Raw genomic sequence first — 143735 nt, forward strand, 5'->3', positions numbered from 1 at the left:
CTAACCATAGTTTAGAGGCCAAAGTATGGTATGAGCTTCCAAACATACAGACAAACCACGGTTCAGAGGAGCTAGTCCGCTTTCATTTTCCATCTGTCAGCAAACCACACTCCATCCGCTCAACACTCGTAGTTCTTATGGTGTGGTTGCCTCTGGGAGTGGAGTGTCACAACTAAGTATTTGGGCATCACACAAACATATTTAGTTCAAACTACGGTTTGCAGATCTGTCAGATCTTGGCTTCTGATCCTGGTTTGCTGACTGATTGCAAACTATTCTTTATTAATTCAGACATCACCGCTAACCATGGTTTGGTGTTTTCTGAAGATAAGGCTGGGATCACCACCTGCCCAGCCTGGGCATCATCTGGAGACAATTAATTCCTGAACCCAAACAGTGGTCATTCAAACTCTGAGTGCAAGGGAAAATCTCTCCACCCAGGCAATCCGAAGAGAAATTGAATTGGGCACATCTTCATACTACCAAAACATCCTGTTCCCTATAACCATTATGTTGCGTGAACCCATCTGTGCTTGTCAAAGCCTACTTTGTTTACAAAGGCTGGAAGTTAGGCTAGCCAGGTTTCTGATCTGTTTTGTCCTGTTGGGTGATGTCATGTAACAAACACTAGCTTTGCCAAAACTTTAATACCTTTACAAATTATTATTGCTGTTATTTCAGGAAGCCGGGGTTGCCACTAACAGTCTCCTTAACTTAGAGCAAAGTGCTTAACTTAAGCAAAGGTGCTGTGTTTTTCAAACCATTTCATGTATGTGTGTGTTTGTGTGTTTAATTACTGACATTTGCATTTATTGCTATTGCCGGCTGCTGAGAATCAGAGATTCCCAAATAGTGGCTGTAGATTGATCTGTGAGTAGCAGAAGAGCAGTGAGTGAAATACCAGATTGCAAGGGGTGGGTTTATTGTTAATGTAGGGACACAGGTGGCGCTATGATCTAACCCACTGAGCCATTTGGGCTTGCCAGTTGGAAGGTCAGCGGTTCAAATCCCCGTGAAGGAGTGAGCTCCCGTTGCTCTGTCCCTGCTCCTGCCAACCTAGCAGTTCGAAAGCATGTCAAAGTGCAAGTAGATAAATAGGTACCACTGCGGCGGGAAGGTAAACGGCGTTTCCGTGCGCTCTGGCTTCCATCACGGTGTTCCATTGCACCAGAAGCGGTTTAGGCATGCTGGCCACATGGCCCGGAAAGCTGTCTGTGGACAAATGCCGGCTTCCTTGGCCTGAAAGTGAGATGAGCACTGCAATCCCAGCCTTTGACTGGAGTTAATCGTACAGAAGTCCTTTACCTTTTCTGTTAATGTACACTCGCTCCAAAGGCAAGCCTGACTCAAGATCCAGTTCTATCAATGAGTCCTCCTTTTAAGAAGCTTTACATAAATGTCCTTAGGGCTGCAATCATACATTCCTTTACCTGGGGTGGGAGAGAGTCTGCCATCTGCTAAGGAGACAGGTAGAAAGGATTGTACTGTGAAATAGTTGATGCAGCAAAAGCCGGTTCTTGCCAGTGAATGAGAAAAAGAGGAGGTTAGAAGATGACTAAGGGCTGTTTCACAAATTATACAGGGGCGCACTCCGGTTTGGCACTGGGTGACTCCTGGGCTATAGGGGAAAAAATTTGGTTTGGTTCACATTTAAAAGCCAATCTATTGCCTCGGCAGTTTCCAAAATAATGAGAATCAAAACACAGGCATGCTTTCAAATTTGCACTTACCCAAATTCTGTAGTGTAATTCTCAAACTAATGCTTACAAAAATGCATCAGTTAGGTTAAAGTTTACCTAAAAATGAATGTGTTAATGAAAATGACATACAAAAATGCGTGGGATTAGGAGTAATTGCTTGCAAAAAGCATGTTCCTTAGTGAAAACTACATACAAGAACGTGTTTATTAGGAGAAATCAGCACTAAAATGCTGAGGAATTTACATGAGGATTTTGTTTAATCTCAAATTGCGAACTAAATTTAAGATTGGAAAAATGAGAGGCTTCCACACTTCTTTCTTGTATGATCCACCTTTTGCAAGAATGCATTGCTAACATTTTCACTTTTCGCATCTATTGGTACACACTTATAAACATCTTAGAGACATAGGTAAGATGCATCAAACGTAATGTGCGAAGAAGCCTAGAGAAAGGGCATTTGCCCAATTTACCTTTTCAGTCTCAGAAATCAGCACATTTTCCATGGTTCAGCAAAAAGCTGACAGAGCCACAGCAGTGAAAACAGCATAACTCTTTCCTTGGCTGTGGGGAGATTGTGAAAAAAGCTTTGTAAATTCAAAATGCTATTTAGATATGTCTGTCTGTGTCTGTGTGTGCAGACACTAACTTGTAGTCTGCAAAATAACCTTGCGTAATCAGAAGCACCAGATTACTCCGTCTTTTATTTGAAAGAATGGCAGCTTATTCTTGATCCCCGCAAGGAAACAAAGAGAGGAAATGTAATCACCCATTTGCTGCTATAAACTCAGTTTAATAAATGGGAATAGAAAACCGAAGCTAGCAAACAGCCTGGCATTTTTTAAATTACTGCGGGTCTCAATCCACCCCCAGCAGCCTTTCCCTCTCTCTGCTCCCCACCCATTCTTAAGAATATTAGAAGAGCTCTGCTGGATCAAGTTGAAGGCCCATCTGGTCTAGCATCCTGTTCTTACAGTGACCAACTAAATGCCTCTTGAAAACCTGCAAGCAGGACCTGAAAGAACAGTTGTCTCACCTCCTGGGTCTTCAGGAGCATACTGACTCCAACAGGTAGACCACAGATGCCGTGTCTAATAAATAGCATTTGATAATCTCGTTCTTCATCAATTGGTCCAATCCTATTTTGCCGCCACCCAAACTGGTGGCAGTCACTACCTCTTGTGGGAAGGGATTAAGTGTTGGGTGAAGAAGAACTTTATTTTGTCCATCCTGAATCTTCTGACATTTATTTAACAAAATTTGTTTACCACTTAAAGAGGAGGAAGAGGAGTTTGGATTTGATATCCCGCTTTATCACTACCTGAAGGAGTCTCAAAGCGGCTCACATTCTCCTTTCCCTTCCTACCCCACGACAAACACTCTGTGAGGTGAGTGGGGCTGAGAGACTTCAGAGAAGTGTGACTAGCCCAAGGTCACCCAACAGCTGCATGTGAAGGAGCGGAGATGCAAACCCAGTTCACCAGATTACGAGTCCACCGCTCTTAACCACTACACCAAGCAGCTTTATCAAATGGCCCCAAGTTCTAGTATTATGAGGGAGAAGTTTTTCTCCCCATCTGCTTTCACAATGGTTATTATTATGTACCTGTGTTGTGTCCCCCTACCCTCTTGCTCACCTTTTCCCTGAGTTAAAAGCCCCTAACATTGTATACTTTCCTCATAGTGGGGTCGGTGGATCATTGTTGTCGCCCACCCTGCTTCTTTCAGGTTTTCTAGCTCTACAATACTCTTTTGGGGGGCTGAGACCACCAGAACTCTGTACACAGTATTCCAGGTGTGGTCTGTCCTGAAATCCCAGCTCCTTCAGCTCCCAGGCAGTCTGTGAGAAGGAATAGGAACTGCGCACGCCTGTGGTCCAGGCACTGTGAAGCAGCTCCCGTTTGCTTCAGCTGAGATCTTCGCTTGCATACAAATGATCGCTTGATATTGCAGTCCTCCAGTAATGAATATGCATCTGTGAGCTCAGCCTCAGGGTAGTAACTTACGACTGACTCATGGCTGTGTTTGTAATCTCTGGAATGCACTGTCAGAGGCAGTCTGGGAGTCATAAGCGGGGGAAAGCGGTGTTGCGCTGAGCTTCTGCTTGTGGGCTTCCCATAAATATCTGCTTGGCTAGTGTGAGAACAGGATGATGCCCGGAGGAGCCCTTGTTCCACCAGGGCTCTCCTTAGGCTCTTATGGAACCCAGCCGGTTTAACTGGGGTCAATGCCTTTTCTCCCCATTAACCTACAATGCTGTTAAAACACAAACTGCCTTTTAGCCGGGCAAGAGCTGCAGGGCCCAATTGCACGCATGGAAGGGTAATGAGCAGAAATCATGCAGAAACAGGATGGCAATGTAGTATATTCCCTACTAGGCCCTTGTGGGGATAGCCTGGTGGAAGATGGTCAGGATAGTGGAATCGGGAAAGGAGGGAGCAGCGGGTATGGGGTCACTTAATCTACCACGTTCCTTCTGGGGCCAACTGATTTCCAAACATGTATGTCTGAATTCATGCTATGCAAAGTACATGAGCACTGTGCATTCATAGCATTCGCCTGGCCTGTGGCAACTTGGCAAAGTAATATTTGTGTGTCTGCGGCACATCAGCCTTCTGTTGAGCATGCCCACGGATGCAGCTTCTGTTTCTGAAAGTGCAGTAGCCCTATAGTTGAGTTGCTTTCTAATATACACAGGGGGACGCGGGTGGCGCTGTAGTCTAAACCACTGAGCCTCTTGGGCTTGCTGATCGGAAGGTCGGCGGTTCGAATCCCTGCAACGGAGTGAGCTCTCATTGCTTTGTCCCAGCTTCTGCCAACCTAGCAGTTCGAAAGCACACCAGCGCAAGTGGATAATTAGGTACCAGTGCAGCGCCATTTTCATGCACTCTGGTTTCTGTCAGTGTTCCATTGCACCAGAAGTGGTTTAGTCATGCTGGGCACATGACCTGGAAAGCTGTCTGTGGACAAACACTGGCTCCCTCGGCCTGAAAGTGAGATGAGCGCTGCACCCCATAGTCACCTTTGACTGGACTTAACCGTCCAGTCCAGGGGCCCTTTACCTTTTCCCCTTACACACAGGTGCCGCTTTCTGAACACAATGCGTTCTCAGGAAATTGTCCTTTATGCAAATGTTCACATAACGAGCAGATGATTTCCATTGTTTCCTATGGGAACATTTCTAATCCGTGCTCTCTCGCCAGTCTTTCTGCCTGAAACTGCTGCAACCAATCAGCGGAAGCCAAACAAGAGAAAAACTGGTTTGTCCAATCTCCTTCCCTCCCTCCCTGGTTTTTGCCCGAAATATCTGACGCCGACCAGCAAAACACAAACAATTAAGGAAGTGGGTAAACTCTGTCTGTTCAGATATCTGAATCAGCCATTTGTGTAGTGAGGATTGGGTATAATTCTTTGTGTTTGGATAAATGAGATTTCAGATAACAATTGCAGGACTCTTTAGACAGGCTTGTAACTATTTACACACCTGATTTTGTGAGGCAGGTAGTAGTTGTCTCTTGCATGACCAGGCCAGGGAAATTTTAACAAAAAATATTTTGTTCTCTGGCATCCCATTGTAGTCCAAAAGTGATTAACTTGTGCGTCTATGAGAAGGCTGCTAGTAAACCTTCATCTTGTGGTCTAGTCACCTGTGTGAATTTATTTGCAAAGCAGCTCTTATCCTTATTTGCCCTTAACTGGTGCATGTAAGCTTGGGTATGAGTGTTTGGATTCGAGAAAAATTCCATGCTGTTTTCTTAATTCTATGCACATTGGAGATGAGTTAAATAAATGTGGCTTTTCCTGGAAGTTGGCTACTTAGCAAATCAGTTTCATTCAACAAAGTACACATGAGATATCTATCAATTCTCCTTCCTGCACACTTGCTGTTGTTGCAGTTAGCAGTGTTCAGTTTAAGTTTCTTTATCTTGACCCCAAGCCAAGAAAGCTCAAGGCAGTAAAATGCATGAAACAAATCAACTGCAATATGCTGTCCATTCCCCCAGGTCAGGAAGATGGGCGCTTGGGAGAGAGCTCAGACGAGGCTCCACCCTGATCTGACAACAGCTTCCTTGTGCTTCTTCCTCCTGAGTAGCTCCTTTGCAGCTAGCCAGACACAGCAATTGGAGTTTGTGCCTGGCTCACTTCTTCTGCTGCTTTTGTCCTGTGGCCCTGGGAGAGATCAGGGGTAGCTGAGGCTGGCCAGGAACCCAAGCAGTTGCTGTGAAGATCTCCAGTCCTTGGGTAGAGATATCTGCATCCATTGTCTTTTCAGGTTCACCGGCAGTGTGAAGATCTGCTGGAGGGTCTTGCTGCTCCTCAGAGGAGACCTCAGGTTCAAGGTCTCAGCCAAGCAGGGCAGGGCAGAATCTTGAGATATATTTAGAACTGGAAAACCATTTTGGAAGATGCAATTCAATGAATTGTTTTCCCCAAACCATCCACGCCTGATATCATGTGTGAAGTCAGGTAAACATGTGGCTGCGAAGGAGCCACATTGGGGAGCTTCAAGTTCACTCATGGTTGCTCCTTGGCAAACAGGGCTCACTAACAACCAGTTAATCAGCCCCTACAGCAAGTTGCGTTGAAGTTGTCCATTTGCAGGTGTGGTACGGGTGCATACCGTGGCTGCAAAGTGATAGTCCTTCTCTTTGGAGACAGCCCCGCCCACCTGTCAATGTGGCCCACAGCTACAAGTGGGAGAGGCAAGGATCCAGCCCACCAGGCTGAAAAGCTTCCTCTCCTCTCTATTGATTAGACAAAAGAACCAAGAGCTTGACTTGGTTTTAGGCAGCTTACTACATTCCATGAACAGGGATCTGGCCTTAGCAAGGATGCCCTGACTCATATATTGCTTTCTCCTTATGGTCACCCTGAGAGGGATATTCTTAAATATATGAAGCAGAGTGCTGTGTTAATTGATTCTTCTTTGATAAGGGTGCCCTGAATGCCAAGAGCGTAATTATAATTGTAACTTCTGTATATATGATGCTGTGTTTGCATGTGGTCATTCTGTTGGACATCCTAAATGTCACTGTTGCAAATGTCCTTTGATCCAAGCCATATAATGGATATATCATTATGCACATGTGAGCAACGTTTTGTAAGATTATGCTTTGTTGCTTAACCCAGCCTTGTAGCCCAATTCATCTTCCTTCTCATTTCTCCTTGGCGGACTTTTTGCACTCACAGGAAAAGAAATACAAGAGTCATACTATTTAAGTGATTCATCCTTAGATTATTCGAGTGGAAATATTTTGATCAACTAGGAGGTGCCTCCAGTTAGTCACCATTTAAAAGTAATTTTTAATGTGTATCAAAAACTTTAGATGACGACTAAAAGGGGAATGCTCTTTAAATATGCCACAACCCATGTATGCCTCTCCTAAAAGCAAATCCCTTTAGAATTATTGTTTCCCCCCCATTTTTTTATTATTTATTTGCTTTGTAAACTGCTTTGAGGTTTTAAAACAATTGAGCGGGGTATAAATTTCATGACATAAATAAACGATCACCCAACAGTGCTATCCTATGCATGTCTACCCTGATGTAATTTCTACTGGCGACAATGGGACTTGCTCTCAGGTGAGCTGATGGAGAGTTGCACAACCAAACATACAAAGATCAGCCCTAGTAAATATTGCAAGTGGTTGGTAGGTGAGTGTACATCAGGCTTATTGGAAGCCTGCTATCCGAATAGTTAGAAGTGACTGCTTCTCCACATATCTGAATACATGGTTCTTATCATCACTTTGGCTTGATGTCAATGATGACAAGCTCTTTTGGTGAGAGAGGGCTCAGCCTGGCATTGTTTGGTTGTCTCTACTAGGCTCCAAGTGATAGGGACGTGGGTGGCGCTGTAGTATAAACCACTGAGCCTCTTGGGTTTGTTGATCCCTTGGGTTGGCGGTTCAAATCCCTGCAACGGAGTGAGCTCCCGTTGCTCTGTCCCAGCTCCTGCCAACCTAGCTGTTTGAAAGCATGCCAGTGCAAGTAGATAAATAGGTACCACTGCAGCGGGAAGGTAAACGGCGTTTCCATGCGCTCTGGTTTCCGCCACAGTGTTCCGTTGCACCAGAAGTGATTTAGTCCTGCTGGCCACATGACCCAGAAAGCTGTCTGCAGACAAATGCCAGCTCCCTCGGCTTGAAAGTGAGATGAGCGCTGCACCCCATAGTCGCCTTTGACTGGACTTAACCGTCCAGGGGTCCTTTACCTTTTTTACCTTATAGGCTCCAAGTAAAATCTGACCAAATGGTAGGCATTTTACCACACATCCACCCTTACCCAGACACCCAAGGAAGAGGGACACACACACACACACCCTCACTGTTTCTCAGGAGTTTACCAACCACTGATCCAAGATAGACAATCAGCAAATTGACATGATGTACAGAGTTAAGGTTGGGGCTGAAGAGGAAGCCTTCTGCCTGACATGCTGGTTTTGTTAAGTGCAAGCAGTTTCAAACCTGCATCCTCCCACCTGAAGTCTGAAGCGGGGCAATCCAGCAACCAGTAAATGAGTGAGAAATTTCCCTGAGTTCTCATTTAAAGGCAAACTTAACCCTAATACACACTTCCCCAAAAAACGAGAGAACAGAGAAACGGCCATCCTTTGAAATCCACAAGTCTCTGAATTTTGCAATACATCTTCAAAGCCTGGTGATGTGTACAAAACTGTGTACCCTACAGTAAAACATGCATTGCAATACATATACCGTATTAGTGAAAATAACATGTCAAAAATGCATTATGGTTTTTTTTGGGGGTGGGATGTGTTGTACAAATGTAATCCATGTCAGGAAGAATTCTCAATGAAATGCTCATGAATTTTCATAAGAATTTTAAAAATAAATAAATTGCAAACTGATAGAGAAATGTGGAGAATTGAACTTAAGGTGAGGCGGGGGCAGGGGAAGAAAGGGAGAAAAACCAAAACTGATAAGGTCCGCCCATCCCTAATATTGCACCATACTGTTGATTGTGTAACACTGCTCTAAGATTTTAGGGTTTTCTACAGTGATTCCTTTGCCAAATGCAGCTTTCCTTAGGTGTCTTGTTCTTGACATACGCTGGCCCACACAAACATTTCAGGTCAGGTCAGGCCACCCAATTGACCTTCAGCTTAATATTCTTAACACTATAGGGACTCGACGGAATTTCTTTCTCACCAAGGGACACAGCTGCCCCCAAGATATGGAGAAAGCTCTTTAAACCCTCTGCACCCTGGCCGTAACACTTTCCAGAAGCACATGCTGTGTTGATAACCAACAAAGGGAGGTATGCTACATATTACACAGGACGGGACCCTCCTAGCCTCCTCTTGCGAGATCCAGCAGGAACACACCCAAATACTGGTCCATTAGGGAAAATGAGGCACTGCCCTCAGCCAGCCCCTACCTGCCTGCCTTCTTACACCCAGTCCAGAAGGTACCACTGACTCTCAGCTTCTTCCCATTTAGTTCCCTTTGTAGAACTCAGAAGGGAGGAGGATGGGGACATATTTGGAATCTGCTGGCTTTGCCTATCATTGGCTCTGGCCAATGGGCACCAGCCTCCGCTGTCCAGCTGAATGCAAACTCACCTGCCCTTTTTCTAGCATTAGTATTTGATCTAGCTTTGTTCTAAGGTCAGCTTCCAAGCAGACGAAGCTCACATATACAAGAATAATGGGACACTAAGGCATGAATTAGAATTTCCACTTCTAAAATAAAGAACATTGCAAAGGTTGGGGATTAGCTAGCCAGGTTTTTCCTTTTGTGTCTCTCTTTTTTGCACTTTGCTGTTATTTGGTGTGTGTTTTTTAAATAAAGTTTTCCATGTGCACTGTTGGCCATTACGTGCAAAGTTTGTGTATTTTTATAGTGTGCAAAATCTATATACACGTTAAATGCTACTGGTTAAGTGCTGTTTGGTTTGCGGGGGAGACGAACAACACTGCAAGTTCATAGCTCTACAGCAAAGGGAATCACTGGAAGATGCGACATTGGCTTCTGATTGTGTTGTTGCTTTTGTAAAATAAACTTTCATAATGATTTGGTTTCCTGTGGCTACTTGGTGCTGTGGAACTGAGACCTGCTGTGGGCAGATTCCTAAGGAATTTATTACCGCAAGAGATGTTGATGGCTGAAAACTCAGGTGGCTCTTTAAAAAAAGGATAAGACAAAATTAATGAAGGGTAGGTGGCAGAGCCATCTATTGCTCTGAACTGAATTCTCTATAAACAGAAGCAGTATATCTGATAATAATAATAATAATAATAATAATAATAATAATAATAATAATATATTATTTGTACCCTGCCCATCTGGCTGGGTTTCCCCAGCCACTCTGGGCGGCTTCCAACAAAGATGAAAAATACGCTAAGATGTCACATATTAAAAACTTCCCTGAACAGGGCTGCCTTCAGATGTCTTCTGAATGTCAGGTAGTTGTTTATCGCTTTGACATCTGATGGGAGGGCGTTCCACAGCGAGGGCGTCACCACCAAGAAGGCCCTCTGCCTGGTTCCCTGTAACTTGGCCTCTCGCAGTGAGGGAACCGCCAGAAGGCCCTCAGTGCTGGACCTCCGGGCAGAACGATGGGGGTGGAGACGCTCCTTCAGATATACTGGACCGAGGCCGTTTAGGGCTTTAAAGGTCAGCACCAACACTTTGAATTGTGCTCGGAAACGTACTGGGAGCCAATGTAGGTCTTTCAAGACCGGTGTTACATGGTCTCGGTGGCCATATAATCTCAGTATCTGAGTATCAGATACTGAGATCCCAAAAACAAGAGGGTCTTACTTGTGAGCTTTCTGGCTGGCTGTTGTAGGAAACAGAATACTAAGCTAGATAAGACTTTGGCCTGATTTGGCAAGGCAATTCTTAGGCTCTAATTCCATGCACATTTAGATCAAACCCTCGTGATCTGTGATAAGTTACCCTTCAGTTTACCCTAATGCAGGGATGGGGAACCTGTGCCCCTCCACATGTCACTAGACTCCAAATCCCATCAGCGTCAGCCAGCATCATCAAAGATAAAGGATGATGGATGTAGTCTGTCACCAGCTGGATAAACACAGGCTCTTGATCCTGGCCCCAAGGGGATAAATGGCATATTAGACTAGCAGTAATGGGTACAGGGTAGGGATGCGGGTGGCGCTGTGGGTTAAACCACAGAGCCAAGGACTTGCTGATCAGAAGGTCGGCAGTTCAAATCCCCGCGACAGGGTGAGCTCCCGTTGCTCGGTCCCTGCTCCTGCCAACCTAGCAGTTCAAAAGCACGTCAAAGTGCAAGTAGATAAATAGGTACCACTCTGGCGTGAAGGTAAACGGCATTTCCGTGCGCTGCTCTGGTTCGCCAGAAGCAGTTTAGTCATGCTGGCCACATGACCCGGAAGCTGTACGCCGGCTCCCTTGGCCAACAAAGCAAAATGAGCACCGCAACCCCAGAGTTGGCCACGACTGGACCTAATGGTCAGGGGGTCCCTTTACCTTTAATGGGTACAGGGTATCATGCCTAGCCATGGCCTGGTGGCAGACACAACATCCTCAAAGAACAAGCACTCTACAAGTCAAGGACCCTGAGGAGCAGGCAAGGTGTCCTGGAATCAGTGCTTTGAGGGGCGCTGTGGTGCAAGACCTACTGAAGAACCTGCAGAGTTGTTGGAGGAGGAGTTGGAACCACCCCTCAGGCCTCATGAACACTTGACAACAACAGGTCCAGGCCCAGGCTGAAGAACAATGACACAGCATGTACCTATGGACCCAGAATTGACATATGATTTATGAGTAAGCAATCCCTGAGACAATCCCATCAGCATCAGCCAGCATCATCAAAGATAAAGGATGATGGATGTTGTAGTCTGTCACCAACTGGATAAACACAGGCTCTTGATCCTGGCCCCAAGGGGATAAATAGCAAATTAGACTAGCAGTAATGGGTACAGGGTAGGGCGGGTGGTGCTGTGGGTAAAACCTCAGCGCCTAGGACTTGCCGATCAGAAGGTCGGCGGTTCGAATCCCCACGGCGGGGTGCGCTCCCATCGTTCGGTCCCAGCGCCTGCCAACCTAGCAGTTCGAAAGCACCCTTAAGTGCAAGTAGATAAATAGGGACCGCTTACTAGCGGGAAGGTAAACGGCGTTCCGTGTGCTGCCCTGGCTCTCCAGATGCAGCTTGTCACGCTGGCCACGTGACCCGGAAGTGTCTCCGGACAGCGCTGGCTCCCGGCCTATAGAGTGAGATGAGCGCACAACCCTAGAGTCTGTCAAGACTGGCTCGTACGGGCAGGGGTACCTTTACCTTAATCCCTGAGACTCCATTACCGCCAGCAGCTGTGGTTAGGGTGTGGTCTGGGAGACCAGAATACATACGATTTCTTGAGCCTTGCAATTGTTAGAAATGGCACAGGTGACCCCCTTGCAAACTGAGAGCCAGTCTGGTGTAGTGGTTAAGAGTGGTAGACTCGTAATCTGGTGAACCGGGTTCGCGTCTCCGCTCCTCCACAGGCAGCTGCTGGGTGACCTTGGGCCAGTCACACTTCTCTGAAGTCTCTCAGCCCAACTCACCTCACAGAGTGTTTGTTGTGGGGGAGGAAGGGAAAGGAGATTGTGAGCCACTTTGAGACTCCTTCAGGTAGTGATAAAGCGGGATATCAAATCCGAACGCTTCTTCTTCTTCTTCCTGTGATATTGAACTTGGATTATTTTCAGACCATGGGTTGTTTGGCCTGTGCTACAACTGTAACACTGCTTGTGTTGGAAGATGGTGGACTTTTTGGAACTAGCCGACCTAACCGGAAGAGTCCGCGACCAGAAGGAGGAGGAATACTGCGAAGAATGGAAGAAATTTAATGATTATTTAGTTAAATGTGTTAAGCTAAACTAATTGGAAACAGCTTCCAGATATTTAATGGGCTTAGGATTGTATTTATGTTAACTGATAAAATAATGTGTTTAATACCATAAGGAGAAGATTTAAAGATGTTAATGTTCAATTTAAAGTGTATAAAAATTGGGTTTTGGAAAACCGTTACAAGGATTTTCAATGAAATTCAACTAAGGGGAAACGAGGAAGTCGCTTTACAAAGTTAATAACTGTTATTTTCAATAAGGTTATGATTTATGTTTGTTTGTTGTTTGTTGTTTTTGTTTGTCGTTCATATTGCAAAAACCAATAAAAAATTTTGGGGGAAAAAACACACTGCTTGTGTTGGTGGCTACTTTGGGGAGAACCTTATATCTCCAGGGACTGGGATCATGGCCCCCCCCAAGGTGCTTAAAACAGGGATTGTCTCTGTTTTGAGAGCTAGTGGCTCGTCTTAAGCCAGCGAAAACACCCAATATTGACTTCCTGGTGTGGTGCACTCAGCGTCGGGTCAGGGAAAGCGCTTTGCTGAAGTAAGAGCGCTCCCAATCACGGTTACGGGGCTAAAAAGATGGGGAAGCGAGGGCGACGCAAACCCTGAAGAGGTCTGAGAGGAGGTTCCAGACTGAAGAAAACAGATCCAAGCAGCGCATAAAGGGGTTTTCTGCCGTTCCGGCACAAAAAGTGGAGGAAGGTGGAAGAACTCAGCGCACAAAGATCGCACGCCCGACCGTGAAACGCCCTTTAGACCCGATTGAGAAGGCACCAGGCTGCTCCAAACTAAAAACTGTAAAATTAAGAGTACTCCTGAAGCAGGAAGGCAAAAACGCTGGCTTAAATTAGAATAAAAGGAGCACAGACTAACTTTATACTATAAAGGACAGCAAAGCTAATGGAGAGAGGAGCTTCAGCGTTCTGAGACTTACCAAGTTGTGGAAAATAAGCCCTGCAAAGAGGCAGAAAATATAAACTGAGACATACTGAGTAAGTGCTTCTGCAGGGGGACGTTCTGTTGAAAGGTACAAGGAGCTGAAATAACAAGCAGCAGCAGCAGTGACAACAAAGCAGTGGCCATTAAGAGGTGATCAGCGTTAAACAAAGGGTGAGTGGAAAAGAAAAAGGAGGGGGAGGAACGTGGAGGAGACAGTGGAAAAGAGAAGGAATGGAAAAGATTTGAAGACCAGGCAGAGGTGGGAAGATAAGGATTAAGATAAGGAAGTGAAAGGGAAGAAGAAGAGATATAGGAAGGGAGAGAAAGAAGGAGGAAAAAGAAGGGGAAAGACGGTAATAAGGAAGAAAGCAGTTGGCGAAAATGGCGCTGGGGGGGGAAGAGTGAGTCATTGCCCTCAGAAGGGAAAAAGCCGGAAGAAGAATAGTGGCGGAAACAGTCACTGCAACAAAGAGAGGACAGAGAAATAAAACAAGAAGGACCACCTCACAAGTAAATTGGAAAATCGCGCCACCTAGTGGCGGAAAATAAAATTACTCCCACAATTTAAAAAAACGCTGCTAAGACACAGGCTTGAAGCATAACCATAAAGAAAATTAGCTATACATGAAAGGATACCTGAAATACCAAGTTCAGCTTCTAGAAAATAAGTGCTTAAGACGGATGTTAAGTACTGTGAAGGAATTTTTCTCTGACAACTGCCAAAATAATTAAAATAAAACAAAATATTTAACTAAATTTATATTAAAACTTTGATTTTTTTTGATTTTTTTTTTAAATATTTGAGATGAACTGGTAATGATATAGTGGAAACCACTGGAATCTTAACTGACTTTCAATCCCAACAGATGGAATAAAAGGACCAAATCATAGACTATAAACAGAGCATTTTCAAAGTTTTAGGAATATATATATTCTTGTCTGAAATAAAGACATCTAGACCAGAGCCAAAAGGAAGAAGACAATTATGGCTTCTAAAAAATACCAAACTATACTGACATCTGGGTCGGGTCTACAAGTGAGAAGACAATCAACAGCTGAAACAGACCCCAATGCTGACATAAAAGATCTTATAATGGGGATGGAAAAAAGCCTGAATGATAAGCTGGACATATTAGCTGGTAACATCCAACAAAACTCAAAGCTAATAATAGACTTAACAACACAAATAAGTGACCTCTCACTTAAAAATAAAGAACTGGATAAATCTGTACAAGAACTTAAGAGTAAATCCACCAAACAAGAGGAAATGACGAAGAAATTGCAAATTGAAAATAAGGACATTAAAAAGTCACAAGAATCAACGAAGGAAGAAATTAACGACTTAAAGAGAGCTCATGAAGAGCTGTTAGATGATTTATCATTGATGGAGATGCGTCAGAAGGAGATGGTCCTCCGCTTCCGAGGCGTACCACAAACTTACGATGAACAAATTCAAGAGAAACTATCACAGGAGATTGCAAACTGGTTGGGAGTAGAAGTAGAAGAGATGCTATTGGATATTGATAAAATTTTCAGGATCAAATCAGAAAGATCGGACACTTATAAAGGGCCAGGAGATTGCTTAATCTTTTTCAACTCAAGACTTTTAAAGGACAAAATATTACATCAAAAAGGACAAGCAAAGTTAATAATAGAAGATAGGCCTATCAAAATATTCAAAGAAATTCCAAAAAGAATTTTGAAGAAAAGGCAGAATTATAAGACAGTAACAGAAGCACTCAAGAAGAATTCGATTAGATTCCGGTGGGAATTCCCTGAGGGCATCACCTTCACATACAAGGACAGAAGAAAAACTTTTAGATCAGTAGACGAGCTGGGAAAATTCTGGAGGAAGTATAAAAAAGAACTAACTGGAGATCCGACATTGGACCGAGAGGAGGCAACGCAGACACCATAAGAAGCATAGAGAGTCAAGCGGATATCGGGCGGGGGGGAGAGAGATTGGAAGAAACATAATATCAAAATTCTAAAAATTTGTGAGTCTTTTTCTTTTTCTTTTCTTTTCTTTTATTTACTCAATGAAACCTTTGTAGATAATAAAGATTAATGAACCTAAAAATTATATCTTGGAATGTTAACGGTTTAAATGATAAGAGGAAGAGAAATAAAATAGGACATGTATTGAGGAAAGAACAATGGGATATCATATGCTTGCAGGAGACCCATGTGACTAGAAATCACAGAAGGGTTTTAGAAAACAAGAGATTGGGTCAAGAATTTATATCCTCAGATGTGAAAAAGAAAAGGGGAATTGTGATCTATGTGAACCCTAAACTAGACGCAAAAAAAATCTTTAAGGATGATGAAGGTAGATTATTAGGGGTAAAAATAACAAAAGGTAAAGAACATTTAATTATAGTAGGAGTTTATGCACCGAATGGTAACAAAACAGAATTCTTCAGGAAAGTAGAAGCTAATTTACTGGAATTTATAGAAGAGGAAATTATTCTGATGGGAGACCTAAATGGTGTCACATCAATAGAATTAGATAGGACAGAGAGGGAAAGAAAATCAAAAAAAGGCAGACTCCCAGATACCTTCTTTCAGATGGTAGAAAACTTAAATTTGATTGACACATGGAGATATAAAAACCCAGGAGAAAGACAGTATACACATTTCTCGGAAGTTAAAAAATCAGCCGGCAGAATTGACAGCATATGGGTATCAAATAATTTAACAACTAAAATTAAAAAAGCAGAAATACAGACCAAAATTATTACAGATCACAACCCAGTCACATTAGAATTAAAGGAATACAAGAAAACTAATAAAAGATGGAGACTTAATGAAAGAATATTAAATGATGAAAAGATTGTGAAAAAAGCGCAAGAACTAATGAAAGAATTTTTTGAATTAAATAAAGAACAGGATACAGACATCAGGACAATATGGGATGCAAGTAAAGCTTTCATAAGAGGCTTTTACATACAACAAAGTGCAATAAGGAAAAGAATCAGAGAGCAAAAACTAGAACAAATAAGGAAAGAAATAGGAATAAATGAAAAATTATTAACAAAACAACCAAAAAATGAACTAATAAACCAAAAACTAAAAATATTACAAACCCAGGCTTCAGCAATATTAAATAGTGAAATTGAGGATAATATTAAATGGATGAAACAAAGGTCGTTCGAATTTGCAAATAAACCCGGTAAGATGCTAGCCTGGCAATTGAAAAAAAGACAAAAGGAAAAACTGATTGATAAAATAGTGGAAGAAGGGAGAACTTTAGATAATCCTGAAGAAGTCAAAAAGTGCTTTATAAAATATTATAACAAGCTATATAAAGCAGGAAATGAGACAGAGGATGAAATAAAAGAGTATTTATATGGAAAGGATATACCTAAAATTAAGAAAGAAAAGATTCAAGATCTAAACTCCCCAATAACCACGACAGAGCTTCATCAAGCGATAATTAAGATGAAACTGGGAAAATCCCCAGGTCCAGATGGTCTTACCGCAATACATTACAAAAAACTAGAGGAACCATTATTATCACCTATGAAGACACTCTTAAATAGAATACTAGAAGACGGGAAGATTCCCAACACCTGGAAACAGGCTCACATAGTAGTAATCCCAAAACAAGGACGAAATAAAGAGTTTATAACCAATTATAGACCAATATCATTACTAAATAATGATTATAAGATCTATGCACAAATATTGGCAACAAGATTAAAGACAGTTTTGCAGGATTGCATAAATAAAGAGCAGGCAGGGTTCTTGCCAGGCAGGAAAATGAGTGATAATATAAGAACAGTGATTGATATGATCGAGTATTTAGACATGAAACCGAGTAAGAAGGTAGCCTTTGTCTTTGTGGACGCGGAAAAGGCGTTTGATAAAGTATCATGGAAATTTCTAAAAATATTATTAGACCAGATGGACATGGGGGACCAAATTACAAGAGGGCTAAAAGCAATTTATGAACAACAAGAAGCAAATATAATAATAAATAATGACACAACTGATTATTTTAAAATACAGAAGGGCACCAGACAAGGGTGCCCACTCTCACCGTTATTATTCATTTTGGTTTTGGAAATATTAAATCAAGAAATCAGACTGGATCAAGAAATAAATGGAATATCCCTAGGAGAGAAAATATACAAAATAAGGGCATTTGCAGATGATTTAGTCTTAATGGTGGAAAACCCAAAGGAAAGCATAGCAAAGGCTCTAGAAAAAATGGGAAACTTTGGAAGGGTCTCAGGTTTTGCTTTGAATAAAGAAAAAACGAAACTAATGGTAAAAAACATGGGAGATCAAGAGAAAAAGGAACTGGTAGAAAAATTTGGATTACAAATTGTAAAAAAAGTGAAATATCTAGGGATACAAATAACAATGAAAAATATAAATTTGTTTGAAGATAATTATAAAAAAAACTGGGAAGAAACAAAAAGAGAAATGGAAACTTGGACAAGATTGAATTTAACACTCTGGGGTAGAATTTCGGCTATTAAAATGAATATTTTACCAAAGTTCTTGTTCCTTTTTCAAATGATTCCCATAATAGGTAAAGATGATTGTTTCAAAAAATGGAAAACGGACCTAACAAAGTTTATATGGCAAGGCAAAAAGCCACGGATCAAATACAAATTACTAACCGACATAAAAGATAGGGGAGGTTTTGGACTCCCAGACCTGAGACTATATCACGATGCGGCATGCTTTACTTGGATCAAGGATTGGATCAAATTGGATAACAGTGACATTTTGGATTTGGAGGGATGGAACAATAGATATGGTTGGCATGCATATCTAATTTATAACAAAGTGGCAGTACATAAAGATTTCCTAAACCACGTAATTAGAAATGCATTGTACAAGGTCTGGGTGAGATATAAAAGGTTGTTAGAACCGAAAACCCCATGGTGGGTCTCACCATTAGAAGTAACATCTGTCAAAAAGAAAAATACTATAGGGAAAATGGCGACATACCAGCAACTCCTAAAGGAAGAACAGGGTCAAATAAAATTAAGACCATATGAAGAGGTGACCCAATACTGTACTACATGGTTTCAATATCACCAAATTGCACAAATATTCAATCAGGATAAAATAATAGGATTTGAGAAAGATGAATCAAATTTACAAAAAGTATTATTACAAAACTCCAAAAAAAATATATCCAAAATGTATAATTTTTTATTAGAATGGGAATTAAAGGATGAAGAAGTAAAAGAAGTTATGATCAAATGGGCATGTGATATAGGATATGCGATTCGGCTAGAACAATGGGAGAAATTATGGAAATATGATATTAAGTTCACAGCATGTTACACAATAAGAGAAAACTTTATGAAAATGGTGTACCAATGGTACTTAACTCCGGTAAAACTGGCTAAAATTTATAAATTAAATTCGAATACCTGTTGGAGATGTAAAAAAGAAACAGGAACAATGTTTCACATGTGGTGGGAATGCCGACCTATTAAACAATTCTGGAACGAAATTTACGAAGAACTCAAAAAGATGTTTAAAATATCTTTCAGTAAAAAACCAGAGGCATTCCTTTTAGGATTAATTACAAACGATATTCCCGAAAATCAAAGGAAAGTATTCCTTTATGCAACAACAGCTGCCAGGATGCTTATAGCAAAAAACTGGAAAGGGAGGAAAATTCCATCAGTGAAAGATTGGCAAATTAAATTTTGTGAATACATAAATCTGGCAAGACTCACAGCATTTATAAGGGGACAATCGGACCAGAAATTATTAAAAGAATGGGGTTGTGCAAAAGAGTATATGAAAAAACATTGTTCTGGAGTAAGTGTATTGGTATGTAATGAATGATGCTTTACAGGGTTAAAGGGGAAAAAAAATGGTGTATATATATATATATACATATATATGCAGGTTTTGGTGTCCTCGGGTGTCTTCCCGTGTAAAAGTTGGGGTGTCTAGGCGACGTTTCGACGAGGTCTCACTCGTCATCTTCAGGCTGGTGCTTTCGGCTTCTTGTTACTGGAACAGAGCAGGATCTCAGTGTTTGAGTTCCTATAAATATTGTTGAGGAGGTGTGGTGTATAGCCTCCAATGTTCTGGGTAGAGAGGAGGTTCCCAGGCTAGTGTGCCTTTTCTTCTTTTGTTCCTTAATTACTTGAGGGATATCTTGAGTGATTTCTTGAGTGATTTCCTGAATCCCACTTAGGTGGGTCATTAGGTGTGGATTAGTTGCTAAAGCCTTCGTGTCTTGAACTCTTGAACTTTGTGAAGAGTTTTTCTGAGAAGATGGCTGTACTGCACTTGGTTGTGCTCTGGCTTGGCTTCGTGTATAGGGGCGAGCTGTGGTTTTGTGGCCTGTGCCAGCCAGATCTGTGTAGGGATTGCAGGGGGGTGCAGCATCCGGAGGTGCCACCCTGGTTTGGCTACTGGATGGTGTCTGTAATTTATCTGTGGAGAGGGTCTGGGTTTGGGTCTGGTGTGGTTGATTGGTGATGGCGTTCTGTGTGCCTCTGGATCTGGTGTCAGGTTTTGTGGGGAGGGCTAATTTCCAGATGTCTGGCAAGCGGGATGTGTCGTCACGCTTGTTCATGTTGTGAGGGTGTTTCTCTATCTCGATGGCTTCCATGATTATTCTCTTGTGGTGATGTTCCATGTTAAAGAGCAATTTGGAATCTGCAAAATTAATTTCGTGTCCTGTTTCTTTCATGTGTTGGAAAAGAGAGGAAGTTTTTTCTTCTTTTTTGACGGCATTCTTGTGTTCTGCGATACGTGCATTTATTCGTCTGTTTGTTTGTCCAATGTACGAGGCTGGGCAGACGTATCGCAGAACACAAGAATGCCGTCAAAAAAGAAGAAAAAACTTCCTCTCTTTTCCAACACATGAAAGAAACAGGACACGAAATTAATTTTGCAGATTCCAAATTGCTCTTTAACATGGAACATCACCACAAGAGAATAATCATGGAAGCCATCGAGATAGAGAAACACCCTCACAACATGAACAAGCGTGACGACACATCCCGCTTGCCAGACATCTGGAAATTAGCCCTCCCCACAAAACCTGACACCAGATCCAGAGGCACACAGAACGCCATCACCAATCAACCACACCAGACCCAAACCCAGACCCTCTCCACAGATAAATTACAGACACCATCCAGTAGCCAAACCAGGGTGGCACCTCCGGATGCTGCACCCCCCTGCAATCCCTACACAGATCTGGCTGGCACAGGCCACAAAACCACAGCTCGCCCCTATACACGAAGCCAAGCCAGAGCACAACCAAGTGCAGTACAGCCATCTTCTCAGAAAAACTCTTCACAAAGTTCAAGAGTTCAAGACACGAAGGCTTTAGCAACTAATCCACACCTAATGACCCACCTAAGTGGGATTCAGGAAATCACTCAAGAAATCACTCAAGATATCCCTCAAGTAATTAAGGAACAAAAGAAGAAAAGGCACACTAGCCTGGGAACCTCCTCTCTACCCAGAACATTGGAGGCTATACACCACACCTCCTCAACAGTATTTATAGGAACTCAAACACTGAGATCCTGCTCTGTTCCAGTAACAAGAAGCCGAAAGCACCAGCCTGAAGATGACGAGTGAGACCTCGTCGAAACGTCGCCTAGACACCCCAACTTTTACACGGGAAGACACCCGAGGACACCAAAACCTGCATTCCTGTACCCGTGAAAATCTACGAAAGCAGACATACATATATATATATATATATATATATATAGTATAAAGATGACAGTAATTTAACCAGACACAACAATACAGTAAGAGTAAATTTACTGAGGTTTTAGAACAAAGAAAGGAAGTCAATATGTGTAAATGTATGTAATGATATGGTTTTTTTTCTTTCTTTCTTGTAAATGTGTGCTTTTTCGTTTTTGTTTGGTTCTGTTTTGTTCCCCTTTTTTCTGGTTTTTTTTTGTATGTTCCGTTTTGTTTGTTTGTATAGTATTTTTTTGGATTCAAAGTTCGTAATTTTTGTCATGATTTTGCAATGAAAAAAATAAAGTATTAAAAAAAATAATAATAATAAAAAAATAAAAATAAAAAAAAAGAAGAAAACACCCAATATTTATTCAGTCCTACCAGTGTCCAGTTTATGCTTCCCTTCCAGCCAAATTCTTAGAGGGGATTTGCAAAACACATCAGAAAAGGTGACAGGTCAAATCTCTGGCAGGCCATTGAGAGAGAAGGCCCATTTCTCCAAATAATAGCCTGCCGCAGTTGATGTCCCAAGAATGTTCTGTATTGAAAATATGTTTTCACTAGGAAAAGTAAGTTGGGATAAACAGTCTCCAACTGTTTGGGATCAAATCTCTAGCCAAGACAAATTTGCAAAATCTCTGGGTTGCAAGGTTGCATATTTTTTCCAAGGCATACTTTTCTGTATGCGGTCTTTTCCAAATCTTGCATTGCTCTTGTCAGGGAACTGCCATCAGTGTCCGAGGGAGAGAGCAAGCTCCGAAGGGATCCCAGAGAGCGTCCCGGGAGTGGGAGGGGCAGCCCGTCTTCTGGGGGAGAGAATCAGCGTAGCTCCAGTGGAGAAGGGGGGGAGATGGGGGAATCGGCGAGGCGATCCCATGACTCCTTGCCGGGGACCAGCGGGGAGAGAAGGGGTCCTCCGCTGCCCACGCCCTCCTTGCACAGAAGGCTTCCGCGCAGAGAGAGTAGGAGAAGACTTGGCGTCAAAGAACTTCTTTGCTGGAAGAAGTTTAAGAAACGCCCACTGACGGATTCTGCCAGCGATTGAGACGGTCACGGGCGAGTGGCTGCCCGGACAGGAAAGGTTCACTCAGGCAACCTAGCCAGACGTTGGGACAAGCTTACGCACGAGTAACCCCTAGAACCACTACAGCTCTGAAGGACTATCATCCTGTGCAATCGCTAATGTTTAGAATTAGAGATTAAACAAGGAATCCTAGGACTGTTCACCTGTGGTCACTGGACTCCCGACTGCCATCACTAGAGACCACTGGCCATCCTGGTGGGATGGAATCCAACATCTGGAGAGACTTCAGTTCCCCATCTCTGGCTTAGTTGATTGTCTAAAACTTTTAGTTGACTAAAATGTATCTGAAAGGCTGTCTCCTTCCCTGCAGACCCTCTTGGGGATTAAGACTGGCAGAGGGGGGCCGATTGGCAGTGGCGGAGCTTCATGCTCCGGCACCGGGGGGCGGAGAGCAGGTGGGGGTGGGTCTGGCATGCGTCCCAGGGGCATGATGTGCCACCCACAGGGGTGTGGCGCCCAGCGCGGGCGGGGGGCACCTGTGATGGCACCCCACTGGGAACGCGCTGCCAGGGGCAGTGCTCTCCGCCCACACTCCTCTTCCTCTGCCGGTGCCTTTTGGTAGTTCCACCCCCCTAGAACTTTGGAGGGTGGCAACTGTTATGTACTGAAGTTCTCATCCTGGGCCAGCAGGGGGATACTGTAGATAGTTATGCAAATAAGGGATCGAAAGTGACGTTCAGTGATTGGATAGTTTTAGAAAATTGTTACAGTTACGTTGTACTGGACCTCTATATAAGCAGGCTGACTGAACCTTTCAGTTCAGTTCTGTTCTAGCCTGTGAATAAACAAGAGCTGTTTGAAGAATCGCTGTGTCGTCTGATATGTTCACCCACAACAGCGACCTCGGAGAGGGTTTTCTCTGTGGCAGCCCCCCAGTTGTGCCATTCCCTCTCCACAGAGGTGTTTCTGGCACCTTCATTATGTACCTTTCATTGTATGCTGAAGACGCACCTCTTTACTCTGACCTTCGACAGAATCCATTTCAGCTGTTTTAAGATTGTATTTTTAAAAAATAGTGGTGTCCCAATCTGGGACCTCGTGATGAAAAGCAGGTAAGAAATCTAAATATTTAAATAGAAAATTTAGATTATTATTATTTAATTATTTAAATAAACATCCACGTTATTAGTATCAGAAAATGTTTGGAAGATAGTGAAATAAGATGATGTATTTAATTTAATTTTTATGTTTTGTAAGGCTTTAGTAACTTTTTCTGTTGAGAGATAGCAAAGTGGGTGAAAATAGAAACAAACCAGAAACGCAAGTTGGGGGAAGTCTTGGAGGGGAGGGAGGGAGGAATATATAGTAAACGTTAAGAATTTGAGATGTATGTAATGAACGAAAATGAAAAATGAATATATTTTTTTTTAAAAAATCTAAATAATACTACTTGATTAATGTTGAATTCAAGCACTTACAAAAACTCCACGTGGCAAGAAGTTCTGTTTCTGTCTCGCGTTAAGAGGGAACGCCTTTCCTAAGATGGTTATGCAAGGACACGTTCATAGATTGCCTAAAAACCAAGAATGACTTTGCTTCAAAAGCATTGCTTTGTTTATATGCGAGCCTGTGCAGATATAGCCAACTAACCAATCAATAGCACAATCCTGCGCATGTCTACTCAAAAGCAGGTTTGATTCTGTGATCCCAGCTGCCATTCCTAGAGGCAGCCCAAGGCATTATATGACCAAAGAGATAGGCCTCCTTTTACATTCCAAAAACAAAATATGTTCTGTTTCGCCTTACCTTAAAGAAAGCACATGTGCTCTGTGATTTATTTTCGCCATGAAATTGCTTCTAGGAAAGAATACATAACTTTTCTTGACTTACGCCGAGAATCAAAATGACAGAATGAATGCAGCCAACTTAATTTTTCTCTTTGACAGCTACATTCCACTGCTCTAATGGGTTCCCCTTGAAAAGCCCTGGCATCCGTACCCAGGGCTGCATAATTCCTCTCGCCTGCCTTCTTTAACCATCAGCCTTACCATTTGTTAAAAAGCCACTCTGATTGGTCAGAGGAACTCTTCATGTTGTTGTGGCTAAGTATTCTGGAGGCTTTTTGAATTATGGTGCTGGATGTAGACTCTGGAGAGACCCATGGACTGCAAGAAGATCAAACCTCTCCATTCTGAAGGAAATCAGCCCTGAGTGCTCACTGGAAGGACAGATCGTGAAGCTGAGGCTCCAATACTTTGGCCACCTCATGAGAAGAGAAGACTCCCTGGAAAAGACCCTGATGTTGGGAAAGATGGAGGGCACAAGGAGAAGGGGACGACAGAGGACGAGATGGTTGGACAGTGTTCTCGAAGCTACCAGCATGAGTTTGACGAAACTGCGAGAGGCAGTGGAAGACAGGAGTGCCTGGCGTTCTCTGGTCCATGGGGTCACGAAGAGTCGGACAAGACTAAACAACAGGTCTGGAGGCTTCGTTTAACTCTGCCAAGACTGCAATTCTCCTCCACTCCCAAGATGGCTTCCTCTTTTGTAGGAAGCAGGGTGGGCTAGCCTAACTCATCTCTAGGCTGTCAGAATTTTGCAGGAGGGATTCAAGTGCATACTGGAAATGTAAGATTGCTTAATTGATTAAAGCACTGTTGACATAAGGGGTCTATTTTTTATTTTATTATTATTTAAAAAATGGACTTCTTGCGATTAGGAAAGCGATGGAAAAATGTACTGGAAAGTGTGTGATGAGACTGGAAAACAGTGAAGATGAATAACTGCGGAAAGGTGAAGGATGGTGGAGAAGATAGGCACATATGTCTTCCTTTAAGTGGTGTCTCTGCACAAATTGCCTGATATGCTATGCCTATTGCTGCCCTAAGTACAGTACTGCTTGGGCTAAGAGAATGTCCTCAATGTTCCTGTTGTTCTTGTCCATTTCAGAAATGTAGCTGAACACAAACAAAAGAACAACAGTTGGTCTTAATGAGGGTCTGTCTGTCTGTCCCTTATAGTGACGGTTGGAGTTATTGAGTATGACGTGAGGGGGAGAATAGCTTGAATGTAAATCTTACCATTTTTAGATTGTAGGTCGGGAGGCAGAACCTACTCTGCTTTTTTATTTTCGTGGTGCAGCTTGTGAAGTAATAACAACAGAAAAGCAAAGGAGATGGGAATTTCGTAACAGACTCTAATTGTATAGGGCAGCTTCTCTTGTTATTATGCAACACTGCAATACATATTGCTATTTGTAATGGCCTGCAAGACTTCTCTGCTTGTCAGCCACAAAGCCAGTTTTTCACTCTAGGAGCCAAAATCCTTAGGACAGATTCATCATCATCATTAACAACAACAACAACAACAACAACAAAACAATAATAATAATAATAATAATAATAATAAATTTTATTTATACCCAACCCTCCCCGGCCAGAGCTGGGCTCAGGGTGGGCAACACCAATAAAATCACAATAAAAAAATAATAGGGGGGAAAGGAGGGGGGGAACCAATTTAAAATACAGGTTAAAATGCAATTTAAAATGCAGGAAGCAGCAGCGATCACTGCCCAGAGAGGCCTTGAGTCCCCTAAGTCCATGATTGGTCAGAGAAGAATGGATGGAGGCAGGAGATCCAGTGGAAAGCAAGGCAGATATTTATTTTTCTGTTGCAACAAAGTTCCCTTCCCTCCTTCCAAGGAGGGAGAGACCCTGAACAAAAGTGTTCAGGAGCCTTTAAAGATTTTTGACATTGCCCAACCACCTTAGCCAAAGACCACCCCAAAATCATCAAACATACATCATAGGAGGCGGTCTACAGCAGAAATCTTGTCTGCCAGGATACCTGATAATGGTCGCTGGTTACATTACCTGGGCAGCCTGGCCATTCTTTTGTGATGGATAATACTTCAGTTCCTGAATCCAGGTCACAGGCTCACTCTGTTCATACACAAATATGCTCTTAAGACAGGATTTGTAAGAGAAAAGACAATGGGAAGGCTTTCCCCATTTGCCTTCCTTACTGCAGAGGAATATTTAAGGTCATTGGCAGACTCAAAATGGCTTTAGGATTGCTCTCCCATACTATTTCAGACACATGCTTTATATATTTAGATATGTGTGCATTTATGAATATTTATTCTATATTTGAGACCTGAGAATTCTTATATCAAGGGGAAGCAGCCCAAGACATGGTAAGGGTGTAGATTCTTCAAGGACTGTTAAAAGATTGTGTTGGTGGAGTAAAATAACAAATGCCTGCTTTTCCCGAAGTGGAAGTGGTGTCACTAACCCGAGAAGGAAGGAGGGAGGCAGATCTGGTTGTGTGAGGAGGGGGCTCAGAGAGGAGGGGAAAGAGTGGATGGGATCTGTGACCTACATAGAAAGATATTCACTATGTTGGACACGGTAGAATGCAAAACTAAATTATCAATGAAAACAAATTAGAGATTGTTTGATGGTTGTCATTTCACGCTTCATTCGCTCCTTAATGAATCATTTGGAAAGGCTCAATCAATTTAGGTCAGTGGAGGCTGTATACATGAACCAACAAGCCACGTCAATTTTTTTTTTATAACAACACTTGGTTAGTACTTTGTCTGCAATATGATATGCAGCATAGATGACATCTAAATTTACTTTCTAGCCATTTCTCAACTAAATGTTGCCTTGAGAATCCCCAGCCTATCTTTGTAGGCATGTTCCAAGCAGTCCAGTTGTACATTTAGGTTTACAGAAGTCATTCTCTTTAACTCCTTGTCCACTGGGCTTCCATTTCGCATCACCCAATTGGGCACAAAAACAGGAATTTTAAAAAATGTTCCAGTTTAGCAAAAAATAAAATCTGCAATAGTTAATTTCATGCACATTGTGTCATCTTTGGCCCACTAGAGGGAGCAACAGCACTTTATCAGCCAGTGCATTTTATATTACAACGAATGTCCAAAATTTGAAGAAAACTGACCTTCATATGTAAATGCTGACAATCCCAGATGAATTTTATGCGTGTCCAAAAATAGATATCTATTTCCCTGCTTTTGGCACATACCAACAAAAGCTTGCTAGTGCATGCTGACAATGGCATTTTAGGCAACTATTGGCTTTCAGTGGTATTTATCTTTTGAGTTTTCAGGCATTTACAAAGTTTGCTATATTTGCAACAATATAATTGGCAACCTGCTTCCTCTGAACTATATTCAAGCCAGGCTGCTGAAGCAGCGGGATCCTTATTGGCTGTTAGCTTCTTTATTGCTTCATACTATCGTAATCAAGTCTAGATGATTTCCTTTTGTAATACTGAATTTACTCTCCTCTGTTTGCAAAAATTTTGATTTTGTTGTCTTTGAATGTATTGATACATTCTGTTGATTGCTTTCTTCTCCAACCTCTATTCCCTCAGTGTTTTGTATTGGATAATAAGTGGGTGGCTGTTCTTAGCTTGTTTGGTCACAGCTCACTGTGGAAAGGGGATGTAAATAAGCTAAATCAAATCAGTAACATTCATAAGAATATAAAGAGACCTGATGGAACAGAGTAAAAGCCCTATCTAATTCAGCACCCTGTTTCCCAACCAAATGTCCATGGAAAGTCTACATGCAATATATGGGTGCAACAGCACTCTCTCGTTGTTCTTCCCCAGCTATTGTTCCCCAGTATACTGTCTCTGAACCTGGGCATAGTAGAAGTGAGACATCAAAACCAGAAGCCATTGAGAGCTTTATCCCATTTGTCCAATTCCCTTTTAAAGCTATCCAAGTTGTTGTCCGCCATCACTACATCTTGAAGCTGTGAATTCTCTCTTTCTCTCTTTTTTTTAAAAAAGGATTTTATTTATTTTGAAAAGTTTTTATTATTAAAAAAAATCAGCATTAATACACACATATTACGAATATACAAGCATACAAACATACATTTCATACAATCCTTAAAAATGTTCAAACGTACCTACACTCAATCCCACAGATATTTCCTTTTCCCATCACCATCCCTCACCCCTCACCCCACCTTTGTGTTAGACTTCCAATCTACTCAATTGCAATTTCTTTCCACTTCTATTACTTTCTTTCACACACCTTTAACCCAGTTTTCTGCTTCTTTTTCTATTACACATTGGTATCCATCTTATTTAGTATTTCAGTATTTAAAACGGAACTTGTTTATTCTAATAGGAGTTCTGATTTTTCAATATGGTTTTGCAAGTATCCTTTAAACACCTTCCAGTCCCTGTCTATCTTCTCTTTTGAGATCCTTCCAATTTCTCCCATTGTTTTGGATATATTGTAATACTCCAATAATTTGGCAAGCCACTCTGTTTTTGTCGGTATAATACCACTTTTCCAATTTTTCGCAATCAATAGCCTTGCGGCTACTGTTGCGTAGAAATATAATGTCTTGTCTTCTTCCTTTAGACTTCCTGGTACTATTCCCAATAGAAAACCTTCTGGTGTTTTCCTAAATCCAGTATCTGAACATTTTTTTCACTTTGTTATATATTGTTTCCCAAAATTGTTTGATGTTTAAACAATTCCACCATATATGCATCATAGTACCTTTTCCAGTGTTGCATCTGGACACTGGCACAATGCAACACTAAAAAAGGATTTTAATTAATTTTTCTGTTTTACAATTTCAGATAAACATTGGGCTATGTGGAGAGCAATTGCCTGCTTTAAATCTCCTGCTTCTTAGTTTAACTGGATGACCCTGGAGCAGTGGCATAGCGTGGGTTGTCAGCACCCGGGGCAAGGCAAGTAATTTGCACCCCCTAACCCGTGGATTTGCGCCCCCTAACCCTAACCCCCAGATGTTGCGCCCGGTGCGGCCGGCCCCCCCTGCACCCCCCACGCTATGCCACTGCCCTGGAGTCTAAGAAGAGAGGAAGGAGCAGAAGACAACTCTCTCTTTCCATGCATCGTTTTATACATCTATCAGACATGCTGGGTTATTTTAATGCAGCTCGATAAAACAGGGATTCATTGGGTGGATGGGTGGGGGAAACCATGTTCCCCACCTGGAGCTCCTTGGAGAAAAAGGTGGGACATAAAGGCAAAAAATAAAATATAGTAGATACAATCTGGCTGTCTTTGGCTGTAGGGCGTTGTTGAGGAGGCCAGAATATACAGTGGTACCCCGCAAGACGAATGCCTTGCAAGACGGAAAACCCGCTAGACGAAAGGGTTTTCCGTTTTTCGATGCGCTTCGCAGGACGAATTTCCCTATGGGCTTGCTTTGCAAGACGAAAATGTCTTGCGAGTCTTGATTTCTCCCCTCTCCCCACCCCCTTTTTCTAAGCCGCTAAACCGCTAATAGCCTTTTAGAAGCTAATCCGCTAATCCCTTAAGCCTTTAATAGCCGCTAAACCGCTAATAGAGCTAATCCGCTAATAGGGTTGCTTCGCAAGACGAAAAAACCGCTAGACGAAGAGACTCGCGGAACGGATTCTTTTCGTCTTGCGAGGCACCACTGTATAAGGTTTTTGCCACCTTGTGAATCTGCACCTTGCCTGCCTTTCTGTGATATTAACCTTGGATGCCTCACCTTGCCTTGTTTTGGACCAGGACTAATTCTCGGTGCTTGACCCTGGTGTGTTTGGACTGTGCTGCTCCTCTAATTCTGCCTTCGTTGAGTGTTTCGGTAAAAGGTATTGTAAGAAAATTGAGGCTGGCTTTTTTTCACAGCCCAGTAGTGGACCTCAAGGGATCCCAAGTCCCTTGATGGGGAGTTGAGCTTGATATAGAAAATAGGGGTGGTTGGCTTTTGCTACCCAACTCCCCAAGAGACTGAATCCCCTAAGTCATGGGTAGGCAAAGTAAGGCCCAAGGGCTGGATCTGAGGAGACGTGTCCATTTTCAGATGGGATTGGGGCTGGTTCTGGAGTCTGAGGTTCTCCACAAGGGGATGCAGCTTGGAGGAGGTAGTCTGGAGACACAGGCTTCACAGGCCCCCAGTCTACTCCAAGCCTTTGTTGGAGCAAAACACTCACCTGGAGCTATCCATGGCCTAGAACAGCCTTTCTCAACCTGTGAGTCCCCAGATGCTGTTGAACTACAACTCCCATCACCCCTAGCTAGCAAGGCCAGAGCTCAGGGATGATGGGAGTTGTAGTCCAACAACACCTGGGGACCCACAGGTTGAGAACTGCTGGTTTAGATCATGGGTAGGCAAACTAAGGCCCAGGGGCTGGATCCGGCCCAATCGCCTTCTAAATCCAGCCCATGGACAGTCTGGTAACCAGCATGCTTTTACATGAGTAGAATGTGTCCTTTTATTTAAAATGCATCTCTGGGTTGTTTGTGGGGCATAGGAATTCATTCATTTACCCCCCAAAAAATATTGTCCGGCCCCCCACAAGGTCTGGGGGACAGTGGACCGGCCCGCTGCTGAAAAAGTTTGCTGATCCCTACCATAAGTCCATGATCGGTCAGAGATGAATGGATAAGGGCTGCAGTGAAAACAAGGCAGATCTTTATTTTTCTGTTGCAACAGAGTTCCCTCCCTCCTAGCAAGGAGGCAAGAGTGACTCAGAACCAAGAAGAAACATCTCTTTTAAGGATTTTCATTTCAGCGTGGAGAACAAGGACAATCCCCTCTACAAAGTCAGAAATTACATCGCACATAAGGTGGGGTCACTGTGGCTCAGGCAGGCCAAGCAGTGATATTTCTGAGGATTTAGCAAGTTTTATATAGTTCCAGACACAGTTTACATAAAACATTAGCATTTGATAAGACAATCAGGATGCTCTCAGACATCCCTCAATGCAGAGCATCTGGGCAAACAATGACAATTAATACAAAGGAGGTTCATAGATATAGGAGAGGGATCCCTTCAGGAACCTTTCCTGATTGCTCTCTGCCTATGTGTTCTCAGGCAAGGGGGATTAAGGAGGCAGAGGAAATACAGTGGTGCCCCGCAAGACGAATGCCTCGCAAGACGGAAAACCTGCTAGACGAAAGGGTTTTCTATTTTGGAGGTGCTTCGCAAAACGAATTTGCTATGGGCTTGCTTCGCAAGACGAAAATGTCTTGCGAGTTCCTGCGGGGTTTTTTTCCTCCCCCCCCCTTTTCCCAAGCCGCTAAGCCGCTTAACAGCTGATCCGCTAAGCAGGCTAATAGCGCTAAGCCGCTAATGGGCTTGCTTCGCAAGACGAAAAAAACCGCAAGACGAAGAGACTCGCGGAACGGATTCTTTTCGTCTTGCGAGGCACCACTGTACTGAGAGTCTTTAAGAAAGCCAAGATAGCTTTTGGATTGCTCTTTTGGATCACATTCATCCAGTACTTTACCAGCTACACTGGCTCCCGGTGCAGTACAGGGTCACATTTAAGGTGCTGGTTTTGACCTTTAAAGCCCTATGCGGCCTAGGACCCACATACCTACGGGACTGCCTCTCCTGGTATGCCCCACGGAGGACCTTAAGGTCCACAAATAACAACACTTTGGAGATCCCGAGCCACAAGGTGGTTAGATTGGTCTCAGCTAGGGCCAGGGCCTTTTCAGTACTGGCCCCGACTTGGTGGAACGCTCTGTCACAAGAGACTAGGATCCTGCGGGACTTGACATCTTTCCGCAGGGCCTGCAAGACAGAGCTGTGGCCTTTGGTTTGGACTCAGTCTGGCCCGTATGTCTTCCTTCCCTTTACGGTTTTGATTTATGGGGTACTTTTAAAATGAGGCTGTATTTTAAATTGCATTTTAACCTGTGTTTTAAATTGGGCTCCCTCCCCTATTATGTTTCCATTGTAATTTTACTGGTGTTAGCTGCCCTGAGCCCAGCTTTGGCTGGGGAGGGCGGGGTATAAATAAAATTTATTATTATTACTCTTCTCCAAACAAAAGGTGGCAGCAAAGCGTATTCTCCTTCATGGAGAGCGCGTGTTGCGGTTGGGGAGGGCTAATTGATAGTTGGCCACTGATCTGATTGGGCTTCCCTTGTTGTTGGGAAGAAGTTAATGTTGCCATTTTTTGATTGACAGCCAGAAATGCTAAAACTCTTTGCACGAGGCTAGGGCTTCCTCTTTTCGCCCGTGCATTGGATTGCCCGTCCCTCCCTCCCTAGAATTAGGGTTGTTCGGTTGACCTTGCTATGCCTGTCATGGGATCGTCTGCTCTTGAGGCAGGGGCCTGGTAGGAATTTTGTCCATCTGGCGGATCGGCTGGGCCAGTTGGTTTTTTGCCTACTGCGTAGCAAATCGTCACAACTTGTAAGTGTTAAGTTGAGGGCGAACATAGCAGACGACACAGCGATTCTTCAAACAGCTCTTCTTTATTCAGATGTCAGAACAGAACTAAGCTGAGGGGCTCAGTCAGCCTGCTTATATAGAGCTCCAGAACAATTGTAACTGTTGCCATTTTCTAAAACTATCCAATCACTGAACGTCACTTTTCGATCCTTCATTTGCATAACTATCTACAGTATCCCCCTGCTGGCCCAGGGTGAGGACTTCAGTACATAACAGTAAGGTTGCGGTTAGGCATTGGTTTATGGTTTGGTTGGTTGAGGGGCATGGATTGGCTGTGCCTGCCCCTCTAATGCTGCTGCTGCAAGGGATTCCGTTAAAGGAATCAGGGGCTAACTATTGCTTGTCCACCCTGTCAAGGGGGCTCGGGCCACTGCAAGAGCTCCTGGCTGCATTTGGGGAGGGCTGAGGGCAGGTTCCCTGCTCCTTAGCTAGCCCCAAGTGTATTCCCCTTTTCTGACTTTCGCAGGCGTGCGGAATGTCAGACTGTCCCCCATGGTGGGGGCAGCTAGTCGCAACCAATGCCTAAGCAACCACTCACATGTTTGTATTTTAATAAAGTTGTGTCCAAAATGATGCCAAAACCTTAAACTAAAATTTTGGTGTGATGTGAGTTATTTGGGGTGGCCCTGGGGACCTTGACACGCAAAGAGAGGAGTAGCTGCCTTTGCCACTGAAATAACAATAAGCATATTTTTCTGCAAGAAGCTTGAACGATGCTTTCTGCTGACCAGCCTCCTCATTTATTAGCTAGCACATGTGGTAGAAGAGTCCTCAACTCTTTATCAAAGAGACTACTTAGTCCAGATTCACGTTGCCTCTCCTCAAACAGACCTTTGATCAGTATAAGACCCTAGGAGAGCTTTTCAGTTTCTTAACAACAGCATGTTATCTAGAACAACCTGTCTTTAGCAAACAGCTAGAGTAAACATGGATCACCCAGGCGAGAGATTTTGTGTGCTGAATATACACTCCCAAGTTTTGCATCCTGACAGAAAAAAACGAGAGACATCTGTTTTGTGGTTGGAGTCAGGACAGCCAGATCAGAAGATCACAGGCCTTTAAGTTCAAACAGCATGTAGAGGTATATGGCGGAAAAGCATAAATGTTCAGATTCATGTTTATATTCAGTAAGACAGCACAGCTCACATCACCACTGTGGTCTCCGATTCATTCTCCCTGATGTTTTTTGCCAGCGCAGTAAATATGCAGCAGAATAATCTGTGGTAGCTGTCCCTAGTTTACCTACCTTTCTCAAAGAGTTAACAGTCAATATTAAGAGGAGGAAATGGAGGGGAAAGAATCCACACTTTAAGTGCTCTGGTGCCTGAATAATGCAAAGGGGGAAGAGTAAAATGCCTGGTTGTCATGACAACACCATCCCTGGATGCTCTGGGATGCTTCTTACTGTGCTTACATCCCAAAGCTTCCGGACTATTGAAATGATGTGAGCAAATTTTCCAGTTGTGCAAGTAAGTATAAGGAAGTGTTCTGCATGGCAGACAGGATGTGAGGAATTTTGCGAGGGCTTGGCCCTGTCCCAGAACATAAATGGGGATCTGAAGCTGGAAGTAAAACCTGCCTTAGAGTAGATAACTATTAACTACAGCCACACCCACCATACATTTAAAGCACACTGCTTTCCCAAAAGAATAAAGGGAATTGTAGTTCTGTGAGGGGTCAACTGCAGCTCCCATGATTCTTTGAGGGAAGTCATGCCTGTTAAAGTGGTTGGGATGTGGTTTAAATGGTTTAGGGTTGTAGCCAGCTAAGTTCTACTAAGAGTAGAACCACGGAAATTAAGAGACCCCACTTTTTCTCGCTAATTAATTCCAATGGGTCTACTCTTAAGTACGCCTGTCAAGGGATACAACCCTTATTATTTATTGGTTACATTTCTAGATCACTTTCTCCCAAGGAAGTCCAGAGCAACATATAAGAATCTATAAAAAAACACAAAGTACAAATCATAAATAAAACATCATAACCAATGTGGTATAACTAGCTTCTCTTTCCTCCTCAAGGACTAAAAAAGCCTTGAACCGCAGTTCCAAGATTCTGTTGGGAGAAGGAAATGCAAATTCCAGTCTTTGGAGTGCTGTGGAAATTGCACGAGCAAATATGAGTGGTATTGGCTATTGCACTTTTTGTTATCACAAAACAACATATTGTAGCATTAAAATTACTAGCATAACTAAAAACTACATAGACTCTTAGCAGTGGTTCAACATTAAAATCATATATTTTAGCCCCGGGAGAATAAAGAAGTGTTAGAATCATAGAAATGTAGAGCTGGAAGGGATCCTGAGGGCCATCTAGTCCAACCCTGATTTCCAGAAAAGAGGGCTGTCATATGTCCTGGATTTCCTGGACACTATTGGGATTTTAAATGCGCAAGTGACGTCCGGGGGAATTTATTGAAGGCCTGGATCTTTGGCAAGTAAACAAAAAAAACCACTTTCATTTTAATAAAAAGCTCCACAATTTTGGGGTCTTCCTAAAATAAAGGACACTTTCGGGGTGTCCTGGTTTTTACTTTTTGAAATATGGCAACCCTGCAGAAAGGTTTGCCTAAGATTGCAGTCTTAGGACTTTGAAGTAGTTAAAACTATACATAGTTAGAATATATAATGAATGCAAAGCATACAATGTTATACAGAATTCGTACATTACCACTACCCAAATACCCCTCACTATTCTCTTTCTGAAATTATATCTTTTTTAAAAAAGCATATAAAACCCACAATATCATCATTTGAATTGATGGAAACCTTCTATAGCTGTAGCTTCATTCACCAGGTAACTCCAAGAAGGATATCTGAATTGAGTAAATTTGTCTCGGGTGCTTTTCACACCATCAAAAGTAGCAAAACAATATGAAAATCCAGGGATTTCTCAGGTTCTTCTTCTGGTGTCCTGGCTGTTTCTTATTTGCTTCAGGTTAGTATCAATCTCATTATCCATTATGTGCTTTTAGACCGTTGACTTCATTCATCTTCACAAGCCTTTTGCAGAAGGTTACTGTTGTTCCCGGGACGTGGGTGGTGCTGTGGGTTAAACCACAGAGCCTAGGGCTTGCCGATCAGAAGGTCGGCGGTTCGAATCCCCGCGACGGGGTGAGCTCCCGTTGCTCGGTCCCTGCTCCTGCCCACCTAGCAGTTTGAAAGCACGTCAAAGTGCAAGTAGATAAATAGGTACCGCTCCGGCAGGAAGGTAAACGGCGTTTCCGTGCGCTGCTCTGGTTCGCCATAAGCGGCTCAGTCATGCTGGCCACATGACCCAGAAGCTGTACGCCGGCTCCCTTGGCCAGTAAAGCGAGATGAGCATCGCAACCCCAGAGTCGGCCACGACTGGACCTAACAGTCAGGGGTCCCTTTACCTTTACTGTTGTTCCCATTTTGTAGATCAGAGAAGTCCACTCAGCCTTTAAGATGCAGCGGTGTTGCGGAACGGCAGAGGCTCCTCCAAGGCCCTGATGAGGGAATCGTGGCATCGGAGCCCCATCCAGATAGGGGGCAGGGACATAAGCCCACATCACCTATCAGAAGCTGGATCCTGGCCTGCATCCTGGATTGGCAAATGGGGATGCAGGCTAGGATAAGGGCTGGGCCAGGTGCAGAGCAGATGAAGGCTTCCTTTGGGTCCGTTCCCTGGCCCTCACCTGGGGCCCTACCTGCTTTTCCCTCGTCAGGTCCCCCCCACACACTTGGTTCAAACCAACGGTTAAGACTATGCTGTGGCTACAGTAGTTGCCGTCTTATGGGGCCGGGTAGGAATTTGTCCACTGGGCCAATTGGCTCCAACCTGGTGGTTTTGCCTACCTCCTAGCAATTGTCACAACTGGGTTGGGCATTGGGGCAATCCTTTGTTTTGGATGGAGGGGAGGTTGTAGTCTCTGCCTGCCCCTCCAATCGCTGGGGTATCCTGTTAAAGGGACTTGAGGGGGGGGGGGAATGGTCATGTTCACACACCCAGGCGGGGCCAGGGCTGAAGGCACTCCCCAGACAGCGGTCCCTGTGGTGGTCACCCTATTTGATGTAAGTCTTAGGAAGAGGGTAAAGGTAAAGGACCCCTGGACGCTTAAGTCCAGTCAAAGGCGACTATGGGGTGTGGCGCTCATCTCGCTTTCAGGCCAAGGGAGCTGGCATTTGTCCACAGACAGCTTTCCGGAGCATGCGGACAGCATGACTAAACCGCTTCTGGCACAATGGAACACCATAACGGAAACCAGAGCGCATGGAAACACTGTTGACTTTCCCGCCACAGCAGTACCTATTTATCTACTTGCACTGGTGTGCTTTCGAACTGCTAGGTTGGCAGGAGCTGGGGCAGAGCCATAGCTGTCAACCTTCGCTTTTTGGCAGGAAATTCCCTTATTCCAGCACCGTTTCCCACTGCTTCCAGCATTGTTATATACCCCTTAGACTGTCCCCGGTACAGGTGAGGCTGCTGCTCCCTTATTTTCAAGGCTGCTGCTCCCTTATTTTCAAATCTGAAAATTGACAGCTATGGACAGAGCAATGGGAGCTCACCCAGTCACGGGCATTCAAACTTTCGGATCGGCGAGCCCAAGAGGCTTGGTGGTTTAGACCACAGCGCCACCCGCCTCCCCAAGTATTAGGAACCCCCCGCCTGGATTGGCCTAAGTGTCACTTCTGGTGGGTGGGCCAGAAGTATTTTGATTGCCCCATGCCCAAGCCAACCTCTTTCATGTGTAGTCAATAAAGTTTATTTTGATCCAAACCAGTCCTTTATTTGTCTGCAGGTTGGGGACTGGAGAGCCCAATACCTGGACCCACGAGAGAGACTGAGAACTGGTGACTTGCCAAAGGTCACCTAGGAACTTCAAACCTAAGCAATGATGTGAATAGTGTCATGAGACAAAGGTTCTTGAGAGCAGAAGCAGTAAGGCCTACAAAATCATTCAAACCTGCTAACTGCTAACTGTGAACAGCAAACTGTTAAGTCACTGTGACTCGTGACTCATCCTCATTCTCCCTCTCTGAGGAGCAGCCTCTCTGTGGGCCTCAGTGTGTGTGTCTCAGCCTGTGTGTGTGTGTTGTGTTGTCGCAGACAGAGTGGCTCCAGGACTCTAGTAAATCAGTAACTAAGACTGTGCCTCTGTGAAGAGTCAGATAGTTGCCATGAGCACTCTGTGTATGCTCTTTAACTATGCTGTTTATGAACAACTTTATTTTCTCTAGTAAAAGTTTTATTCTGTTTATGAAGAAGACTCTGCTTTGATTAGTTTACTGCTGCACAACAAGTGGTGGCAGCTGGGAAGGAGAATGTGACTTGTAGTCTGCATAGCTTCATCCCTCCTCAGTGGCTAGTAGCAGCAAAATCAGACTGGTCGCAACTAGGGCCAGGGCCTTTTCAGTACTGGCCCCGACTTGGTGGAATGCTCTGTCACAACAGACTAGGGCCCTGCGGGACTTGACATCTTTCCGCAGGGCCTGCAAGACAGAGCTGTTCTGCCTGGCCTTTGGTTTGGACTCAGTCTGACCTTTATGTTTTCCCTCCCTTTATGGTTTTGATCTATGGGCTACTTTTAAAATGAGGCTGCATTTTAAATTGCATTATAACCTGTATTTTAAATTGGTTTTTTTCCTATTATGATTTTACTGTAATTTTACTGGTGTTAGCTGCCCTGAGCCGAGGATTAAATAACATTTATTATTATTATTATTATTATTATTATTATTATTATTGCAGAACAAGCTCTCTCTCACACATATATGCACAATTTATTCAGGCTGCAGAATTTGTCTTACTCAGGGAGCAAAATTTCTGTTACTTTGTTCCGTAATTGGGTTTTCTTCATGCATTATGCATTCCCAATGAAAGTTTTGCTTTGGCAGACATGTATTTTGGTAAGAGTGGCTCCTCTGAAACACTTTCTAACCTGCAACTCCATAGTTCTTTCAATTAGCTGGATGGCTGGAATTCACTTTCGGCTCAACTGAGTGGATCACTAATTCCCATGGGTCAGCCTCAGCCCAGTCTTCACTCATTTGCCCTAGTTAATGAGCAACAACTCCCACTCACAATTATATAATAATCCACCAGACTGTATTGTGGCTAAAATTAAAGTAATTAGCTCTAGGCAGAGGAAAATGTTACTAAACAAAATACCAGTGCTCGGCTTCCATTATATAAAAAGCAAATCAAGCAACTGTTTTTATAGTAGATTAGCTATTTTAGAGTGAACAGAGAGGTTGCAATCTTATGTTCCAGCTATAATGGCTGCAGCTTACACCAGCAAATAATGTAGTCAGATTCCTATGTTCTCATACCCTCCAACATTTCTCCTATGAAAATAGGGACGTCCCATTCCATAATGATAATTCACTATTTATATCCCACACATCTTACTGGGTTGCCCCAGCCACTCTGGGCTCCTTCCAACATATATAAAAACATTAAACATTAAAAAAAACCTTCCCTATACAGGATTGCTTTCAGATGGCTCAGGGGTCAGATAACTCCATACTCCTCCAACATTTCCCCAATGAAAATAAGGAACATCCTAAGGAAAAATGGGTTATTCTGGGATCAAATCAGAAACCGGGACAGCTTCTCTAAATCAGGGATGTCCCAGGAAAATAGGGACACTTGGAGGGTCTGTGCTTCCTAACAGCAAAGTCAAAAGCACGCTTTTAGGATCGGCAAAGTCAGCTAATATTCATTCATTCATTTATAAAAGTCTATATACTCACATAAAGTATCAAGGTGATACACAGCAAAATATGCAAACACAATAAAATATAAAATATTGTTAAGAAATACAAAATAATCACAAGAATGACTAGTTCATCAAAAAGGGGAGAATTAAACAACTGAATAGGCCTGTTGGCACAAAACAGTCTTCAATATAACAATGGAAACCTCTCCCGTAGGAGCCATGACAACCATGTTCCTGACCTCCTTCTTCTTTGGCGATCACTTAGAGCCAAGTATGATTATCTTCCATGAAGATGGTTTTAACAGTGAGTCTGTAAGTGACTGTGGAGGCCAACTCTGGATCAACACCTCTTTCCCATGACTTTACCTTCTGCGCAACCAGCGGCACATTGTTCCATAGGGGTAGAAAACCAAAGATGTCCAGAAAGTCAGTCAATCCATCTGAACCGCTTTCAACCACAAGAACAGAAGAATGGCTGCTTTCTGGCTGCCAACTGCTCCAACTGACTGGGCTTTCAGCTTAGCCAGGGATCCTTTCAAAGAATTCACCTGGCCTCCTAGGAAACAAAACATTCCCCAGGATTCCACAGCTGGTTGTGAGGTCAGAGCCTGGCCAAGGACTGGAGCCAATGGGCTCTGGGCTCCAGGAACGCTCTCTCTGCCAGGCCCAGGGCACCTGGGCAACTTCAGGCAGCTGCCAAGCGTCTGCCCCCCTCCCCCCCCGCATTTACCCCCAAGCAGAAGGCTCAGGCAGCTGGATCTAGGCTTCGCTTAGAGTTTCCCCCAATCCTCCCAACTTTGCACCCCTCTGGAGTACCGAAGGAAATAAGGCAGGCCATGACTGTGGTCCCTCCTTTAAACCCACCAAACAGGAGTTGGCTGGCTAGTGGTCCATCATTTGGTCATGGTGTATCATATGTTCCAGTGGGCTGGATGTTCTTTTAAAGTTTTTTTGCCCTCCCCATCATTGTATTATGGAACCACCTTCTCTCTCCGCCTGGGTGCTCACCCACACCCACATTTGCTGCCTCTAGGCGTCTTTTTAAAAACCATTTTGTGCACCTAGAAACCTTTCTTTGTGTTTTATTGTATCATTACATTATGTGGCGTTTGCCCTCCTAGGTGACATCATGCTGGGTTAACTGAGTGTGAAGTGATTGGCAAGTGGGAACCCAAGGGGAGGAGTTAGAGTTAGAGTTAGAGTTAGAGTTGTAAAGGGGTCAGTCGGGTGTTAGAGAAGGGAGAGGGAGGATATGTCTGTGGGTTGGGATAGTTTGATGTGAGAGAGTGAGAGAATCTGTTAAGAGGAGTCAGATAGACAGTTGGGATAATCAGTTAGAAGTTATTAGGAAGGTATAGGCCAGTAAAGAAACTAAGAAGTGAAGTGATTACCTAGCCTCAGGTAGGTAACACAGGGTCCCCGGACGTTTGACGGTGTATTGATCCCTGTGCCACCACTGTGATTGCTTCCCTGCTGCCACCAACCCATTTTTCTCGGGTACACACGGAGTTCAGACAGTTGTTAACATTAAACCAAATAAACAAGTTTATTTTATAAGCATTAACAAGTTTATGGTTTCAGATAATTTTTCTTGTCAGTTTCTTAATCTTAGTTTCTTTAACAACTGTGTGATGAAATGTTTTATGGGGACATTTGCAGGAGTGATTGTGTTGATTTTGGTAGTCGGGGGGGGGGGTAGGATGTCTGCTGGAGGGGCAACCCCACCACCTTTACATAAATTCCAGTAAGACTGTGCATTTATGAATATTTATTTTATATTTGAGACCTTAAAATTCTTATAACAACATGCTGCATCTTTAAAGCACACCTGAGTCCTGTCTTGTCAAGTTGCGTGGGATCAATTCCAATCTGTAAACTCTGAGGATGTGGACAGGCTGCTTCAACGAGTGAAACCAACTACCTGTCTCCTTGATCCTTGCCCATCCTGGCTCATAAAAACAAGCCAGGAAGGGCTGGGCGATGGGCTCTGCAGGGTGGTGAATGTTCCTCCAGCCTCATGAGGAGCCTCTTCCGTGGGGCCGGTGAGTGTGGGCCTAGCCCCCTAGGCCAGGTGGAAAGGGCCTTGCGGGGAGTGGCCTTCACATTCACAGCCGGCCGATGTTCCTCCAGGATCATTTCTACGTTAATTTAGCAAGAGGCAATAAAAAAGTAATTCTTTGCTTGAGGCCTGAGAGCTCTTTTGTTTCTTAAAAGCGCATTTAAGAGGTGCACAGCAGCCTTTTTGGGTCTGGAGAGGCCCAATATTCTAGCCTACCTCAACCAAGATGCTCCTTGGTTATTAGACCTTTCTTAAATCTCATGCTGGATGTTACATGAGCCAGCAACTTTCCCAGGGAGATTTTGCTTCAAGAATGTTTGAGACCACTGAAACAGAAACTCCACCCCACCGAAACAGAAACAGGGGAGATGTTGAGGACGGTTGGCCTTCCAACTATTGCTGAATCCCATCCAATCCCCTCCTGCGGCCTAGAGAAGGATCTCTGGTGCGAGATGGCCACCCCCAGCCATGTGCATTTCCAATGGGCATCCCTACATTGACCATGTGCACTGCATCCACACTCAGTGTGAACTGGAGAGTGTGGCACGCAGAAAACACCAAGGGAATCGGCCCCGGAACGGCCCCAGGTGGAATCTGGACCGTCTGTTCCCGGAGAGACCCCAGTGACGATGGCGACTCTCCCCGGTATTGTGAAAAGCTCAAAAAGAAAAAATTCAACACTCCCAAGGGAAACCTTCACTGCTCAGGACCCAATGGCACCACCCTCCACCACGAGCTCAGCGGCGGCAGTATTCATGGTGTAGCAGGAACCCCCCCCCCCTAATTCAGTTTGTACAAACTTCACACACACACACACTCACACACTACACTTCTGTTATAAATTCATAGAAAATCAACCATACATCGGATTTGCACTGTTCCACTTTTATTTTACTCCATGAAGGAAAGACTACAAAATGGGGAAGGTTTGATACAGGGCGCCATAATCCCTTCACCATCCCAGCACATCCACAGGAGCCCTGCCCAGTTGCTATGCCAACCCTGATGATCCCAGACAGAAGACAATCAAAATCACAAAGAACTTGCATATGGGAGTGGATTCAGCACGATCAGATTTCCCTCAGGGGGCAGGAAACTGCGACTACCTTTTGTCTTCAGAAAATGACTCATGCGGAGGGGGAGAAGGGAACCAGCCAGGTGACAGGACACTCAGGTTACCACCACAACTCCTCCCTCAACCCCTCCTTTCTGTAATGTATGCATGATGTTTCTGGGGGTGGGCTTGACCTAGAGGATGGGAATTTCAAAAGTTTTTATAAGGTCTTGCACACCATTTTCTGTGTCTTTCCTCTCTCCTGCGAGTGAGGGGAACACCCTGCTGCAACAGTTCAATAAAGGCCAAGCCTACAGGCTGCTGATTTGCTCCAATTTACTCTGGTTGGTGTCTTTACTTTTTGTCCAAGGGAGCCCTCGGATTTTTCCGGTAACAATGGATACTGTCCAAATCCCTTCCAGCCCCAGAGCCTCCCTGAACCCACCTGCAGGGACACCCGCCTTAGCTGCCTCTTTTCCGGACCCTGCTGGGATTCAGCCTCAACCTATAACGTCCTTCCCCTTCTGCCCTCTTTGCACAGAGCTGTTTATGACGGAGGCCTCCCATCTGAGCTCCCTGCACGTTCTTACTGTGCTGTTCTGCCAGTGGCTATATAAAGAAAAACTCCTTTCTCAGGCGGAGCTGACCCTCGTCTTCCCCGACCTAAGAGAACTGCTTAAGATCCATGGCAAGTCTGTTTCCCCTCCAGACCATTCTGTGGCTGGCCCAGGCCTCCGCTTCTCCCTGGGTGGGTCAGGAGCAGAGGGAGAAGGGCCAAAAATAAAAGGACAGCATCCAAAGAGCTCTGCAGCAGGATCAGGCCCGAGGGGCCCAGCCAGACCTGCAGCCTGTTTTCAGGGGGCCTCACAAGCAGCAGGGCAGAAGCTCAATACCCCCCCCCCGAACTCCCCTGACGCCCTGCACACGCCACACTCTCCAACCCACACTGGCCACTGATGCAACGCAACAAGTTCAGATGACAGCAATGCCCCCCCAGGAACAGGGATTGTTCAGAGGCATTCAGAGCCTTGTGTAGCCAGTTGCTGCCTCTCAACCTAACCTACCTCACAGGCTTGTTGTGAGGATTAAATGAGGGGGGACTCCATGGACACCCTCTTAAGCTCCTTGGAGGAAAAGGTGGGGTGTAAATGACATAAATAAAGGAGACGCCTGGTCTCTCCACCACTGAGAAAGTGGGATTCAAAAAAGAGCAGGCCATCTCTATCCCTACTGGGGTTATTCTTTATTCCCCCACTCCTGTTGCCTTGCTCAACCTCCCTCCCCCGCCTCTTCCCTCCCCCCCCCCCCAGGTTCTCTGTCAGGGAAAATGAAGGATCTGCAGGAGAAAGGGTCCCTCATTGAGGAGATTGGGGACCACCTGCTTTCCCGGGTAAGGATCCCAGAGGCCGGCAGAAATTGGGAGGGGGCTGCCTGTGGGTCTCCAGTGGACTTGGGCCCTTGATTTCCTGATGCTCACTGGACGTGTTTCCCCTCCCCTGCCCCCTCCCTTCCTTCCTTCCCCCCAGTTTGATGTGGCTGCATCTGAGAAGCTCTGGCAGGCAGCTTGCAGCAGGCCAGGGCCATGGAGATCCTTCAAGCGAAGCAGTAGAGGGATGCTCGGTTCTGGCATGTCATCCAGGTATGCTCCATGAGAAGAGGAGGCTGGGCTCAGGGAAAGGGCCTTCTCAGCTAAAGGCTCACTCTCTGGGCGAATGCAAGAGTGCAAGAGAGCCAGCCAGATAGTGTAGGTTAGGTGGTAACCTCTAGTTGCAGGCTGCCCCAATCTCCAGGTGGTTCAAGATTCCAGGGGTTCTGGGGCTCTCCCAAGGTTTGGTTTCCTTGGAATGAGGGGCAGCCTCCTGTTCTCACAGCAGCCGCCCAGCTGCCCCAAAGGAGAAGCCCCATAGCAAGCGGGAGCTGAGCAGCAAGGCTCCCCCCACTTGTTTTGCTGCTGACTCTCTCTGGTGTCCAGAAACATGTCATAATAATGATAATTATGTTGTCTGTCTGCTTCCTTCTCTGCCTCTCCCAGGAAATCGAGAGCTGCCCATAAGGCCACCACCGTTCAGCTAAAGGATTTTCTGGAGTTCGAGATGCAGCGCCCGGCTAGCTACCCTCTGCTGCTGAATAACATCATCCAGCACACTAATGGCCTCTCTCTCTCTCCTTCTCCATATATTTGTGTGTTGGGTGTGGTAGGGAGGGTGTCCCAGGAGAGCTGTGTGGCGTTTGCCTCCCAGGATGGGTCATAAGGAAAGGGTTAAAGTGGGTGTGATGTGATTGGCCAGTGAGAATGCAAGGGGGGAGTAAAAGTTAGAGTGGGAGGTTTTGAAAGTCACTTGAGGTTTGGGAGTTGGGAGTTGAGGTTTGGGAGTTGGAGAAGAAAGAGGGAGGAATAGGCAGTGGGTTGGTCGAGTTGTATTGTGAGAGAGTGAGAGGAATTGTTAGGTGGAGTCAGATAGATGGTTGGGAATAATCAGTTTGAAGTTGTTAGGAACTAAGATGAAGAAACTGCCAAGAAAAATCAACTGTAACCATAAGCTTGTTCCTGCATTTAAAAATAAACTTGATTATTTGTTAATGTTAACAATTGACTGGACTCCGTGAGATACGGGGTGGTGGCAGCGGAAAGAAGTAATCACAGTGGTGGCACAGGGTCAATAGACCGTCAAACGTCTGGGGGCCCTGGTGTGTGATCACCACAAGCTGCTTCTCTCCATGATTCCATGTTGATGTGCTTCCTAACTTTGGGAGGTTGTGAGCTGCATTGAGCCTGCCTTACTAGGGAAAGACAGCACACAAGAGGGTGATGGGGAGGGGGGAGACGATGGTGTGTGTTTATACAACCCCCATCTGCCATCATTAGTGCCCCATGGGCATCAGTGTTGTTCAGCAGTCCACTTTCTGATCAGTAAACAAGGATCCCTTTGCCTTCTGCATCTGCTCATCTGTCTTTCAGACCTGTTTGCTTTTAAATGCAGCCTTGTTCCTAGTTTGTTCTGGGAGCTGGGTTTCAAAGTAATAAAATGAAACCAACTTTGCAGGCAGCCTATCAGAAGCACTCCCTCACTCTCACACCCCCTCTCTCTGCACCTTCCTTGCTCAGATTCAACTTGGGAGCACCAGTATCTCTGCCTGGCGCGCGATGAGTGCAAGGAGATCCTTGAGGGCATCTAGGAGGAGTTGAGGCAGGCAGAGAATCACGGGCGGCTGGATGCCTCCCCAAAGCGCCTGACGCCAGATCTCTGCGCAAGAGCAGCCACCCACTGGCCAGGCAGTTCCAGGTAGGGCCTCCCCTTCGCCCTCCCTCCAATCCCCGGCCTTGTCCTGCTCTTCCCCTCTGTGAATTGCTGCCTTTTTCTACCCCTGCTGTGCAGAACCTTGACCTCATGGAACACCACATAATTCAGGAGGGGCACCTGCAGCTGCGCAATCAACAAGAAGACTGCGGGTACGTGGAAGAAACAACCTCTCCCGCCAAAACACACACACATGGCACAGGCCTCTCAGAGTGGAGGGGCATGAGCTCTTCCTCTGCAGTTGGCTTTGGCATGTAGACCCCCCCCCTTTTCTATGAAGACAGGAATCAATGAGGGGAGGGGTTGTGGCTTTGTGGCCGAAAGCCTCTGGAGTCTAAAAGCCTCAGAGAGTCGCTGCTGCAAAGTAGAGCCTTAGCTGTCGAAACATCCAACTTTCATGAGTATTTAGAGCTCTCATACAACAAGCCACAGATCCCAAGACTTTCTTGGAGATAGTGTTTGGGTGGCAGAAGGGCTCAGGTAGCTTGATGGCAGAACACCTGCTTGGCATGCAGAAGGTCCCAGCTTCCATCCCCAACAGCGTCTCTGGGTAGGGCTCGGGAGAAGACTCCCTGCCTGGGACCCTGGAGAGCCATTTTTGCCAGTCAGTGTAGACAAGAAGAAGAAGAAGAAGAGTTTGGATTTGATATCCCGCCTTTCACTCCCTTTAAGGAGTCTCAAAGCGGCTAACATTCTCCTTTCCCTTCCTCCCCCACAACAAACACTCTGTGAGGTGAGTGGGGCTGAGAGACTTCAGAGAAGTGTGACTGGCCCAAGGTCACCCAGCAGCTGCATGTGGAGGACCGGAGACACGAACCCGGTTCCCCAGATTACAAGACTGCCGCTCTCAACCACTACACCACACTAGACAAGACAGGGCTAGATGGGCCCAAGGGCCTGATTTGGTCCAGCCTCCTTTGTCCCTCTGACTTGCTGGGCCTTTGGCTGATTCTGCAGCCTGGCACCTAGATGTTCTCCTCAGGATCAGTGGAGCAGGTGAGCAACAACCCCTTTCTCTGTGTGTGTTTGTGTCTCTTAGGCCCGCACGTCCTGCTTCTGGAACATCTTTTAGTATTCCTGAAGCCAAAGGGGTGGCAGATGCAGTTAAAATGCTTCAAGAGGAAGGCAGGGGGTTCTGTTTTAAGCCCCGTGGTTCCTCTGAAGACCACACCTGTCCGCCCTGCAGCCACAGGTAAGAAGGGGGGCCATAACACCACCGCTCTTCATGACACCATGAGCAACAACCCCTCACTCTCTGTGTGTGCATCTCTTAGGCCTGCATGCCCTGCTTCTTAAAGACCTGGTCGTGTTCCTGAAGCCTAAGGAGAAGTGGGTGCAGATGAAATGCCTGAGGAAGAAGACAGAGCAGGGCTCCTCTTTAAGCGTTCGTCTGTCCCGCAGCCAGAGGTAAGAAGGGGTGCCATAACACCACTACACATGATGACACTGTAAGGACTCTTCTTCCATCTTGTCTCTTTTCTCTGTTCAGATCCAAGATCATTCTTCCTGATCTGTGTTTTGGAGGAGACACCAGACATCTGTGAGCTGGTGGCGTCCAGCCCTTCTGAGAGGATCATGTAAGATGTTTGCCTCTTATTCTCCCCTGGCAAATGACAACAAGCCAAGCAGTTTAAACGAAACTACAAGCACAGAAACAAGATGTATTTGGGATGGGGGGAGACATACATTAAGCGTCAAAAGGCAGGGTAAAGGTGTGTATTTATATATGTGTATGTTTCGTATTCTTATATATTAGCTTTGAATAGTGTTGGAACCCCCTGGAGAAAGACGCTGCTGAAATAAATGTGGGGTTGTGCTTTGGTCACTTGTCATTCAAAATGGCAAAATCAAAGCCCCTCTTCTGCTCTCTTGGGGCTTTAAGAGCGTCTCTTCTCTGTCTCCCCTCTACCTGGCAGGTGGCTGCAGCATCAGGAGAGGGTGACAATGGCCACCAGGAAAATTGTCATTCTGCCCTGCAGGCAACCCCACCAGACGTCCTCCCCCCCTTGCACCCACCTGTGCCTTTCTGGTGAGAGAACCCCCCCACACACACACTCTGCATGTTTCCTATTGCCAGGGTGGGACACCTCCAGGCAAGGGACTTGGCTGGATTGCAGCCGACAGGGCAAAGGTGGGAGCCACATCCATGACAGCCTCATCTTTGGGCCCTGGGCCCTCTCACTGTCAGCAAATGGCCCCCAGGAGGTTTCCATGGGGGCACGTGGCCCTCGGTTTGGAAGAGACTTCTCAGCCGGGTGAAGGGGACGGACACCCCCCTTTGCGATGGCTGCCCTCCTTCTCAGGGGTCCCTAACCCCTCCCCTCTGGGCTCGCCTTTTTGCAGGAGATAGACAAGGAGCAATGGGAGCGCTAGACGGCAGAGTCAATTTTTTATAGTTATAAAATTTCATTAACGTACTTTTCTTTGGTTTTCTTTTGAAATACATGTGTGTAAAATCTAATCTGTTTTCTTTTTTCCTGTAACTTTAAAAAATGCAATAAATAAAAAATGCAATTTCTAAGGTCACGTGGGCTAGGGGCTCAGTAGTTCTCCATTTGAAGATAATAAGCCCATATCTTATCTTGGCACTTTTGTGCCCAGCCCCCTGTCCTTAGTTGCTTTCATCAGCAGGAGCTTAATAAGGGTATGATCCTTGAAAGCATTTAGCCTGTGCCACTCAGATAGGCTGGATCAATTCTGACTGCTATTTCACAAAGATGCGAAATATATTGGCATTATCTTCAGCCTTTCCACCCCACTATTAAGCCACACTGTGACCTCAAATGACTGCAGAAGTCCTGTGGCAGAGACCCAGGCCTAGGCCCAGTCACCAAAGAGGCCGGGCACCCATAACAAAAATGTTGAGGGTACCTGGGCCCCCAATGGACAGGTGCAAAGTCTCTGAGCATACGGGACTTTTCTAAAGGCTCCTTCCAGGACCGGCGAGGGCAGAGCCGAGCTTCTGGCGAGTGTAAAGGCCCTTCTTGCATTTCTAGATACAGTGGTGCCCCGCAAGACGAATGCCTTGCAAGACGGAAAAACCCGCTAGACGAAAGGGTTTTCCGTTTTGGAGGTGCTTCACAGGACGAATTTCCCTATGGGCTTGCTTCACAAGACGAAAATGTCTTGCGATTCCTGGGGGTTTTTTTCCACTCCCCACCCCCTTTTTCTAAGGCACTAAGCTACTGATAGCCTTTTAGCAGCTAATCCGCTAATCCCTTAAGCCTTTAATAGCCGCTAATAGCCGCTAAACCGCTAATAGCGCTAATCCGCTAATGGGCTTGCTTCGCAAGACGAAAAAACCGCTAGACGAAGAGACTCACGGAACGGATTCTTTTCGTCTTGCGACGCACCACTGTACGAGAAAGAAGAGATATGCGGCCGGTGCGGCTATATATCTCTCTCAATTTCTCCAATTTTATAGTCAGAGCACCTTGAGCAGTCCTGTTGTCTCTCAGTGTCTAATATTCTTTGCCTGACTGTAGCTTTTGCTTGGCCCAACCCCAGACTTAGAAGGGCTTGAGGGGCAAAACCCAGTTTCTGAAGGGTGTTCAGGACTGCCAGCCCGACTGGAATTGATCGCAGAGGATCAATGGGGCTATCCCTCGGGGGAGCAGATTCAATGTGAGCCATTTGTAGATTGATGTTAGGCAGATATTAGCCTCATCATCCCTGTTTGAGACACATCTGGGGACTTGTAGGAGAGCTTTAAGAAGTCTGGATTGAACTCTCCATTCATACCACCATTCATAGATACTTATAGTTTGTGACTTGTTCTAATTTGTGGCCTTGGAGTTCCCAGCTTCTAAGCTTTGGTTTCCGCCCAAAAGCGAGTATCTTGGTCTTTTGATAGTTGATTTTGAGACATTCAGATTCACAGTATGCTGCGAGCTTTCTTAGTGCTCTTTTGAGTCCAGTGGGGGTTCTAGATAGAATTACCACATCATCGGCATATAGCAGGACCGAAATATTTCGATTTGCGAGCTTCGGAGGGTGAAGTTCTGAGTCATTGAGAGCAGATAATAAATTATTTAAATAGAAATTGAATAGTTGAGGGGCCAATAGGCACCCTTGCCTGACTCCTTTGAAGGTTTTAATAGTGTCCATTAGGTGTCCTAGGTGGCTACACCTGACTCTAAGAGCCGTGTTTGCATGCAGTGCCTGAATTAAGAGGAGAAGCCTTCTATCTATATTGGTACCCTGTAGTCTGTCCCAGAGTCTGGTTCTGGAGACTGTATCAAAGGCTGCTTTTAGATCAACGAAGGCAGCGTATAGTGAGGCCTGCCCTCCTGATTTGTATTTGTCAATGAGATGTTGCAACGTTAGACAGTGATCTGTCATGGACCTTCCGGGTTTGAAGCCCGCTTGTTCTATTGCCAGGATACGGCACTGCCTCTCCTGGTATGCCCCACGGAGGACCTTAAGGTCCATAAATAGCAACACCTAGAGGTCCTGGGCCCTAAGGAAGTTAGATTAGCCTCAACCAGAGCCAGGGCCTTTTCAACTCTGGCTCCGGCTTGGTGGAACGCTCTGTCTCATGAGACCAGGGCCCTGCAGGATCTGATTTCTTTCCACAGGCCCTGTAAGACAAGAGTTGTTCCGCCAGGCCTTTGGCTTGGAGCCAATTTGATTCTCTTTCTCCTCTTTCTTTTTTCTTTTCCTTTCTCCACCTGCGATGAGGCTGCATTTTAATATTTTAATGCTTCAGTATTTTAATGTTGTATTTTAATTTTGTTTTTAAGTTGTAATCATTCAAGTTGTTTTTATTATTGCTTGTTAGCCGCCCTGAGCCCGGCCTTGGCTGGGGAGGGCAGGGTATAAATAAAAATTATTATTATTATTATTACCGGATGCGGCAGTTGAGCTGAAAAATCGAATAATTTATCGCTCTGATAGAAACAGTGATTCTGGTAAAGCTAGGGGCGGAGGAGTCTGTATTTACATACACAATGGTTGGTGCGTTAACAGCAAAGTAGCTTACACGTATTGCTCTCCAGATGTAGAATTGATGGCAGTTACATGACGGCCATTTTATCTGCCTAGAGAAGTAACTGTCATAATTATTATAGCTGTTTATATTCCACCTGATGCTAATGTCAGTGTGGCACTTTCTAAGCTATATGACGTCATCTCCAGGCAACAGCAAATCCACCCAGAGGGTGCCCTTGTTGTGGCAGGGGACTTCAATCAAGCCTGCCTGAAGACAGTTTTTCCTAAGTTTGAACAGTTTGTGAAATTTCCCACTAGAGGACAGAATATTCTAGATCTTGCGTATTCCAATTTGAAACAGGCATACAGGGCAATCCCCTTCCCCCACTTAGGCTCATCCGACCATTCTTCAGTTTTTCTATGTCTGAAGTACATCCCTCTCAGGAGAATAATTCAGCCAGTTATAAAAAAAGTTAGAATTTGCCCAGAGGGTGCTATTAGTCAGCTCCAGGATTGTTTTGAGACCACTGATTGGAGTGTGTTTGAACATCAAGATCTGCACAGATACACAGATGCTATACTTTCATATATTAAAGTGTGCACCGATAATGTAACATTGCAGAGATGCATTAGAGTCTATGGGAACTGTAAACTATGGATGACTGCTGAGGTAAGAACACTCCTGAAAACCCAGGATTCTGCCTTTAAGACAGGGAATATAGACATATACAGAGGAAAACTTATATTGCCAGTTCTTAACTGGCTTCCACGTCGATCCGCACAGGAAGTGACAGTTGAACTCCTAGCAGATAAACTTCTATATATTACACACCAGGTAGCCGTATTTGCGCTGGCAGCCAAGAAGCTCTGTTCCAGCTATGTGAATGCACTCCAGTTTTAAATTCAGTGTTGTAAATTTCTTCTTTTTATGTTTTAAACTTCTACAGGTTAGATCTCTGTAAAACGGGACAGCATCTCTGCAGATATGGGATTTTTCTATAGCGATCTTCAAGAACAGCAGAAGTGAGAGCACAGAGTTGTGTCAGGGTAAATGCCTTATGGTGTTTAGGCAGATGCAGATTGCTAAGATACTCCATAGGCGTTGAGAGATACTTGGCAATAAAAGAGGGGGGACCTATCCAGATCTGTTTGGTGTTCTGTATTTGTGATACACTGTTTGATGGCTGATCTAGCCTCCCCAAAGCCCATTCTGAGCAATTGCTCAAGGGAAAAGCCCAGAGCTAGAATTTTGGTCATAACTGCCTGATACTATGCAGATTGGAATTCATCCATGACAACAAAGGAAGGCAAGCCCAGTTAGGGAAAAAAGATAATCTTAGCCAATATTTGAGTATAGACATCTATACTCTTGCCTCTATGCTCAAGAGACCTGCTTCTAGCCTCAAGAGGGCATTGGTGACACATTTTGGGACCTGAAAGATTGATCTTAAAAGTTTAAGATTTAAAGTCCTCTCTGGGCTCCCCCCTTTCCAGGAGATAGATGAGAAGCAGTGGGAGCGCTACATGGCAGCCCACCCAAACTTTATCCTGGGAACACATAGAGCTTGGAGATCAGAAACGCCCCATGAAGTGCTGCGAAAAACCAGCTATGTGCAATCTCCAATATACTAATTACACCTTCAGTGGTTTCGATGCGCTCCAACGATGTCAAATTTGGAAGGGAATCTAACTGGGCACTGTCTAGGAGTTGGGCTATAAACTTTACTTCAAATAATTTCAGTGCTGGCGGTATGTAATAGCTTCCTTTGGATCTGAAACATCATATATATTGTTCTTTAGTATTCTTACTCTCCACCCACCCTCCCCATCCTCAGTCAGTTTGACTCTGGCCTTTAATATACAATAGTAATTTATGGTGCTGGAGGAGACTCTTGAGAGTCCCATAGACTGCAAGAAGATCAAACCTATCCATTCTGAAGGAAATCAGCCCTGAGTGCTCACTGGAAGGACAGATCCTGAAGCTGAGGCTCCAATACTTTGGCCACCTCGTGAGAAGAGAAGACTCCCTGGAAAAGACCCTGATGGTGGGAAAGATGGAGGGCACAAGGAGAAGGGGACGGCAGAGGACAAGATGGTTGGACAGTGTTCTCGAAGCTACTAACATGAGTTTGACCAAACTGCGGGAGGCAGTGGAAGACAGGAGTGCCTGGCGTGCTCTGGTCCATAGGGTCACGAAGAGTCGGGTGACTAGATAACCACAACAATTTATCTACCTCACAGCTAAAAAATAATAATAGTGCTATCAATTGCTATAAATTATATAACCTAATACTGTAAAAATACATACTTTTTATAATATTTTATTTATTATTTATTACTTATAAGTTATTTTGGATATCTTGTTGTTTAAATGATGCTGGAAATCAATACAAATATTGTTTAAAAATAAAACATTGTATTCAAGTTATATATTGCCTACTTTTTATGCCCTCTACGGACAAATGTGTTGAGGGGTTTGTGTGTGTGTGTCTACACAAACGCATGTGGTGTGTTTGCCAAACTGGGTCTCTGACCCGGGTGACAGAAAGCCTACTTTTGCCCCTGGGCACACCACCCACTAACAGCAGCAGTCAAAATAATTGTTTTAAAAGTGTAGAAGTGGTTAATATCAAACTATTCAATACTGTTTAAAAAAAGCTGGTTTCATAATTAAAAAGAATACTGTAAAAATGTGATGCTGAAATTAGGGTTCTTATTCCCCACCCCGTTCTCATAGGAGGTATTTCCAGCTAAGGACATCCTCAAGAGTACACTCATTGAAATTAATAAATTTAAGTTAATCACGCCCATTAACTTCAATGGGTCTAGTCCAAGTAGGACAAGCACTGAATACAACACAATATTCTTTTTATAGTTTTGTTCTTTTGTATATAATTTTTATTTAAATTTTCTGTTTTACAATTTAAAATACTCATTTTACATCCTTAAGATGTCAATCATTTCCCTTCTTCTCTTTCCATGGTTCATTTTACTTATCATAAATCCCTGCGTATTTTACAAAAACTACACCAATCGGTTTTCCATTATTACATCCATCAAAAATTATTTACACAGTTGAATTTACAGCGTTTTCAGCTGTACACAATTATTTCCCATATGGCCAACAAACGTTTGCCAGTCTTCTTTAAACGTATGTTCTCCTTGTTCTCTTATTCTAAATGTCAAGTCTGCAAGTTGTGCATTTTTTAAAATATAGTTTTGTACACTTGCTTCTGAGAGTAGTATTGCTGCCGCCTCTTAACGGCTACATTTTGGGCATCCCGGCAGCAACAATAATTTTAGATAAGGGAGAAACTATGGATGTAGAAAGCAACGGACAGAGCCAGAAGAGCTGTCAAAAAAAGCAATATGGACGCTTTGGAGGAATTAATCATGATGTTTAATGTTAATAATTATTAATAGCAATAATAATGTTTGGAGGAATTGATAAGAAAAACGCCCCTTCCCCTCACTCCCGTGTATTTTAATCAAGAGTTCATAGCCCCCATTGAGTAAGAGGGAGGCGGTTAGAGCAACGACAATAACTTGTCGCGCGCGCCAGTGGCGGCGGTTGGCCTGAGGGACAAACCGTCTTCGCCTCGACTTGGCGCGCTAGCGGGATCGGCGCATGCGCCGGCCGTTGCCCGCACGCGCAGACGGCGGGGTCGGTTGCGGAGCGGAGACCTTCGCCGAGAGGGAACTTTCTCCACACGCGCGCGCGCGCGCACCCACTTCAGTTTTCCTGGTGCGCAGGCGCGTAGGAGGAGGCCGTTGCTCCGGGCGACCTGGCGGCCGGCCTTCTCCTCAGGAAAAGCTGAGGGGAGGGAGGATGTGGCGGCGGCGGCGGCGAATCCCGGCGTCGCCCGCCAGGCGCTGAGAGGGGGAGAGCGCGCGAGGAAAAAAGGCCCATGGCGGAGTTCCTGCCGGTGCCCGGGCTGTTCCTGCGGGAGGAGCCGCTTCCCGGGCCGGATGCCTCCGAGACGGAGGCCGAGCTGTCCCTCAGCCTGGCGCGCACCAAGACCCGCTCGTACGGGAGCACGGCCACCGTGGCGGCGCCGCTGGCCGAGCGCTACGTGGAGCACCGCATCAGCGCCTGCGACACCCTGCAAGGCATCGCGCTCAAGTACGGCGTGACGGTAGGTGATGGCCGCGCTCGGCTGGGCCGGCAGGGTCGCTGGCGTCCTTGCTGTAGGTATGGGTGAGAGGACGCGGGTTGAGGGGGTGAAGCGCCTGAACATGTGCAGAGTGCCGTCTTCTTCTGGGGGCTCCCACCACCAGAGTGGAATAATTGCGGGATTGATAAGCGAAAGCGAGCGTCCCCCCTTTATCTGAAGCATGTGCAGAGTGCTTCCCCTCCCCGCCACGTTCTCAGTGACTCCAACTGGATTCTCATACATATGTGAGTATTAGGAAGAGTACGCTTAGAAATTGTAGAGTCAGAAGGAACCCCGAGGGTCATCTAGTCCAACCCCCTGCAATGCAGGAATCTAAAGCATCCATGACGGATGGCCATCCAACCTCTGCTTAAAAACTTCCAATGAAGCAGAGTTCACAAGCTCCCGAGGGAGACCATTCCACGGTCGAACCACTCTTATTGTCAGAAAGTTCTTCCTGGTGTTTAGTGTTTCTTGTAACTCGAAGCCATTGGTTCAAGTCTTGGTCCCTAGATCCTTTTCACATGTACAGTGGTACCTCGGGTTAAGTGCTTAATTCGTTCTGGAGGTCCGTTCTTAACCTGAAACTGTTCTTAACCTGAAGCACCACTTTAGCTAATGGGGCTTCCTACGATTTCTGTTCTCATGCAGAAGCAAAGTTCTTAACCCGAGGTACTGTTTCTGGGTTAGTGGAGTCTGTAACCTGAAGCGTATGTAACCTGAGGTGCCACTGTATTGCTAGTAAGCCAGATTGCCCCCCCCCCCTTTTTATATTTGTGCAGAGAGGGCCTTCCTCCTCCTCAAACTAATTATAGATAGATCCCAAGACATCTGTGACTGATGTAGTCTATGAACATGTACAGAAGGCTTTTCTCCCCCTGCCCTTTGGCTCTGCTGGTCCCTCAGGCATCTGTGCTTGATATGAAGAGATTGCTTCTCTTGGGGTGGGTGTGCTGAGCCCCAGGCATCTCTGATTGACAGAAGAATGTTTGTCTGAGCATGTACAGAGGGCCTTTCGTCTCCCCTCCCAATAACTATCAGCCCCTTAGGCATTTGAGATTGATATGTTGACAAAACTTGTGCAATAGGTATGCAGCCCAGTAACCCAAGTCAGCTTTTTGGTCCTCTGTGAGTGATAAGAAGTAAGTATGTACAGAGGGCCTGCCCTCCTCTTCCCCTGCATTAATTACAGATAGCTCCTGAGGCATCTGTGACAGATAAAAGGAGAACAATTCACTCTGAATATGTGTAGAGGGGATCCCACTACAAATTGCCCCTCAGACATCTGTGATTGATGTGAGAAAAATGCTTTCCTCTGAATCTGTGCGGTGTCGTCATGTCCCTTCCCCCCCACATGGATTTCTGTAGATGGCACCTCAGATGATGAGCTGGATGAGCTTCTAGAATCTAGACAGGTGTGCTTGGAACCCGAGCACACCTGCCTTTAGCACTAAAGTTGTAAGAACACAGGGAAGTGCCTTATGCTGATTTAGTGCATTGGTCCATCTATGCTCAGTAATCTCTACTGTGACAGTCCTCCAGGATTTCAGGCAGGAGCTTTTTCCAGCTCTACCTGAAGATGCCTGGGATTGAACCTGGGACCTTCTGAACGCAATGCAGATTCTCTACACTGCACTACTGCCCTCCCCCAAAGACATAATTGGGCAGCAGACAAAATGTCAATGTTTCATGTGTAGCTGCCCTGCCGTGGTCACCTTTCAGCATGAAGAGAGTATCTTCACCATCATAAGAGGTACTACAGCCAGCACCTTAGGAACTGGTTAGGGACTTTCAGAGATACTTGAGCGCCAGCACCTCTAGCTTTAAGAACAAAGACATGATCAGGTATGTAGCCCTGTGTAAAGAAAGTTTTCTTGGAGGATTCTCTGCGTAGCAGGAGCGGTGATGTTTGTTACACAACTGTTGCACTTCCCCAACCTTACTGAACTGTGATTCAGTTTGTTGACTTGGCTGCATGTCTTCCCTTTAGTATGAATTATTTAAAGATTCACCCAGATACAAAAGAAGGTGAAGTGGTTGTTTTGGGTGACAATACATTTTAGAAGCAATATCTCAGAGAAGCAACAAACAAGTGTTTCCCTACCTTTTCCCGACAGTGGCTCCCTTCCGACCTTGTTTTCTTCCTGTGGCCCCCCATGGGCAGGAGGGCAGCTTCCCCCCAAAAGTAAAAATCAATACAAATCAGTACAAATCTGAGGTTCTGTTCCCCCTAACAAAAGCTTGCCCCCCACAACAAAAATACTGGCTACGCTCATGCCCCCCCCAACCAACTGGTAGAAAGGTAGCTATTTAAATGTTTTGTTTGTAAATAGAACATGTTTTATTTATAATTTTTATAATTTATACAAAATACAATTACATAAGATGATAGGAACATAATGAAATATTGTTGAAGCAGAAGAACATAGAATCATGGAGCTGGAAGGGACCCCAATGGTCATCTACTCTAACTCCCTGCAATGTAGGAAACTCAGCTAAAGCATCCAAGGCAGATGGCCATCCAACATCTGCTTAGAAACCTCCAAGGAAGGAGAGTCCAGAACCTCCTGAGGGAGTTCCATCTTCCCTGTATTATAAAAAGTAAGCAACACTTATTTGACCCCAGTTATCTGACATAGAGAGGGAAACCTACAGATACAGTCCAAAAGTCGCACAGGGAGTTCTGTATATAAGGGATAATTTTAAAAAGCAAGTGGTCCTCACTGACCTGGTGCAGGAAGATTTTGTCATCCAGAGGAGCCCTGGCTACCTACATAAAACACTATAGCCCCACAAACCCTTACCTGGTAGTAAGGCCCACTGAACTCAGTGTGGCTTTCTTCTGAGTAGACAGTTATTTACTAGAGGCAAGTCAGCAGCACCAGACAACTCCGCTCGGCTGGGCGCTGGGGTGGATTTCACCCTGTGCCTTGCAGAGCCAGGCCAACGCTGTCGAAAGGCCCTGTGCCCCTTGGCAACATCCAAAGGCCCTGATCCATTTGGCGCTTGGGTGGATTGCACCCTGTGCCTTGCTGAGTCAGGCCCAGGCTGCCACTGGTGGCAGCAACAAGCAGCTCCTGCTCTCCCAGCCCTACCCATTGCCACTCCACCCCTGCACTTACCTGACCTGGGGGTTCTGAGAGGAAACAAACCAGGACTGCTCTAAGAAAAAGCACACGGCAAAAAGTAGCACCCTTGCAGTGTGGTTGGGGAGATTTAGGTGCAACTCCTGGAATATGTGCTGCTACCAGGAGTCCAGGAGTTGTATCAACCTTTCTTAGGAGATTCTGAGATAGTCTCATGGGTTGGTAGAGACAGCAAACTCTTGGACTAACATTCACACTGGGTTTGTCCTTGAGGAAGGTGGAAAAACTTGGAAACATACATCAGACATAAGACAATTACTGATGTAATGGAATGGGCTACTAATAGCATTGCAAATGCTAAGCTAACTACCAATGCATATTTATGAAATAAGCATTCACACTACTGGACCTAATGGTCAGGGTTCCCTTTACCTTTCCCTATATATAATTATATATTTGCTACATTTACTGAAATGAGAAAGTCAAGTTACACACATAAGTGCACTCATTTACCTGTTCCATGGCATACAGCAGGACAATGAACCATCTAATAAAAGAGCTAGGAACTAGCTCACCAGCCTCCTGCCAAAAATGCCATGCTGGGAAGCAAACTGTGTTTTGCATAGTGGGAGTCAGGTGTTACAGCAATAACCCTGTCCACTTCTGCCTCAGATCCCACCCACTTTCGGCATGCAGCTTCTAAACATTTGGTATGAGGCAATGTGACCCTTGAAGAAAGAAAAGTTCCCATCGCTGATGTAAAATGTTGGTTCATTAAAACTCATTGCGCAAGGGACTTTATTTAGTTAGAGATAACTATGGGCCTAGAACTTTCCAAAGCAAAGGCTTCTAGTTTTGGATCTTCTGTCTTAATAAGATAAGAAGGAGGTGTGCTTTGTTTATAGTTAATAACAGTTTGCAATTTTATAACAGATTTATATAGCAATTATATAGAAGATTGCAGAGCTCAGGTATTGAAAGATAATAAAAACAGGAGGATAGCTCATGTTGGTACAGTGGGATGAACTTTCTCATGACAGGATAGCATCTCATGGAGCCAGGTACTGGATTCTAGTACCTATGATGATTTCTCAGTCCCTGGTCCCCAGTATTGACTCATAATAACAATATGACCTAAAGTGATGTATTTGTAGTGCTTCATCTCATTCCTATGGTTCAATATTTATATAGAAAAGCACAAATTAACAAACATGATTAATAGAAAGCTACTGATTTGGATTTAAGGGATGGGTGTAAATTAACATGTTTGTATTTAGATTTCATTTTAACCAGGATGTTAAAAATTCCTTTGAAGTTTTACATTTCTTGAGCCATGTGCCAGAGGAGCAGGAGGGAAACAAAATCTTGAGTTACGTAATAGCTTTATGTGCATTATTTATTAAGCTGCGCTGTGGCTGCTACATTTTCTTGCTAGCCCATAGTGAAAACAACGCCTCAGAGAAAATATTGTGTTTCTTGGTTGATACTACCCTACTTGAAATGATTCACATATATGGAGAAACTGTTGCCTGATAGTGAAAAATATATAAAAACCAGTTTCAAAAACACAAAACTGTTTCATACAGTTATGGAAATACAAAAGAAAATGCAATTTAATTTCAGGGTTTTTTATTTGTCTAGCTAGAGCTGGAAATACAGTTTGTCTCCAAAACCTTTACTGTAACTTAAATATTCACATGTCTATGGTAGGCACCTGTTATTTCAGCTGCAATAGGACATAGGGCTTCATGTTGATGGTCAGTCTAGTTCCATGACTGTTAATTATAAGCTTTTCCTAACACCATCGTGGGAATTTTGGATGGCTGATGGTGTGGTGCAGTTAGAGCCACAGCTCTTTAGTTATACCATCTTTAATGTCACTGTAGTTATATGATATTTCATGCTTATTATTTGACGAGTTAACTAGCAAATGAAGGAGAGTGTAAGGGATGTAAATAAGATGACAAGGCCCTCTTTCACACCCATCTCTCTGTTCCTTGCTGTTGCAAACAGCTGTTTCTAGCAAGTGCTGGAAGGGGCACCAAGGCTGGCAACTAGAAACTCAGATAAGCTCTTGGGACCCCTAATTTTAAAGTTCCATGGAAGATTTTGCATTAGGTGTCCTGGTTCATGACTTCCAGTTCCATTAATCTGCTGAATGAGTGAGAGATAACTTGCTTGGCTGCTTGGTATTTAAATTCAATTTGTGTTTTGCAGCATTATTTTCTACTTTTTGTAAGAAACATTATTACGGGGCACCAATAAGAGAATATGCCCAAAGGGATCATATTTTATTGTTTAATTTCTTTATTGGAAGATATATTTTATAGTGTATATTTGAAAGAAGAGATGGTAAAGACATTACATTTAGAAGGAAATGTGTGTCATGAAGCTGTTCGTAGAAAACTGATAAACAATCTTTATTTGAATCAGTAAACATAGTTTTATGTCTGTTTCAGATGGAGCAAATAAAAAGGGCAAATAAACTGTTCACCAATGACTGTATATTTCTGAGAAAAACATTAAATATCCCTGTTATATCTGAGAAGCCTTTGCTGTTTAATGGACTTAACTCATTGGAGTCTCCAGAGAATGAAGCTGACACCCCCTCTTCTTGTGAAGATGGACCAGTGACGGTTCAGGAAGACAACTCTTCACCCAGTCCTCAAGAGCCTGACAATCAGCTCCCTCCACCTGAAGAATTATCTGCCAAAGATTTTCTACATAGACTGGACTTGCAGATTAAGATGTCCAAGCAGGCAGCTCGGAAACTAAAACCTGAAGATAACAGGTAAAGAAATAAGAAAACTGCCTGCTTATTTAAACACATTTTGAGGGCTTGATGTGGATAATACTCAGAACAGTAGTATACAAAACAGAGAGTTACCCACTAAAGCACAGTACCGTTGGAAAGGTTTACAATTTTTCTTGAAAATTTCAAGAAATTTCAGGAAATTCTAGTATTTGAGCTTCCATGTTACAGATTTAGTTAGGCAAATTCCAGATACTTTGATCAGCTCAGTGGCTAAAATTTTACACACACACACACACACACACACACACCCTAGAGAACTGAAGTAATTCCGTTTTTAAAAACTTTGAGAAAAGCAAAAGTACAAAAGACCAAAGACCTTTCCAGAGTTTAATCTTCCTGCCCTGCCCTGGTCTCAGCGATGCTAATGAGATTGGCCTCCTCATCCACAATCAGATCATGGATGAAGGAGAACTTGTTCAGAATCTGTAATGGTTCTAGGGGTTGCTCGTGCGTAAATCGGTGCCAACACCTGGCTGCGTTGCCTGAGTGAACCTTTCTTGTCCGGACAGCCACTCACCCGTGGCTGTCTCAATCGCTGGCAGAATCCGTCAGTGGGCGTTTCTTGAACTTCTTCCAGCATAAATGTTCTTTGACGCCTAGTCTCCCTGCGCGGAAGCCTTCCGCGCAGGGAGGGTGTGGGCATCGGAGGACCCGTGCTCTCCCTGCTGGTCCCCGGCGAGGAGTCTTGGAGCCACCTCGCCGATTCCCCCATCTGCCCCCCTTCTCCACTGGTGCTACGCTGATTTCCTTCCCCAGAAGATGTGCTGCTTCTCTCCCTCCCGGGACGCTCTCCGGAATTCCTCTGGAGCCCTCCCTCTCCCTCTGGCTCCGATGGCAGTTCCCTGACAGAATCAACCCACAATTCAACAGCAGCAGCCACAGCAGACCTGAGGGCTGGCACACAGCATAGTCATTAATTGCCTGTGCTATGTGTCCTTTCCCGCACCAAACCTCCCCCTACCCTGAACTACTGTGATTGCCCCTCTTCTCTCCCCGCTCCTCTCCTTCCAGGCACATTTCACCTCCTTTAATAAAAAAGACAACAAGAAACCCACACAAGGAAAAAAAAAGTTAAGATAATTGTAGCAGCCATCATCATCACCATCATTTATTTATACCCTGCCAGTTTGTCTGGGTTGCCCCAGCCACTCTGGGTGGCTTCCAGCATAATAAGAATAACAAACATTAAAAAAACCCCATATACCGTTCTAACTTCAGATGTCTTCGGAAAGTTGTATAGTTGACTATCTGTTTGGCGTCTGATTGGAGAATATTCCACAGGGTGGGTGCCACTACTGAGAAGCTGCCAGTTGCACCAATACAACTTGCACACCAACAAGGCCGGGAGCAAACTTTTCACCCTTTTCTTCCCTTCTCAGGGGGATGACAGGGCTCTCCCTCCCTCTTCCTTTCCCTCCCACTCCAGAGTGTAGCAGTGCAGATTTTTGCAAGCATCTCTATGGCCTCATTCATTCTTGACCTTTTGTTAATGCACAGTAATTATTTCCTTGCTCAGGGCAGCAGTTCTTCTATTTCTTCTGTGCCTTTGTATTTTACTTTTGCCTTTTTTATTTTGATAAAAATTAAAGGAGTGCATTTAGCTTATTTTTAGAAATTCTTTTAGTAAAACAAAACACTCTTTGCGGAAAGGTTGCAATAATTTAGTTCAGTTCCTTTGACAAATGCAGTCCCCCCCCCCATCCTTCTGTGATACAGTCCATTTGGCAGGTGGCTAAATATGAATTACAGTTCTAAAAATGACATTTGTTCTGCTCAATAGGGACATTGAAAGATATTTAATTTTATTCTTTTAATTTTATTTAATTTTATTTGTTGGCCAAAAGCATCTTCCTTTTGTGATATGTTTTGCTGTTTTCTTAATATACGCAGGGTGTCTGTATGCCATGATTCCATGGGACTATTTGGAGCATAGAAATAGCCTAGAATGTAGAGGTGGGAGTAGAATTCAGTTTCCTGGCGTAGCTGAATATGATTTCAAATATTGTTGGAAGGACTTAATTGTCCTTGCCCCTGCCATGATTAGCAAAGCCATAATAAATTGTGCAAAGTAGCAAGAACTGCTGCCCAGAAGCAGTCACTACTTAAGGCTGCAACAAATAGAAAGGTTGCAAGCCCATGCCACTAAGTACAGCTGAGAGACTAGCAACTTTTGCTATCTGTCCTGGAACTTTTTCACGCCAACTTGTCATTAGAAAAACTTGTAACTAAGAAGTTGTACTTGCATTTGCATATTTCTTATTTGCTACTGATCTATTTTTTTTCCCTTTTGTGGTATGTTTTTGTAGATTGTAAACCTGAGGCCAGGGATTATATTTTATTTCATTTTATGTAGACAACATATAAAGTCATACCTTGGTTCTCTAACACCTTGTGACTCGAACGTTTTGGCTCCTGAACACTGCAAACCCGGAAGTAAGTGTTGCGGTTTGTGAACTTTTTTTGGAAGCTGAACGTCTGACGCGACTTCCAATTGAGTGCAGAAAGCTCCTGCATCCAATCGGAAGCCGCACCTTGGTTTTTGGAAGTCAAACGGACTTCCAGAATTGATAGCGTTCGAGAACCAAGGTATAACTGTAGACTTCTCACTGTATACAAAATGCTTGTGGGCTCGCTTGATACATTGCTGCTTGAAAATTGTGAAGATTTCCTACAAGGAATGACCATTCTGCTACATTCCTTGAATGCTTTACTGTGTGGAGTAAATTTTATAAGCGCCTGGAAACATTTTCACAAGCTTTCTTTTTTCTCAACAGGGAGGACGATGAGGAAAACTCCTATGCAACTTCTTATCAGCAGCAGTAGAAGATGACTGAAGAGCTGGAATCAAAACTGTTCTTAAAGAACTAAATATCTGAGGATTCAAAAGCAAACCTTTTGGATTGATTTATTATCGTGTACTTGTTACAAGTCGTATATAGGTAATTCCACTATACTTGCACTAAAATTATTTGACCTTCGCCTTCTGCAGGCCAATGTCCTTTTACTATACATTAATAAAGGAAGTGATCCTTCCAAAACTAGTAATTGCCTTTGTATTTCTGCTATGAAAATATATCCCTGAGACAACTCTGAATCAGGATCGTTAGGAAACAGCTGTATATACTTATAAGATAAAGTGTAAGGAAGATTAAGTATTTATGATGAAAGTCATTATTATGGAGCCTTGAGATAGATAAGCCTGTCATGCAGATTTTGTGCATATCGGAGCTGATGGATACAGCTCTGAATATTTTTTTCTCCATGTGTGTGTACATGTGTCTTTATACAGATATAAAAATATGTATAGAAAGATATTTGTTCTTAAAATGAACCAGTTTTAACTGTTTTGGAAATCGGTTGAGATTTTAAAGTATGTATGGCACAATAACTTGCTCGGAGACATTTTTAAACAAAGGGAAGAACCTTGGTAAAAAATGTATTTTTCTTTGTGTCAGGGTAATGTTCGAAATATAGATACTTGTGTGCAGATATATGTAGTTTTCATGTAATAAATGCAAAATGCACTTTAAGAAAGTGAACTGTCTTTGTTTTTCAGCCTATCTGTATGGAAAAAAAAGATATAAATGCAATTAATTGATTAATATATGTCCCTATTTAAAATCAAGTGCAGTACTGCTATTCTTCGATGGAACACAGCCATTCAGTGTCTCACAACAGCCCTGAGGTCTGTTTTGCAGAGGTCTGGTGCTTTGCAAATACATTTCAAAAATATGCTTTTCTGTTTCATTTGAGTGTATTAAAATTTCCAAAGCTGTCAAAGTGTCTGACTTTTTCCCTAACTACTGCAGCTTTATTTCAAATACATTAATTTTACGACCATAAAGAAAAATGAATCTATTGATTATGCTTTTTTATTCTTTATGCTTTCTGAAAAAGTGAAATCAGAAATTTAATATCTTGGTTGTGGAAAATGAATGAGGATGCTATTGTATATGTCAGGGTTGGGGAACTTCAGGTTACAATATTCTGCTCCATCTATTACCAGCGGATCATTGCACCGGCACTGCAAAGATGGATAGAAGTCTCACCATTTGCTTGTGTCTGGAACTACTATGCATACAAATTATAAGGACCTTGATGGCCACGTAATTCAAGGCTTGTCTCATCGCCTCATCCATGTGACTTGTGATCAGGATTCTGAAAGATCATCTCACCCCTTATGTATAAATTTGATCACTGTGCTCTGCAGACAAGGGCCTCCTACAGACACTTGTCTTATCTGGTCTGTTCTGCACAATATAGAAATCTGGCCTTCAGTGTTGTGGCACCTACCCTTTGGAATTGCCTCCTGTCAAATATCAGACAGTGACAGAGAGAATAAACACCATGGTGCATGTGCAGCAGCACACCAGATGCCTTCGTCTGCCCCAGCTGCAACAAAACATGTCTCTCCTGTATCAGTCTCTACTGCCACAGCAGGTGCTTGCTGCAGTCTTGACTTTACCCTCAAAGGCACAATCCTCCATTGTCTCCTGAGACAGATTGATGTCAGCAAACATACCCTCTTTCAACACGCCTTTTAAGCAGAGAACTTTCCCGGTCTGCATCTGCATTGGAATAGTTTTTCAGTATTTTAATTGTTTTACCAGTTAGTGTTTGCTGCCCTGGGAAGAAGAGTGGGATATAAATGCAATTAATTGATTAATATATGTCCCTATTTAAAATCAAGTGCAGTACTGCTATTCTTCGATGGAACACAGCCATTCAGTGTCTCACAACAGCCCTGAGGTCTGTTTTGAAAAGCAACTGCAAAGTTCTAAGGTTTTCATTTCAGAGATCCCTGCCTCCCCTCCCCCCCCCCGCTCCTTTTTATTCAAGCCCAGTGAAAGCTGTTGCCATAAGGATTGACGTTGGGGTGAAATGAATCCGCTTTCAGTTCTCCCTATAGATTTCCTGTCAACTCTTCTTCACTTTCTTTGAAAGAGAAGCCTCCAATGGAATTGTTTTGTGCTTACCAGGGGCCTGCATCTCATAACACCATGCAGCTTGAAGAGAACAATTATCCTAGTGCCCAAAGTACATAATGGGTGAACGACATCTTTCGTATTTGTTTTAACCTCTGGAAACATGTTTAAAATACTTTCACATCCATATCTAGAGAAATTCATGAAGCAGAGTGCTATCAATGGCACTCGTGGATGGAGACAGTAATGTATCTGAACACCAGTTGTTGGAAACCACAGGAGGGGAGCTTGCAGGTTTTCCAGAGGTATTTTGGTTGGCCACTGAGAATAGGATGCTAGACTAGATTAGCCACTGGCCTCATCCAGCAGTCTATGTTCTGAAATAGTATGTCTTTTCTGCAGGTTTTGTAAGTTAAAAAAATTAAAGGACCCCTGGATGGGTAACTATGGGGTTGCAGCACTCATCTCGCTCTATAGGCCGAGGGAGCTGGCATTTGTCCACAGACAGCTTTCCACGTCATGTGGCCAGCAGGACTAAACTGCTTCTGGCACAGCAGGACACCGTGATGGAAACCAGAGCGCACGGAAATGCCATTTACCTTCCCACCATAGTGGTACCTATTTATCTACTTGCACTGGCATGCTTTTTAATTGCTAGGTTGGCAGGAGCTGGGACAAAGCAATGGGAGCTCACCCATTCGTGGGGATTCAAACCTCTGATCTTCTGATCAGCAAGCCCAAGAGGCTCAGTGATTTAGACCACAGTGCCACCCACGTTTTTTAAGTGGCAGGTGTGGGTTTGGGCAAACTTCTGAAATAAAAGATTCTGAACTCTTCTCAGAATGATGATTTCTGGGAGACAGACATACTATTGTAGACAATTGCATTCAGCTCATAGGCCAATTTAAATTAAGGGACCCAAGTTAGTTATGTCCATCACTTTAAACGGATCTATTCTAAGCAGGAGTAGCATTGGCTACAAGTCACAGTTTCCACATTTTGTGCAGATCGTTGGATATAGCCTTTCTGTTCTTACTGGTACCTGATCCAACCTTAAAGAAATCAGTTGGAATAGCTTTCAAATAGGTTTTGTGTGTCTCGCAAAAAATGTGTCTCAAATGGCAGAGATTTCTCTCCACCCCCAATGCATGTTCATAGACGTCTAGAATAATTTCCACAGTACAGGATCATAGCCTTCAGAGAGGCAATGCACGAAAAAGAAGAAAACAAAAACCTGCGCCAATGTATCTTGTAGTAAAGCATTTAATAAAGTACAGTATCAGAAACAGGATTGTATTAGAAAAGTGTATTGTGAATGTAGTATACTTCTGTTACATTTGCCCATCAGCCATAGTCTTAAATAGTGAAGACACCTCAAAATACCTAAATTCTAAAAGATACTTTGAATGTTAAAAAAAAATATTAATGGTGCTGCGTGGGATTACAACTGGAGATGTACAGGATACATACTTCATTCCATGGAGGTGATAAGAGAAAATGCTTGCAAGCTGTGGTCTGAAAATTGCTACTAAAATGCTGTCATAGCAAAAGCCTCCAATTATCAGGGTACCATATAGGGCATCTGCAGTGCTAATCGTGATGACCGAAATGGCTCACTTTGGCCTTCTTTTAGCGCAAGCCACAGCCCTTCTGCAGTGCAGGGTGATGGATGAGGCTGCCTCCTCTTTGCATTGTCATCTCACGCCATGAAAAGCCGTTGCGTTTGATGCAGCCTGACTGAGCCCGTGCTTAGAAACATGCACCGAACAAAAGCAGAGGGAAATGAACCTGCCCTTGTTGGTGCAACATTCCCTTGCCATTAAAAAGACACTGGGTTGTATCCAATGCAGTGCTAAGTCACTTAGTGGTCTCCTTGTTAACTATGCCCAGTGGTAGAGTATTTGCCTTGCATGGAGAAGGTCCCAGGTTCATCCGGGGCGGGGGGGGGGGGGCGGGCTGCTGCCAGTCAGAGTAGACAATACTGAACTGGATGGTCTGACTCAGTACAAGGCAGCTTCCTGTGCTCCAGTGTGTGTCAGAACAATGACATGGACCATTTCATGCCAGCTCTTTGCAAGTTGCTAGGTCAGGGATGGATCCATTCCACACAACTGGGCTGGCAAATCTAGGAAGCGCCATACATGGAGCCCCATTTTGTGTTTCCCACCAGTCTTTATGTTGGGTGGTTCTACTTTATCCTCTTTCTCTATTCCTTAGTAGCAACCACAAAGAACTTTGCCCTTTTATCCCTCCGTTCCCCCTCCTCTGCACACAACTTCTCTGCATCTCGATAGCTTCTGCTACAACCTTCACGCTAAGGACTTGCAAATCTGCTCCTCTAGCACAAGTCTTGCTAATTCTCCAACACATCTCTAATTCTCTTGTTGGAAAGAAAGCCTGGGGTCATCTTTACCGCCTTCCTTCATCCCCTAAAATGCAAGCAACTTCTGCTTCTTGCTTCCAGCACCTCCAGGCTAGATCGGTTTCTTTCTATATGACTAGTGAAACTATTACCTGCATCTAGCATCCTGTGGTTAATGCCACCTCCTCCTATCACCTCCTTAAATCTTTCAAGTGATGCCCTATAGCTATCTGCAATCGAGTTCATCATCCCACATCCTTCTCTTTAAAACCCACTCTTATTTCTAAACTCAAAATTAGGCTCTTTTCTTTTCTGCCCATTATGCAAAAGCTTGTTTGTCACTACTCCTGCTCCTACGCACATCTATCTTTGGTTAAAATGGGGAGCCTCTTACACCTCCTGTATCTGAGCTACATTCCTCTCCCTCTTTGGCATGCTACTCCCTATTCCCTTTATGTATCTTCTCAAAATTAACTTTTTCAGCAACCCCAGCCACACTTCCATCTGACCATTGCCACCTAGCTGTTCTTTTAGTGGGAAATTTCAGTCAGCCGTAACTATGAATGAGTGCTAGTTAATGCATGAAGGGGTTAAGATCAGAGAGGTCTATTCCTAGACTCAGACCACACCATCTCATCTCCTCCTTCTCCTCTCTTCTCTTCTCTCCCTCTCTTTGCACCATGTAATCCAACCTCAGACTGCTTGCTCGAAACCACCTTTCTGTATTTCGTATCCAGGAGGATTCAACTTGTGTTCTCCTTGCGGTTGCATGGAACAACACATGAATCAGAACTTTTGATTTTGTAAGTAAAGTATTTTAACCTTACTTAAGTGTGTGGTCTGTTCATTGTCAGAGGGATAGAGAGAGGGGCAAGCACAGCAAGCAGACGAAATGGGATATGAAAACAACCTATATTCCCATGCTATACTGCTGCTTAATTCTGTGACTGTTTTAAACTCCGCTGGGGAGTGGTGTTAAGCCCTATGTTTTGAAGCCAGGCATCCAGCCAATTCTTTTGTTAATAACCCACACGTGGGTCACACAGATCTAACCCCCCACCCACTTTCCCCCATTCCTTTTTTCTTTCCAGATTCAGTAAGTGGAGCTCCACATATGTGGTCTGCACTGTGTCTAGCACATGCAAACCACTACACAACTAAAGTAGTTGCCAGAATTCTACTCATAGCTGCAACAATCCCAGGAAGGCTTTAAAATGTGTGGCAACTTTCTCTTCTACAACAGGGGAATCTCTGCAGGTCCTAGTTCTGAGTATGATTTAGGGATGCAGGGCTGGGGGAAATGTAAGCTGTATTTTTCCTATCAAGGAATGTTCAGATACTCCTAGATAAGTGAATGGTAACCCAAACCCTGGACTGGGTGAATAAGTATTTTCTTTTGTCCGCCCTGATTCTTCAAACATTCAGTTTCATTCAATGCCCCATAGGTTCTATTATTATAAAAGGAGAGAGGGAAAATGTGTCTATTCTGCTTTCCACACACAATGTCTAATCTTATTTACTTCTAAGTGTGTTCTGGGTATAAGCTTTCGTGTGCATGCACACTTCTTCAGGAAGTATCTGAAGAAGTGTGCATGCACACGAAAGCTTATACCCAGAACAAACTTATTTGGTCTCTAAGGTGCTACTGGACATTTTTTAAAATTTTTTAATTTTTTTCGACTGCATCAAACCAACACAGCTACCTACCTAAATCTCATTTACTTCTATCGTGTTCTGCCTTATTCACATTTTTTTCTGAACTCCAAAGCCCCAGATATTGTAACTTTTCCTCGTGGCGGGGGGAATGTTTATTTCTTTTCTCACTTATTTCTTCTCTCTTTTAATACTCATCAAGCCATTTCCCTTGCGCAACTGGAAATCCCGTGTGTCGATGTTTTATTGCATTGTTGTTTCTCCTTCCAACTTTTTACAGTCATGATTATGGTAAATCAGTTGTTCCCCAAAGCTGTGTGCCACAACATACCACAGTAGAACCAAAACAAGAAGTTACCGGTAAGTAGTGAAATCATGAAAGTCTCCCCTGGACTCCAAATTCCCATCTGCAAAAGAGGCTGCCTGCTGCAACTCTGCATGATATCCAACTCTGGTCTTAGCTTTCCTCCCCAGCCAATCTCTGCTTGTGAAAGGGCAGATTATTCTGTCACAACAATTCAGGATATGTGATTGGATCATTCAGCTATTCCTGAGGCAGTGGCAGCAGAATAGCCTACCCTCTGGTGAAGCTGATCATTGTCTCTTTGCATGTGTCATTGGAAACAGGCATGCCTAGGGCAATTTGCAGGCATGTTCAATATTCATTTAAGCTTTATTTTTTAAAAAGACATGCTTCCCACACACTGCATAACTGTATCTACTTAGGTGTAAGAGGGATCTAAACCTGATAAAAGTATGCTTCATCTCTTAGACATTTGGAAAACACTGGGTTGCGTTCAACTTGACCAGGGTTTCCCAAACATGGATCTCCAGCTGTTTTTGGACTACAACTCCCATCATTCCAAGCTAGCAGGACCAGTGGTCAGGGAAGATGGGAACTGTAGTCCCGAAACAGCTGGAGACCCAAGTTTGGGAAACCCTGAAGCAGACCCACAGAACTTAACAAATAAAAGTTAGCCATGCCTATTAAATTCAGTGGGTCTCCTCTGAGTAGGACTAACACTGGATACAGTCCATTGTGCTAAATGGCCATTCAGTCTCCAACAAGCTTGAGGGTATAACAGCAATTTCCTTCGATGCAGGCCAAAAGTTCAAAACTTTGCATGGTCTGACTGGCAGAAGTGATGAGCAACCTACATTGATATTGAAACCTCTCATCCTAAGTACACTTCTAATTCTAGGCTCCTCAAATGCTTTGTCTTTAAATTTCTCCTCCTTATAAATTAACAGCTATTTACATGTGCCATTAGGCTACTCACATCAAGAACTCCATTCTTTATACATGCAGAGAAATAACACTTATTAAAGAACTATGAAGGTGTGTTAATGACAACATTGCTGGTGTACCTGACCATAGCAATGCCGTGACAAAACAGCTCCTTCTCCCTGTAAGATCTACTTTAAAGGCTTGATGCACAGTGTGTCGAAGATGTAGCAGCTACTCGGTGGCACACAGACAGGGACACAACACAGAATGCACCAAACAGCGAGGAAATGGCGACGTACGAATTCAAACGGGACCATCTTTGACACAAAATAATTGGAACGACAAATGGGAACCCGAATGTGAGATTTCTTAATATTTAGTTGCATCGTTCTCACCCTAATAATGCCCTTTGCAAATGCAGAGAGTGGCATCTCTACAAAGCCACTGAATGGTGGAACAAGTTGGCGGATGCTGGGCGTGAGGGGGAAGAGATATTTTCCAGAAGCATCCGCCTTCCCTAGAGGATGTCAAAAATTAGGCTAACGGCAACATGATGCCAGCATTTTACCCTGTTGACTAGAAAGTGGGCAGCAAAAAAAACCCTGCCTTAAGTGGAATGGTTGACGCGCAGGGGAAAATGAAGATGCAGTCATAGTGGGTTGTGAACCAAGGCTTTTCACCTGGAAGAAATTCAGTACAACGCAGAGAGAATACTTTCTAATAATCTTGGGGTGAGAGGCGAGGGCAGGGAGAAGGGAGATTGTACTAGGTGTGGGTGAAGCTCGACTAGAATTCCCTACAGCTTCAAGAGACGTCCTCTTTTCTGCTCTTTACAGGCTGCCATAGATACGTTTGATCACGTCTGCCTCTTCTTTATCCAGGATGCCCTTGTCTACGTAAGCGTCGGCTTGCTGGTCGATGAAGTCCCGCAGCTTAGAAAGATCGTAATCTGGAACACAAGAAAGGATTCATGCAGCAAGCCTCCTCTGAGTCAGGTTCTCCCAGTAAACATAACGTTTTCATTGCCAAGGGAGGGTTTAAAAAAGTTTTTGCAAAGGTTTCCTAGCGCCTCTAGAAGTCCCCAGTTCTTTTAGCACAGCACGGTGTAGCAGCGAAGCCAAACTTCAACCGTTGTCCAAACCAGAGATGGTAGTTAAGCTTCAACTCCTTAACCACACCGTGTAGCCTAATTTCGCCCGATGGTCGAGGGATAGAGACTTTAATCAGGATCCCAGGTTCAGGTGACACACTAAGTCAAACCTGGACTTAGCGGTTGTGATGTGTTGTGCTGAAAGGGCTGGGGAGAAGGAGAGGCAGTGAAGGATTTATGTATAAGCTAAACAAGCTATAGTTTAGGGTCCCACTCTCTTGGGGGCCACCCAAAAAAATTAAAGGAAAAAAAGATGGATGTACATTTCTAAAATATAAGATAAAAAACAAAATAAAACCTACATACAGCAACAGTGTTTTGTAGGTTCCTATGATATACGGAATGGGCCCCGCCTGCTAGCCTGCTCCCTAAAATATCACTGGTTTGCTCATTTCTATATATATAGGGTGCCTACATTCTGCATGTGCAATAGATACCTATTGGGTCCATAAATTACCATATAGCATATACGTAAAGGTAAAGGTACCCCTGACCGTTAGGTCCAGTCGTGGACGACTCTGGGGTTGTGGAGTTCATCTCGCTCTATAGGTTGAGGGAGCCGGCGTTTGTTTGCAGACAGTTTTTCTGGGTCATGTGGCCAGCATGACTAGGCCGCTTCTGGCGAACCAGAGCAGTGCACGGAAACACTGTTTACCTTCCCGCCAGAGTGGTACCTATTTATCTACTTGCACTTTGACCCGCCAGAGTGGTACCTATTTATCTACTTGCACTTTGACGTGCTTTTGAACTGCTAGGTTGGCAGGAGCAGGGACTGAGCAACGGGAGCTCACCCTGTCGCGGGGATTCGAACCACCAACCTTCTGATCAGCAAGTCCTAGGCTCTGTGGTTTAGATATATGTGGTTTATATACAGGATATATTCAACACAAAAACAGTGACAATTTGTTGTTGACAAAGGACAGCTGGACATATAAAGGGCCCCATTGCCTTCAGTAGCTTAGGGCCTCATCAAACCTAAATCTGGCCCTGCAAACGCCTCTTCAGAGCACACCTGCACAGTCTCTGTAAGCCACAGTCTGGCTTCCCATGACAGGTGAATGCAGCATGTGGGATGTAACCCTACGTTAATTTCCAGCCTAGAAATTGGCAGGACTCCCCTTCAATTTGTATATTCAGATCAGCGTACTGTGAAAATATCTGCAAACACAAAAGATAATGACCGAGCCATCACATTTCACAGCACTCGCTTTCCAGGGCCGTTTAGAGAAAACGGATAATTGCTCAGTTCAGTTGTCTGAACTGAATGTGAAAAAGGCCTCCCTGTCACTTAGTTCACATTCATTGCAGCATTCAGCCCAACATTCCAGATGACAGGGGCAAATATATGTGGAATAAGGTCTTTGCAAATTTGCAGATTACGGCTAATTTGGTAAACATGTTTCACGGCACTCTAATAATTAACAGACAAAGCATGTCGCTTATCTCTGTTAAGTTCAGTGGAAAAGTATCGTAATGGGCACATTAACAAAAAATCAGCAATATCTTCCCATCTGCTGTCTCAATTAACACTGATGCCTAAGGAACACTGTTGTACTATTTCCCCAGGCGCGATCGCAGAGCTTTTCAGATTAATAATTCAAACACCATTGCCAAGTTTGTACTTGCTGTGCCATCTCATATCGCTCTCCCCTTCCTCCCTTCATTGAGTCTCCTTTCAGATTTTCTTCCATTAACTCTATACGAATCTACACTAGCATCACATGCGAATATTACACACTTCATTCTCAGAATTGTGTGCTCAAGTCTTTAATTTCATTTGGTTCCAGTTTTGTTTAATGGAACGATTAACGTTTGTGCAACAGATCTGTGGTCAAATGTTTGCTGGGCACGGAGACCTATGTCTGCAGGCAGATGCAAAACAGCAAAAACAGCACAAATCTAAATGCTGGCAGTCCAGTACCTTGAAGAGAGTTATTTAGGGTGCAATGTTACAGCAACAGCTGGTTCCCATTGGGTCTGGTAGGGCAGAAGGGAGGGAGACCAAACGGTAGGTGGAGCTGGAGTCAATGACAGGCAGAGCCTCTCCCCTGATTGGTTGCAAGCCAGAACTCAGGCAGGTGGGACCTGCTGAGCTTGGTGGGAAAATTGCCCTGATAAACCAGCCTCCAGTCCAATCCTATATACATATTTACCTGGAGTAAGCCTTATTGAACTCAAGGGAGCCTAGCTCAGAGCAGGCATGCCTAGGACGACACTATCAATGTATGAGATAATTTTCTTTATTTTTCTTTAAATTAAACCATCTATCTACCTGCATATATTTTTTTAAATCCCACCATGAAATCAAGATAACAAACTTTTTATAAAATAATGGAAATGGTTTATGGAATATTTACAAACAAACTGTAAACAGATAAGAACATTGGCAGGATTATTGTAATAACCTGCAGTTTTATAAGAATATATATTTAAAGTAGATGAATAAATGAGCAAATTAAGTTAATTTGGATATGCAGAAAATATTAAAAAATAAATTTATGGAACCATAGAAATAGGGGGAAGGAAGTCAAGTTCTGAAACGTTAAAATGATTGTAAAATTATTGAAATGTATAAAACTGAATATCAATGTGTGTGTGATATATATATATATATACGTAAATAACATGGTACATAATTTCCGTTGTACAAATGTAGGTAGAGAACAACCTTAATTTCATTTCTTGAAAGGAATGTTTCTTATTTATGCCAGCAAATCAGCCCATAGAGTCAGTGGCGTAGTGTGAGGTGTGCACAGGGGCGGTTGCCCCGGGCTCAAAATCACAAAAGAGTTTCTCCCACTCTACCTTGTTTCTTTCCTTCCTTGTTGTGCTTCTTTAGCCATTCTATGTTCTTTCTGATGGCTTCCAAATATGCCTCTGCTTTCCCTTCAAGAGGAAGAGAAAAGAGAAATAAAATTATTTAGGACCAAGTCCAAATATTCAGGGTAGCTATAGGCAATAGAGATGGGGGTGGGAATCACTTTGGTTCTCGTTTAAAGCAAAATATACCAAATCCACTTTCCAATCTGAGATCTAAAACACAACTATCCTTCGAAATTCACACTTACAGTGATACCTTGGGTTATGTACTTAATTCGTTCTGGAGGTCTTTTCTTAACCTGAAACTGTTCTTAACCTGAGGTACCACTTTAGCTAATGGGGCCTCCCACTGCCACCGTGCCGCCGAAGCACGATTTCTGTTCTCATCCTGAAGCAAAATTCTTAACCCGAGGTACTATTTCTGGGTTAGCGGAGTCTGTAACCTGAAGCGTATGTAACCCGAGGTACCACTGTATATGAATTTTATGATGCAGTTCTCCAACCAAATGAAATGTTCACAAAAAGGCCTATTTTAGAGGGAAGTTATGCATAAAAATGAACTAATATTATTAAAAACACAGTTATTACGCACCCTTCACCATAATTTCCTAGGGCAGGTTGCTACAATCTAAAACACAATGTTAAAAATAACTTGTAAGGACTATAACTTTAAAAAACTTATTACAATAAAATGAAATAAAAAGGGTGGGTCCTGAAAAATAACATATAAAAATGCATTAGATTAGGAGAAATTGCTTCCAAAATTTGTATGTGAATCAGAACTGCATACAAAAACATGTTTAATTATGAAAATGCTGAAGAATTTTCATGAGGATTTTAAAAGAAGCAAATTGCTGTAGAAATGTGGAGTACTGAGTTTACAATTGGAAAAACAAACAGAACTGAGAAAACTGTGACTAGCAGATCTAACTGTTCTTATATGCAATGATTCATAACACCATGTCTTAAACACAATCTATCATTAGAATTTGGGAAGGTACATTTCAAAAGGAACTAGCTCTAGTTCAAGTTCAACATGTCCAAAAGGAAACATCCCAGTTCATATTTGCTCCTTTACGAAAAGAACTAGTTTGTTTCACAGTCAGTTCAAATTTATCCACATAATCCTTGGCATGCACAACCCCCCCCAAAAAAAATCAGCATTCAGAAGGTTACAAGCTGCTGCGCAATACAGACTAAGAAAACGTCAAAACACACACAAAGTGGAATGTAAATTATATAATTTAATTTATCCTCCCCCAAATTATGATTTCAAGCTTAAAGGTCTAAAGAGTCTCAATAATAAAACAAAACAAATACCCCCCCCCAAACACACACACACACATAGAAGAAAATGAACTGGAAGATGAACTCATTCTAAGTTCTACCCCTAAAATGAACTAATTCACACTCCTATCGCTCAGCAAGAATAGGAACTACTTTCGGGGATAGTTCAGAGAATTTTGAACTAATTTGGTGAATTTATTAAACCAAACCAGTCAGTTCCAAACACTGTTCTTAAGCTTGCAGCATGGGTTGGGGAACAACACTGAGATGGGTCTCAGTGCCACAGTCCACCCAGGGCCTCCTCATTTGCCCATCATTCCTCTGGCTGTACCATGGCCTTTTGGTTGGACCAATGTCATCACTAAGAGCATAAGAACACAAGAAAGGCCCTGCTGGGGCAGACCAAGGACCCATCTACTCCAGCATTCTGCTCACATGGCCAACCAGATGTCTATGAAAAGCCCCCAAGCAGGACCTCAATGCAACCATGTGCTTCAACTCATGATCCCCAGCATTCAGAGGCATACTCCCTCCAGCAGTGGAGGCAGAGAGAACACAGCCCTTGTGAATGGGGTAACTGTGCCCCTGAAGGACCAGGTGCGCAGCTTGGGAGTCATTCTGGGCTCATAGCTGTCCATGGAGGCGCAGGTCAATTCTGTGTCCCGGGCAGCTGTCTACCAACTCCACCTGGTACGCAGGCTGAGACCCTACCTGCCCACGGACTGTCTTGCCAGAGTGGTGCATGCTCTGGTTATCTCCTGCTTGGACTAATGCAATGTGATGTGCGTGGGCTACCTTTGAAGGTGACTTGGAAACTATAGCTAATCCAGAATGTGGCTGTAAGACTGGGAGTGGCTGCAGGGACCATATAACACCGGTCTTGAAGGATCTGCACTGGCTCACGGTACGTTTCTGAGCACAATTCAAACTGTTGGTGCTGACCTTAAAAGCCCTATATAGCCTCAGCCCAGTATACCTGAAAGAGCGTCTCCAACCCCATCGTTCTACCTGGACTCTGAGGTCCACCTTCGAGGGCCTTCTGATGGTTCCCTGACTGTGAGAAGTAACGTTACAGGAAACCAGGCAGAGGGCCTTCTTGGTGGTGGTGCCTGGCCTGTGCAGCGCCCTCCCATCAGATGTCAAGGAAATAAGCAACTATCTGACTTTTAGAAGGCATCTGAAGGAAGCCCTGTTTAGGAAGGTTTTTAATGTTTGATGTTTTATTCTGTTTTAATATTCTGTTGGGAGCTGCCCAGAGTGGCTGGGGAAACCCAGCCCGATGGGCAGTGTATAAGTAAACTATTCTTATTCTTATTCTTGTTCAGTTGCTGGGAATACCTCTGTGAGAGGTAAACTTCAGTGCCCGGGATTCTCTGAGGGAAAGAAGGAGGGTCAGACACTTGGCAGCTGCCTGAAGTTGCCCAGTGGTGCCCTGGGCCTGGCAGAGAGAGCGTTCCTGGAGCCCAGAGCCCATTGGCTCCAGTCCCTGGCCAGGCTCTGACCTCACAACCAGCTGTGGAATCCTGGGGAATGTTTTGTTTCCTAGGAGACCAGGTGTGTTGCTTGAAAGAATCCCTGGCTAAGCTGAAAGCCCAGTCAGTTGGTTCAGTTAGCAGCCATTCAGATCACTTTTTCTGTTCTTGTCTTGAAAGCTGTTCAGATGGACTGACTGACTTTCTGGACATCCTCTGTTTTCTACCCCGATGGCACAATGTGCTGATGATTGCGCAGAAGGTAAAGTCATGGGAAAGAGGGGAGACATCCTGAAGATTCATGTCTCCACCACATGCCCAGTTTTTAAAGATGCTCCTTGGACCAAGGACCTTGGTTATTTGACCATTGCAAGTATCATGTTGGGTGTAATGTGAGCCAGCAATTTCCCCAGGGAGTTTTCTGATTAGTTTTCTAAGTTTTCTTTTTTTGTCACCATCCAAATTGCAGCAGAATTACCATCCTCCCATCCCAAATATTCAGGAGAATGCTCCCCCACCACCAATCTCACCACCCACAAATAGGATGGTTCCCGGTACGTTTCTGAGCACAATTCAAAGTGTTGATGCTGACCGTTAAAGCCCTAAATGTCCTCAGCCCAGTCTCCGCCCCCATCGTTCACCCCAGACACAGAGGTCCAGCTCTGAGGGCCTTCTGGCGGTTCTCTCATTGTGAGAAGTGAAGTTACAGAGAACCAGGAAGAGGGCCTTCTCGGTGGTGGCGCCCGCCCTGCGGAACGCCCTCCCATCAGATGTCAAGGAAATAAACAACGATCTGACTTTTAGAAGACATCTGAAGGCAGCCCTGTTTAGGGAAGTTTTTACTGTTTGATGTTTTCTTGTATTTTTAATATTTTGTTGGAAGCTGCCCAGAGTGGCTGGGGCAGCCCAGTCAGATGGGCAGCATATAAACAATAAAATAATTATGATTAGTAGTAGTAGCAGCAGCAGCAGCAGCAACAACAACAACAACAGAGAGCCTTAACAGAAGAAGAGCCCTGCAAGATCAGGCTAGGAGCCCATCTTTCCACCAGATGCCTCTAGGAAGTCTGCAAGTGGGACCTCAGTGCAACAGTGCTCTTCCCACTGAGCATAACAGCCCTATCTGCTCCCCTCTATCAGCTCTCCACAAGTGCAGTGCACAGATGTACATGGGAGCAGGAGCTGCTTAGAAAGTGAAGCCATAGCATGCAAAGTTGAAGAGGAGAGAAGGAAAGAGAGTCAGGCAGCAGACAACAGACAGGGTGTTAGAAAAAAAGGGAGAAAGAATAGTGGGAGTCGTGACTTAAATTAATGCTTTAAATTCTATACCACCGTGAGTCATTGTGTCTACAGGGCAACCAGGACAAAAGATAACCTAATGTGGTCTCTAGTGGAATATAATAGTTTAATGGATTCTGATCGCTTAACTTTGCTGGAGCTTCGCAGATGAAATCTTGCCCCATTTGGTCTGCGTGGCTCATTCCCTCAGGAGCCGGTAATTTGAAAAACAGGTGAATTAAGCTCTAGCAGTGGGATAATATTTTTTTGTTTCGAAGATCATAGAAAACCAGGCTATGGTGAAGAACGCAACAGCCCAACTCCCTCTGAATTATTATCATGCAAGTCCAGTGAATTCAATAGGGGTTGTGAATTAAATGGGAGTAGAGTTGAACATATGTGGTGAATTAGCTTTAAATAAAGTATGTATTTACCGCTTCAATGTCACCCAGGAGGATCTTTTGGTTTTTATGTCAATTTTCCGCCAGCAGATGTCAAACCTGCTATTCCAGAAATAAAGGCTAATTCCTGGGTTGCTGCTATTAAAATGCATAGCCAATTGGCAGCAGAATATATATAATTAGTCTCAACCTGTAGCAAATCATTTGAAATATGTATGGTATTCTGGTTAACTCTGTCAACTTTGCTTAATTAGTATGTAGACTATATACATGAAATTTGCATTTTAAAAAATAAATAAATCTATGGTTTCAACAAATTAACAATATTCTGATCATGGCGTACAAGACAGTCACTCAAAAGGAAGAAAGAAAAGCAGTTATTCACAAATCTGCCAAAAACCAAACCAAAATTTGAGACATGTGTGAATTTATTTAGGGGGGAGGTTTCTGGGTCTGAACATGCCTCTATTATTTGGTGACTGAAGCTTTGAGGGCAGAGAGTTGCATAGGTCTTCTGAATGGCCACCATGCTTTCCCCAGAATGCTTTGGGTGGAGTGTGGTTCTGGGGCATTCGGGGGGCAAATGGCAGCTGTTATCCCCCCACTCAAATATCCCAGAGTAGACTTCTTCAGCATGAAACCCTCCAGATATTATTGGCAGAAGCTACTTGCTGAGTGGGGTGGAGAGGTTATGCAAACTTTGTGGCAGATGAGTCGTCCTTGTTTACTGGGAGCGGAAAGGGAAGGTGCAAGCTGGTGGGCAGGTCAGCACATGGCAAACTCGCCAGCAGGCATGCCAGTTTGCTCTGACGAGAGAGCCAGCGTGGTGTAGTGGTTAAGAGCAGTGGACTCGTAATCTGGTGAACCGGGTTCGATTCCCTGCTCCTCCACATGCAGCTGCTGGGTGACCTTGGGCCAGTCACACTTCTCTGAAGTCTCTCAGCCTCACTCACCTCACAGAGTGTTTGTTGTGGGGGAGGAAGGGAAAGGAGAATGTTAGCCACTTTGAGACTCCTTCGGGTAGTGATAAAGTGGGATATCAAATCCAAACTCTTCCAAACTCTTCTTCACCATGACCTCCCTGCCACCTCTAACTCTCTGCAAGCAACAGCGAGTCACCTGATGCAAAATTTGCATAGCAGTTCCACCCCAGAATGGAAACTGCTTCTAACTGGTTGACGGCACCTCCCATCAAGCACCAGACTCTTAACCTCAGGGGTTCGAGCCTGAAGTTGGGCCAAAGACTCCTGCATTGCAGGGGGTTGAACCAGATGACCTTCATGGCCCCTTCCAGCCCTACGATTCTATGACCATTGGCTCTGCTATCTGGGTCTGATGGGAGTTGGAGTCCGACAACATTCGGAGGGCACCAGGTTGGGAACAGCTGTCCTAGAATGTCTCCTGGATAAAGGGAGGGAGAGAAATTTTGGCCACCACCAAGAGGGATGCAGCTACTTTTTTGTGGCAAGGGTTATAAAACTGAGTAGAAAGGGAGACACAACCACCCAGGAACCTCACCAAAATGCTGGAGAGGGAGCACCTCCACAGGCACATACCTCCACATGTGGTGGGAGTGTCCCAAAATCCAACTATTCTGGACAACAGCGATACAAGAAATATGTAAAATAACTAAGCAAGTAATAGACATCACCCCAGAATTGGCCCTACTAAACATCTTCCAAGACAACAATGCCCATTTACACCACAAAGAACTCATAACCCACCTACTTTCAGCAGCCAGAAACACCATAACCAGACACTGGAGAGACCTGTCAGGAGTAAGCATGGACGAATGGTACCAAATAGTATGGGAAACAGCCCTACTAGAAAAATTAACTAATAAACTGAAACTGACACGGGGACAAACAGAAGAAGACGCCTTCACCCCGGTATGGCTCCCCTTTATCACATACACAGCCCAACAGGACAATGACAATAATCCACCAACAGCATACAAATCAATATGGCTAACCTGATCCAAAACACCCACCCACCTCACTCACACACGAAAGCAAAGATCACCACAGCCAATCACAAGCAAACAATCACACCCTAGGCCAACCCCAAACTCTCTCACCACCAAAGGAACACAAGTGAACAACACAAGCAACGCTGACACCAAACTCTACATACATTAAACATAATAGAAACACCGCCACCCGACCCCACCCCCATCCATCTTCCCTCTCTCCACCCCCCCTTTCTTTTTTCTTTTTTTTCTTCTCCCCCTAGTGCCTCAACAAATGAAACACATTTGTAAAAATGTTACATGGAGAAAAATAATACGAGGCATTGCACTCACTTCTGTAAAACAAGAAAATCCTTAATAAAATATTTAAAAAAAGAAAGAAAGAAAGAAAGAAAGAAAGAAAGAAAGGGAAGCACAACAACAAAGGTCTGTTGCAGGGGTCAGCAACCTTTTTCAGCCGTGGTCTGGTCCACCATCCCTCAGACCATGTGATACTGCTGTTCTCCAGGCAAAGTCCCACCCTGACATTAAGACTTTGAGCTCAGACCATATTTTGAAAAATATATATGAAAGAATTCCTATGCCCCACAAATAACCCAGAGATAAATTTTAAACAAAAGCACACATTCTACTCATGCAAAAACATGCTGTTTCCCAGACTGTCTGCGGGCCAGATTTAGAACGCGATTGAGCCAGATCTGGCCCCCGGGCCTTAGGCTGCCTACCCCTGGTCTGTTGCAATTATAAGCTGATTATTTTTTTTTTTGCATACACCCCTCCCAAGAGATTGGTCAAAGTGCCCCCACCCCCACTCCTGACACCTGCAAATGGAGGAGCATTATTTTTGTATGAGGGCAGGGAATAAATTGTATCATCATCAAAATCGCAGATCAGACATCACTGCCAAGTTTCTGTTTAGCCATTCTCTACATACGACTTTGCACAAGTGGTGATGTGGAGAAGGGATGTTAAAAGCTTCCACCTCATCCATCATATGGGCACTTTGTTCTGAGCCATTCAGCGGGCAGCGTTATGCGCTGGAAATCGACTTGCAGACGTTGGTTTTTTACAGCACCTCTCATGTTACAGACCAATCAATATGCCCGGCCCAGACTATTGAGCTCACTAATGATTTTACGTTCTTAAAAAGGGATAGATGCAATTAGGTGAAAATCTTTAGCTATAGTGGTGCACTGAATGTATTGAATTTAGGTCGCAAAAGTAGCATTCGAGTCTGAAAGAAAAAATAAAGGACGCTAATTGCTCCGAATTCAGTATATCAACCCCAGTTATACTGCGTTGCTTAGACCAGAGGCTCAGCATTGCTTTCCTGTTTCCTTCGGTTTAGGGCTAAAAGCATTAATCAATCATTTGATGTGATAATCTTACAGCTGATTTATTGTTCACGTTTGTGACCCGCTTCCCAAGGAACTCGGCACAGTACTATATGTGAGGCCATTTAGTCATTGCAACAGCCTCATGTCATTGCTTGGGCCCAGTCAGACCTGAGAAATGGAAACCACAGGCAAGGGGTCGGAACCAGTCGATACTGCTGTTCTCCAGGCAAAGTCCCACCCTGACATGGAAGACTTTGAGCTCAGATTCAGAGGAGGATCAAAGGGCACAACTGGACCACAAGCTTAACATGAGTCAAAGGTGTGATGCAGCAGCCAAAAAAAGCTCATGCAATTATAGGCTGCATCAACAGAAGTATCTTGCACAGATCAAGGGAATTAATAAAAAAGGTAAAGGGACTCCTCACCATTAGGTCCAGTCATGACTGACTCTGGGCTTGCGGCGCTCATCTCGCTTTATTGGCCGAGGGAGCCGGCGTACAGCTTCCGGGTCATGTGGCCAGCATGACTAAGCCGCTTCTGGCAAACCAGAACAGCGCACGTAAACACTGTTTACCTTCCTGCCAGAGCGGTAACCAGCCACAACAATAATTTCATTACATAAGGTTTTGAAGACACATGCCGGAAAAAACCTGGGGGCTGGATCTGACAATGGCAGCAGCAAGGACAGGAACCTCTCCTTACCTTTGGGCTCCTCGTCGTTTCCTGTGTTTTGTTCTTCGGCTTTTGTCGAATCCTTCAGCGTTTCGTATTCTTTTTCCATCTTCGCTGCTGCGGCTTTTGTGCTGTCAGCCTCTTCAGTGCTCTTGTCTGCGGGGGGGGGGGGGGGGTTGAAAGCAGAAGGTTTCCCTGTATCATCTCAACCGCATCATTTCCTGAAAGCGCACCAGCTCACCCTTACGCACCGAGTGGAATTGGAAGCGCCGTTTGGCTGACTTCTTTCTGCCAGGAGTACATTAGGGCTGTGTACACACCGTGCATTTAGAACGTAGTCAAAGCACATGGCTAGAGTTCCCAGGTTCTTTGGGGGAAGCCATGCATTTTAAAGGCGCTTTAACTTTATCTTGTGTGCACAGCCCTACTTTACAGAGGACACTCCTCTTTTTAAAGGGCTTTTCCATCCAAGTCTTGTTTAAAGATAAAGAAACTACAGAACGGAGAGTGGGGGCTGAAATTGCCCATCAACACTGAGTAGCTCCCATTCTTAGTAGGCATGGCAGCCACCTGGTTGGCCTCCCTCCCTTTGGTGAGGCAGATTGTGTTTCTATTTAAACTACAGTAGTACCTTGGGTTAAGAATTTAATTCGTTCCGGAGGTCTGTCCTTAACCTGAAACTATTCTTAACCTGAAGCACCACTTTAGCTAATGGGGCCTCCTGCAACCGCCACGCTGCCGCTGCGTGATTTCTGTTCTCATCCTGAAGCAAAGTTCTTAACCCGAGGTACTATTTCTGGGTTAGCGGAGTCTGTAACCTGAAGCATATGTAACCTGAAGCATATGTAAGCTGAAGCGTATGTAACCTGAGGTACCACTGTACATAAATTATGTCTAAATGTGCGTCTTTACCTATAAGTTTACAGAAATTATGTCTAAATATACCTATAGATTTGCAGGTGCAAATTTGCTGCAAACCTGTGTCTTCCGATGCCACCAAAATCTCTACCCTAGTAAAATGTTTATAGCCACTATAAGGCAGGTAGAATAACACTGGCCACACTCTTGAGAGACAGTAGCTCTCCACCATCTCAGACTGATGCTTAGCCAGCAATTCCACCTGAGATCCTGCTTACTGGAGATTGAACCTGGGACCTCCTTGGGGCAGGAGTAACGGGTTGGCACCTATGGACACCTGCCAAGGCCATGCCCCAGCAGAAGACCCTCTGCCAACTCCTGGAGTATCCTGGCCCTGCTGCTCCTGTCTTGCTGATTATGGCTGGATCTTCAACTAAGCAAGTGGGTACTGGCAGGAACAAAGAGGATGACCAGCAGCCCCATCTCATCTTGCCTGCTCTGTTAGGCCAACTGTGGATTGTGAGCTATGAGAAGGTGGGGCCATTCACAGAAATGAGCTCTTATATCTCTTAAATAGGCATTAAAAAGGTAAAGGTAAAGGGACCCCTGACCATTAGATCCAGTCATGACCGACTCTGGGATTGCGGCCCTCATCTCACTTTATTGGCCGAGGGAGCTGGCGTACAGCTTCCAGGTCATGTGGCCAGCATGACTAAGCCACTTCTGGCGAACCAGAGCAGCGAAGGAAATGCCGTTTACCTTCCCGCCAGAGTGGTACCTATTTATCTACTTGCACTTTGAGGGGCTTTCGAACTGCTAGGTTGGCAGGAGCAGGGACCGAGCAAGGGGAGCTCACCCCGTTGCGGGGATTCGAACCGCCGACCTTCTGATCAGCAAGTCCTAGGCTCTGTGGTTTAACCCACAGCGCCACCCACGTCCCTAAATGGGCATTACTGCCCCCATAAATAATCCTGGGAACTGTAGTTGTCAAGTGTGCTGGGAATCATACAACTGCAAGTGGGGTTTACTAACAATTCTCAGCACCCTGATCAAACTACAGTTCCTAGGGTTCTTGGTGGGGAGACATGGCTGTTAAAAGTGATAAAAAACTGCTTTAAATTTATGGTGTGGGTGTGTCCAAGATCCACTGGGAGCATCTTGCCCGGGGAACTGCCACTGAACCTTCTGCAAGCAGATCATGTCTTCTGTTACTCAGCTATGCGCTTTGGGGAGCAATAGCTCTCAGGTAGAAAACCAACCCAAAGAAGCCAGACTAAGGCAATTGGAAAATTACAGGAATAAAATTACACCAGGGAATATAGGATTTTCACGACAGAAGGCTTTTACTATTCAAATCGATTGGACAGCTGTGCAATAAGCAGTTGATTATATCTACTGGGAACAAAGCTATAAAAGCAACGCAATATCAGAATAAATGAATACCTGATGGCAGCTTGTTTTTGGTGTTGGGCTTTTCGAGTTTCTTTCTTGTCTGTAGAGCTATCATTGCGTCCAGGTTTTCTAGAAAGCAGAAGCAGAAGATATTTATCCCTGCACATTAGAACAGGCTTATATGAGGCTTGATTTGATGGGTTTGCAAAGTAATGAATTATTCCCTTGCATTGAGGAAAATACAGGTTTTCAGATGTTTAAAAAGCTATTGAGCACATAGGATGAAAATAGGCAGATGGACGTCCACAACAATTAAAATATACAAGGAGATTCAATCCATATGGAAAGGTATTACTACAAAAAATGCTACTCTAGGACTGAATCGCATTGAATAGTATCTAACAGAAGATACATATTGAATTATTTTGTTATTGTTTTTGTATTGTCTTTATTTTTTATTTGCTTCCCCCCCCTTTATCTTTCTTTTTAAAGACGTTGAGATGTATGGTTTCTAACTTTTATATTATTTGACTTTTAGAGAAGTTGTCAATGTATGTATTTGTTAACTATGTATTTATTTGCATGTTTGAAAATAAAATAATGCTGCGTATAAAATACCAAGAACCAAAAATGAAATCTATTCATAGACATGTCTGCTGCATTCGACAAAAGGCGAGTTTAATATTTTTCCATTTTAACTGAGGAAGTGGGAAAATGTAGCAGCAGCAGCAATGGCCTGCAGTTATGCCTACAGCCAGAGGAGAAATGAAAACGATTCCAGAAGGGGTGTTTGGGGAATGGGGACTTCTATGACTGTAGGGAACCTTCAGACTCTGGGCCTGTCAGAGGCTTATGAGGCAATTTTTCCAAAACCACACCCACCTGTCAATCAAGTGACATCATTTCAAAGAATGGGTGATGTCAGCTGATGGACGAGTTTGTGTTCAATTCTGTGCTGACTGCACACCCCAGTTTCCTGCGAAGAGCTGACATGTGCAGCCAGCTCCCCAGGATTTAACCCTCTGCTAATCAGTTGATAGGGACGCAGGTGGTGCTGTGGGTTAAACCGCAGAGCCTAGGACTTGCCGATCAGAAGGTCAGCGGTTTGAATCCCTGCCATGGGGTGAGCTTCCGTTGCTTGGTCCCTGCTCCTGGCCACCTAGCAGTTCGAATGCATGTCAAATTGCAAGTAGATAAATAGGTACCGCTCCGGCGGGAAGGTAAACGGCGTTTCCGTGGGCTGCTCTGGTTTGCCAGAAGCGGCTTAGTCATGCTGGCCACATGACCCGGAAGCTGTATGCCGGCTCCCTCGGCCAATAAAGCGAGATGAGGTAAAGGGGTCCCTTTACCATTTAATCAGTTGATGAGAGAGGGGTTAAAACATGCCCAGTTCAGCAGATTCAACACAACCCCTTTCCTGACCACAAACAGATTTGCATCAAAACCCTTGCTAAAACAAAGGTCCCCCCTACCATTTTAGCAGTGCCTTCCTGCCTGGAGGTGCTTTGAAGTCCCAGCTTAGGGTTTCAAAGCATCAAATCACCTGATGTCATTGCGATGTCAAGTAATTGACAGGTGCGTGACCCCGCTCACCTGTCAAATTTGCCCTGCAAGGTCAATCCCGATAAGGATTTGGCCCACTGAGGCAAAAAATTCCTCAGCCTTGTTCTATTATAGCATCCTCTGCACTCACTATTGTGCTCCCTTTGTACGCCACGCTGCCAATGAGAACAAGAGAGATCTTTTACCTCTGCACAATGAGCACAACATGATATGGGGGACAGCAAACCATGGCCTTCAGACATGCTAACAATATTCTTATTCTAAAAATGTTGCCTTCAATTGTGAAAAAAAAAAGAGTCAGTTCATAGGGAGGGGAAATTATATAGCAGGTTAGAAACCTACATACTCTGCACTTTCTGAAACAATTCATGAAACGAAAGACAGACAGCCTTTGAAATCTGCAGTTCTGCAAATTTTGCAATCACTTCTCCAGTCACTTTATGTGTAATAGAATGCATATACAAAGGGAAAATGTGGATATACATGGATGTGTTACTGAAAATACAGAATATGTATTATATTTGGGAAAGTTGATTTGCAAAGCTGGGAATATTAGGCAGAACTGCATACAAAAATGTATAGATACCAGGCAACATTTACCCTGATTGATTTTCATGATGAGTTGTTGTTTTTAATTGCAAACAGATGTGGAAAGGTGGAGGAATGAACTGAAGATTGTAAAACCAAGAAACTGAGAGAAGCTCGAATTACACGATCCCTTATCATCACATTTTCAAATTCTGTATCCACAAGGACTAGAAACCAAAGCAGCTTCTACAAGGCCATAAAATAATAGATTTTGCAAGGTGTTGCCACGTTCTCTCTCATTTTAGGGCAACCCCAACTTTATCTGCCGAGAAGCAATTTCTGTTGAGGCCATTTAGGTTCTGTCCCTGGCAGGTTCACAGCGTCACTTCCCTAAAACTGTTTCCCCACAAACAAAATACAGAACAAGATTCTCAAGCGCTAAATGATGTCAAGCAAGACTTGCTACCTCAAACAAATGAGAACGGAAAGAAAAGCAACGCCAGCCGGCCCTGTTTCCAGCCGAGACTCTAAGTGCCCACCAGCTGTGGTCTGAATATGTGTGCACAATATTTGCTTTGAGTTATCCTAATGGGGTGAGTCATTCTGAGAAATGTCATAAGCAAGGCCAGTAGCTTAGCAACTCGGTGTCCTACTTGGGCCTCTAATGAGATCTGATGTCACTGCTAGGCCGGTTGCCTTGGCAACCCTTAAAAAAAATGGAGGAAGGAGTTGAGCTCATCAAGGCGACAACCTTTCACCCATCTGGACACCTATTTCTAATAGGGTTAATGAAAGGGAAACGTTGCCGCAGCTGAACCGCTTTTTAAAAAGCTTCCAACTTAAATAAAACAGCCTGGTTTGTCTTGGAGACAGCTCTGCAGATTCCCAGTGATCTCTGGTGAATCCAGTGTTTTGTTAGCCCAAAAATGGAAAACGAGCGAGGTCCCAACTAAAGAAGAATGGCAACTTGAACTGACAGACTAGGCGCAGCTTGCAGACTTAACATATAGAATAAGAGAACAAGAAGAACATATGTTTAGAGAAGATTGGAAAATGTTTATTGAATGTATGGGGGGAAATTGTGTACACCTGAAAACATTGGCAGCCTTAAGATAAATTCAACAGTGTAAATAAGTTTTGATGGATGCAGTAATGGAATACTGAATGGTTTAGTTTTTGTAAAATATGAAGGGATTTATGATATGCAAAATGAACCATGGAAAGAGAAGAATGGAAGTCATTGATATGAGAACATTAATCAGGGTAAGGAACATTTTTGACCCTGTGGGTCAGATCTTTATCTATTCTGCACCCCATGAGCCAACTTTGACAAGGGATGAGGTGCACCCACCTGCCATCATCTGACATAATGATGAGTTATTAATTAAGTTGTTGTTGTTATACTTATTACCTGCCTTTCCCCAGACGACCTGAGGACAGGGTACAGCAATACAAAATACAGCACTGAAAATAGTTTACAATCACCCCTACAGTAGGTCCTAAAATATATGTATCTCAAGTGTCAAAGACCAGGGTGAAGAGGTTTATCCTTGGTATAAAGGGAAAGCTGTACAATGAAGGTGCCAAACACACTACTGTGGGAAGGGAAGTCTGAAATTTTTTACACATCACTTGGGAAGACAGGTGAACTAATGCCAGTGAACTGGAAGAAGCAAATATCACCAGTGTTGAAGCAATGATTCTTCAACATCAACTTCGTTGGACTGGTCATGTTGTGCAGATGCCTGATTACTGTCTCCCAAAGCAACTTCTCTATTCCGAACTTAAAAATGGAAAGCATAATGCTGATGGTCAACAAAAGAGGTTCAAGGCAAATCTAAAAAAATGTAGTGTAAACACCGACAACTGGGAAACACTGGCCTGCGAGTACTCCAATTGGAGAACAGCCTTTACCAAAGGTGTCATGGACTTTGAAGACGCTTGAACTCAGGACGCAAGGGAGAAACATGCTAAGAGGAAGGCACACTTGGCAAATCCACACCATGATCAACTCCTGCCCAGAAACCAATGTCCCCACTGTGGAAGGACGTGTGGATCCAGAATTGGCCTCCACAGTCACTTACGGACTCACTGTTAAAACCGTGTTCATGGAAGACAATCTTACTTGGCTACGAGGGATTGTCAAAGAAGAAGACAATGAAGGTGCCAAACACACCTCTGTGGGAAGGGAAGTCCACAACTTAGGGGTTGCCAAAGAATTCCTTCTTCTGGGTCACACACCCCAAACATCTGAGGGTGGTGGAACTGCCAAGAGTAGACGTGGGCAAACTAAGGCCCAGGGGCCTGATGCAGCCCAATCGCCTTCTCAATCTGGCTGGTGGGTGGTCTGGGAATGAGCATGTTTTTACATGAGTAGAATGTGTCCCTTTATTTAAAATGCATCTCTGAGTTATTTGTGGGGCAAAGGAATTCGTTCATTCCCCCCCCCCCATATAGTCCAGCCCCCCCCCACATGGTCTGAGGGACGGTGGACTGTCCCACAGCAGAAAAAGGTTGCTGACCCCCGGCCAAGAGGGCCTCTTCGCTGATCTTAACATCTGACAGGGTCCATAGGGAAAGGGGAGGAATTTCAGGTAAATCATTTGTCATTTGTCATTAAGTCATTTGTCCAAACAGTGAGCTGCAAAGCAGATCTTTTGCTTTACACTGCCACTGCTGCTCTCCATACATTTCCAGAGCTCTCCTTGCATTTCCCGAAAAGGCAGATATTCTTTGCAAAATCAACATATGCCTGAGAGGCACTTTGTCAGCGCACACTTGTTCACTTGTCTGTATATCTTGGAAGCAATACGCATCAAAGCGTCTGTGGCATTCAGTCATTCTTCAGAGAAAAGACCTGACATTTCCCACCCACTCCCCCTATGGAAATGTTTTTGCACTAGAACACAAATATTTAAATATTTGTGACAAAGATCTTCGTCACCATCATCATAGCACAGTCTGTATGGGATTGGCTTATATATTGTGTTTAGAGCAGCAATTTTAAGGAGAAATGTCTGTGGGAATGCTAAGTTATATTCTTCAGTGGAGCAAGTATTTTTTTTGGGGGGGGCAGAATGTTAAAAATAAATTGTTAAAAAATGTTAAAGAATGTTAAAAAATTAATTACTATTTCCCCCCTAACAGTATAATGTATTTTACTTTGTTTTTATGTACGTTGCTTTGTAATGGCTTCACCTACAGAAATAAATAATAATCTATTTAAATGCAATTTCCCTTAAGCTACACACTTTTTGCAAAGCAATTTCCCCTTTTCGGTAATACCTTGTAAGTCGAACAGAATCTGTTCCCGATGTCCGTTTGACTTCCAAAAAGCGGCTTCTGATTGGCTCCTGCAGCCAATCAGAAGCCGCGGAAGTCCTGTCAGACGTTTGGCTTCCAAAAGAACGTTAAAAAACCAGAACACTCGCTTCCGGTTTTTGATCATTTAGGAGCTGAAATGTTCGACTCCCAAGGCGTTCAGGAGCTGAGGTATTACTGTATATGTATTTATATGCACACTTTACCCCAGTAAACACATTTTTTTGACAATGCATTACAAAATTCAGAGAACTCTGAGAATTTCAAATTATGGCTATATTTCGGTTTATGTCTCGTTTCATAAAATTTGCTACGTTTGCCTTCCAATGCAAAAAGAAGAGAATCCCTCACATCCTTAGCTGTAAGCACATGTGACAGCTGGTAATCGCTTAGGACCACTAATCTTCTCAGTGATAAAGTCAGCGAATACAGAAATTCTTGCTCACATGAATTCACAATTTAGCTGTTTGGAGAAAACAGCTCAATGCCTCGCCATATGCTATACATCCTTGACTCCTCTGCAGAAGATGGGGCTTGCCCATCTTGGCAAAGTAGAGGAAAACATGGGGGGAGGCGAAGCATATGGTGACATCTGGACATGTCCACAACTACTCAAAACAATTCTCTTCTCAGTTGCAAGTTGGCCAGGGAATGGGATTCCTGAGTCATGGGCGAAGGAGGAAGGTATGATTCTGGTGACTAAGGAAGGCAGTGCGACAGCCAGTGGCTCAGAGAAGTAGGGGGAGTTGGGATGCAGATAGAGACATGGTAGAGTCATAGTAAAGGTAAAGGTACCCCAGCCCGTACGGGCCAGTCTTGACAGACTCTAGGGTTGTGCGTCCATCTCACTCAAGAGGCCGGGGGCCAGCGCTGTCCAGAGACACTTCCGGGTCACGTGGCCAGTGTGACAAAGCCGCATCTGGCGAGCCAGCGCAGCACAAGGAAACGCTGTTTACCTTCCCGCCAGTAAGTGGTCCCTATTTATCTACTTGCACCCGGGAGTGCTTTCGAACTGCTAGGTTGGCAGGCGCTGGGACCAAACAACGGGAGCGCACCCCGCCGTGGGGATTCGAACCACCGGCCTTTCGATCGACAAGCTCTAGGCGCTGAGGCTTTTACCCACAGCGCCACCCGCGTCCCTTAGTAGAGTCATAGAATTGTTGAATTGGAAGGGACTCCAGGGGTCCTCTAGTCCAACCCCCGGCAGTGCAGGAAACTCAGCTAAAGCATCCATGACAGATGGCCACCCAACCTCTGCTTAAAAAACTCCTAGAGGATTACCACCTCTAGAGGTAGACTGTTCCACTTATTACTTGCTTTTTCTCTACACTAAGAAGTCTCAAATGCCACACTCTTTCCTCATAGAAAACACTACATTATGTCAACCAGATCATCTCGCTCTTTATGCTGTTGACACTCTCAACAGACTCTGAAAGCTTCATGAGACGAGACTTGTCCTTGCAGAAGCCATGCTGGTTCTGCTTCAGCAAGGCTTGTTCTTCTACATGCTTGGTTATTTTATCTTGAATGGTACTTCCTGTTAGAATTCCTGCTCCATGATTGCAGTCATGGGATTTTTGTCTATCACATGACATGGTATGTTCTGACTCCACAGAGTGGGAAGTGACAGAGACAGGATGTTTGTGTTACTGTGTTCCGTGAAGTGGGACTTATTGTCCTTTGTTCTTTCTCTTTGCTGTCTGATGCTTGAGAGAGAGGGAGCCATGTTGTAGTGCTCCTTTATGTAAATAAAGTAAGGTAAAGGTAAAGGTAAAGGGACCCCTGACCATTAGGTCCAATCGTGACCAACTCTGGGGTTGCGGCCCTCATCTCACTTTATTGGCCGAGGGAGCCAGCGTACAGCTTCCGGGTCATGTGGCCAGCATAACTAAGCCGCTTCTGGCAAACCAGAGCAGCGCACGGAAACGCCGTTTACCATCCCGCCGGAGCGGTACCTATTTATCTACTTGGACTTTGACATGCTTTTGAACTGCTAGGTGGACAGGAGCAGGGACCGAGCAACGGGAGCTCACCCTGTTGCGGGGATTCAAACCGCCGACCTTCTGATTGGCAAGTCCTAGGCTCTGAGGTTTAACCCACAGCGCCACTCGTAGATTAGCCAAAATGCTGAGTTGCTGAGGTCTGTCACACAAGCTGCCAAGACTCTGCAGATCCCTAAGTGTGCCGATGTCTGTTGGCATCGGTCGGTGTGATGTTCGGGCTGAAGAAAGCTTTTGAAGCTCCCGAACGATCGACCAGGAGGGAGGGAACATGCCAGTCGGGCATGTGTCTCTGCCAGGGTCCTACTCAAGCTCCTGACACTTCCCACAAGTTTTTCCACTGTCGAACATCTCTTATTGTCAGAAAGTTCTTCCTGATGTTTAGTCGGAATCTCCATTCCTGTCATTTGAAGCCATTGGTTTGAGCCCTACCGTCCGGAGCAGGAGAAAACAAGCTTGCTCCATCCTCCAAGTGACAGCCCTTTAGATACTTGAAGATGGCTATCATATCTCCTATAAGGGAATGTGACTTCAACAATGAAGTGTCTCCAAGGCTCAAAACAGGAGCCATTGAGTATAGGGCCTGGGAGTGATCTACCATGGATATTGAATGCCCTATCCTCAGAATCGTCTTCTGCTGCAGAAGCAAACAGGGTGTGCAGCATGCAGTGCTATCACCCGTCATTGCTGCAGAAAAGCTTAATAGAGAGCCAGTGTGGTGTAGTGGTTAAGAGCAATAGACTCGTAATCTGGTGAACCGGGTTCGCTTCCCCGCTCCTCCACATGCAGCTGCTGGGTGACCTTGGGCCAGTCACACTTCTCTGAAGTCTCTAAGCCCCACTCACCTCACAGAGTGTTTGTTGTGGGGGAGGAAGGAAAAGGAGAATGTTAGCCGCTTTGAGACTCCTTCGGGTAGTGATAAAGCGGGATATCAAATCCAAACTCTTTTTTTAAAATAATAAACATCATAGTAAAATTTACCTTCAATATACACATGCTCAAAGCATTTCACAAATGCAACAACCTTACAACTGCTGTGTGAGCGGGGGTCAGTTGGGGGAGGGCTGAAACTGAGAGACCGTGGCCCAAAGCACACAATGTACTCAGAACACAGGTTCTGGTCTGGATTGTGGAGATTTCCCAATACATAGCACATGGCCTTAACCCACGCCCCTGTTTTTATCCACACCTAGTTTTCTGCCTGCACTGGTATTCTTAAAAAATAACAGCAACCCCAGAACATGGTTGGCTTGACTTTCTCATTGTCACTAAATAAGTTAGTAGACACCCGTTGAATGAAACTGGATTCCCACTTGGAAGGCTGCTGACGGATTGGGCAACAGAGAAACAGAACCTTACAGAAAGCACAGACTGTGATTGGCAGCCATGACACCTTATAAATTTGTGCACACACAAGGCTGATGTGCCTGCTTTTGTTTCCCCCCATTATTTTTTTATTGATTTTCCACATTTATAACAAATATAACCTATAAAAGACACAAAACGACATGCATTACAATACCAAAAGAAAAATCAAATCAAAATAAAAACACTTATTACTTCTAAAACCCAAATTAACTTTCCTTGTTATCTGACTTCCTCAAATCCCCCCTAACTGAATTTCATTGCGACACCTTTGTAACAGTTCTCCAAGATCCTCTTTCTAATAAAATTAACTCCTTCAATTAATTACCTTCATCTCTTTTCTAATTGGCTTACATCCATATTACTATATAACATTCTTATTCTAAACCTAGGCCTATTTGATATTGATGTGCCTGCTTTTGCACATGGATGCTAGCACTTAAGAGAACATGGCTCAGGGGGGACAGAATGTGATTCTGGAACTAAAAGGTCAGCATAGGTTTCAGATTCAGAAGAATACAACTGCATATATAGCCTCAGTATCCTTTCAGTGAGCCTTGGATTTGCAGGCTAAGTCCTGCACGGCTCCTAGTGAGACCTAATTCATCTGCTGAATGATGCTTCAAGACTGTTCTCCCTGGAGTCTTGCAAGGATGACATAATGCTGGGCCTTCAAATCCCAGACCAGCTGCTACCGAGATGTGCTTTTAAACGTAACTGTCTCTGCAGATTGTCAAGCAAGGAGCTCGAGAAGCATGTGATATGGTCTACTAAATGATTTATTGCCTTTAATGCATAATTCAGCTTCGTAGCTTCAGCCTAAAAGTGGAGAGGGGGTGTTTTAATGCGCCTGTTCTAAAACCAGATAGTCTTGTTTAACTTCATAGATATTGTTGGTTGTTGCTGCTGCTGCTGTTGAGCTATGGTTGTTGTTTACAGCAGATTCCTTACATATAATCTCATAAGAGGTAAAAGGGGTGGTACCTATGTTGATTTGCCCTTGTCCCTAGTCAATAAAAAGTGAAGGGTGATACTCTGAACCCCTTGCAGGAGGCAGCAGCAAAGATGCATGCTGATTACAAAGTTGCCCCTGAAAGAGAAGAGCTTGACAAAGTCAGAAATGGATTGCATTGTCTCTGACATGTCTGTCTGTCTGTCAACAGAGAATCAAGATGAAGGTACTGATTCTCATCAGGTTGACCCTTGACCGAACGGGGCATCCTGTCAGCCTCTAGTGCCCCCAATAATTCTAAGCCCCGAGAATCTAGTTTGCTTTGGAAATACCCAGATCTAACCTTACAGACTTACTGGGTCATTGCCCATGATTGGAACATGGCTTGATGTTGACAGCCTTGCCTACTGTTTATTGGCCTCATGTGAATAGCTGGAATGTATCATGAATGATCTTCATTATGCATGCAAAACATTCTTCCACCAGATACTTGGCTTATTGACATCTGATGCCCTTTTAAATGTGTTGTGGGAGGGGGGGATTATTGGTTTGCAGTTGTTCTTATTTTTATTATGTATTTTGTGTTGTGAACTGCCCTGGGATTTATGGAAGAAGGCGGTGTACAAATTTTAATAATAATAATAATAGAAATAAGGAAAGGACTGTAGCTTAGTGGTAGAGCACCTGCTTTGCATGAAGAAGGTCCTAAGTTTGATTCCTGACATCTTCAATTAGGACTAGGAGAGCCGTCTTCCTGAAGCCCTGGAAAGCTGCTCTCAGTCATTGTTTGCTAATCCTGATCTTTGGTGGAGCCATAAGCAGCTGCCACCTCTAGTGACCTCCATCACTGCTTATCCTAAGTGATTCCCAGCACTGAGGTCATTGCCTTTCCCAACAGATTTCTCACTTTTCAGGCTAGTTCTCTCAACCTCCAACTGGGGAAAATGGCCCACTACAGCCACCTTAAAAGTAAAGGGACCCCTGACCGTTAGGTCCAGTCGTGGCCGACTCTGGGTTTGCGGCGCTCATCTCGCTTTATTGGCCGAGGGAGCCGGCGTACAGCTTCCGGCTCATGTGGCCAGCATGACTAAGCTGCTTCTGGCGAACCAGAGCAGCGCACAGAAACGCTGTTTGCCTCCCTGCCGGAGCGGTACCTATTTATCTACTTGCACTTTGACGTGCTTTCGAACGGCTAGGTTGGCAGGAGCAGGGACCGAGCAACAGGAGCTCACCCCGTCACGGGGATTCGAACCACCGATCTTCTGATAAACAAGTCCTAGGCTCTGTGGTTTAACCCAGAGCGCCACCCATATCCCTACAGCCACCTTAGTACAGCAGAAAAGGGAAGTGATCTCAGACTTGCATCACCCTCTATGGTATTTTCCAGTATCAAAAAATGCAGATACGAGTGATTCCCCTAGCTGTTAATCCTGCTCCAATATGGATTTTGGCAAATAATCCACTTTTTGTGGTTTACTTTTCAAGCCAGTGCTTCTTCAACATTATTCTCTAGGTATTGTGTGGGGCTTCCCTTTACCCCCACAGCAACAGTTCTCTGCCCTGCAGTCCATGCGCCCAAAGAAATGCACACATCAGACCTTTTCACAAATCACAGCAGCTCTGGCAACAAAGCAATTTCCTCCCCCCGCCCACCCCTGCTATGCCAAGCTCATATTCTCATGGTTTCTTAAGCCTCTTGAGAAGAATATCAGATCAGCGTTTTGAAGGTAAAAAATAGAGTCACTTTTCAACTGCGCTGCTAAAAATAGCCCAGCGGTGAAACAACTTGAAGCGTTTGAGTGTTTTCCTTCCACCACAGTTGACTGCTTCGATAGCAAACAACAGTGCCCTGAGCATCACAAACTAGCAGAGCGGAGCGGAGCCACAGCTGTGGCTAGGTTTTTCTTGGGGCTGGCTCACACATGCATGTTCATCATGCGCGGTTTGGGGATGCTCCTGGAGGCACAGGTGTCCTTGGTGCTAAGAGAGCCTTTTACCAGTTCCGGTTGCTAAGGCATCTATGTCCATTCCTGGATGGAGATAGCTGACCACACTTCTCCATGCGCTGGTAGCCTCATGGGTTTGATTGCTGCAATGTGCTCTTTGTGGAGCTACCCTTGAGGTTGGTCTGGAGCACAGGTAGGCAACCTAAGGCCCATGGGCCGGATCCGGCCCAATCGCCTTCTAATTCCGGCCCTCGGATGGTCCAGGAACCAGTGTGTTTTTAAATGAGTAGAATGTGTCCTTTTATTTAAAATGTATCTCTGGGTTATTTGGGGGCATAGGAATTCGTTCATATATATTTTTTTCAAAATATAGTCCGGCCCACCACATGGTCTGAGGGATGGTGGACCAATCAACGGCTGGAAAAGGTTGCTGACCCCTGGTCTGGAGGCTTGTGTCTGGTTGCATGTTGGGACAAACTACCACCAACATCCCTTGTGGGATCTGCACTGGCTGCCAATTTGTTACTGGGAGAGAGAGCTTCTTTTGCAAGTTCCCAAGATATCAGAAGTCCACTCCATACTCAGAGCAGGACTTTTGACATAGATACACCTGTTCTGTGGAATAGCATTCCTGCCAAGACATTTAAATTTCAACAAGCTTTCCAGCTGGGCGACATGTTCTTAGCCATGTGTGTCTATATTGTATTGTATTTTCTGCTGTTGTTCTGTTTTCTTTGCTGTTATTTGTGTTGTTTTTAACCTTTCTCTTGTGCATTGCCTTGGGACACTTGTGTGGAATGCAATTTATAAAAGGAATCATGATAATCACCCGACTACTCTAACAGTTAGGAATGACTTGTATATGAGAATGGTATACTGCAGGTCAAGCAACAAATAGAACTCTCACATAGCCTCCAACATAGTACTTCTCAATGGACTTGGTTCACACATTCCACCACCAGTCATCTAGTTCACAGTAACATGGGCTGAAAACTTTGCTCCTGCAAAACGCACACCTTCCCCTTTCATCAATAGTTTAGGAGGCCTGCGAAAGACTGGGGGAGATGTTTGTGTACTTCAAGCGAGAGCACAAAACATGGCCGTCACTCTGATTTGCCTTCATGATGGCCAAATTGATTGGCTGCATGCTGCCGGCTGTGTGATCCCTGATTGGTTGGATCTTACTGTAGCCCAAGAGGTGACATACACTGTCAAAGCAGCTGAACGGCTAAGAAAGGCAGGGAACCGGAATGGTACATAAAGATGAGGTTTAGTCTGCTCAGAATCCATGTCTGCTCAGAATCAACTCTTGTTGATTTCAAGGAAACGTCCTCCCACGAGACTGCGGTCTAAACCCTTGCTATTTTTTTTTACCATTTGGAGGAAGCCATCTAACATCACGTCATGCTACTGTTTCTCCCTGATGCATCATGCGTCAGGGTATCTGTTCAGATGCTTGGAATCTGCTGGGTACTTGCAAAGTGGCTTTCCACCCAGTGGCGGAGGAACAGGGGGTGGGTGGGTGGAACGCACTGCCCCCGGCACCATCAGGGAGGGGGTACCATTGCGGCCACCCCCCCGGACATGCGTCGCGACCTCCCACAACACTGGACGCCATGCCTCCGTGGCCAGTGCACCACGCCTCCAGGATGCATGCCACACCCCCGGGACGCATGCCATGCCCCTGGGGGAGATGTGCCACACCTCCAGGAGCATGCCACACCCCCGGGACATGCGCCAGTCATGCCCTGCCTGCTCTCCGCCCCCAGTGATGGAGCATGCAGCCTTGCCACTGTTTCTAACCGCCCAAACATTCTGAGTTGCCAAAAGGGTTGCAATCCAATGAGCCCACTGAAGCATGTGGAAATGTTGCCATATATGCAGCGACAGGAGGAATTTCATTCCACCCCCTCCCCGCCATACAGCACTGCCTCTCCACCAGGCTGCCTCACAGAATGCCTTTTAGTGTGTACTTCCAGCCCTGGCCAACGCTTTGTTTCCAAATCCATCTAGATCCCATTAAGGGCAAACTGTTGGGTTTGTAAAACACAAGCGATCAGAAGCAGTTCTGATGACCACTGGCTTCAAGGGTTACTACTGAGTGGGAACTAAAACTGATCACAGGGAAATGTCATAATACGTCAAGGTTCTATTCACCAAGAACTGGAGATAGTAGCTCACTTTATACAGTGGTACCTGGGGTTAAGAACTTAATTCATTCAGGAGGTCCGTTCTTAACCTGAAACTGTTCTTAACCTGAAGCACCACTTTAGCTAATGGGGCCTCCTGCTGCCACTGCGCCGCTGCCATGCAATTTCTGTTATCGTTATGAAGCAAAGTTCTTAACCCGAGGTACTATTTCTGGGTTAGCGGAGACTGCAACCTGAAGCTTCTGTAACCTGAAGCATCTGTAACCCGAGGTACCACTGTACATGTAGTGAGTAATAGCAGGAAAAGATCTGAAATATAGGTTTCCTATTGGAAACCTTGCAGTCAAGAAATGCTCTGTTAAGGAGCATCAGAAAAATGAATGTCCGTTCCAGTTTCTTTCTGTTTCTCATTTTTTCTGATCATAAATTCAGTTTTTTAAATCCTCATGAAAATTTGTCAGTATTTTGGTACAGTGGTATGTCGCAAGACGAATGCCTCGCAAGACGAAAAACTCGCAAGATGAAAGAGTTTTTTGTTTTTTGAGTTGCTTCGCAAGACGAATTTCCCTATGGGCTTGCTTCGCAAGACGAAAACGTCTTGCGCCTTTTTATTAAAACCGTCAATGCATTCCTATGGGAAACTGTCAATGCATTTCCTATGGGAAACCGTGCTTCGCAAGACGAAAAATTCACAAGACGAAAAAACTCGCAGAACGAATTAATTTCGTCTTGCGAGGCACCACTGTATCAGCTTCTCCTCATATACACATTTTAGTATACAGTTTTGACTCAAAACAAACATTTTTGCATACAATAGGCTGCATTTTTGGTACACATTTTCTGGATGAAGAACTGCATCACAAAATATGAAGTAGTGCAGATTTTGAAGGATTGATGTGTTTCTGTTCATGTACAGGTTCGAACAGTGCAAATTAGGTAGTTTCTCACTGAAACGCAAACAAAATCAAATCCCTTCCATCCCTAAGTAAAAGGCCACTGAAATGAACAGCCTTACAGCAGCTTAAGGTGAACATCTGTTCAGGTTCAGTCTCATTCTGGTTGAAATCGTTTCACACTATGACCAAGAACAGAGAAACCCGGCACCTCAGCACTGCTTACAATAAATTGCCATGAAAAGGTCACTGATTTTACAGGAACCAGCCCTGATGATGAGCAAATGATAGTATAATCACCAGTATTCATGGCAAAAAGGGAGGAACCAGGGCCAGATTTAGGTGTGATGAGGCCATAAGCTACCGAAGGTTAATGGGGCCCTTTATATGTCCAGCTGTCCTTTGTCAACAACAAATTGTTGCTGTTTTTTGTGTTCAGTATATACTATATGGTAATTTATGGACCTAATAGGTATCTAAAGCCATTTGCACATGCAGAATGTAGGTATCCTATATATAGAAATGAGCAAGCCAGTGATAGCAGGCGGAGCCCATTACTTGCATCATAGGAGCCTATACAACACAAAACACTGTTTTTTATGTTATATTTTGGAAATATACATCCAACTTTTTTTCCTTAATTTTTTTTGGGAGCCCCCAAGAGAGTGGGGCCCTAAGCTATAGCTTGTTTAGCTTATACGTAAATAAAACAACAACAACAACAATTTATCATTTATTTATACCCCACCCATCTGGCTGAGTTTCCCCAGCCACTCTGGGCAGCTCCCAATCAACTGTTAAAAACAATACAGCATTAAATATTAAAAACATCCCTAAACAGGGCTGTCTTCAGATGTCTTTTAAAAATAGGATAGCTGCTTATTTCCTTGACATCTGATGGGAGGGCGTTCCACGGGGTGGGTGCCACTACCAAGAAGGCCCTCTGTCTGGTTCCCTGTGACCTCACTTCTCGCAATGAGGGAACCGCCAAATCTGGCACTGGGAGCAACGTTGTTACAAGGAGTGAGGAATGTGTTCTTACCTAGGTACGAAACACCTTCTTCTGGTGTGATTGTTCCGTATTTCACCATCATCTTCACAAAGTCTATCAAAGTCTTCATGATCGTGATGAGCGTTTCTTTTTCTTTGGCTTCTTTCTCTGTATTGATGAGCAATGCACAGGTGTAAACATTGCACAGGTTGTGGGACATGATGGGCTCCCCCTTTAACTTCAACTTTCAACATGGGATCCTCTTAATTGTTTAGTCATGCATGCCCACCTTCCCACTTTTCTCTTGGGGGCAATCTGGTTTAAGGGAGGAGATCTTCTTCTGCCTTTAGTCTGTTGGTTCCCTTTGCAGATGGCACTTTAATAAATGCTCCTTCTGAAATAAAAATACCCTATTCTACAAAGGAGATCTGTCCCCCTTTACCTCCGGCCTCCCTTCGCTCTGTCTTCCTCTCCAAAAGACGACAGTATTAAATCTGTTGTTGCAGCTCACTTCAGATCAGGATACAACCCACTTCGAACCCCAACCTTTCAGTAGAAGACCAGTATTCCAAGATATCTAGGTCCCAGCTCAGAAGGTCTTTAAGGCTGTGGTTTAATACATGCTCTCTTCTGAGTATGTTCATTCAAAAGAATGGGGCTTACACCTGAGTGTACACAAATCCCAATCAGTTCAATGGAACTTGCTCTCAGGTAAATGTAATCTCTGTCGGCTAACCAGCCTTGAGCAACCAAGATGCTCAAGTATAATGAATGCATGAGGGGGTTAATGTCATATTAGTATTGTTTTATTATTTATTAAATTTCTATACCACCCTTCATCTGTAGATCTCAGTTCACAGCATAAAAATACAAGATAAAAACACAAAATACACAATAATAGTGTTTGTGAACTCTGCTGCTGCTCCACACTCCAACCACATGGCTTCTTTCTACTATCCATCCTTGTGTTCTGATACAAATAATTTAGGAACTTTCGTCACTTTGGAACTAACCCGTGTTTCATGATTGTTGTATGCAAAAGCACAGGAATCTGACCTTTGAAGGGTTTGTAAGTAAACCATTTTCAACTTACCAAACTGCCTTTTTCTATGCTAGAGGAAGTGGGAAACTTTGGAAGGAACTTGGGAGGCCATATTTTAAAGGTCTAACAACCTGTATTTCCATGCTTTACTCTGCTGCTTATTTTGCGATTTCAAATCTCTGCTGGGGTTCTCTCACCAAAGAGTACTTGCCCCAAACATTCAGGGAATTGTCTTTTTATGCCTATTTTTCTTTCTCTTCCAGCAATCTCTAAGGTGCAATCTGCAGCACTGTAAGACTGCAACCTCCCACACATTTACAATGGAGTAAGCCATAGGGCTGCACTTTATAGATCAGAAGGACTAAAATCACAAAGGAGGTCTGGGAACCAAACAGTAGCTTGCCATAAAACCTGTAACACAGCATGCACATTTTCCTTTTTTACCTTTCTTCTTTCCTTCCCACTATCATTCATTCATTCATTCATTCATTGCATCTAACTCCCACCAGTTTCTCCGAGGAGCTTAAGGTGGTGTACATCATTCTCCCCCTCCTTCTTTAACCCCCATAACAGCTCTGCCAGGTCAGTTAAGGCTGAGAGACAGTGACAGACCCAAGGAGACCCTTGTGAACGAATGGGATTTGAACCCTCCTCTTCCAGGTCCTATTCCAGCCTTCTAAGCATTATACCACACAGCCTGTGTCTGACTTCCATATCTCTGCTGCTCTCTGTGCAACAGACTGATCATCCATCCCTAATATACACACACAAAAGGGATGGATGAATCTTTTGTTGGTCCATGTCCGTTTTTCACATAGCTCATAAGTCTGCTCCATCCACTTCTGTAGCTTACTGTAATCCTTTTAATTTATTTTTTTTAAGTGCAATTTTTTTGTACATGTTTTCCCATAAAATAACATGTCGTATGCATTTCAGCATTTAAAATTATGACTTTTAATACATATTTTTGCACTCTATTTCTCTCTCTCTGTGTGTGTTTGTTTTAGCCAATAACTGTTTTGCAAAATTTAAAGGTAAAGGTAAAGGTACCCCTGCCGGTACGGGCCAGTCTTGACAGACTCTAGGGTTGTGCGCTCATCTCACTCTAGAGGCCAGGAGCCAGCGCTGTCCGAAGACACTTCTGGGTCATGTGGCCAGCATGATGAAGCTGCTCTGGCGAGCCAGAGCCGCACACGGAAACGCCGTTTACCTTCCCGCTAGTAAGCGGTCCCTATTTATCTACTTGCCCCCAGAGGTGCTTTCAAACTGCTAGGTTGGCAGGCGCTGGGACCGTGCAACGGGAGCGCACCCCGCCGCGGGGATTCGAACCGCCGACCATGCGATCGGCAAGTCCTAGTCGCTGAGGTTTTACCCACAGCGCCACCCGCGTCCCTCTTGCAAAATTTAGAGAAGTGCAAAAACTGAAGGGTAGCTGCTTTCCGGCTCAGTGATTATTCCAGGAAGTGCAAATGAGGCCGGCTTGATTAAAAATGCAGACTGAACAAAGTCCTATGACATATACATTTGCATTAGCAGCATGAAATTTGCCTACCCTGGCAGGGACATCTATGCAGGAAGCCACCTGCGTGCAAGATGACTGAAGGGCACATTAATACAGAGCTGAGTAGCCTGTCATCAAGTGGTGAGAGGTGGGGAAAACCACTCAGCCTTGGCAGGGGACCTCGCTAGAAGAGCTTCAGAGCTGCCACAGCCACTTGTTTTAAAGAGAGAGACAAAAGGCACCGCTTCCCATTTCTGCACACGGTTGCAATTCCAGGAGCCTCTTCTGCATCCCGGCTTGATGCGGGCTGACGGGGCAAAAGCAAGAGAGCTGTGCGGATGGGATGGAGGAGCGGTGACGTACGAGTGACAATGCTGCTGAATTATGCAAAGGTTCATCAGGGCCAAGGAAAGTGTTGCTCTCATAGGTTGGCCACTGGAGGCACATTGGCCCAGGGAAAAGGAAGAGGTGGCTGATTCTGTTGCATAATCTTAACGATGATATGCTGGAACTTCAATGGCTGCAGAGATTGTGAGGGCAGGGCTGCCAGTGCAGGAGGGCAAACATCAATGTCCCCTCAGTGGGCTCATATGGACTGTTTGCCAGGTTTGGAACAGCTGTGGTAGCCTAGAAGTGATATTCAATGGTGCTAGAACACTAATATTCAAAAATTTGCAGAGCTATTTCCTCTAATAAAAAAGCATTTTGGGGTGTTTCATGAATACATGCATTTTAATCCAGATTTTATCCTGGCATATGCAATTTGGTAACATCTTGGAGAACTGCATTGCAAAATTCAGAGAAGTGTGAAATTCAAAGGGTGAGTTTGCTTTCATCCATGTATTCTTTTGGGTAGGTTCAGCTTTAAATGCAATGGAATTGAAATTCTCCCCCATCTCTAGCCAGAGCAAGGCATTTTGGTGCCGGAAACACAGCCCTAATGCAGGGTAAGGGTGCCATCACTTAAAAGGTCTTGCCGCACCATTCAGTCATCAAGTTCCTACCTTCATCACTTCCCCTCTGCCCCATGTGCTGCCTTAATCAGGGGACTTGCTTCACCCCATCACACGGTTTTGCAAGCCTTGGAAATGCTATGGCCCTGATGGGTCTCTACCATCCTCTTTTTTATTAAAAACGCACACACATTCACATCAGCGTATAGGTAGTCGGTGTTCCAGAAAACCAAACGTCAGAAAATATTTCAACCTGTATGAGACTCACCTGTGTTGAGGCTCTTCAGCAGCTCATAAAAGTTAGGGAAATACTGGAGATCTTCAAAATTATCCTCGGGAGGCAGTTCGTTTCTTCTTTCCAAGATGTTGGAGGAAGTCCATGTGTTATCCAATGTGTCATCTTGATCAGAATTTTTCGTAGCCTCCATGTAAGACATTAACAACACAAGTGTGTAAATATGGATGCCCAGTGGTGGCTGGTGCCCATTGGGACTGATAGGATGGAAGGCAGGGAGGCCAACAGTAGGGGGAGCCAGAGCAAAGAACAGGCAAAGCCAACTCATTCTAATTTTGTCCCCATCCTTCCTTCCTCCTTCCTGCTGAGTTTTACCAGGGCACCGCCAAGGAGGAGGAAGCTGATAGTCAGGACCACCCTCGGGACTGGTTGCAAGTAAGAAGGAAAGCCCATCTGGCTGTCAGCTTCCTTCTCCTTAAAGGTAAAGGTAAAGGGACGCCTGACCATTAGGTCCAGTCTTGGCCGGCTCTGGGGTTGCGGCGCTCATCTCGCTTTATTGGCCGAGGGAGCCGGCATACAGCTTCCAAGTCATGTGGCCAGCATGACTAAGACACATCTGGCGAACCAGAGCAGCGCACGGAAACACCATTTACCTTCCCGCTGGAGCGGTACCTATTTATCTACTTGCACTGGCATGCTTTTGAACTGTTAGGTTGGCAGGAGCAGGGACTGAGCAATGGGAGCTCATACCGTCGTGGGGATTCGAACCGCCGACCTTCTGATCAGCAAGCCCTAGGCTCTGTGGTTTAACCCACAGCGCCACCCGCATCCTTCCTTCTCCTTAGCAGGCTCCTTAATTCCACATGCAGAGCTTGTGAGTGCTCAGAGGCACCTGGCTGGCCACTGTATTAAGCAGAAGGCTGAACTAGAGGGACAAAACTGGCGGGTTTTCCGATTCCTACCTATACTTGATATATTGACAATGATAATAACACCTCTGTAATTTGCTCAGGCTAGAAGTCACGTTCCCCCGAAGCAAAGATCAGTGAGGGGGCCTTTCCAGGAAGTGGAATGAAACTGATAGGAATTACCATGTTTTCCTCTTGTTTTTCATTGGGATTGCTCTCTGTTCTGGTTGGAATGTCACCAAGATCTTCAGATGCCTTTTCGCGATCGTTTGCTTCATTAGCAATGAGCTGCTGCAAGACTTCAGCCACCTCGTCCTCCAGTGTGTATGCCTGGCTTTCTGTGATCTGGGAAAGAAAAGGAGAGTAGAGCCGAATTATCCATCTCCCTTCAGGTCTGCAAGCTGTTTCACGCAGGGACACCTGAAGAACGAATTAGGGAGACTGGAACATCCATTTCAAATTGAATTTGCAGGTTTCCCTTGGAAATCAATAGCGTCTAGTTTGATGCAGCTGATGGTTTAATTGTGCAGTTTGAAGCACTACCGTTGGCTCAAGACGATGCTGAACATCTGCCACAAGAATCCGTAAGGACAGTCAGAGCTTCAGGAGGTGAAAAAACCAGCCTGCCACCTCTCTGAATAAAGTCCTTTGGCATCATATTTCAGCAATGATAAGCAAAGCAAATCAATTTAGACTTCAACTCAGCTGGTTTAAATAGCCTGGTTTTATTGAAGTCAATAGTGCTATGCCTTATATCCAGTAATATTTGCCCTGCAGATTATTCTTTTATATATATATTGCAAATCACTCTGTAATCTGCAGCCTTGGTTGGGGATTGGGCCTTGACAGGGACTGTTTCTCACATTCCTGTGTTCCCGGCCCCTCTCCTTCTGGGCTTATTTGCCCATTATAAAACCTTTCAAGAACTTGGCATCTTGCATTGCATGGCTAAGCTTCAAATAGCTGGTTTAACTGCAGGGTGAGATTGATGCAAATTGAAACCAGTGCTCAGAGCCCAAGCTCTGCTTCAAAAGAACATCCATTTGTTTCAGGATCAAACTATTCATTCAGTGCTTTTTTAAAAATAGCAGCTAAGACTAAAATAAGAAAGGGGGAAATATTTAGGCATAATAGCATAAATGAACTGGTGCCCAGAAACTTACGAGTCCCAGATTTAGAAGCTTGGAAACGATTTTGTCAAAGACTCCTCTGTCATTTTCCTCGTATATCCTCATAGCAATCTTCTGAACGATGTCTTCAGCTGTCAATGGCGTACCATCAAGTTGGTGGAGTCCATCTGGATCATCTGAAAGTATCATAGGTTGACCAAGTGATGCTCTACTCTACTACGTTTGACGAGTTTATCTTTTTCATGGGTAAAAACATTAGGTGAAACTGGACTAAGTTATTCTAGATACTTTCCGGTATGAGAAAATGACTGATGGTGAGAGAAACACCGCAGTGTTGATGGCCTGTTCTGACCCCCACCATTTGTCAACTTTGCAAAATACAGGGGACTGCTAGATGCTCAGGTCTGGCACAGTCAAATTAATCGTGCGGCTGCAGAAAATCTCATGCCACCATCTATCAACGTGGCTGTGTGCTTTCTGGTTGATGAAGTCCATCCATCAACTGAAAAAAGTCTTAAGAAATAAGGGCTTTTTAGCTGTCAAAACAAACACCCACACAAGTCTAAGGGGACATGGCAGAAAAGTATATAAGCATGAATAATATCAAGAGATTCATTGTCTCTCAAATAATTAGAACTGTAGGGTTATTCAATTAATTCTATTTGCAGTCAGCTGGGAAGGGGAAGAAATTGGATTCAGTTCACATTTAAATTCACATTTACCAAATCTGCACATTCCAAAACTATGCAAACTGAGCAGTTGCCTGCTCTATGGATGTGAAGGGAACAGTATACATAAACTGGAACTCCATAGACAGCCGTCATAGATAAATGAGGTAACTGTGCCCAAGAGGAGCCTGTGATAAAATGTTGCCATGAAGAGCACTTCCACTCCTTCCTCCCTGTCTTACGTTCCTCCCTGTTTCAACAGCAAGCCAGCATTCTAAGGCTATTGAGTATGCTCCATTGAGCTGTTTTTAGCATCTCTCCTCTTTTTTCCCCCTACGGGGTGTTTTTTCTACTGGGTTTTTTGGGTGCATCTACAAAGCTTAGTGGGACGCAGGTGGCGCTGTGGGTTATACCACAGAGCCTAGGGCTTGCTGATCAGAAGCTTGGCGGTTCAAATCCCCGTGGCGGGGTGAGCTCCTGTTGTTCGGTCCCTGCTCCTGCCAACCTAGCAGTTCGAAAGCACGTCAAAGTGCAAGTAAATAAATAGGTACCGCTGTGGCGGGAAGGTAAATTGAGTTTCCGTGCGCTGCTCTGGTTCGCCAGAAGCGGCATAGTCATGCTGGCCACATGACCCGGAAGCTGTATGCCAGCTCCCTCGGCCAGTAAAGCAAGATGAGCACTGCAACCCCAGAGTTGGCCATGACTGGACCTAATGGTCAGGGATCCCTTTACCTTTACCTTTACAAAGCTTAGAGTTCTCCTGAACCTGCTGGTACTTTCTACTCTTATGCATGGGTGTTATTTGAATAGCATCCAGAGAACTGAGATTGTTTTTATCATATATGATATTTTGTGTTGTCAACATTGTCTTAATATATTGGCAAAACATAATGGCAAATTCACAGTATGCAATAAGACTTGGAGAGTGTTTATGGAATAATGATGCACTGGAAGAGGTCCATTTTGTGCCATCTATAGTTCCGCTAGCATATGAAGATTACTTTGCATTTGGAAGCCATCCATGAAGACAGGCTGGGATCTGGCAATGACTGGGATGTTATTCCTACATCAAACTGTGCTTGCAGACTTGCCTGGCTTCTGGGGTGTGAATTTGCAACAGCCAAGACCAAGGCTTCTTAAAGTTTGCTTGGACTGAACTTCCCCAATTTTACTTCAAGTGATGATCTGACACGCCTCCCCCATGACACCAGTCCCAAAGGATAGAAGGCTAAACCATAAATGGATGAACCGCTTTGGTCACATCAATATGATTCTAGGGTTTTCTCATAGGCTGTTTCTGTATGATATACTTTGCTGTGGTTTGCATTGTTTATGTTGTTTATGTCCTCTCCCACGTGAAAACATATTATACGTGGCATCCTGCAAATGACTCTGTCTGCGCAGTCGTACAGTCAGGTGTCCCTGGGCATTTTCATGGGGTGAGTACCCCAATTTATTTATTTGCTTTATGAAAATATGTTTTTCCTGCCATATAATAAAATATCAGGGTGGTGCACAATGTTAAAACATAAAACTTTCTTTCTTTCTTTCTTTCTTTCTTTCTTTCTTTCTTTCTTTCTTTCTTTCTTTCTTTCTTTCTTTCCACACACACACACACACACACACACACAATCATTTAGATGACTGGCTAAACAAAAATAAAAATTAATCAGCTGCAAAGTCCTGTCGGCATAAAAAAGTCTTCAAGCGGCACCTGAAAGTGGAAAGTGAGGATGCCTGCTGCATCCCTGCAGTGAACAATGTTCTACTGCAGAGTGGTAACGCCTAGGGGGGTCAATACATAATATGGCAATATTTGCTGGCTTAGGATGCAGTGGATCTCTAGCTCTGCCAGGCTCTGCCAGCATTAAGTCCCCAACTCCAGTTTAGCGAAAGATACACAGGCAAAGCTGGTCAAGGCCTATTTAAGACCCCCAAAGGAAGCAGGCTTAGAGAGGGGAGACTTAGGCTGGATCCTAAGCCTCTTCAGCTTGGTCATGTGATCCAGCAAGCCAGTGTGAGACGCTCTTTTAAAGGCTTGTTTCCTTTCTGCCAGGCTTAGGCAGAGCAGAAGCCCTGCTGCAGAGCTGGGTTTAGATCTTGTGTAACTTCATGCCGGCTTAATTTACACTGGCTTGCTTTGCATCACCTTCTTGAGCGTTGGATTGTTCCCTGAATGCTCAACTTCCAGTCAGAGGACTGTGCGCAAATAGTATTGAAAATGGTATTGTATATGACTGCCCCAACAGCATCACGAGCACAAAGAAGCATGAATGAAATGGACGTCCGGAGAGGCCCTATATGCAATATACACTCAAAACACAAGCTTGGTGTATGGAGGCTAATGAATTACCTTGATATTTATAGTCTGGGCTGCTTTTAGTGGAGTCATAATCATCAACCAGCCTCCGGCTCTTGGTGGAATCTGTATCCTCGAGGGCAAGCTGTTGGTCATACAGGGAGCTCCTGATTGATTCCCTTTCCTTCTCCTTCCTCTCTTTTTCTGCTGCCAATTTGAGCAGGTTCAGGTCATCAGCAAATGAGTAATTTTTGAATTCCGGCTTGTTGTCTGGAAGACGTACAGCACAGGTGCCCAATAAACCATCTCATACCTCTGAACAATCAGCAGTATGAGTGTGTCATGAATAAGGGGAAGAAGCACGAAATTTACCTGTAGAGGCTGGCTTTTTCATTTTATCCGTCTCTGCCTCAGCAATCTGTTTTGGGGAGAAAGATAGTTTATGGGTATAGGAACACACCGTCTCTGTTGCACTGGAATGAATCATGTGTAGCTCCTTTCCTCCAGTCTATTTCTTTTAACCTATTGGAACGTGCAAAGTTGCCTGACGCTGAGTCCATCTAGCTTACGGTAGCACTGCCTGGCAGTGGCTCTCCAAGGTCTCAGGCTGGGAACATTCCCAGCCTTACTTGGAGATGCCAGGAATCAAACCTGAGACCTTCTGCATGAATAGCAGATGCTCTCCCATTAAGCCACAGCCCTTCCACTTCCCACCACAGCGTCTTTTGTCCTTTTCCCAGCAGGTGATGGAAGCATTTCCCTAAATAAAAGCTTCTGGACTTGACCCTTTAATGCCAATTTGTGCTCTTTTCATGGAGAATTTCCTTTCTTTTGTGGGAAGCTGCTCTTTTTTGAAAATTAACTTGGAGTGGGAGGGGGGGGGGCATTCAAAGCTGCAACCCTCCGCACACTTTCGTGGGAGTAAATCTCATGGAATACAGTAGGACGTCCTTCTGAATAAACATGTCAAATAGCATAATTTTATTGACTGCTGCGAGACATCACCTTGCCAACAAAGGTCCGTATAGTTAAAGCTATGGTTTTCCCAGTAGTGATGTATGGAAGTGAGAGCTGGACCATAAAGAAGGCTGATCGCCGAAGAATTGATGCTTTTGAATTATGGTGCTGGAGGAGACTCCTGAGAGTCCCATGGACTGCAAGAAGATCAAACCTCTCCATTCTGAAGGAAATCAGCCCTGAGTGCTCACTGGAAGGACAGATCGTGAAGCTGAGGCTCCAATACTTTGGCCACCTCATGAGAAGAGAAGACTCCCTGGAAAAGACCCTGATGTTGGGAAAGATGGAGGGCACAAGGAGAAGGGAACGCCAGAGGACAAGATGGTTGGACAGTGTTCTCAAAGCTACCAGCATGAGTTTGACCAAACTGCGGGAGGCAGTGGAAGACAAGAGTGCCTGGCGTGCTCTGGTCCAGGGGGTCATGAAGAGTCGGACACGACTAAACGACTAAACAACAACAATAGTCCAACCCACCCACCCATCCCGTTGATGTTTTGATACCAAAGTTTTTTTGTGTTTGGCATCTCTCAAATTTGTCCATTTTAAATTTCTATTTAAAAAACGTGTTTGTTTGGGGATTTGTTTGTTTGTTGCTGATTTTAATGATGAAGATCGAGTGATAAAAATGATTTTAAACAGTATGCAACAGCTGATGGGAAAGCCTTTTGGAAGGCAGCCTTGAGAACTGCAGCTTTTGCCACACCCACTTTCGCTCTCCATGCCTACCGTGATATGCAGCCCTTGGAGGCTTGGCTGTGGGTCACTGCGGCCCTCAATCTGCCTCCCCCAAAGGGCTAGCCTCCACTGGCATACATCAAAGGTCACAAGGATTATTACTGCATAACGTTTAAGTTATCAAAAGTACAGTGGAAAGGTATAAGAAGGCATGAAGAACTTAGCAAGGTACACAAAAACCAGAACTTAGGAAGGTACAATAACTAAAGATAAGTGACATTTGAGGCTGGAATATAAGTATAAAACTATTACTAGAGGTGTGGTAATTTGAGGGGATTCTGCAATCTGGAAGGTGGGTATGTTTAGATGGGGAACAGGTGGGAATAACCTTGATAATGATAAGAGAAGGCATCATGACCAGGTTTGACATTTGGGTAAAACATATCTGGGAATGAGAAAGAGAGAAAGGGGGCCAGTTCTGAAAATTCAAATATCTCTTGCAAGAATATATATCTGTTCTTCTGTTCCGCTCCCCCGCCCCCAAATGTGGCTCTTTAATTTCTTCCATAAATCCTGCATACTTTCACTCTTAAAATGACTTTGCTGTTCGGTTCAAAGGGTGGTTAGTATACCACAGACCAGGTTTTGCCCTGTGGGAGGGGTTTGTAAGACTAGTCAGGAACACAGCTTGTCCATTTTTAAAGCCTCTGGGTGTAATATACCGATAGGGTTGAAAATGAACTGTGACTTTTATAAGATGCAGTCATACCTCGGATGTTGAATGGAATCTGTTCCGGAAGTCCGTTCGACTTCCAAAACGTTTGGAAACCAAAGCACGGGTTCTGATTGGCTGCAGGAAGCTCTTGCAGCCAATCAGAAGCCGTGTAAGCCCCATCAGACATTCAGCTTCCAAAAATAGTTCGCAAACCGGAACACTCACTTCTGGGTATGCGGCATTCGAGAGCCAAAATGTTCGAGAACTAAGCTGTTCAAAAACCAAGGTATGACTGTGCTTCGAATGCAAGCTGGAACAGAGAGAGTGAGAGACAGGGAGCCATTGTGGGGTATTGGCCAGAGTGGTTGGACTGAGGCCTGTGAGACTGGGGATCTAGACCCCTCACAGCTATGAAGATCACTGGGTGACCTTGGGTCGGTCAATCACTGTCTCTTAGCCTAACAGCAGGATGGTTGTGAGGATAAAATGGGGAGGGGGGAACCATGTATGCTACCTTGAGCTCCTTGGATGGAAGGTGGGATATAAATGAAATAAATTGTGTGTGTAATAAATAAAAGAAAGCCATCAGGCTTTAAGATCTATTGATTCCATCTGGGCAGGAAACTCTAGTCCTTGGAGACAGGCTCCACTTGATCAGCCTGGTGGGAGATTAGGCACCTTGTGCTCAGAAATACTTTTATCTATAACCTCGTTTATGTCTCTTTAAAGAAGGAACATGACACTAAATTCACATGGCTGAAAGAGGCTATGAAGGCTAGAAGGTAACCGTTCTTGCAAGAATCCCCCCACCTCCCTTATATACTGTTAAGACACTGGATATCCAGAGGCTACAAGTATCTGAAATCAATACAGAGTGAAGCCAAGATATAAATTATTGCGTTCAGGGAGCTCTGGAGCTTTTCATGTTGCTTAGGACTAGATGACTGTAGGGGTGCTTTCCAACTCTGCAATTCTATGAATCTAAGTAAGCCATGTTGATCACAGTGGGACTTACCTCTGAGTAAATATGGCCTGTACGAGACAAATTCTCAGGGTAAGTGAAAAAGAATGGCGCACTATTGGATTTCCCTGCTATGTGTGTCTACTGAATAATTTGTAAGTTGTCGTGACAGAAGACGCTGGCTGGGCTAGAAGTGAGCTCTGGAAACGTGTGCTTGTTTGACTAGTTAAATGGTTTTCTTCTTGAACTCTAGCTAGCCTGCAAAACATTCAAGAATCCTAGGACACCTTCAGAAGACTAGCACAGTTATTCTGCCACGAGCTTTTAGCACACCAAGAGTCTACTTTATCAGATTCATTCCTCCAATGAATTAGCCTGCCATCCTGACCCCACTTAGCTGGGAGTAAGCCCCATTTGATTCAGTAAAACTTACTTCTGAGTAGACGTGGTTAGGATTGCACTGTTACATTTCTTACCTGCTGAAAGCTCCCAACACAAATAAGGCTGCAATGACTTGCTTGGGTGTAAGAGCCATTGAACTCTGTGGGCTTACAACCAAGCATATTTGTTCAAGTTAGTTGGGATAATTAATCTTTATGGCAACATGAGACTTCACCCCCCCCCCCCCCAGTCTTACAACAGCTCACATAGCCTACCATTCTTCCATTCATCTCATCAAACTGTTGGGACTCTCCTGACAATTAAAAGCAGGGCTATCTGCAACAACTCCAAAGAGAATTTGTATTTTACATGTCTTTAAATTAGTTCTTATTTTTATTATTTTATTTTATTTTTCATTCTCTTGTTTTATCATATGGGTGTTCACCACCCTGGGCTCCTTTGGGCGGAAGGGCAGGATTGACATTTAATAAATAAATAGACACTGGTTTTACCTACCTGTTCTTCTAGTGGTCTCTCTACACTTAATTCTCTGTTGTGTAAAGCTTTATCTAGAAAAGAGACACACATATAATTGTGGTATGCAGTCTCTCTCTCTCTCTCTCTCTCTCTCTCTCTCTCACACACACACACTAACAATTAACAAGTTATAGTATTAAACAATCTACCCTTAATACCCTGCATGTATTTAAACATCAGTTCCTGGGATATAAATATTGAAGATGCTGGAGCTAAATCTGTAATCCTATGCATACTTTTCAGGAGGTTACCCCCACTGAACTTCTGAGGAAATATGCATAGGATTACATTGTACGTCACAGAAAGGAAGGAGGGTACAGTTTGCCTGGTTCCTGCCTTTGTTTAGGAAATTAGCCTTGAATATCTCCTTCACGCTGGACTGTTCCTACGTTTTCTCAAGCAGAAAACCAACACACACACACACGCATAAAAAAGAAAAACCTCACATAAGCGCTGGACTAAAATAGCAGTAATCTAATCGGATTGGAATAATCAAGAGCTTAAAAGATTTTATGACATTCAGAGCAATCCCCACAAAGAGAGACGTGGAAAACTGCTGCACTACAGATCAGGCTGTCTCAGAATACACTCCAGAATGAAGAAAATCCAGCATAAAAAAGAGAATGCACATTCATTTCCTTCCAATTATCTGGGGTGGGTGTGGGTGGGTGGAAGAGAAATATGCCATTTTGCTTTTTACCTTGGCACACTTATCCACCTTGTTCAGCTATGACCCTTGGCAGTGGTTTCAAAACAGAATGGCGTGTAATATGTAAATAGTCACTAGAGGAAACTGGATCAACTTGGCTAAATAAAATAAAATAAAGTGTCCCAGTTCTCACAGCTATGCAGGAATGACTGATCAGAAGAGATGACCCACCTACCCAACACTGGGAAGTTTCAAAATAGGGGCTATGCCTTTTAAAATAGATGCTATACCTTTTACCTTTTAAAATACCTACCTCCTCTAGTTCCCTCGGGCTTGGGGAATCCATGTGCCTGGCCTACAATCAGTGCCAGCACCGGTATCAATAAAGACAGCTTGAGAAGCATCCTCCCGTGTGTTAGGTCTTCTTTGCTGCTCTGACCTTGGCTTTGGAGAAAGGTTTGCGGCAAAACCAGAGAGGAGAGGATCCCCTGGCTGCTTCAGCAAGATAAAAAAAAAATGCTTCCCTCCCTTCTTTCCAGCAGGCTTTGTGTGTCGATGCCTCCCTTGGCGGACCTAGTCTGAACCCAACTGGCAGCGGTACCTCGCCCGCCGCAATGGGAGCTGTCCAGCACTCTTGGTGCTGAAATCACAGGAGCCGCAGCTGCAGCTCACTGCTCCGGGATAAGGCTCGAGCCCTTATTGCTCAGCCTCCTCCTCTTCTTCCCTTGCCCTGATCGATAGGCGAGCGAGGTCCTTTCCCCGCTGAAAGCTCCGGACAGGGGTGGGAGGAGAAAGAAGGGGAGGAGATCGGGGAGGAGAATGGGAGGGAGGGGGGCTGCGGATGTGGGAGCATGCGTGCACCACCTGGACCTACACGCAGCTCCCTAGCCCAGCCCAGCCCGTTGGATAAAGCTGCTCTATCCGAGCCAGCAGCAAGCCTTGAAATCCACAGGCAGGGGATTCCTGCCTCCGGAATTGCATGCATACAAAATCTCCACCCACAGAACGCCCCTGTGCCCATTCCAAGCAGAGGAAAAGGTCAAGAGCGTTGACGGTGATCTATATCTCTATTCTGCAAGCGGCATCTGTTTAAGTGATGTGCAAGGCATATGATTCACATTTATGACGTGCAGCAGCTTGGCTTCTCAATCACGAAGGCTGGAGAGTGAGAACAGCATTGTTTCATCTGTTAGGCGATTTATTTATTTTTTAAGGGGGGAGGCTGTTAAGGCAGAATCTGGGAACCTCAGCCAATCTGGTGAGCTTTCTGGAGAAAGACTCCATCTGCAGACAGTATAGAAAAGCAAGTTGTTGCAAAGAATGGGTTTTCCCTTGGCAAAATTCAGACCCGTTGCTGCAGCAAGCGAGCATAATAGCTAAATCACCACCCCCACATTCCTCCCTTCTGCACAGAGCAGTTTCATCTTTCCTGAGCTGCAGGGCATGATATATCAGTTTAGCCACAGTTCACCTTTTATCGTCTATCTTGTGAAGAGCAGAAATGTGCGTGCATACACAGACATACACACATGTTTGAGAAGTGAAAAAAAGATCTTTTTAAGGCTTCTTTATGAGTTTTCAAAGATCAGGATCAGAGATGTATTTTAACAGTAACCAGAGAGTCTTGTGGCGCCTTCAAGGCCAACAAATTTATTGTGGCACAAGCATTTGTGGACTGCAGTTCACTTCACCGGATCCATGAAGTGTTACAGGTAGACATGCACATTTTTTGGGGGGGGTGTGTGGAATGGCAAACAGTGGGACTACAGGGAAAAGAAACACATAGAAATGCAGACAGTAATAATTGGTTGCTGCTTTGCTTCTGGGCCCAATTCAAGGTGCCGACATTAGTGCTTAATGCCCTAATCTACCCAGGTCCCAAATACCTGAAGGGCGGCCTCCCTCCCTACAGACCTTCTTGGGTGTTAATAGTGGCAGAGGGCTTCTTATTGGTTGTTCCCCTGCCCTCAGAAGCTTGGGGTGAAGGAGGCCCAGAAGAGGGCCTTCTCTGTGGCAGCTCCAAGTTGTGAAACTCTCTCCCCACAGAGCTGCATTTGGCATTTTCATTATACAGCTTTTAATAAATACCAAACACACCTCTTATAAAGAACCACCTTATTCTGTGGTTGTAAGTTGTTTTAAACTGCTTTTAACATTGTGTTTTAATTGTTGTAACCTGCCCTGAGACCTAAATAATAATAATAATGATAGTATGAGTCTGACCAAACTGCGGGAGGCAGTGGAAGACAGGAGTGCCTGGCGTGCTCTGGTCCATGGGGTCACGAAGAGTCGGACACGACTAAATGACTAAACAGCAACAACAACAACAATAATAATAATGATATCTATTATGTGGTGAATATTGTAACATAACTCATGGCGCCGTCTTGGTAGTTCCAGGAGCTCAGAGTCCAAAATCTTATTATAATCAGCCTGAAACCTTAGCTATCTACAAACATATTTTTTTTGTGTGTGTGTGTTCACGTGTGTGTGCACGAATGCTTTCACTCTTACTTAGTTATGAAGAAAAAGTTATGACACTTTGCACATAGACACTGTCTTTGAACATATGCCTGGGTTTGCTCAGAAGGATACTTTGTACATGCTCAATAGTGAACTTGTTACAGCTTCATATTTATGGCTGAAGGTAGTGATGGTGTATTCTGGCCTTCTTACTATCATGCAGATTACAAAATGAGAATAGTACATTGTGGAATCGGAGTTCTGTTTTAAGCCCTAGAAAATCCTCATAATTATACTGATAACTGAGAGATCCCAAAGCTTCCTTGGCGTGGCCACCTTTAGTAAGGTATCACTAGAAATCGGTCTAAACCAAAGATACTGTATAATACTGAGATAGAAAACCAGGCAGATCAATTTCCAGGCCCCATGTGGCATGGTTTTCCTTCCCGTCATTGTGCTTCTAGGCTAATGATCATGTAGCTTTAAATTAGGTTCCCAAATTTGCTAACACAATCAAAAAGAAATTTGTCTCCCACAGCTGCCTTTCCTTCTTCCGCTGTAATTACTCTATGCTCTTTTGACAACTCTTTATTCCTAGCCCAATGCTGAGCAATAAACCTTCCAAATTCAGTCAATTATGAGCGGCTGAAGGCAAATTAATGAATTGCCAAGGATCTGCTTGTGCTGTTGCCATGATTCTTGGGCATTAAAAATAACAAAATCAGGAAAATGAGATGAAATAACATTGAAATAGGGGGAATGTAATAAGCCTGAGGGTCAGTGTGGTGCACTGCATTGAATGCTGCCTTTTGACCAAAATACATTTTAAAAGTGCTATATAGAGCATTTTGGGATGGCACTGGACAGTGAAATTTAGGTTCCTCAGAACTGCAGCTCTCATTTAAGAAAGCGGACACACACACAAAACAGGTTTCCAGCACTAGTGGCTGTGGAGATGCGTTTGGGGGAGGTTATTGTAATCCATTTTCTGCTTGCGATGGATGCAGATTTGTTTACATACACTGAGCTCCTCTGTTTGCAAAGGCTTCTGTATTCATCTCAGTGGAGTAAACAGTGACATCCATCCAAAGGGCTGTGCCCACCAAGAGACTCCTGCCATTCAAATTAATTCATGGGGCTCATAGGAAAGGAACTCTTAGGAATCCTATGAATGACAGGCTGAGAATGGATAGTTGTCACACAGAGTTGAAGGTGGTTTGAAAGGGAGATGGTTGTTAATGAGGGAGTCTACACTCATCCTATGTTTCCCTCTAATAAACAGGGGCTGCATGGTTCTGTTGTCTTTTCCAAGACCTGCAGTACCTGCTTGACCAGAGATGATACTGTGACCCCAAAAATATTGGTGTATTCCAAAGAAAAGGAAACATCCCTCAAACCATTTTCAACTCTCTTTAAAAACAACTACTACCGTATGTCTCTAGGCTAAATCCACAAGAAAACCCAGTCCAGACAGCAAATTTTATTTTTTTGCAATTTGGAATGATGTTCTGTGTTCGTGCTGGATCCTCAGTAACTGTTTGACCTGCCAGTAGGTATTATGAGACACAGCTCTTTGACTCAAGAGGAAAGCTGTGGTTGTACGTTTCCAAGCACAATTAAAAGTGTTGGTGCTGACCTTTAAAGCCCGAAATGGCCTCAGTCCAGTATACCTGAAGGAGCGTCTCCACCCCCATCATTCTGCCTGGACACTGAGCTCCAGCACTGAGGGCCTTCTGGCAGTTCCCTCACTGTGAGAAGCCAAGTTGCAGGGAACCAGGCAGAGGGCCTTCTTGGTAGTGGCACCCGCCCTGTGGAACGCCCTCCCACCAGAAGTCAAAGAGAAAGAAAATTGTAAACATTTGAAAACGTTTGTAGTTTGAATTGAAATGCTTTGTAATGTGAAAATAAGGAAGCGCTTTACATATAAGGAGGTAATTTTCATAAAAAAGAAGAAGATTTAAGGTAAAAAAGTGATTATAGAAATGCGAGAATTTAGTAAAAAGTGTTTGGAAGTCAGAAAGAGGGAGGGAAGGAAGTTGATGCTCTGTCTGAGCAATGCTTTATGTTATAGATTTGTGTAATGACACGTAATTAAATATGGAAAACTGAATAAAAATTATTTAAAAAGAAAAAGGGGACATCAAACAATTTATGTATACTTAAATTCCACAAAACAGTTAGCATATAACTGTACCTTATAGATAGAATCCATTTTACTACTTTGCCCTTTCAACTCCTGATCTATCCATTGTGTTCATGGATGAGGTTGTTTTCATTTATTGTACTTTTTGTGGTTCTGACACCTTGCCTATTTGCTAGATACTGTAGCTCTCAGTAGTCACTGTGCTGGGAAGCGTGGTGGGAAATGCAAAATATCACCGTTCACATCATTCTCTCTTACCCAAGAATTGCTTAAAAGCAAAGAGCAAGCAGAGGACCTGCAAGGATGACCGGGAAAGGAATAATGCTCTGCCCTCGCAGCCAGTTTTTGAGTGCTGGAAGGAGGAGACCGCCAGATGCAGCTGAAACAGCAGCCAAGCAAAGCAGCTGAATCACAATAATGGGAAATTGTAGCAGAGTTTCAAGTTTTTGCGGCAGCCTCTGACAACCAGATTTCCCAGAGGGGCCAATTTAAAGCAAAGCTCAGTGCAGAAGGCCAAGCCAGTTCTCTGCCACACCACACGCGCTTGCCGCTTGAGGTGGACTCACAGCTGAAAGCATCCCACACGCACCATTCTGTATTGGAACAGAATGAGATTCTTCGTGAGCTCCTCTTCTCTCCTGTCCCAAAACAAGAGGATGTCTTAACATGCATATTTTACATTAGCGCTTAAGGTCATAACCTATGTATTTTAATTGTTTTATAACCTATGTATTTTAATTGTTTTATAACCTATGTATTTTAATTGTTTAATTGTATTATTTACCGTGCTCTAGTTCATAGAGTTTAATTTTAATGCTGGTGGTGCTGTGGGTTAAACCACAGAGTCTAGTACTTGCCAATCAGAAGGTCGGCGGTTCGAATCCCCACAACGGGGTGAGCTCCCGTTGCTCGGTCCCTGCTCCTGCCCACCTAGCAGTTCGAAAGAACGTCAAAGTACAAGTAGATAAATAGGTACCGCTCTGGCGGGAAGGTAAACGGCGTTTCCGTGTGCTGCTCTGGTTTGCCAGAAGTGGCTTAGTCATGCTGGCCACATGAACCGGAAGCTGTCTGTGGACAAACGCTGGCTCCTTCGGCATATAGAGCGAGATGAGCGCTGAAACCCCAGAGTCGGCCACGACTGGACCTAATGGTCAGGGGTTCCTTTACTTTTACCTATGTATATTTACATGTTCTCTGTCACTGTATATGTCCGTATTTCTGGTCTGTGAGCGTAATAAATTGATTCATTCAGCAGTGAGAAGACTGCCTTCCAATGGAAGTCCAGACCCCTGCAATGCAGGAAAAGCTTCTGATGCATCCATGAAAGATGGCTTGCCTGCCTTCCTTGTTAAAACTATACCAGGGGATAGGACTTCATGCCAGTTTAAGTCTTCCCTGACAAGACAGAAGTACTGTTTTTGGGGGACAGGAGGCAGGCAGGTGTGGAGGACTCCCTGGTCCTGAATGGGGTAACTGTGCCCCTGAAGGATCAGGTGCGCAGCCTGGGAGTCATTCTGGACTCACAGCTGTCCATGGAGGCACAGGTCAATTCTGTGTCCAGGGCAGCTGTTTATCAGCTCCATCTGGTACGCAGGCTGAGACCTTACCTGCCCGTGGACTGTCTCACCAGAGTGGTGCATGCTCTGGTTATCTCCAGCTTACACTACTGCAATGCACTCTATGTGGGGCTACCTTTGAAGGTGACCCGGAAACTGCAATTAATCCAGAATGCAGCAGCTAGACTGGTGACTGGGAGTGGCCGCTGGGACCATATAACACCGGTCTTGAAAGACCTACACTGGCTTCCAGTACGTTTCCGAGCACAATTCAAAGTGTTGGTGCTGACCTTTAAGGCCCTAAACGGCCTCTGCCCAGGATACCTGAAGGAGAGTCTCCACCTCCATCGTTCTGTCCGGACACTGAGGTCCAGCGCCGAGGGCCTTCTGGCGGTTCCCTCGCTGCGAGAAGCCAAGTTACAGAGAACCAGGCAGAGGGCCTTCTCGGTAGTGGTGCCCACCCTGTGGAACGCCCTCACACCAGATGTCAAAGAGAAAAGTAACTACCCAACTTTTAGAAGACATCTGAAGGCAGCCCTGTTTAGGGAAGCTTTTAATGTTTAATAGGTTCATTTTAGTGTTTTGCTGCAAGCCGCCCAGAGTGGCTGGGGAAACCAAGCCAGATGGGCGGGGTATATATAATAAATTATTATTATTATTATTATTATTATTATTATTATTATTATTATTATTCTGTTTCGACCACCAAACCTATCAGGGGAGCATTTGAAACCTTTTGGCACCATTTTTGAGTCAATTGGAGAACTTCAGATTTTTGATGAAATTGTGACCCCGGGGCTTAGGGAATTTTTCAAAAAATCTTTTTCTGCCGGTTAAGTTGTCGAGGGCTGATTTCTTTTCCAGTGATAAAAAACCTTCTCTTTCGACCACCAAACCTTTCAGGGGAGCATTTGAAACCTTTTGGCACCATTTTGGAGTGAATTGCCGAAAGTCAGATTTTTGCTGAAATTGTGACCCCGGGGCTTAGGGATTTTTTCAAAAAATCTTTTTCTGCCGGTTAAATTGTCGAGGGGTGATTTCTTTTCCTGTGATAAAAAGCCTTCTGTTTCGACCACCAAACCTTTCAGGGGAGCATTTGAAACCTTTTGGCACCATTTTTGAGTCAATTGGAGAACTTCAGATTTTTGATGAAATTGTGATCCTGGGGCTTAGGGATTTTTTCAAAAAATCTTTTTCTGCCGGTTAAGTTGTCGAGGGCTGATTTCTTTTCCTGTGATAAAAAGCCTTCTCTTTCGACCACCAAACCTTTCAGGGGAGCATTTGAAACCTTTAGGCACCATTTTTGAGTGAATTGCCAAAAGTCAGATTTTTGCTGAAATTGTGACCCCGGGGCTTAGGGATTTTTTCAAAAAATCTTTTTCTGCCGGTTAAGTTGTGGAGGGCTGATTTCTTTTCCTGTGATAAAAAGCCTTCTGTTTCGACCAACAAACCTTTCAGGGGAGCATTTGAAACCTTTTGGCACCATTTTTGAGTGAATTGCCGAAAGTAAGATTTTTGCTGAAATTGTGACCCCGGGGCTTAGGGATTTTTTCAAAAAATCTTTTTCTGCCGGTTAAGTTGTCGAGGGCCGATTTCTTTTCCTGTGATAAAAAGCCTTCTGTTTCGACCACCAAACCTTTCAGGGGAGCAGTTGCAACCGTTTGGCACCATTTTAAGGTCAATTGCAGAACGCCAGATTTTTTATGAAAGTGTGACCCCAGGGCTTAGGGATTTTTGAAAAAAACTTTTTCTGCCGGTTAAGTTGTCGAGGGCCGATTTCTTTTCCTGTGATAAAAAGCTTTCTGTTTCGACCAACAAACCTTTCAGGGGAGCAGTTGCAACCGTTTGGCACCATTTCTGAGTCAATTGGAGAACTTTAGATTTTTGCTGAAATTGTGACCCCGGGGCTTAGGGATTTTTTCAAAAAATCTTTTTCTGCCGGTTAAGTTGTCGAGGGCTGATTTCGTTTCCTGTGATAAAAAGCCTTCTGTTTCGACCCCCAAACCTTTCAGGGGAGCATTTACAACCGTTTGGCACCATTTTTAGGTCAATTGCAGAAAGCCAGATTTTTGCTGAAATTGTGACCCCGGGGCTTAGGGATTTTTTCAAAAAATCTTTTTCTGCCGGTTATGTTGTCGAGGGCCGATTTCTTTTCCTGTGATAAAAAGCCTTCTGTTTCGACCACCAAACCTTTCAGGGGAGCAGTTGCAACCGTTTGGCACCATTTTTGAGTCAATTGGAGAACTTTAGATTTTTTATGAAATTGTGACCCCGGGGCTTAGGGATTTTTTCAAAAAATCTTTTTCTGGCGGTTAAGTTGTGGAGGGCTGATTTCTTTTCCAGTGATAAAAACCCTCCTGTTTCGACCACCAAACCTTTCAGGGGAGCAGTTCCAACCGTTTGGCACCATTTTTGAGTGAATTGCCGAAAGTCAGATTTTTGCTGAAATTGTGACCCCGGGGCTTAGGGATTTTTTCAAAAAATCTTTTTCTGCCGGTTAAGTTGTCGAGGGCTGATTTCTTTTCCTGTGATAAAAAGCCTTCTGTTTCGACCACCAAACATTTCAGGGGAGCATTTGCAACCGTTTGGCAACATTTTTAGGTCAATTGCAGAAAGCCAGATTTTTGCTGAAATTGTGACCCCGGGGCTTAGGGATTTTTTCAAAAAATCTTTTTCTGCCGGTTATGTTGTCGAGGGCTGATTTCTTTTCCTGTGATAAAAAGCCTTCTGTTTCGACCACCAAACCTTTCAGGGGAGCAGTTGCAACCGTTTGGCACCATTTTTGAGTCAATTGGAGAACTTTAGATTTTTGCTGAAATTGTGACCCCGGGGCTTAGGGATTTTTTCAAAAAATGTTTTTATGCCGGTTAAGTTGTCAAGGGCTGATTTCTTTTCCTGTGATAAAAAGCCTTCTGTTTCGACCAACAAACCTTTCTTGGGAGCATTTGAAACCTTTAGGCACCATTTTTGAGTGAATTGCCAAAAGTCAGATTTTTGCTGAAATTGTGAGCCCGGGGCTTAGGGATTTTTTCAAAAAATCTTTTTCTGCCGGTTAATTTGTCGAGGGCTGATTTCTTTTCCTGTGATAAGAAGCCTTCTGCTTCGACCACCAAACCTTTCAGGGGAGCATTTGAAACCTTTTGGCACCATTTTCGAGTGAATTGCCGAAAGTCAATTTTTTTATGAAATTGTGACCCCGGGGCTTAGGGATTTTTTCAAAAAATCTTTTTCTGCAGGTTAAGTTGTGGAGGGCTGATTTCTTTTCCTGTGATAAAAAGCCTTCTGTTTCGACGACCAAACCCTTCAGGGGAGCATTTGAAACCTTTTGGCACCATTTTTGAGTCAATTGGAGAACTTCAAATTTTTTATGAAATTGTGACCCCGGGGCTTAGGGATTTTTTCAAAAAATATTTTTATGCCGGTTAAGTTGTCAAGGGCTGATTTCTTTTCCAGTGATAAAAAGCCTTCTGTTTCGACCACCAAACCTTTCAGGGGAGCATTTGCATCCGTTTGGCACCATTTTAAGGTCAATTGCAGAAAGCCAGATTTTTTATGAAATTGTGACCCCGGGGCTTAGGGATTTTTTCAAAAAAAAATTTCTGCCGGTTAAGTTGTCGAGGGCTGATTTCTTTTCCTGTGATAAAAAGCCTTCTGCTTCGACCACCAAACCTTTCAGGGGAGCATTTGAAACCTTTTGGCACCATTTTCGAGTGAACTGCCGAAAGTCAAATTTTTTATGAAATTGTGACCCCGGGGCTTAGGGATTTTTTCAAAATATCTTTTTCTGCCGGTTAAGTTGTCGAGGGCTGATTTCTTTTCCAGTGATAAAAAGCCTTCTGTTTCGACCACCAAACCATTCAGGGGAGCAGTTGCAACCGTTTGGCACCATTTTTGAGTGAATTGCCGAAAGTCAGATTTTTGCTGAAATTGTGACCTCGGGGCTTAGGGATGTTTTCAAAAAATCTTTTTCTGCTGGTTAATTTGTCGAGGGCTGATTTCTTTTGCAGTGATAAAAAGCCTTCTGTCTCATCCACCAAACCTTTCAGGGGAGCAGTTGCAACCGTTTGGCACGATTTTTGAGTCAATTGCAGAACGCCAGATTTTTGATGAAATTGTGACCCCGGGGCTTAGGGATTTTTTCAAAAAATCTTTTTCTGCTGGTTAATTTGTCGAGGGCTGATTTCTTTTCCTATGACAAAAAAACCTTCTGTTTCGACCAACAAACCTTTCAGGGGAGCATTTGAAACCTTTTGGCACCATTTTTGAGTGAATTGCCGAAAGTCAGATATTTGCTGATATTGTGACCCCGGGGCTTAGGGATTTTTTCAAAAAATATTTTTCTGACGGTTAAGATGCCGAGGGCTGATTACTTTTCCTGTGATAAAAAGCCTTCTGTTTCGAACACCAAACCTTTCAGGGGAGCATTAGCAAGCGTTTGGCACCATTTTTGAGTCAATTGGAGAACTTTAGATTTTTGCTGAAATTATGACCCCGGGGCTTAGGGATTTTTTCAAAAAATCTTTTTCTGCCGGTTAAGTTGTCGAGGGCTGATTTCTTTTCCTGTGATAAAAAGCCTTCTGTTTCGACCACCAAACCTTTCAGGGGAGCAGTTGCTACCGTTTGGCACCATTTTTAGGTCAATTGCAGAACGCCAGATTTTTGCTGAAATTGTGACCCCGGGGCTTAGGGATTTTTTCAAAAAACCTTTTTCTGCCGGTTAAGTTGTCGAGGGCTGATTTCTTTTCCTGTGATAAAAAACCTTCTGTTTCGACCACGAAACCTTTCAGGGGAGCAGTTCCAACCTTTTGGCACCATTTCAGAGTGAATTGCCGAAAGTCAGATTTTTGCTGAAATTGTGAACCCCGGGCTTAGGGGTTTTTTCAAAAAATCTTTTTCTGCCGGTTAAGTTGTCAAGGGCTGATTTCTTTTCCAGTGATAAAAAGCCTTCTGTTTCGACCACCAAACCTTTCAGGGGAGCAGTTGCAACCGTTTGGCAACATTTTTGAGTCAATTGGAGAACTTCAGAATTTTGATGAAATTGTGACCCCGGGGCTTAGGGATTTTTTCAAAAATTCTTTTTCTGCCGGTTAAGTTGTCGAGGGCTGATTTCTTTTCCTGTGATAAAAAGCCTTCTCTTTCGACCACCAAACCTTCCAGGGGAGCATTTGCAACCGTTTGGAACGATTTTTGAGTCAATTGCAGAACGCCAGATTTTTGATGAAATTGTGACCCCGGGGCTTAGGGATTTTTTCAAAAAATCTTTTTCTGCTGGTTAATTTGTCGAGGGCTGATTTCTTTTCCTATGACAAAAAAACCTTCTGTTTCGACCAACAAACCTTTCAGGGGAGCATTTGAAACCTTTTGGCACCATTTTTGAGTGAATTGCCGAAAGTCATATATTTGCTGATATTGTGACCCCGGGGCTTAGGGATTTTTTCAAAAAATATTTTTCTGACGGTTAAGATGCCGAGGGCTGATTACTTTTCCTGTGATAAAAAGCCTTCTGTTTCGAACACCAAACCTTTCAGGGGAGCATTAGCAAGCGTTTGGCACCATTTTTGAGTCAATTGGAGAACTTTAGATTTTTGATGAAATTATGACCCCGGGGCTTAGGGATTTTTTCAAAAAATCTTTTTCTGCCGGTTAAGTTGTCGAGGGCCGATTTCTTTTCCTGTGATAAAAAGCCTTCTGTTTCGACCACCAAACCTTTCAGGGGAGCAGTTGCTACCGTTTGGCACCATTTTTAGGTCAATTGCAGAACGCCAGATTTTTGCTGAAATTGTGACCCCGGGGCTTAGGGATTTTTTCAAAAAACCTTTTTCTGCCGGTTAAGTTGTCGAGGGCTGATTTCTTTTCCTGTGATAAAAAACCTTCTGTTTCGACCACGAAACCTTTCAGGGGAGCAGTTCCAACCTTTTGGCACCATTTCAGAGTGAATTGCCGAAAGTCAGATTTTTGCTGAAATTGTGAACCCCGGGCTTAGGGGTTTTTTCAAAAAATCTTTTTCTGCCGGTTAAGTTGTCAAGGGCTGATTTCTTTTCCAGTGATAAAAAGCCTTCTGTTTCGACCACCAAACCTTTCAGGGGAGCAGTTGCAACCGTTTGGCAACATTTTTGAGTCAATTGGAGAACTTCAGAATTTTGATGAAATTGTGACCCCGGGGCTTAGGGATTTTTTCAAAAATTCTTTTTCTGCCGGTTAAGTTGTCGAGGGCTGATTTCTTTTCCTGTGATAAAAAGCCTTCTCTTTCGACCACCAAACCTTCCAGGGGAGCATTTGCAACCGTTTGGCACCATTTTTGAGTGAATTGCCGAAAGTCAGATTTTTGATTAAATTGTGACCCCGGGGCTTAGGGATTTTTTCAAAAAATCTTTTTCTGCCGGTTAGGTTGTCGAGGGCCGATTTCTTTTCCTGTGATAAAAAGCCTTCTGTTTCGACCACCAAACCTTTCAGGGGAGCAGTTGCAACCGTTTGGCACCATTTTTAGTCAATTGGAGCACTTTAGATTTTTTATGAAATTGTGACCCCGGGGCTTAGGGATTTTTTCAAAAAATCTTTTTCTGCCGGTTAAGTTGTCGAGGGCTGATTTCTTTTCCTGTGACAAAAAACCTTCTGTTTCGACCAACAAACCTTTCAGGGGAGCATTTGAAACCTTTTGGCACCATTTTTGAGTGAATTGCCGAAAGTCAGATTTTTGCTGATATTGTGACCCCGGGGCTTAGGGATTTTTTCAAAAAACCTTTTTCTGCCGGTTAAGTTGTCGAGGGCTGATTTCTTTTCCAGTGATAAAAACCCTTCTGTTTCGACCACCAAACCTTTCAGGGGAGCAGTTGCTACCGTTTGGCACCATTTTTGAGTGAATTGCCGAAAGTCAGATTTTTGCTGAAATTGTGACCCCGGGGCTTAGGGATTTTTTCAAAAAATGTTTTTCTGCCGGTTAAGCTGTCGAGGGCTGATTTCTTTTCCTGTGATAAAAAGCCTTCTGTTTCGACCGCTAAACCTTCCAGGGGAGCATTTGCAACCATTTGGCACCATTTTTGAGTGAATTGCGGAAGTTTAGATTTTTTATGAAATTGTGACCCCGGGGAGTAGGGATTTTTTCAATAAATTTTTTTCTGCCGGTTAAGTTGTCAAGGGCTGATTTCTTTTCCAGTGATAAAAAGCCTTCTGTTTCGACCACCAAACCTTTCAGGGGCGCATTTGCAACCGCTTGGCACCATTTTTAGGTCAATTGCAGAACGCTAGATTTTTGATGAAATTGTGACCCCGGGGCTTAGGGATTTTTTCAAAAAATCTTTTTCTGCCGGTTAAGTTGTCGAGGGCCGATTTCTTTTCCTGTGATAAAAAGCCTTCTGTTTCGACCGCTAAACCTTCCAGGGTAGCATTTGAAACCGTTTGGTACCATTTTTGAGTGAATTGCAGAACGCCAGATTTTTTATGAAATTGTGACCCCTGGGCTTAGGGATTTTTTCAAAAAATCTTTTTCTGCCGGTTAAGTTGTCGAGGGCTGATTTCTTTTCCAGTGATAAAAACCCTTCTGTTTCGACCACCAAACCTTTCAGGGGAGCAGTTGCAACCGTTTGGCACCACTTTTGAGTGAATTGCCAAAAGACAGATTTTTGCTGAAATTGTGACTCCGGGGCTTAGGGATTTTTTCAAAAAATCTTTTTCTGCCGGTTAAGTTGTCGAGGGCTGATTTCTTTTCCTGTGATAAAAAGCCTTCTGTTTCGACCACCAAACCTTTCAGGATAGCATTTCCAAGCGTTTGGCACCATTTTTGAGTCAACTGGAGAACTTAAGATTTTTTCTGAAACTGTGACCCCGGGGCTTAGGGATTTTTTCAAAAAATCTTTTTCTGCCGGTTAAGTTGTCGAGGGCCGATTTCTTTTCCAGTGATAAAAAGCCTTCTGTTTCGACCGCCAAACCTTTCATGGGAGCATTTGCAACCGTTTGGCACCATTTTTGAGTGAATTGCCAAAAGACAGATTTTTTCTGAAATTGTGACCCCGGGGCTTAGGGATTTTTTCAAAAAAATCTTTTTCTGCCGGTTGAGTTGTCGAGGGCCGATTTCTTTTCCAGTGATAAAAACCCTTCTGTTTCGACCACCAAACCTTTCAGGGGAGCAGTTGCAACCGTTTGGCACCATTTCTGAGTCAATTGGAGAACTTTAGATTTTTTATGAAATTGTGACCACGGGGCTTAGGGATTTTTTCATAAAAATCTTTTTCTGCCGGTTAGGTTGTCGAGGGCCGATTTCTTTTCCTGTGATAAAAAGCCTTCTGTTTCGACCACCAAACCTAGCAGGGGAGCATTTTCAACTGTTTGGCACCATTTTTGAGTCAATTGGAGAACTTTAGATTTTTTATGAAATCATGACCCCGGGGTTTAGGGATTTTTTCAAAAAATCTTTTTCTACCGGTTAAGTTGTCGAGGGCTGATTTCTTTGCCTGTGATAAAAAGCCTTCTGTTTCGACCACCAAACCTTTTAGGGTAGCATTTGCAAGCGCTTGGCACCATTTTCGAGTCAACTGCAGAACTTAAGATTTTTTCTGAAATTGTGACGCCGGGGCTTAGGGATTTTTTCAAAAAATCTTTTTCTGCCGGTTAAGTTGTCGAGGGCCGATTTCTTTTCCTGTGATAAAAAGCCTTCTGTTTCGACCACCAAACCTTTCAGGGGAGCAGTTGCAACCGTTTGGCACCATTTTTTAGTGAATTGCCAAAAGACAGATTTTTTCTGAAATTGTGACCCCGGGGCTTAGGGATTTTTTCAAAAAAATCTTTTTCTGCCGGTTAAGTTGTCGAGGGCTGATTTCTTTTCCAGTGATAAAAACCCTTCTGTTTCGACCACTAAACATTTCATGGGAGCAGTTGCAACCGTTTGGCACCATTTTTGAGTGAATTGCCGAAAGTGAGATTTTTGATGAAATTGTGACCCCGGGGCTTAGGGATTTTTTCAAAAAATCTTTTTCTGCCGGTTAAGTTGTCGAGGGCTGATTTCTTTTCCTATGATAAAAAGCCTTCTGTTTCGACCACCAAACCTTTCAGGGGAGCATTTGCAACCGTTTGGCACCAATTTTGAGTCAATTGGAGAACTTCAGATTTTTTATGAAATTGTGACCCCGGGGCTTAGGGATTTTTTCAAAAAATCTTTTTCTACCGGTTATGTTGTCGAGGGCTGATTTCTTTTCCTGTGATAAAAAGCCTTCTGTTTCGACCACCAAACCTTTCAGCGGAGTATTTGAAACCTTTTGGCACCATTTTTGAGTGAATTGCCGAAAGTCAGATTTTTGCTGAAATTGTGACTCCGGGGCTTAGGGATTTTTTCAAAAAAATCTTTTTCTCCCGGTTAAGTTGTTGATGGCTGATTTCTTTTCCAGTGATAAAAAGCCTTCTGTTTCGACCGCTAAACCTTCCAGGGGAGCATTTGCAACCGTTTGGCACTATTTTTGAGTCAATTGGAGAACTTCAGATTTTTGCTGAAATTGTGAACCCCGGGCTTAGGGGTTTTTTCAAAAAATCTTTTTCTGCCGGTTAAGTTGTGAAGGGCTGATTTCTTTTCCAGTGATAAAAAGCCTTCTGTTTCGACCAACAAACCTTTCAGGGGAGCAGTTGCAACCGTTTGGCAACATTTTTGAGTCAATTGGAGAACTTCAGAATTTTGATGAAATTGTGACCCCGGGGCTTAGGGATTTTTTCAAAAAATCTTTTTCTGCCGGTTAAGTTGTCGAGGGCTGATTTCTTTTCCTGTGATAAAATGCCTTCTCTTTCGACCACCAAACCTTCCAGGGGAGCATTTGCAACCGTTTGCCACCATTTTTGAGTGAATTGCCGAAAGTCAGATTTTTGATTAAATTGTGACCCCGGGGCTTAGGGATTTTTTCAAAAAATCTTTTTCTGCCGGTTAAGTTGTTGAGGGCCGATTTCTTTTCCTGTGATAAAAAGCCTTCTGTTTCGACCACCAAACCTTTCAGGGGAGCATTTGCAACCGTTTGGCACCATTTTTAGGTCAATTGGAGAACTTCAGATTTTTGATGACATTGTGACCCCGGGGCTTAGGGATTTTGTCAAAAAATATTTTTCTGCCGGTTAGGTTGTCGAGGGCCGATTTCTTTTCCTGTGATAAAAAGCCTTCTTTTTCGACCACCAAACCTTTCAGGGGAGCAGTTGCAACCGTTTGGCACCATTTTTAGTCAATTGGAGCACTTTAGATTTTTTATGAAATTGTGACCACCAAACCTTTCAGGATCGCATTTCCAACCGTTTGGCACCATTTTTAGGCAATTGGAGAACTTTAGATTTTTTATGAAATTGTGACCACCAAACCTTTCAGGGGAGCATTTGCAACCGTTTGGCACCATTTTTGAGTGAATTGCGGAAGTTTAGATTTTTTATGAAATTGTGACCCCGGGGCTTAGGGATTTTTTCAAAAAATCTTTTTCTGCCGGTTAAGTTGTCAAGGGCTGATTTCTTTTCCAGTGATAAAAAGCCTTCTGTTTCGACCACCAAACCTTTCAGGGGAGCATTTGCAACCGTTTGACACCATTTTTAGTCAATTGGAGCACTTTAGATTTTTTATGAAATTCTGACCCCGGGGCTTAGGGATTTTTTCAAAAAATCTTTTTCTGCCGGTTAAGTTGTCGAGGGCCGATTTCTTTTCCTGTGACAAAAAACCTTCTGTTTCGACCAACAAACCTTTCAGGGGAGCATTTGAAACCTTTTGGCACCATTTTTGAATCAATTGGAGAACTTTAGATTTTTTATGAAATTGTGACCACGGGGCTTAGGGATTTTTTCAAAAAAATCTTTTTCTGCCGGTTAGGTTGTCGAGGGCCGATTTCTTTTCCTGTGATAAAAAGCCTTCTGTTTCGACAACCAAACCTTTCAGGATAGCATTTCAAAGCGTTTGGCACCACTTTTGAGTCAACTGGAGAACTTAAGATTTTTTCTGAATTTGTGACCCCGGGGCTTTGGGATTTTTTCAAAAAATCTTTTTCTGCCGTTTAAGTTGTCGAGGGCTAATTTCTTTTCCAGTGATAAAAAGCCTTCTTTTTCGACCACCAAACCTTTCAGGGGAGCATTTGCAACCGTTTGGCACCAATTTTGAGTCAATTGCAGAACTTCAGATTTTTTATGAAATAGTGACTCCGGGGCTTAGGGATTTTTTCAAAAAAATCTTTTTCTGCCGGTTAAGTTGTCGAGGGCTGATTTCTTTTCCTGTGATAAAAAGCCTTCTGTTTCGACCACCAAACCTTTCAGGGGAGCATTTGAAACCTTTTGGCACCATTTTTGAGTGAATTGCCGAAAGTCAGATTTTTTCTAAAATTGTGACCCCTGGGCTTAGGGATTTTTTCAAAAAATCTTTTTCTGCCGGTTAAGTTGTCGAGGGCTGATTTCTTTTCCAGTGATAAAAAGCGTTCTGTTTCGACCACCAAACCTTTCAGGGGAGCATTTGCAAGCGTTTGGCACCATTTCTGAGTCAATTGGAGAACTTTAGATTTTTTATGAAATTGTGACCACGGGGCTTAGGGATTTTTTCATAAAAATCTTTTTCTGCCGGTTAGGTTGTCGAGGGCCGATTTCTTTTCCTGTGATAAAAAGCCTTCTGTTTCGACCACCAAACCTAGCAGGGGAGCATTTTCAACTGTTTGGCACCATTTTTGAGTCAATTGGAGAACTTTAGATTTTTTATGAAATTGTGACGCCGGGGCTTAGGGATTTTTTCAAAAAATCTTTTTCTGCCGGTTAAGTTGTCGAGGGCCGATTTCTTTTCCTGTGATAAAAAGCCTTCTATTTCGACCACCAAACCTTTCAGGGGAGCAGTTGCAACCGTTTGGCACCACTTTTGAGTGAATTGCCAAAAGACAGATTTTTTCTGAAATTGTGACCCCAGGGCTTAGGGTTTTTTTCAAGAAAATCTTTTTCTCCCCGTTAAGTTGTCGAGGGCTGATTTCTTTTCCTGTGATAAAAAGCCTTCTGTTTCGACCGCTAAACCTTCCAGGAGAGCATTTGGAACCGTTTGGAACCATTTTTAGGTCAATTGCAGAATGCCAGATTTTTGATGAAATTGTGACCCCTGGGCTTAGGGATTTTTTCAAAAAATCTTTTTCTGCCGGTTAAGTTGTCGAGGGCTGATTTCTTTTCCAGTGATAAAAACCCTTCTGTTTCGACCACTAAACATTTCATGGGAGCAGTTGCAACCGTTTGGCACCATTTTTGAGTGAATTGCCGAAAGTGAGATTTTTGATGAAATTGTGACCCCGGGGCTTAGGGATTTTTTCAAAAAATCTTTTTCTGCCGGTTAAGTTGTCGTGGGCTGATTTCTTTTCCTATGATAAAAAGCCTTCTGTTTCGACCACCAAACCTTTCAGGGGAGCATTTGCAACCGTTTGGCACCAATTTTGAGTCAATTGGAGAACTTCAGATTTTTTATGAAATTGTGACCCTGGGGCTTAGGGATTTTTTCAAAAAATCTTTTTCTACCGGTTAAGTTGTCGAGGGCTGATTTCTTTTCCTGTGATAAAAAGCCTTCTGTTTCGACCACCAAACCTTTCAGCGGAGTATTTGAAACCTTTTGGCACCATTTTTGAGTGAATTGCCGAAAGTCAGATTTTTTCTGAAATTGTGACTCCGGGGCTTAGGGATTTTTTCAAAAAAATCTTTTTCTGCCGGTTAAGTTGCCGAGGGCTGATTTCTTTTCCTGTGATAAAAAGCCTTCTGTTTCGACCACCAAACCTTTCAGGATAGCATTTCCAAGCATTTGGCACCATTTTTGAGTCAACTGGAGAACTTAAGATTTTTTCTGAAACTGTGACCCCGGGGCTTAGGGATTTTTTCAAAAAATCTTTTTCTGCCGGTTAAGTTGTCGAGGGCCGATTTCTTTTCCAGTATTAAAAAGCCTTCTGTTTCGACCGCCAAACCTTTCATGGGAGCATTTGCAACCGTTTGGCACCATTTTTGAGTGAATTGCCAAAAGACAGATTTTTTCTGAAATTGTGACCCCGGGGCTTAGGGATTTTTTCAAAAAAATCTTTTTCTGCCGGTTAAGTTGTCGATGGCTGATTTCTTTTCCAGTGATAAAAAGCCTTCTGTTTCGACCGCTAAACCTTCCAGGGGAGCATTTGCAACCGTTTGGCACCATTTTTGAGTCAATTGGAGAACTTCAGATTTTTGCTGAAATTGTGAACCCCGGGCTTAGGGGTTTTTTCAAAAAATCTTTTTCTGCCTGTTAAGTTGTCAAGGGCTGATTTCTTTTCCAGTGATAAAAAGCCTTCTGTTTCGACCAACAAAGCTTTCAGGGGAGCAGTTGCACCCGTTTGGCAACATTTTTGAGTCAATTGGAGAACTTCAGAATTTTGATGAAATTGTGACCCCGGGGCTTAGGGATTTTTTCAAAAAATCTTTTTCTGCCGGTTAAGTTGTCGAGGGCTTATTTCTTTTCCTGTGATAAAATGCCTTCTCTTTCGACCACCAAACCTTCCAGGGGAGCATTTGCAACCGTTTGGCACCATTTTTGAGTGAATTGCCGAAAGTCAGATTTTTTCTGAAATTGTGACCCCGGGGCTTAGGGATTTTTTCAAAAAAATCTTTTTCTGCCGGTTAAGTTGTCGATGGCTGATTTCTTTTCCAGTGATAAAAAGCCTTCTGTTTCGACCGCTAAACCTTCCAGGGGAGCATTTGCAACCGTTTGGCACCATGTTTGAGTCAATTGGAGAACTTCAGATTTTTGCTGAAATTGTGAACCCCGGGCTTAGGGGTTTTTTCAAAAAATCTTTTTCTGCCTGTTAAGTTGTCAAGGGCTGATTTCTTTTCCAGTGATAAAAAGCCTTCTGTTTCGACCAACAAAGCTTTCAGGGGAGCAGTTGCACCCGTTTGGCAACATTTTTGAGTCAATTGGAGAACTTCAGATTTTTGATTAAATTGTGACCCCGGGGCTTAGGGATTTTTTCAAAAAATCTTTTTCTGCCGGTTAAGTTGTCGAGGGCCGATTTCTTTTCCTGTGATAAAAAGCCTTCTTTTTCGACCACCAAACCTTTCAGGGGAGCAGTTGCAACCGTTTGGCACCATTTTTAGTCAATTGGAGCACTTTAGATTTTTTATGAAATTGTGACCACCAAACCTTTCAGGATCGCATTTCCAACCGTTTGGCACCATTTTTAGGCAATTGGAGAACTTTAGATTTTTTATGAAATTGTGACCACCAAACCTTTCAGGGGAGCATTTGCAACCGTTTGGCACCATTTTTGAGTGAATTGCGGAAGTTTAGATTTTTTATGAAATTGTGACCCCGGGGCTTAGGGATTTTTTCAAAAAATCTTTTTCTGCCGGTTAAGTTGTCAAGGGCTGATTTCTTTTCCAGTGATAAAAAGCCTTCTGTTTCGACCACCAAACCTTTCAGGGGAGCATTTGCAACCGTTTGACACCATTTTTAGTCAATTGGAGCACTTTAGATTTTTTATGAAATTCTGACCCCGGGGCTTAGGGATTTTCTCAAAAAATCTTTTTCTGCCGGTTAAGTTGTCGAGGGCCGATTTCTTTTCCTGTGACAAAAAACCTTCTGTTTCGACCAACAAACCTTTCAGGGGAGCATTTGAAACCTTTTGGCACCATTTTTGAGTGAATTGCCGAAAGTCAGATTTTTGCTGATATTGTGGCCCCGGGGCTTAGGGATTTTTCCAAAAAACCTTTTTCTGCCGGTTAAGTTGCCGAGGGCTGATTTCTTTTCCTGTGATAAAAAGCCTTCTGTTTCAACCACCAAACCTTTCAGGGGAGCATTTGCAAGCGTTTGGCACCATTTTTGAATCAATTGGAGAACTTTAGATTTTTTATGAAATTGTGACCACGGGGCTTAGGGATTTTTTCAAAAAAATCTTTTTCTGCCGGTTAGGTTGTCGAGGGCCGATTTCTTTTCCTGTGATAAAAAGCCTTCTGTTTCGACAACCAAACCTTTCAGGATAGCATTTCCAAGCGTTTGGCACCACTTTTGAGTCAACTGGAGAACTTAAGATTTTTTCTGAATTTGTGACCCCCGGGTTTAGGGATTTTTTCAAAAAATCTTTTTCTACCAGTTAAGTTGTCGAGGCCTGATTTCTTTGCCTGTGATAAAAAGCCTTCTGTTTCGACCACCAAACCTTTCAGGGGAGCATTTGAAACCTTTTGGCACCATTTTTGAGTGAATTACCGAAAGTCAGATTTTTTCTAAAATTGTGACCCCTGGCCTTAGGGATTTTTTCAAAAAATCTTTTTCTGCCGGTTAAGTTGTCGAGGGCTGATTTCTTTTCCAGTGATAAAAAGCGTTCTATTTCGACCACCAAACCTTTCAGGGGAGCATTTGCAAGCCTTTGGCACCATTTCTGAGTCAATTGGAGAACTTTAGATTTTTTTATGAAATCATGACCCCGGGGTTTAGGGATTTTTTCAAAAAATCTTTTTCTGCCGGTTAAGTTGTCGAGGGCTGATTTCTTTTCCTGTGATAAAAAGCCTTCTGTTTCGACCACCAAACCTAGCAGGGGAGCATTTTCAACTGTTTGGCACCATTTTTGAGTCAATTGGAGAACTTTAGATTTTTTATGAAATTGTGACCCCTGGGCTTAGGGATTTTTTCAAAAAATCTTTTTCTGCCGGTTAAGTTGTCGAGGGCTGATTTCTTTGCCTGTGATAAAAAGCCTTCTGTTTCGACCACCAAACCTTTTAGGGTAGCATTTGCAAGCGTTTGGCACCATTTTCGAGTCAACTGCAGAACTTAAGATTTTTTCTGAAATTGTGACGCCGGGGCTTAGGGATTTTTTCAAAAAATCTTTTTCTGCTGGTTAAGTTGTCGAGGGCCGATTTCTTTTCCTGTGATAAAAAGCCTCCTATTTCGACCACCAAACCTTTCAGGGGAGCAGTTGCAACCGTTTGGCACCACTTTTGAGTGAATTGCCAAAAGACAGATTTTTTCTGAAATTGTGACCCCGGGGCTTAGGGTTTTTTTTAAGAAAATCTTTTTCTCCCCGTTAAGTTGTCGAGGGCTGATTTCTTTTCCTGTGATAAAAAGCCTTCTGTTTCGACCGCTAAACCTTCCAGGAGAGCATTTGGAACCGTTTGGAACCATTTTTAGGTCAATTGCAGAATGCCAGATTTTTGATGAAATTGTGACCCCTGGGCTTAGGGATTTTTTCAAAAAATCTTTTTCTGCCGGTTAAGTTGTCGAGGGCTGATTTCTTTTCCAGTGATAAAAACCCTTCTGTTTCGACCACTAAACATTTCATGGGAGCAGTTGCAACCGTTTGGCACCATTTTTGAGTGAATTGCCGAAAGTGAGATTTTTGATGAAATTGTGACCCCGGGGCTTAGGGATTTTTTCAAAAAATCTTTTTCTGCCGGTTAAGTTGTCGAGGGCTGATTTCTTTTCCTGTGATAAAAAGCCTTCTTTTTCGACCACCAAACCTTTCAGGGGAGCAGTTGCAACCGTTTGGCACCATTTTTAGTCAATTGGAGCACTTTAGATTTTTTATGAAATTGTGACCACCAAACCTTTCAGGATATCATTTCCAACCGTTTGGCACCATTTTTAGTCAATTGGAGAACTTTAGATTTTTTATGAAATTGTGACCACGGGGCTTAGGGATTTTTTCAAAAAAATATTTTTCTGCCGGTTAAGTTGTCGAGGGCTGATTTCTTTTCCAGTGATAAAAAGCCTTCTGTTTCGACCACCAAACCTTTCAGGGGAGCATTTGAAACCTTTTGGCACCATTTTTGAGTGAATTGCCGAAAGTCAGATTTTTTCTAAAATTGTGACCCCTGGGCTTAGGGATTTCTTCAAAAAATCTTTTTCTGCCGGTTGAGTTGTCGAGGGCCGATTTCTTTTCCTGTGATAAAAAGCCTTCTGTTTCGACCACCAAACCTTTCAGGGGAGCAGTTGCAACCGTTTTGCACCATTTTTGAGTCAATTGGAGAACTTTAGATTTTTTATGAAATTGTGACCCCGGGGCTTAGGGATTTTTTCAAAAAATCTTTTTCTGCCGGTTAAGTTGTCGAGGGCTGATTTCTTTTCCAGTGATAAAAAGCCTTCTTTTTCGACCACCAAACCTTTCAGGGGAGCATTTGCAACCGTTTGGCACCATTTTTGAGTCAATTGCCAAAAGACAGATTTTTTCTGAAATTGTGACCCCGGGGCTTAGGGATTTTTTCAAAAAACCTTTTTCTGCCGGTTAAGTTGCCGAGGGCTGATTTCTTTTCCTGTGATAAAAAGCCTTCTGTTTCGACCACCAAAGCTTTCAGGGGAGCATTTGAAACCTTTTGGCACCATTTTTGAGTGAATTGCCGAAAGTCAGATTTTTGCTGATATTGTGATCCCAGGGCTTAGGGATTTTTTCAAAAAACCTTTTTCTGCCGGTTAAGTTGCCGAGGGCTGATTTCTTTTCCTGTGATAAAAAGCGTTCTGTTTTGACCACCAAACCTTTCAGGGGAGCAGTTGCAACCGTTTGACACCATTTCTGAGTCAATTGGAGAACTTTAGATTTTTTATGAAATTGTGACCACGGGGCTTAGGGATTTTTTCATAAAAATCTTTTTCTGCCAGTTAAGTTGTCGAGGGCTGATTTCTTTTCCTGTGATAAAAAGCCTTCTGTTTCGACCACCAAACCTTTCAGGATAGCATTTCCAAGCGTTTGGCACCATTTATGAGTCAACAGGAGAACTTAAGATTTTTTCTGAAACTGTGACCCCGGGGCTTAGGGATTTTTTCAAAAAATCTTTTTCTGCCGGTTAAGTTGTCGAGGGCCGATTTCTTTTCCAGTGATAAAAAGCCTTCTGTTTCGACCGCCAAACCTTTCATGGGAGCATTTGCAACCGTTTGGCACCATTTTTGAGTGAATTGCCAAAAGACAGATTTTTTATGAAATTGTGACCCCGGGGCTTAGGGATTTTTTCAAAAAATCTTTTTCTGGCGGTTAAGTTGTTGAGGGCTGATTTCTTTTCCTGTGATAAAAAGCCTTCTGTTTCGACCACCAAAGCTTTCATGGGAGCATTTGCAACCGTTTGGCACTATTTTTGAGTGAATTGCCAAAAGACAGATTTTTTCTGAAATTGTGACCCCGGGGCTTAGGGATTTTTTCAAAAAAATCTTTTTCTGCCGGTTAAGTTGTCGATGGCTGATTTCTTTTCCAGTGATAAAAAGCCTTCTGTTTCGACCGCTAAACCTTCCAGGGGAGCATTTGCAACCGTTTGGCACCATTTTTGAGTCAATTGGAGAACTTCAGATTTTTGCTGAAATTGTGAACCCCGGGCATAGGGGTTTTTTCAAAAAATCTTTTTCTGCCGGTTAAGTTGTCAAGGGCTGATTTCTTTTCCAGTGATAAAAAGCCTTCTCTTTCGACCACCAAACCTTCCAGGGGAGCATTTGCAACCTTTGGCACCATTTTTGAGTGAATTGCCGAAAGTCAGATTTTTGATTAAATTGTGACCCCGGGGCTTAGGGATTTTTTCAAAAAATCTTTTTCTGCCGGTTAAGTTGTTGAGGGCCGATTTCTTTTCCTGTGATAAAAAGGCTTCTGTTTCGACCACCAAACCTTTCAGGGGAGCATTTGCAACCGTTTGGCACCATTTTTAGGTCAATTGGAGAACTTCAGATTTTTGATGACATTGTGACCCCGGGGCTTAGGGATTTTTTCAAAAAATCTTTTTCTGCCGGTTAGGTTGTCGAGGGCCGATTTCTTTTCCTGTGATAAAAAGCCTTCTTTTTCGACCACCAAACCTTTCAGGGGAGCAGTTGCAACCGTTTGGCACCATTTTTAGTCAATTGGAGCCCTTTAGATTTTTTATGAAATTGTGACCACCAAACCTTTCAGGATAGCATTTCCAACCGTTTGGCACCATTTTTAGTCAATTGGAGAACTTTAGATTTTTTATGAAATTGTGACCACGGGGCTTAGGGATTTTTTCAAAAAAATCTTTTTCTGCCGGTTAGGTTGTCGAGGGCCGATTTCTTTTCCTGTGATAAAAAGCCTTCTGTTTCGACCGCTAAACCTTCCAGGGGAGCATTTGCAACTGTTTGGTACCATTTTTGAGTGAATTGCAGAACGCCAGATTTTTTATGAAATTGTGACCCCTGGGCTTAGGGATTTTTTCAAAAAATCTTTTTCTGCCGGTTAAGTTGTCGAGGGCTGATTTCTTTTCCAGTGATAAAAACCCTTCTGTTTCGACCACCAAACCTTTCATGGGAGCAGTTGCAACCGTTTGGCACCATTTTTGAGTGAATTGCCGAAAGTGAGATTTTTGCTGAAATTGTGACCCCGGGGCTTAGGGATTTTTTCAAAAAATCTTTTTCTGCCGGTTAAGTTGTCGAGGGCCAATTTCTTTTCCTGTGATAAAAAGCCTTCTGTTTCGACAACCAAACCTTTCAGGATAGCATTTCCAAGCGTTTGGCACCACTTTTGAGTCAACTGGAGAACTTAAGATTTTTTCTGAAATTGTGACCCCGGGGCTTAGGGATTTTTTCAAAAAACCTTTTTCTGCCGGTTAAGTTGCCGAGGGCTGATTTCTTTTCCTGTGATAAAAAGCCTTCTGTTTCGACCACCAAAGCTTTCAGGGGAGCATTTGAAACCTTTTGGCGCCATTTTTGAGTGAATTGCCGAAAGTCAGATTTTTGCTGATATTGTGACCCCGGGGCTTAGGGATTTTTTCAAAAAACCTTTTTCTGCCGGTTAAGTTGCCGACGGTTGATTTCTTTTCCTGTGATAAAAAGCGTTCTGTTTTGACCACCAAACCTTTCAGGGGAGCAGTTGCAACCGTTTGGCACCATTTCTGAGTCAATTGGAGAACTTTAGATTTTTTATGAAATTGTGACCACGTGGCTTAGGGATTTTTTCATAAAAATCTTTTTCTGCCAGTTAAGTTGTCGAGGTCTGATTTCTTTTCCTGTGATAAAAAGCCTTCTGTTTCGACCACCAAACCTTTCAGGATAGCATTTCCAAGCGTTTGGCACCATTTATGAGTCAACAGGAGAACTTAAGATTTTTTCTGAAACTGTGACCCCGGGGCTTAGGGATTTTTTCAAAAAATCTTTTTCTGCCGGTTAAGTTGTCGAGGGCCGATTTCTTTTCCAGTGATAAAAAGCCTTCTGTTTCGACCGCCAAACCTTTCATGGGAGCATTTGCAACCGTTTGGCACCATTTTTGAGTGAATTGCCAAAAGACAGATTTTTTCTGAAATTGTGACCCCGGGGCTTAGGGATTTTTTCAAAAAAATCTTTTTCTGCCGGTTAAGTTGTCGATGGCTGATTTCTTTTCCAGTGATAAAAAGCCTTCTGTTTCGACCGCTAAACCTTCCAGGGGAGCATTTGCAACCGTTTGGCACCATTTTTGAGTCAATTGGAGAACTTCAGATTTTTTATGAAATTGTGACCCCGGGGCTTAGGGATTTTTTCAAAAAATCTTTTTCTGCCAGTTAAGTTGTCAAGGGCTGATTTCTTTTCCAGTGATAAAAACCCTTCTGTTTCGACCACCAAACCTTTCATGGGAGCAGTTGCAACCGTTTGGCACCATTTTTGAGTGAATTGCAGAACGCCAGATTTTTTATGAAATTGTGACCCCGGGGCTTAGGGATTTTTTCAAAAAAACTTTTTCTGCCGGTTAAGTTGTTGAGGGCTGATTTCTTTTCCTATGATAAAAAGCCTTCTGTTTCGACCACCAAACCTTTCAGGGGAGCATTTGCAACCGTTTGGCACCAATTTTGAGTCAATTGGAGAACTTTAGATTTTTTATGAAATTGTGACCCCGGGGCTTAGGGGTTTTTTCAAAAAAATCTTTTTCTGCCGGTCAAGTTGTCGAGGGCTGATTTCTTTTCCTGTGATAAAAAGCCTTCTGTTTCGACCAAAAAACCTTTCGGGTGAGCATTTGAAACCTTTTGGCACCATTTTTGAGTGAATTTCCGAAAGTCAGATTTTTGCTGAAATTGTGACCCCTGGGCTTAGGGATTTTTTCAAAAAATCTTTTTTTGCCGGTTAAGTTGTCGAGGGCTGATTTCTTTTCCTGTGATAAAAAGCCTTCTGTTTCGACCAACAAACCTTTCTGGGGAGCATTTGAAACCTTTTGGCACCATTTTTAGGTCAATTGCAGAACGCCAGATTTTTGATGAAATTGTGACCCCGGGGCTTAGGGATTTTTTAAAAAAAATCTTTTTCTGCGGAATAAGTTGCCGAGGGCCGATTTCTTTTCCTGTGATAAAAAGCCTTCTGTTTCGACCACCAAACCTTTCAGGGCAGCAGTTGCAACCGTTTGGCACCATTTTTGAGTCAATTGGAGAACTTTAGATTTTTTATGAAATTGTGACCCCGGGGCTTAGGGATTTTTTCCAAAAAACTTTTTCTGCTGGTTAAGTTGTCGAGGGCTGATTTCTTTTCCTATGATAAAAAGCCTTCTGTTTCGACCACCAAACCTTTCAGGGGAGCATTTGCAACCGTTTGGCACCATTTTTGAGTCAATTGCCAAAAGACAGATTTTTTCTGAAATTGTGACCCCGGGGCTTAAGGATTTTTTTAAAAAAATCTTTTTCTGCCGGTTAAGTTGTCGAGGGATGATTTCTTTTCCTGTGATAAAAAGCCTTCTGTTTCGACCACCAAAGCTTTCAGGGGAGCAGTTGCAACCGTTTGGCACCATTTTTGAGTCAATTGGAGAACTTTAGATTTTTTATGAAATTGTGACCCCGGGGCTTAGGGATTTTTTCAAAAAATCTTTTTCTGCCGGTTAAGTTGTCAAGGGCTGATTTCTTTTCCTGTGATAAAAAGCCTTCTGTTTCGACCACCAAACCTTTCAGGGGAGCATATGCAAGCATTTGGCACCATTTTTGAGTCAACTGGAGAACTTCAGATTTTTGATGAAATTGTGACAGAAATCTTTTTCTGCCGGTTAAGTTGTCGAGGGCTGATTTCTTATCCTGTGATAAAAAGCCTTCTGTTTTGACCGCCAAACCTTTCAGGGGAGCATTTGCAACCGTTTGGCACCATTTTTGAGTGAATTGCCAAAAGACAGATTTTTTCTGAAATTGTGACCCTGGGGCTTAGGGATTTTTTCAAAAAAATCTTTTTCTACCGGTTAAGTTGTCGAGGGCTGATTTCTTTTCCTGTGATAAAAAGCCTTCTGTTTCGACCACCAAACCTTTCAGCGGAGTATTTGAAACCTTTTGGCACCATTTTTGAGTGAACTGCCGAAAGTCAGATTTTTGCTGAAATTGTGACCCCGGGGCTTAGGGATTTTTTCAAAAAATCTTTTTCTGCCGGTTAAGTTGTCGAGGGCTGATTTCTTTTCCAGTGATAAAAACCCTTCTGTTTCGACCACTAAACATTTCATGGGAGCAGTTGCAACCGTTTGGCACCATTTTTGAGTGAATTGCCGAAAGTGAGATTTTTGCTGAAATTGTGACCCCGGGGCTTAGGGATTTTTTCAAAAAAATCTTCTTCTGCCAGTTAAGTTGTCGAGGGATGATTTCTTTTCCTATGATAAAAAGCCTTCTGTTTCGACCACCAAACCTTTCAGGGGAGCATTTGCAACCGTTTGGCACCAATTTTGAGTCAATTGGAGAACTTCAGATTTTTTATGAAATTGTGACCCCGGGGTTTAGGGATTTTTTCAAAAAATCTTTTTCTACCGGTTAAGTTGTCGAGGGCTGATTTCTTTGCTTGTGATAAAAAGCCTTCTGTTTCGACCACCAAACCTTTTAGGGTAGCATTTGCAAGCGTTTGGCACTATTTTTGAGTCAACTGGAGAACTTAAGGTTTTTTACTGAAATTGTGACCCCGGGGCTTAGGGATTTTTTCAAAAAATCTTTTTCTGCCGGTTAAGTTGTCGAGGGCTGATTTCTTTTCCAGTGATAAAAAGCCTTCTTTTTCGACCACCAAACCT

The 143735-nt window shown here is 43.8% G+C and overlaps 4 protein-coding genes and 2 long non-coding RNA genes across 7 annotated transcripts in view; 4 read left to right on the forward strand and 2 right to left on the reverse strand.

Annotated features, from left to right (window-relative positions):
• LOC310663814 (tropomodulin-2) overlaps positions 1-9730 on the forward strand; it is a 58623-nt gene extending 48893 nt beyond the window's left edge. The window contains exons 10-11 of one of the 2 annotated variants that reach the window (XR_014504600.1): positions 1-6478; positions 6511-9730. The exon at positions 1-6478 is cut by the window's left edge and continues 990 nt beyond it. The gene's annotated coding sequence lies outside the window, so the exon portion shown is untranslated. The other variant, XM_083412248.1, reaches the window with a different exon arrangement.
• A 29284-nt stretch (positions 9731-39014) lies between these two features.
• Positions 39015-97816, forward strand: LOC310663908. The gene is made up of 3 exons (XR_014504662.1): positions 39015-39420; positions 77363-77671; positions 97365-97816. It is a non-coding gene; the product is annotated as an uncharacterized lncRNA (long non-coding RNA).
• Positions 43770-48322, forward strand: LOC310663869 (uncharacterized protein). The gene is made up of 5 exons (XM_083412356.1): positions 43770-45513; positions 45607-46136; positions 46397-46720; positions 46803-46935; positions 47018-48322. The coding sequence occupies exons 3-5, from the start codon at positions 46498-46500 to the stop codon at positions 47070-47072; spliced, it is 411 nt and encodes a 136-aa protein (XP_083268482.1). The 5' UTR covers positions 43770-45513; positions 45607-46136; positions 46397-46497; the 3' UTR covers positions 47073-48322.
• LOC310663948 lies at positions 47439-48522 on the reverse strand. Its single transcript, XR_014504707.1, has 2 exons — positions 48317-48522; positions 47439-48138 (listed from the first exon to the last, which is right to left on the reverse strand). It is a non-coding gene; the product is annotated as an uncharacterized lncRNA (long non-coding RNA).
• Positions 54111-64046, forward strand: LYSMD2 (LysM domain containing 2). Its single transcript, XM_083412340.1, has 3 exons — positions 54111-54593; positions 60157-60488; positions 63287-64046. The coding sequence occupies exons 1-3, from the start codon at positions 54366-54368 to the stop codon at positions 63333-63335; spliced, it is 609 nt and encodes a 202-aa protein (XP_083268466.1). The 5' UTR covers positions 54111-54365; the 3' UTR covers positions 63336-64046.
• On the reverse strand, positions 69460-115774 carry SCG3 (secretogranin III). Its single transcript, XM_083412154.1, has 12 exons — positions 115010-115774; positions 114027-114079; positions 110134-110179; positions 109816-110031; positions 106828-106970; positions 105848-106009; positions 104790-104943; positions 101077-101193; positions 85368-85445; positions 83097-83222; positions 74636-74716; positions 69460-71629 (listed from the first exon to the last, which is right to left on the reverse strand). The coding sequence occupies exons 1-12, from the start codon at positions 115098-115100 to the stop codon at positions 71511-71513; spliced, it is 1386 nt and encodes a 461-aa protein (XP_083268280.1). The 5' UTR covers positions 115101-115774; the 3' UTR covers positions 69460-71510.
• Positions 115775-143735: the final 27961 nt, after the last annotated feature.

The sequence above is a fragment of the Podarcis tiliguerta genome (assembly GCF_965153285.1).
Source record: "Podarcis tiliguerta genome assembly, chromosome: 14".
NCBI classification, from domain to species: Eukaryota; Metazoa; Chordata; class Lepidosauria; order Squamata; family Lacertidae; genus Podarcis; species Podarcis tiliguerta.

Coding starts and splice junctions, on each gene's coding strand:
- LOC310663869 (XM_083412356.1), top strand. CDS start 46,498: ATGTTCTCCTCAGGATCAGTGGAGCAGGTGAGCAACAACCCCTTTCTC. Junction 46,721..46,802: donor TGTCCGCCCTGCAGCCACAG/GTAAGAAGGGGG, acceptor TGCATCTCTTAG/GCCTGCATGCCCTGCTTCTT. Junction 46,936..47,017: donor CGTCTGTCCCGCAGCCAGAG/GTAAGAAGGGGT, acceptor TTCTCTGTTCAG/ATCCAAGATCATTCTTCCTG.
- LYSMD2 (XM_083412340.1), top strand. CDS start 54,366: ATGGCGGAGTTCCTGCCGGTGCCCGGGCTGTTCCTGCGGGAGGAGCCG. Junction 54,594..60,156: donor CGCTCAAGTACGGCGTGACG/GTAGGTGATGGC, acceptor TGTCTGTTTCAG/ATGGAGCAAATAAAAAGGGC. Junction 60,489..63,286: donor CTAAAACCTGAAGATAACAG/GTAAAGAAATAA, acceptor TTTTCTCAACAG/GGAGGACGATGAGGAAAACT.
- SCG3 (XM_083412154.1), bottom strand. CDS start 115,100: ATGCTTCTCAAGCTGTCTTTATTGATACCGGTGCTGGCACTGATTGTA. Junction 114,080..115,009: donor GCCCGAGGGAACTAGAGGAG/GTAGGTATTTTA, acceptor TCTCTTTTCTAG/ATAAAGCTTTACACAACAGA. Junction 83,223..85,367: donor CAAAAACAAGCTGCCATCAG/GTATTCATTTAT, acceptor CCCCCCCCGCAG/ACAAGAGCACTGAAGAGGCT.